This window comes from Centroberyx gerrardi, chromosome 19 (genome assembly GCF_048128805.1).
Source record: "Centroberyx gerrardi isolate f3 chromosome 19, fCenGer3.hap1.cur.20231027, whole genome shotgun sequence".
NCBI lineage: Eukaryota > Metazoa > Chordata > Actinopteri > Beryciformes > Berycidae > Centroberyx > Centroberyx gerrardi.
This window is the reverse complement of record NC_136015.1, coordinates 7,378,529-7,491,752: the sequence shown is the minus strand read 5'-3', so window position 1 is coordinate 7,491,752 and position 113,224 is coordinate 7,378,529. Positions and strand designations below refer to the sequence as shown.

Sequence of the window (113,224 nt, the reverse complement as noted above, 5' to 3'; positions counted from 1 at the left end):
CCCCGCCCCCGGAGGTGGGCGGGAGGGCGCCACCCTCTTGACTTCCTCATCGATCATCAGGGATGGACGGGAACCTCTCCGGGTCTCATCTGGTTCTAAACGGATCCGGGAGTTTTTCTCAACCTGTGCAGTCCAGTCTGGATAAGCTGACCACCTGTTCTCCCCAAGCGGACTTGACAGACTTGACGTGGCCTCGGTGATCTCCGCTGCGTCCTGTCCCACGACCCCCACAGTGCAACAACCCCCCCCCCCCCCCCCCCCCCCCCCTCAAATCCCCCTCCTCCTCCACTCAAGCTCAGAGACATTTCGTAGAGAAAAGAGAAGAAAAAAAAAAAGCTAAAGGCAAAAGTAAGCAGAACAATCGCGAGGGGTTTTGCTGAAAGGGCAGAGGAATGTTTATCAGGAGGGCCGTAACAGGCCTCTCCTGTAGAGTTGATTACTTGATGTCATTTTAATGCTGTTTTTATTACTGTCGATTCAATGCAGAACTAGTTTTGCACTCCCGGGGGCGGACGGACGACAGCTGTCCCCTCTAGCTGAATGATGCTTTCCCGCTCGTCGTCGTCCTCCTCCTCCTCCTTCCTCTCCCTCCTCCATTCCTCCCTCATCTCCTCCGGAAAAGCGCGGCGTGCAAATTTTTCCAGCCCTCGTTTGGATGGCGGCGGCAGCGTGGGAGCAAGGGAGTCACGGGACGATCGCGCAGTGCCTTTTTCGGGAAAGGTTTCGGGGAACATCTCGGACCTCCGTGCAGGCCTGTAATGGCACGACCAGTGAATATGAATGTGCTTCGGAAGCCGGCCGCAGCGTCCCAAGAGTAAGAGGAAGGGGAGGAAGACTGTTATATAGACTCCTGAAAAGTGTAACCCCCCCCCCCCCCTCACGCTTCCACCATTTCAGTCACTTTTGGAATCTTGAGTCTAAAGGGTTAAATCGATTGGTTTCGCAGTCAGTTTGTCGATGAATGTCATTTTCTATTCCTAAAGTCTGTTCTGAGCTCACTGCTTGCACATTGTCATTGACCCTGACTGATGATCTGAGATTCATGGGTTGGAGGAGCGTGTGCAGTCGTCATGTTAGGATTCATTCCCACGGTGGAGACACTGACCACTGTCCCCTCTCTCCAGAAAAGACAAATCAACAAAAGCACTCCCAGTACTTGTTGTTTCTTTAATTTATGTTGAATCGAACAAATGACTTGAAATGTGGACTTAGTTGTCTGTGCGTCCGCACACAGTCAAATGAGCTTCACTCGCCTTAAGTGAAAATTGTGAGCCTTGTGTATGAAATTGAAGCTATATTGCAATGCACATACAGTAAGACATTTCAGATTTTACGAGGGTGGAGTAAATATCAAGAGTCCCTTATATTTTGTTTTGATGCCTCCGAAAGGAAAAATCCATTCCAAAACATTTGGACACTGTTAAAAAAAAACAGGCATTGGTGATGTACCTTGCATTTCTGGGCCCATTTTGTTGTTTTGTGGTGTATTTTTCTTTTTTGCATGGACAATTTCCAGCTGTTTAAAACATTAACAGTAATCGTCAGGTTTTGGTGTCAGTCCCTCAGAATCGAAGAGCAAGAGCTTCTTTCTAGACTCACCATTTTGCACCGATGTTCAACAATCATACAGGGAGAAATCCATCGTACAAGAGGCAGAGATACAAATTGTTGCACCAACAGTAGCTTCAATAGACCAGAATGCAGTGCAGCTACAAGACATGTTGTGTTTTGAGTAAGTGGTGCAGCCGCTATCGTAGACACGCCCCAGTGTTCACTAGTTGACGAGCTAGCTATAGTTTTATGCCTGTACGCCCACCTTTGATTGAAATCAACAAGTTCACACCCCTTGTATGGGGTTGTCGCAAGGTATTCTGGGAGATGTAGGAGATCACTAACTGAAGTAGAAGTGGACGAGGCAGGTTGAGGGAAAGTGGGTTCACCAAAAAATCAACACTTCATCACAAAATAACTCCTGGAACACACTGAACATCACAGATTGATGATATCTAACAGTGAAAGAGTATCCGAGGGTGGATTTTTCCTCTGAATCTGGCAGGTTAATATCATATCATATCATATCAGCGGCCATACTTTTGTCCCTTGCGGCCCCGTCTTCATCCAAAACAAAAGTAGCGACCATATCTATAAAAGACATCGCAACAGGAAAGGGGGCTAGGGACGGCCCTCTTGTCTTCTCCTGTCTTGTCTTACCCCGTCCTATTGTCGTGTGACCAGCAAATTGGGAGCTGCAGGGCCACGCAGGCATGTGACATAATACCTGCTAAGGCCTGCAATCGATTTAGCCGCCTCCCACTCCAACCCCCTCCCACCATCCGTCCCGTGCCAGATTTACAGTAAATAGGGTTAGTGCGAGGCCATCGGGCTCCCTGCCAGGCTCTCTCTCTCTCTCTCTCTCTCTCTCTCTCTCTCTCTCTCTCTCTCTCTCTCTCTCTCTCTCTCTCTCTCTCTCTCTCTCTCTCTCTCTCTCTCTCTCTCTCTCTCTCTCTCTCTCTCTCTCTCTCTCTCTAAGTACTGTCATTGTCACACATGCCACTGCCACCACCGGTCAACCAATCACTGACTTCACTGACTCACCAGCTCTGCGCTCCACCAATCAGGCCTTAGTCAGCCAGGGCAGACTCTCCAGGGATTGGATAATGCTTGAACCCCCCGCCCCCCTTTCCCACCTGTGTCCAGCCTGTAAGCTATGACCCTGGGGTGAATGTGTGTGTGTGTGTGTGTGTGTGTGTATGTGTGTGTGTGGATTGCCAGACTGTTATATTCACTATTCAGGATCGCTAACTCTGCTGGTTATCATACTTGCCTTTTTACATACAAGTGACAGGAAAGTTGCGTTTTTTGGTTGGGTGCGCTCTCTAAAGTCAAGCGATGCCGTCGATTGGTCAGAGCAGAGAGGCGGGCAGGGTATCCCAGCATGCCCGGTGCTCCCCTCGCTCCACACACAGTAGAGGTTCTTCCTGTCTTGTCAGAGAGGGAACAGAACAAACGAACAAACGAGAAAACCACGTCCACATGGGTCAGCGGGGACGGTAACGCAGCGTCCTCTCATTTTCTCCCTCTCCTCCTCCCTCCATCTTAATCACTGTGCTATAATGCAATCCTATACACAAGTCCAAGTATATGAATATACCAGTATACAGTATCATTTGTTTTCCAAGTATGTGAAGCTATGGAGAAGACGTAGATCTAACACTGTACCTAGGTCACAGATCACTATGTATGGGGCGTTATGCTTTTGCTCATAACTCCATGTAAAATGAAGAATGATTTATTTTGTCCTTTTTTTTTTTTTTCCATTATTTGATTGTGTGTATATTGACATTATTGTATATTGTCTTTGGTTTGCCACAAAATGACCTTTTATATATATATAAAAAAAAAAGAATATACCACAGTATATACAGTATTAAATTAAGCTGTTTTTTTTTTTTTAAAGATCAAACTGGATATTTGGCACGCGTCAAATTTCTGAACATCAGTTGTGTGTATAAGCTGACAGGCTGACGGAGTCTTTCGATTCTGCCAGCATCCAATTCTGTCTATTTACATGATGCCATTCATTTTAATGCCACATCTATTGAATATCCCCTTCTCTCTGTCTGCCACTCTGTTTTGGATTCAAGTTAGTCAAGTCTCAAGAAACACACTCGAGTGATCTGCAGCGCCCAGTGTGTTGGGGTTGGATATTAACCCTACACACACACACACACACATCCATGGTTTTCATACATCATCACTTTACCCTTGGGGATATTCTAGCAGCTTCAACACTTTGTACACCTTTCATCACAAGTAGTGCAATTATATGCTGTAGGCTCAAGAGGGTTGTGCATTTCACTATCAATCTCCATTTATTCTGATTTCAAGGTGCGTAACAAAGCGTTTTTTTTAACTCTTTCTTTTTTGTCTTTCTTAAGCAAGCCTATTCTTGCAGCAGGTGCCTCTTGTTTCTGAACAGTAGCAAAGCCCGTCGTCGCCATCCGTCCACTACACTAATTTACAGTTAGCTGGGACCGTGAACCATAATCCTACTGGAACTAATTCCTAATTTCAGGTATAAATTGCATAGATGTCCCATCGCCATTGGTGACTCGCAGTGTAGACGCAAGTGAAACGTTGACTCAATTTTAGTCTGGTTTTTTTTTGGGGGATTCAAGTCTTTATAAGCTGTATTTGGAAGTAAAATGAACATTTCAGGGAAAGAAAAAGAGCAAATGAACCGTAATCATTTTTAAGATAACCCCACTGTGCTTTGCTTCATTCTGTAAACGTCTGTACGGCTCCTGGATCCACATTGTATCCTGTTCAGGTATTTTTGTACAAATAAGGGACTGATATATTCTCTGTTTATTGGAAATTAGAATAAAAAGACAACATTGCTATAAACCAAACGGCTGTGATCCATGTTGTGCTCCCTCCAGTTCCTGAATGGTTTTGCAGCAGTGAGCTACTCATCTGTCAACTATGTGGGGTTGAGTCACCCGGCTGCAGCAATTTTCACCCCAACACACACACACACACACACACACACACACACACACACACACACACACACACACACACACACACACACACACACACACAAACACATTATCCCATATCCATTCCTCAGGGCCAGAAATGTGCTCAGAAAGTGTAAATCACCTTCCACTGGCACATCCATGTCTGAATTTCAAATTGGTAGCTGCAGTATTATTACTGTGATTATTTATTATAAATTTCCCATTGAAGTTGGAATTTGAGAAGTTGCATTTGGAGTCTCCCACCATCTAGTGGTGATATTAAGAATGGCAGCTCAAATGGAAGAAATGGCTGCAAAAAAGTCTAAACGCATTATGCATGAATATACTAACATTAACTCATATAAAAATGGCATGCAAGCAATTTCTTGAGTATTGGTTTCATAACCTATTGATATACAACACATATTTACACGAAGAAGCATCTTCCAGTCTTTGAGTTGAGATATGATGACATAAGACAGAAAAATGTATACTTACACGATAACTACCAGTAGCCTATGTTACCATGGCAGTTAATAGTTAGTATTCTACTTATTGTGCCTACATATTACAATTGTTGGAGCCATTTCATTTAATGAGCAGATTGTTCATAGCCTGATATTCAGACTGAATGGCCATTTCGTTTCCACTCCATTATTCAAGTGTGATTTATACTCGGTTCTGAAAGGGTTTCAGACGTGTTGTGGAGGTCGGAGGGGGCTTCTGTTTGGGGGGGGCGATGCAGGTCGGAAAAGTCACTCTCACAAACAGAAATGTTTCTGAGAGTGAGAGAGTGAGAGAAATCTTTTCAGTCCATAGCAGCCTGTTAGGTCTCAACAGAGTTAAACATTTATAGATGCGTTCGTTAACATCCTTTTTCTGCAAGACTGATTTCTATACTAGTGGAGTAAATAAGTTTCCATATTGTCACCATATCGTACAGTAATGTGGGAATAGGAATAACACGCATCAGATCATAAATCAGACCTACTGTGTGATCAATCAGGCCATTATGACTCACAATATATAGCGGTGCCATGTGTAATGGCTGTGCGTAAAAATACCGTACGTGGCTGCTTTGGCTTTTTTGTTTTTGGCAATTATTACTATTACTGAATTATTCTAGAAACAGTATGGCTGCAATTATTATAGCAATGACTGAATTATTCTAGAAACGATATAGGTATTATAGAAATGATTGAATGAGGCAGCGGTGTGTCTGTGTGCTTCTCTCTCTGTCCGCCACCACACGTTGCTGTCCAATTTGATCATGACTGTTCTCTAGACTAGAAACACTTCATCTACAGTCCCCAATGCACAGCAGCACAGCCTACCAAGTGAGACCATGTCAGCCAAAAATACAATTATTTTGAACAGACTATACCTTTAGTTGCTCATCCAGACGCCCCAGGAAGGATTATTGACCGGATGCAGAGTGACCAGAGGACCAGGATCCAAAATGTTTTAGCACTCACAACATCTGCAAACACTAGTGTTGTCGCTTACGTCGTCGTAAAAGATGACCCTTTCTAGTTCTAGTTAATTTCAAGTCCGTTTATTAATAACACGACAAAATGATTTCATACATTGTGCAACAGGTGCCGGGACAAACAGCCAAACGGACATCAGTATGGCCAATGGCAATGAGGCAGAGAGAAACGTGATGCGGAGGAGAGATGGGAACGTCTGCAGGCACTAGAGCAGCACACACATCCGCCGCCAGGTAGGAACACACCGTGGGTCTGAAAGAGAGGAGAGACAAGCAGTCAGACACACACACTCAGAGAGACATACTGAGCCACAAACACACACACACAGACGAGGTCATTCGGCCTCAAATGAAGATGTTTGTTCAGTCGTTAAGTAGAGATGTTTGAAATAAGTAGAGATGGTTGAACAGACAATATACTCAGAGTAATAAAGGAAGTACTAAGACAGTGAACCAAGAATGAAAAAATAAAATAACACCAAAATATAGTGTACCTTATTATAGGAGCAGCTTTCTCGGCAGATCGGTCTTCTCTGCAACTCGATGAATCGTGTCTGTTTCCTTTCACAGTCCATCAGCATCAAAGCCTCCAGGTGGTCCTGTGACAGCTTTGCTCCTGAGTGTGTTTCTGATCAACTTCAGCGTTGAAAATGGACGCTCACAGGCCACTTGGGTGATGGACGGCGCGAGTGAAAAAATGTGTCTGCCAGGCCAAGAACGTGGTATGTATCTGTGAGCAGGTTGAGCCTCCTGAGAACCTGGTAGCAGCACCGTGGACGATCTCTGCAGGGTGCAGTTGCTGAGCCCACTTTCTACTGGTGCCATGCTTGCACCAGAAAGTTTTCTTCACCACTGGGGTTAGCTGCCTTTTGTTGAGGGTGGTCCTTGAAAAACAACTTGAAGTTGTCTGGCGTGGGACGAGTGAAGCAATTAATATCAACAGGGGGGGGGCTCTCCTCCTGTTGCTGACACACCCTGGCTCTGTCCTTGGCTGACCCTGGACAAGAGATTAAGAATTGCGAGGGTCAAACACAACAAACAAACTTAGTCTCTAAAGTCCCTCTCTATGTGTGAATGTGGCATCGTTGTAAAATGAAGCATGGAACAGTTTAGATCTTTGCGAGTCTCCTGGTAATTACAGTGTCTCCAGCTAGAATGCTGAATCAAATCGATGCTGAATCGATGCTGAATGATTAGCCAGCTGCACTACGTGTGGGGCACACTCACCTAGGCGCTCTCTCTCTCTGTCTCTCTCTCTCTCTCTCTGTCGCTCTCACAGGCCCACAGATACAGCAGTCCATGGGGAATTCTCCTGGTAGTCCTGATGGCCAGTCCATCCACCAGTCCATCCACTCCTCCATGGATGTCTTCTTCCAGTATATACATAATCTGGAAGCTAAATTCTTGTTACACACACACACACACACACACACACACACACACACACAGCGTACTCCCCTCATCCCCCTCCCTTCTCCCCAGAAGGCAACACCCAACAACTCAACAATAACGTACCAGTGGCCAAACCTGTGAGTGTGTGTTAGGAACTGACCACCGGTGACAAGCTGGCAAGCATCAAAAATGCTTGCCAGCCATTACTGTTTGTTGGGTTATACTCACCTGAAACCTGGGATGGGGGAGGAGTGAAAAGAGGAGCAGGAACAGATCATCTACATTGCAAAAGAACAAAAATAATTAACTGTACATGTACATGGTTAATTATTTAGCATATTCAAATATTCTACAAATATTCATCATTATCGATCATTAGAATTACGGAGGCAATATCAACTGAATGTGCACATACCTCCAATGATGTCTGTTTGGGTGGACAGGGGGAGAGTCTTTATATTTCTGCGTTGTCCTTCTTTGGGACGACGCAGCGGGCGAAGCAGCGCCTGATGGCCTTCAGAGCTCTGCTGAAGGCACCTTTGATGCCCTTCTTCTTCTTCTTCTTCTTCTTTTCCTCATTTCCTGATGAAAGAAAAAAAAAATACACATATGAATATGTTCTACATGTGATTTTGTAAATGTGCACTTTCACAGTAAGAATCCTGTCACTTGACGTCGGTCTTAAACTGTTGATATAAATCTATCAAACATCGAGAGTCCTCACCACTGTCGGCCGGAGGATCCGCAGGTTTCTCCACCGGCAGGTCAGTGGCATCCAGAGCTCCGTGCCTGGCCGGTGACATCACCGCTGTATTGTCCTTGGCCGGAGGTGATGATGTCACGGCCACTCCCTCTCTGTCGCTGGCCGCCGCCGCCGCAGCGCCGCCTCTGCCTCTCTGTTCCTGGCACAGAAAGCCGTGCAGCTGCTTGGTCACGGCTGCGGCCATGTCCTTCCTCATGCTCAGGATTCCCTGGACGTTGCTGCTTTGAGGCTCCAGGGTCAGGACTGTTGACAGCGACAGCATGTTGGCCACAGATATGCACTTCTCCACCTCAGTGCCCGGTGCGGTAAAACCCCCGCATTGTGCTATCTTGGCCAATTCCAAGAAGGTGTTGTCCACCATTTGTACTGCCAAAGCGGAGGGCGAGCTGGTCTGCAAATTGGCCTGGTTGGTCACACGCACCTTCAATAAAAACAACAACAAAACAAGCAAGACACAGCAAGATGAGTGATGAGATTTTGACAGACAGACCTTCTGAATATACAGCAAAAACTGTTGGCTCTAGCCCTACTTCTTCAACCTACCACGCTCTCATCTGCGCCGAAGAAGCCGGACCTCGCTTTGTTGATGAGGCCCAACACAGGCTGGACGCAGGAAGGCACCAAGGCGGAGCGCCGAGACGGCCTCTTCACTTGCGGACGCTGCATCCCGACGCCGTCTTGTGCCGGCTCGGGCGTATCCGGGCCCACCGAGAGCTGCTCCTTGTCGCCGCTCGGCGGGGTCGCTCTCAGGACGCGGTTCTCCAGGCAGGAGAACGACGATGAGGAGGAGACCATCCAGCCAGTGGGGCTCCTCTTCGTCATGTGGTCGAGGATGACGTTGATTATCTGGTAGCCGTAGGGCTCCAGTTCTGGCTGCTGGGAGGAGTCTGGCCCCTCGACCGTTTCAGATACCTGCACGTCTCTCTGCAGGGAGGAGGCTGTGTCGCTGACGGCATCCACCTCTGAATCTTCGTTTTCAGACGGAGAGGTGGGTGAGGGAGAGGAGAGAGATGATTGTTCTTCTCTGGACCTGTCAGGGTCCAGGTCTCTGGACCTGTCAGGGTCCAGAGAAGCAAGAAATCTCTGCAGAGACATCTTGCGGGCCACGGCATCCTTTAGGACCATCTCCTGGATCTCTGGGATGAATCTACACAGGAGACAGCAGAACAGAAAGTGGCTCATTTGTTCCAGTTTCAGAAAGGAGATGGTCTTCTCCTCTCTCCTCCCCCTCCGCCCCCACAGAGCCCCATGTCGCAGCCTACTCACATTTCAGGGAACCCGTCTCTGGTGAAATACTCATGGGTCATCATCTCAGAGCAGCTCAACCTGTTCGCTGGATCCATCTGGAGACATGACTGAAAAAACAACACCACTCTTTTAACTCTTCACATTATTTAAAATGAGAAAGATACAACTCACCGAGACAGATGCATTACGCAGCACCAGAAAGAGTTAGTCTGCAACCCTACCACAAGAGTCTGTAATGAAATAACTTTAAAAATAACCAAGTGCTGTATTCACCAAGGAGAACCCATGGTAAAAGACAGACATTAATAATCCTGAGGTTAGTCAATGTGCAGCGGTGTTTCTTTCTCTGCATGGTAGAAAAGCCAATGAAAACAGTAGACCATGTTCTACTGAAACTCAAATTAAATCTAATGATAAATGTAATAGTTATAGGACCACACTGTGTGATCAGTGGCTGTCCAGGTCCAGTTGCGCAGGAGAGAGCACACTTACTTCCACCAGGTCAGCCAACAGGGGGTCGTGCAGGCCGTACTTCCTCCTGAGGTCTTTGGGCAGCTCCACCTCAGGCAGGGTGAACGAGGAATAACGGGCGTTATCCGAATAGTGCCGCATTTGGTGTGGGGTCAGCGGACCTGGCCATGACAAGAAAGAAAAACCCAACGATGATCATATAAACTGAACTCTTCTCTGACACACAATGTCACATCGAAAGTGAACCACGACCCTTCGCTCCAGGATAGTGGACTGAACAGAAAGTCAGAGAAAACACCTTTCCTCATCATTATATGTTGTTTTATTTTTTCACAGTAACAAAATCCTAGCAGGCATGTTGGCCTATTGATAGCAGCGTGACGAAGCTAGTGAACAGACCGCTGTACTCGGGGATAATAAAGCTGCTGTTATTTTACCAAGGTCGGTGATCTTTATTATCCAAGTCCATTTCCCACCACTGATGAACACACTCACCTGCCCATGCATCTGAGGCGGAGGGCTACTTACCCACTTTGCTGACGACCTGATGCAGCTGAGCGATGTCCGAGTCTCCGTGCAGGAACACGCTACGTTTGGCCATGAAGAGGATGGTGCAGCCGATGGCCCACACATCCACAGGTCTGAAGGAGAGGGGAGAGAGCAGACAGAGAAACACCATAAAAACCCACATAGGAATACACTGAAGTGCATACACTACATCCTGGTTGGCTATGAAACCAGCCAACAGGCTCTGAGAATATTATAATACACATTTATTACATTTATAGGGAGATTTGGAGTTACTACCATCATTTTTCAACACAAAGACTAAATCTAGCATCTAAGTTTACCATGTTGGAAAAGTGACAACAAAAGGAAATAATGGAACGTTATCACCCTGTTTCCCTCTAACAATAAAAAAAGGCAAATTTCTTTCTTGAAATGACATTATAAAAGAGGGGTCAATTTCCGGGAGGCAATAAGGTCGCGATCTTTGGCTTGCCAATGGTGGCTTGTCCCTAACCGCTCTCCAAACACCGTGACAGGCCTCTGTACTGTACGTCTCCTATGAGTTCTGATCTGAAGATACCCACTTGCTGTACATCCTGTCCCGCACCAGCAGCTCCGGGGCTTTGTACCACAGTGTGGCCACGTGGCCGCTGAGAGGAACTCTGGGGTCCGGCAGCGTGCGGGCGAAGCCGAAGTCGCACAGCTTGACCACGCCTGAGCCGGTGACCAGTATGTTTCCCGGCTTGATGTCTCTGTGAACGATCTGCAGGTGGAGAAAAGGGTTTGAGAGAGGACCGACAAGACAACACCTTTAAGCAGTAACGAAAGCAACGCAACGTCCAGTTCTATTCCAGGAATATTTACGTTGTTGGAGTGCAGGTAGTCGACGACTCGGAGGAGCTGGAAGATGTGCCTCCTGAGCCGCGTCGCCTCCAGGCCGCAACGCTCCCTTCTCACCTCCGCCTGAAGGGAGCGGTCGACGAATTCGAACACGGCGTGCAGCTCATCGCCGTGCCTGAAGAAGTCCTGCAGACACACCAGGTTCTCGTGGCGGAAGTGCTGTTCAACAGTAAGACGCTCGAGCTGAACCACCAACATACTGTTTCAACTTTTAGCAACAATTCACTGCGCTTCAAAACTCCTAGCTACAGCAAAGGGGCTTGATGATGAACTATTTGGATACATTTAGCTGTGTGGCTCGAAAGTGGACAACAAGGTGAAGTCACCCTGCACTCTTTCCTAATCCTCCTCAAAACTGTCAGTGATGATACAACAGCAGTTCAGGTTTTCTCAGCTCAGGGTAGAAATGAAACATTTGTCCTCACTGTGACACATGAAACCATATTTCTACACTAATATAGGCCTCTATATATGCTCTACACTTACAAACAACATGATAAAACATGAAAGCAGATGAATCAAAAACAGGGTGACATGAGAATAAAGCAGAATAATAAATCAAATACACAAACCTATCTGTAAAAATGTGTTTTTATCAGTATTAGAAACCGGCCTGTGACCTTTTTTGGGCCCTGAGCCATAGCTTAAGAAATCCTTACCACCAGCAGCTTGAGTTCCCTGTTGATAGTCCGGCTCACCATGTAGTCCGACTTGTCTAAGTACTTTTTGATGGCCACAATGTGTCCAGACTGCCTGTGCTGACATTTGTAGACCTGGCCATAGCTGCCTTGTCCGAGCACTGCTAGCTTTACATAGTCATCCATTTTCTGGGTCTGGAAAACACACACACACACACACACACACACACACACACACACGCACACACACACACACACACACAAAAGCATAAACAGCTTGCAAGACATAGCAAGTACTAGAGATGACTATATTTGAGAAAATGCAGTCAAATCATTAGCTAGGGACGTTTTATTGACTCATAGCAGGCTATTTACTGCTGAGACTCCAATACAAGACTACATTGAAGACTAATGTCTTCTACAGGTGAATATTATATTACTATTCATCAAATAACCCACGGTATTTCAGTTTGAGTTGGGTCGAGGAGGGGATTAGCCTAACGTTACTAACCACACTGCATCCTTCTGTGCAGATATCCTGCAGGTTACAGTAATGTTAACAGTTTAACACGTTGGTATCACAATATAATGTACAGTAAGTAAAACGGGTAGTAACAGTTTTGACCTGCTGACAGGTTTATTCTTTAAAGTAAATCCTATCAACCTTACCTGTGAAGATCATGTAGAAAGTGAACTAAACGCATGAAAGTTCACCTAAATTCCAAACTCGGCGTTTGCGTCACAAATGCGCTTTGCGTCACAAGTCAGCGGCGGCTCCATGGGCAGGTGCCGTCTCTGTCACCATGGCAACGGAGCCGCCATTAATCCAATGTGTTGAAATCACATTATTATCACAGATTTATAAGAATAGATTATACCACTTCAACTTGAAACCAACTTCCCTACCTGAAATGTGACACATTTAATAACTTTTCTCACAGTAGTAGGCCTATATGCATTTAACCAACCAAAGATCAATGTATCGATCAATCCAACAATATTGATTAGGATTATACCTATATGGGGCTGCTGCAGAGTTAATGAATAACTCAAATGATGACAAACAAACTGGTGGCACTGTAGTTATTAATTGGAAGGTACTAACACATTAATCAGCATATGACTTGACCAAAGCTGAAGCCATCTTAATTAGTAATGTGTTAACACAGCAGAAATGGTGTATCTGAGGTCTGGACTCAAGTAGTAGGCCTATGTAAGTACAGTATACATAAACCAATCCCTTCCCTCACTAGTAGTGAAGAACCACTTGAGGGCAGTACAGACCATAATACTGAATGGGCTACTAGACTACTCATATACTGTAAATGCATTTGTATACACTCTTTTATTCATTTTCTCACTTAAAAAAAAACATGCTAGTTTTGATAATAAGTTTGTATTATTATAAAATCAGTCAAAAGTGACTGGAACAAAAAGACTTCATTCTTATACTATAATTAAAAGACATCTGAGCATTTACTCTCTTTTTGTTCCTAAAATTTGTAGAATTTTTTGAAAACATGCATTCATGAATGGAAAAGGAAGGAACATGACTAGTAGGACCGCTAGTTGTCACTTTGCCTTCCCTGTACAAACCTCCTCAGCAGTATAGTCTCTGTCTCTGCTGCTGCCTCGCCGCTGTGCTGGGCTCTTAGGGAGGAGGCAGGGATGAAGAACCATGAAGAACCAGGTCAGCTGCTCCGCCACTGCAAACCTCCACTTCCCAGGAGAAGACCTGCTGCCAGGAGGGAAGCAGTGGACCACGACCACATACTGCAGGTTAGAGGCAGACTGGGCCTTCACCCTCACGGGACACCCCATACAAGCAGGAGGAGGCTGCTCCTGCCAAATATCTGCCAATGCAGTGAGATAATTCCACTTATTTCCAAGGCAAACCAGTTTTTACTAAAGAAAGTGGCATTTTCTTGACACTAGTGAGGCGATTTGCTCTATTTTTCAAGATATTGACACTTGTTTCTACAGGGTTGTAGTCAAACCCACGTTAGACGAGTCCAAGTCAATTCCAAGACCAGGTGCAAAGAGGGTCGAGACCAAGTCAAGACCGAGGCCAGAGCAAATTGAGTCCTATTCAGGACCAAAACAGGCAATAAACACTGTACATATCTTTCTAAATGTGAAATAACGCTTAAGAATTTAGAAATTAGGATTTTGATTAATCAATGCATGAGGACAATGTCATACAGAGGTTTCTACAGGTGAAATCTCTTCAAATGTTTGTAGTGCTGGGGAGAAAATAAACCAAACATCAATAAAATTACCCAATATTTTTAGATAGGCAGGTAAAAGTCGACATCCAATAATAGCTGAATCCAAGACAAGTCCAAGATCTCAAGTTCTACAGCCCTGTTTGTAAAAAGGAATCCTGTAGCAAGTGAAACTGTGTTGCAAACAAGTGAAATGACCTCATCCCACTGGCAGAATTTTTCACTTGTTTAAAGAAAAATACGATTTTAAGACTGAAAATGAGATTAAACAACTTGTTAAAATGGATATTTTTCTAGTGCAAAGTTAGTTATGGAGATGGAAAATGAAGAAAGTGCAACCAAACTGCAATAAGGTTACGAAATACATCAAAATGTCCTCATCATTCATAAGATCAGTTGAAGGGAGAAAAGGCTGTCGCTGTACTTCCAACAGCATATCGAATAAACCTATGACACAAATTTAAAGTTAAATATTTTGAACAAGTTAATGCTTCCTATTTTAGCTCTCATGAAAGCCAGTGTGTCCAAATTCTCTCCTGTTCAAATGATAAAACATAAAATGAGTGATGAGTGACATGGATACGAATAAGTCAAGCGGGGTACATGTGTTCAGTATGTTTAATTCTCAAATAATGGCAAAATGAAAATATTTACAGGAGGAAAAAAAAAAGTATGGTCTGTACAAAGGAATATACATGCAAAGATAAAAAATAAAATAAAAATAAAACAAATAGTAAGCATGTAATTTATGAAACAAATTAAACTGGAAACACAAGACAAAAAAAGGAAAAAAAAGGAAGAAATCAAAACTGAGGTATCCAGTCCAGGTTTCCTTGTTTTTAATGGCCTTGCACACCTTAAAAATAAATAAAAAGGTCATAGAAGCAGGACTGGGATCTCTCTCTCTTCCTGGTGTCATTAGTTGAGCCATGATGCATCCTAACCAGATAATGACACATTTAATCAAGTTTGGCAGCAGTTTGGCCCTGCGTGTGTTTGAGTTTTCATTTCCAGCAAGCATATTCACCAAGCTAAGACACCAGAATCACTAGTTATGGTGAGTCTTCTGATTGAGTTTGTGGCATCAAGAGGACAAAACAAGAACATTATGTTTCCTCTTAAGTGTCTCCTATACGGAACAGGGTTTTATAAAACAAATGTTGGCAAAAAGTATCTGTACACAAATAAAGTTTGAATGGCATTTATCTAATGATGTACAAAAAAATCTGCCATTTAACTCTTCAAATTAGACTGCATTGCTCAATTCTAGGTGAATGAAAACAGCAACGCCCCTCAGTAATCCCCTGCACTGCAACGAAGGGCATGAAGGACAAAATAAACTTATCATGTTCTTCCAACATAGTGTTTGTAGCTAGTGTAAACAATTATTTCAGACGGTTATAGCATACCTAACTTAAGTGAAACATAATCACAATAAAACATTTTTATTAAGTACTGTAAAGCTAGAGCAACTTTGGTGTACCAATAACTATATAGGCATACAGTACAGTACAAAAAGTGTTAAATTATTTTTGATCATTTTATAACGCAGGATGTAGATTGCGACCCCTAAAATTGGCAAAAATTGGAAGTCATAATACTCAAAGATCAAATAAACACAACTACCAGCAGTGCTTGCAGTACCAAGTACATGCTTTTCTCTAGATTTATTACAGATACAACAGATGTCTTCATAAATAGTTGCATAAAATGTTAAAGCCGCAACATTGCACATGATAAGAATCAGAAACATAACATACAATGAGTGCATTTACAGTAATTTGTCTTCCTCCCCCTCCGCATTCACTCCCATCTGATTGGCAATCCCTGCTGCCACTTGGGCTCCGACACCCAATGACAATCTACGGTCTGCAGGAGTCATTTGTCCCGCCTCCCGAAAGCAGGCATCTGTTGTGAATGTGAGGGAAAGAAGGCAGTTGAAGTCTATATACAAAGTAAGGCTTAAACATCTTATATCTGCGCAACACAATTTTGTTCTAGGAAAAGCAAACAATGAATCGTTTTGTCTATTGTTTCTTCTCAGAGATTGGACAGTGCAGCATTGTTACTTGCGACATGGTCATCATGGTATCTTAGATTAGGTACATACTGTAAGCGCAGCAATCAAAAAAGCTCTGATCGGATGTATAAATGTCTCAGTAAAGTCGAGAAGCTCCGTCACTGGAAAAGTCTCTCCAGGATTGGGTGTCTACAGAGTCCAAAGTAGCACAGCAACTTTCAACTGATGAGCATTTTCTACTATATTTGTTTTTTTTCAAACACGTTCTTGAAAATTCATAGACAGTACTTTCCTTTCTATACATTGTTTCTTTAAGAAAGGGGAGCTTCTCAAAAGTCTCTGACTTGCAGTTAGTGTAAAAGAGCAGAAACACAACGTCTCTGTCCCTCTCTAGCAACAAGAGGGAAGGGCAGCGCTGCTCCCAGCTGTCACGAGCTCGTTGGCATCACTTTCTCCTGAAAGCTCTGCGACTCTGTGCAGTGGCGTCAAGGCTCGATCTCCTGGCTCTTTTGATCGGCTTTAACTTTCGCAAAGGAAAATAAATTACTTCATGTTTTTTTTTTTTTTTTTTTTCATTTTTGTTTACTTAACTACAAAATCGGTTTGAGTTGAAACCAGCAAGCAGCAGTAGACAAGGACATCCATCTTTTTGTTTGATTGGCGAGAACTCTGTTCTCTAGGGTTCTGATTGGCTTGAGACCTCCATAGGCCTCAATTTAATTGGTGAAAGGACTACAGGACTTTTATAAATCAACATTCTGTGAAAGAGGATGAGATCAGCATTCATTATTTTCCCTCCTTTTTTCATCTAGACTATCCAGATGCCCAATTCCAGGGGAACCTGCTGCCCCTACAGCCTTAGCACGTACGGATAACAAGCAATACAGTATTTCCAACTTGCAAGCCTATCGTTTTCCCGACATCGCTTCTGACTATCCAGTCTGGTCAGATCCACGAAAAAGCACGAGGCAGTAGGGGCCGAGGGTCGGCTTGGAGTTGCGAATCTCCCCTTGGGGCTCAAACCCGGGGCTGGAGGCGACTTTGGATGAAGCTCCTGACTCCTCCGATGGGCCGGGCGTCAGTCTGGTGTTTCCTCCTGTCTATGAAGGAGATCAGGCGGGAGGTATCTAGGCAGCCCTCCGCTCTGGCCCGGCCGTCGGCCAGGCCGGCCCGCAGCCAGGGCTCCTGGAGGCAGAGGCCGGCCGGGGGCCTCCTGCCGGGGTCGGTCCTCAGCAGCAGGCGCACGAAGTCCCTGGCCGCCTGGCCGACGCCCTGGAAGTAATCCCTGGGGAAGCTGAAGTCCAGCCGGCAGATGTTCAGGCAGGTCTCCTCGGCGCTCTCGTCCAGGAAGGGGGAGGCGCCGCTCAGCAGCACGTAGGTCACCACGCCCAGGCTCCACAGGTCAGAGGTCGGCGACACCGGCTCTCCCAGGACCAGCTCGGGGGAGGCGAACTCGGGGCTGCCCAGGAGAGGGTGAACGTAGTGGGCGCTGTTCAGCTGGACGGCATCGCCGAAGTCTGTTAGTTTGACCGAGGGCTGGCCGCTGGAGCTGTGGGCCACCAGCAGGTTCTCAGGCTGGGGGAAGAGGGACGGAGCAGAAGACACACTATCACTATTCATTCTTGATTATTTATTGAATTCATTCCATCATTAAGGTTTCCAGTGTTGTACCATTTCATAAATATTACACAAAGCCTATTTGACCGTGGCCATTCAGGGAAGGGAGAAAATATAACTAGATTCAGGCCAGTTTAGGTTAGGGACACGCTACATGACTTTTAGGTCAATTATAGGCACAATTTGGCATGATTACTGATTATAAAGATCAGGCCAAGTCTGCAGTAGTTTGGGACTTCAATGGACAGTCCTTACAGATGATCTTGTAGTGTGTGAGGGTAATGAACTTTAGCTTCAGATGAGTCACTACCATCGCAATTACTTCGAACATGATTATTTGATTTTTACATCTCAAATCTGGACAAGTCTTGATGTCTTCCTGTAATGCGAGCTGCTCACTGACTCAAATTAGCGAGAGATGAGTGTGAGAGAAGGAAAAACATACAGAAAGTGTGGATTGGGAGCGTGAACTGAGAACTCTGGTAGTGTGATCCCACTGTTTAACTTGTCAAGTGTGTGCACCTCTACAAAATTCAGCGAATGCCATTGGTTAAGTGTGTGATATCCAATGTTTTCATAGTCTACTCGCTCGTGTAGCGTGTCCCCAGCCTTATACGCAATATCATGCACCGAGTCATTTAGTATTGGGTGAAAGTACATACTTTTACGTCCAAATGTACTATCCTGCAGTTGTGTAGGTAGTGTAAAGCTTCTAGGATATCCCGTAGGTAGCAGGCCACTTTCTCCTCCGTCAGATTCCCCCAGCTCACGATGTAGTCCAGCAGACGGCCTTGATCGACCCTGAAACACACGCAGTAAAACATCAGATGGAAAAATGGAGCCGAAGGTTTATCGAGCTAATGAGCTGTGTGCAGAGTTTCACAGTTAATAGCTTTTTTTATATACTGAAGTAGGGCTGGGAGATTTAACAAACACACATCGTTAACAGTTCAAATTTTAACACAGTTTACTTTCACAAGGATCGTGGACTTTGTGATATATACTCATATATTTGTGAAGTTCTTTTATTTATGTTTAATAAACTCAAATTTTAAAACATTTTCTTGTTAGCATATACTAAAGGCTGGAGTACTGTCCCAGCTGGGTTGTATTTTTCAGTAACTTGAATCCTAACCTTAGAAGAACAAAATGAAAAATACTGTGATGCATTGTGAAAATAACATATTTTGTCAATATCGGCCATCCCTATAATAAAAAATGAGGGTAACATTTCCCCCCCCCAAAACTGATAAGTACTGTTGTAGAATGAAACCCTTCATATGAATGTGTGTGTGTTTTTCGGTGTGTACTCACATCTCCAGGACCAGGGCGTAGCTGCTGGGGGTTTCATAGGTGTCTATCAGACCGACTAGGTGGGGGTGCTGGAGTCTCTGGAGCAGATTCAGTTCCTCAGTCACCTGGTCTCTCTTCATCAGCTTCTTGTTGACCAGTTTGACCGCCACCGTGCGCTTGGTGCCCCGGTGGTCGCAACGCTTGACCACAGAGAAACGACCCCTGGAGAGAAGGGGGAGGGAACGGCCATTTGATTTTTTCATGGGTACCGTTGTCATCATACCCTTAGTTGTCATTAATATCATTGTAATAATCGTTACAATCATCTCTATCTCATCTATACCGATTCTATCTCTACTGCTATACTATCATAATCACCATCATCATTCTTTTAGACACGAGTGTAGGGTTCAACTGATATGGGTTTTTGAAAGCCAATACCTACTTTTTTTTTTTTTTTGATTGAAGCCGACAGCTGACATTTTGTGCAACATTCAATATCTTTAACTATGACCATTTTCATGCCAAAACATTCCAAAAAATGACAAGTATTCAGTGTTGCCCCCCAAATTTTGGGAATTTGTGGAATCTTGGCAGAGTGGAAAAGCGTCTGAAACAACATTTAGACCATGAGACACTAAAACTCGCCATTGAAATCCAATAATAATGGAATAGTGGAATGTGATCGAAATGTCACATTACAATCAATTCAGGTTAAGGGCTTCCCATAGACAACCAGTATAGTATTGATCAATTATACAATAAATATGTAATCAAACCAACTGCATCATATCGGAGAACAACACCGCTGACTGTCCGATATCCGATTTTTAACGAAAGGTCAATATCTGTCCAATATATTGCAAACCTATATATTAATCTAACCCTCCTTGAGTGTACAGTATGGAGATATTTTCAGTGTATTGTAAGAGTGTTTTACCTGCCCAGTTCCACCACCTCAGCGTAGTGAGACTCAAAGTTGTCCTTCCAGCTCACTCTGACCCCGTCACTGGACACAGCTGAGATGAGACAAACATCAACAACACAGGAGATGAATTTAACGCCACGTTTAGCGCTGTGTAAGTTAAAATGTGCATTGTCAAAAAACCTCTATGGCATCTTGTACATTGTGTTCTGGGTGTATCTGAATGTGAAGGCTGGATGTGTGTGTGTGTGCGTCCTCACCCAACACTCTGAGGCTAGCCGATGATGTCACGCTGCCCAGGTCGTTGGTGGCAACGCAAGTGTAAACGCCGTCGTCCTCAGAGTCTACGCCGATTATCCGCAGGGTCGCTTCGCCCGTATCACTGCAGCAAATACATACATGTACATTCACATCTGCTTTTAACATTCAAAAGGCTTTCTAGGACCAGCCTCCTTCCTAAGACACGATGGCCAGCTTCATCAAAGTCTACGAGTTTTATATCCTATACAGGACAGAGGATATAGAATGCAGGATTGTAGGATGCAAAATGTAGAATGTTGGATGAAGGATTGAAGACATAGGATATAGGACCTAGGACGTAGGACGCAGGACACAATATATGAGACAAGAATGTAGGACATAGGAGGCAGGAGGTAGGACAGGATATAGCATGATGCAGGACGTTGGACACATTACAGGATAAGCGATGTAGGATATAGGAGGCAGGACAGAATATAAGATATAGGATGTAGGACACAGGACAAGATATAGGCTATGGGATGTAGAATGTAGAAGGATGTGTTTCCTTACCTGTAGGCGATGCTGAAGTGCCCGTTGTTAGTGAGGCTGCTCTGGTCGGGTCCCTTCCAGGTGACGGTGGCCCGGGGTCGACCGCAGACCTTGCACCTAAGGGTGACGCTCTCTCCGTTGTCACACGTCACATCGCTCAGGGGCACAAGGAACTCTGGGGGGACTGGAAGGTGAGGAAGGTCAAAGGTCAAATGCTATGGAACACTACGCCAACTGTGTTAAGGGCAGTTGAATAGTGCTTTAATCAACACATATATGACACTGCTTTTGTCATAGTACTGTCCTGCAAACCAATACAGATATGCAAAATAATCTCTAGTATTTATTGAAGTTCAATACATATTTATGAATACCGATCCTAGAAATGTGCAAATAATTTTCAAGGGAATAGAACATGACATAAAAAAATAGCATGTACAATAGCTTATCAACTAAAACCTGAGTTGACTAAAATGCAAAATAGTCTCACAGCGAACTAAGCAGGGGCTGTAAAACTGATTCTAGGTCATTTAATAGGCACAATATTAAAAAATCAACACTTACCATCATAGATGTAGTTTGGATTTAGAAGCTGGAAAGAAAGAGTAAAAATGTCAGAGGGAAAATTGAACTGAAGTACAGAATCATGCCTGCTTCCTGAGGTGTAGGGATGAACTGACCTTTACAGAAACCTTGTTGGCCAGGCCATCTCTGGACTTCCTGTAACCGTTTTCCAGCTTGGTCTCCTTCTTTGCCTCCTTCTCCTTCTTCTCAGACTTCTTCCGGATGCGCAGGGATGTATGCCAGGATGAAGACTTCCTACTGGGACAAAGAGGGTCCAAGTCAAATGAAAATGTTTAACGGCACAAGTAGGTGCAGGTGTTTCTTATGGGGATCATTTCATCCGGAGCTTTAAATGCCATAGCAACTTCTATGACATGTCCAGTCACTTTATTCCCTCATCTCAAGGACAGTGCACATTATTTATTGCGAGTGTCCCACAAAATCCAGTGTTTCTCATGTATCGATTATATTGTGGCAGCCCACACAAGATTTGAAGGTGATGGGCAGAGGAATAGAGAACATTTTACAAATTAGGAATAAACAGCATGTGTTTTATAGGCCTCTCGATGTAAACTGCAAACCTGTGGAAATCGGATATGGTCCAGTCAACATCAGTTCGTTTGATGATATATTTATTGTAGAATTGAGTATGCAGTAATATGTATTATTATTATCCTGAGTTTTAGTGTCCCATGATGGTCTAAATGCTGTTTCAGAGGCTTTTCTACACTGACGAGAATACAAATCTGGGGGAAACACTGAAAACTTCTCTACTTTTCCTTCATAACTCTGTATTTTCCGTAAACTATTCCCACAAACGAAACCATATGCTGTGGCAAAAACGATTTTGCCTCCTCACTATCCCCAACCCCCTGCACCTGGATGCCAATGCAATCAATGCAAGACGATATCAGATGTCTTACAGGTAACTATGGGGCAGGATAGGTTTTCCCCCAAAACACAACACACAATTCATAAAAAACTAATGATAACTTCTATTCCCTTACTTGATGGTTCCCTCGGGGCAGTCGGAGACGATGGCCGAGGTGTGTCCCAGCACGTATCCGGGGATCCAGCCCTCGGCGGCGGGGCCCTGCTCTGTGGCCGCCCTGAACACCAGGAACATGTTTTGCTGGTTGCTGGCCAGGATCTGGACCACCTCGCCCTGAATGACGCTGATCTCATCCTCCTTCACGGCCACGTAGTCCTGGGTCACCAACATGGTGGACACGCTACTGCTGCTGCTACTTTCACTCTGCGCCGCGGGGAAGAGGGAGGGCCGTGGAGAAGACTTTTATTAAACACACAAAGTGACCGTAACCTTTTTATTCTGGCCAGAAATTTGCTTTTAATAGAAGTTGACTAATTTCATTCAAACGGATTTTAAAGCTCTCGGTATGATCATAGATAATGATAATGTTAGACAATTTCAAATCTAAAAATGCCTTATAACTTATATTAATATCGAGTCAGTGTTGCGCAAAATACAACTATATGATGGCATCCCAAGAAAAATATACAACCTACTACTATTGAGGGGAAGTGAGGAAAGTGAGAAAAGGTCAAAGCAGTAGAGAATGACAGAGGACAAACATTGGAAATAGATGTGATTTGTTTCTGTCCGCTGGGTACAATCTTCAGAAAGGGTTAGAGTGAAGCGCAAGAGAGACAAAACAGCGATTCATTATGTTCTTCTTAGAAAAAACACAAACAAGGAAATCGGATGGAGAGAAGCAGGAGGAAGATGAAGATTTCCAATGTGCTCGTCTTTGTTCGGGTCGCTCCGGGAAAAGACGGGCGGAGGAGAGTTAGAAAAGGTTGAATGAGAGGAAATCTCAGTCCAGGCCGTTTGTAGGCAAGCCACAAACGTTGGGAGGTTAGTTTGCAGGACAGTGACATTTCAGCAACACGCCCATGAAGACAGCAGGAGGTGAAGGACGGCCAAGAGGAAGCCAGGTGTTAGTAACAAGCTTTGTTAGAGCTGAAAAATCTAGAGACAGCCTCGATAGGTATCATTGAAGAGTCGAACAAGCTCCGCTAGAGAAGTGTAGAACCGTGTTAGAAACAGTGGAAATTGTTGCTAGAGACTAAAGTGTCTTCAGAGATTGTCTAAAGCTAGAGAGGGTGATGTTGAAGAGCAGTGAAAGTTGTGTAGTAGAAGACGGATTAGTAGCGCTGGCTGCAGCAGGACAGGAGACAGCAGGCAGACAGGACAGACCTCCCAGGTTAGTTTGGGCAGCATTAGGCCGCAGCCTGGGCCGGGGCAGCGGGTCGGAGTCTTACCCCGTTACTCTGGGTGGACTGAATGGACTGCTCGCTGGCCGACGAGCACGTACTCATGCGGTCGGCCTCCTTGCTGTGCGTGGAGTGTCTGTGGGTTTGGCTTTGACTCCCGGATCCAGAGCCGGTCTGGGTCTGGTTTTGGTTCTGACGGACCGGAGTCTCGCCCGCCTCCCCCGGGAAGGTAAATGAGCCAGGCCGGCTGGCCGGAGAGCCCGGCATGGAGCTCCAGAATCCGGACCCGGACTTCTGGCCGGGGCTGGGAGGGGGAGGGGGCAGGACGTCCTTGCCGAAGGCGGGAGTGGCCAGGGGCGGGGCCATGGGGGAGACGGCGCCTGGCCGAGGTTTGGATGAGGGGGTGGTGGGAAGCGGCCCCACTGTGGCGCGGGGAATGGGGGCTACGGCGCTGGCAGGGGTGGGGGTCTGTGCTTGGTCGTCTGGGGCCTGAACGGGCCGCTTTCCCTGGGGGCTACCCCCTGGAGGAAGCAGGGGAGGAGGGACGGGACGGGGGGACGAACCTGGATCACAAGCGAGCAAAACTCACACCTCAGTCACATCTTTCTTTATGCCCTACAAAACGCACATTTCACACATTATGAACCGTACAGAGGATCCATACCTGACATCTTGTTGGGGCCGTCGGAGTCGGCCCCGGGGTGGTGGCGTAGGGGCTGGGGCAGACGGGACGGCTGGGGGATCCTGGAGGGCCGACGAGAGCCGCCCTGGGGCCCCGCGGGGATGGAGCTACTCTGGGAAACTCCACCTCCAGGGGGCGCGCTGGGCCCACTGCTGACCCCAGCTGGAGCTCCCACGCTGGGCACGCACGGCCCGCCGCTCGCCCCCACGTGGTTCCTCTGGTACTCGATCGGGGAGGTCAGAGCTGGGATGGGGAGGGAGAGGGGAGATAGTGGTTACGTAATGAACTGTTCCTTCCTAAAAAGTTGTCCTCTGTGTGTGTTTGTGTGTGTCAGCCTACCGTTGAGGAAGTTGCGCTGGCTCTCCAGGATCTGGCTGATCTGCAGGGTCCAGACCTGCCGCACCCCTGGGTGGTTGGAGTGGAGCACGAAGGACTCTATGACGCCGTTGGTCGACCGAGACATGAGCATGAATTTACAGGGGTCGCCTTCCACGTTCTCCTCCAGACCTAAACAGCTTACCTACAGAGGTAGGCAAACCAGTATTGTTAGATTTTCAAAATCATGCAAGGGAATAGCAGTTAGAATTATATTTACTTTCTGACCTTCAACTGGCCTCTTTACCCCCAAAATCCACTGGCCTTTCTAGTGTTAATGTGTCTTCAATTAGCATGTAGGAGAGTGAGCAGTCCATCCTTCCCTTAGTATTTCATTAGCTATGTGGATAGTTATAGCGAAGACAGACAAGAACAAGGGCAGAAGGAGCTAGGACTCATGTATCCGTTACCTTGATGCTGTTCTTATAGAGGAAGCCAGGCATGGAGAAGCCTCTCTTCTTGTCCAGGGGCTCGCTGAAGATGACCAGCTGCTCAAAGAGGAAGACTCTCCTCTCCTTCATGCGGCCCAGGAGGCTCCCCTCCGGGTCGGCCACCAGGAACGTGTCCTGGAGCAAGAGGCGGCCCTGGGCCACGATCTTCCCCTGGGGAGGGAGGGGAGGATGGAGGAGGGAAAGGAAGGAGACAGCATGGAATTGAGAAGACATGTTAATACGTCATCGTGCTTTGCAGAATGCTTGGGACAATTTATAGCATCAGTCCTGTCATTCACAATGTAATGTGATTTCTTACATCAAATCCCTGAAGCCGGCCGACATTCATCATATCGTTGCACCTTTTTGGCACGATGCACATCACCTCCACCGCTTTCTGTAACAGTCACAAACCAACAAAAAGTTGATGGGATTGCTGAACATGTTTGACTTGACTGTAAGTGTTTAAGAAGAGCCGCATCCCGTAGCTTACCTCCAACTCCACAGACTCCAGCCCGGCCTTTTTAGACAATTTCAGGAAATCCTAAAACAGAGAATTGTGTAAGATAGTATAAACATCATGGTTCCTGATGTAACACATTATAATGGCATCACTTTACGGAAAAAATTTCAATTCTAATCAGCGTCTGTGGGTTGAACAAGACACTTGACACTATTGGGAAACACTAGAATGTCTTTGGTTGGAAAGAAGCAGTTCCAAGTTTGAAACTAGCAGAAGATAGAAAAAGATGTAGGTCTGTATTTGACTTTTTAAGTGAAACAAGTCTAATAGAGATTGTAGATTGTAAGTGGAGAAGAAAAACATGATTTTAGAGACAGTAGATGGCAGTAACACAACATAATATGGATGCCAGATGTCGTTGACTCAAAAGAGGAAGGGGAAAAACACAGCAGCTTATGCTCTGCTGCCCCCTGCTGTACTGCAGCGGACCAACCTTGAGCAGCAGCTGGTACTTCATGATCCTCTGGACCGGCTTGATGAGCAGGTCGGTGATCTGCAGCCTGTGGGCCAGACGCTGCTTCAGGTCCTGCACGGGGTCAGAGGTCAGAGGTCAGTGAGGAGGTTACAAGCTAGAGGGAGACTCTCAGGAGCTGCTGTGTGTCTGATAAGGTTGGGTTTCTAAATAAGGGGCCCGTACCTCGAAGTAGGTGTCGATGTACTCCGAGACGATGTGCTCCGACTTGGGCTTGTTCTGACAGTACACTACGTACATGTTCAGCCTCCGTTCCTGGGTACAAAACACACACACACACACACACACACACACACACAGTGTTACACCTGGTGTTAATATGTATCCAGACTGTGTCAACATCTATATCAGACAACCCATTTTTGAAAAGTATGTTACTATCCGAGCTGCCTGCTGCCTGTTCGGTTTGTGTGCATTTCCTTGTTGGATCAGTGCACACAAGTTTATTTCTATTCCTGTAGTTGCTACATGTGGATTGGAGATGCTCTGTATTTATACTTTGTGGTTTATCTGTCCAAATGCATCCCTGGCCACCTCTGGAGGTGGTTTCTGAGTGATCTTCAATACATGTTGGGTGCACCTGGATTTAGAGTGTTTTTTCCCATGGCGCAGCCGAGGGCATCATGAGCCAAATTCAGGTCAGGCAGTCAGTCATTCAGTCATTCAGTCAGTCAGTCAGTCAGTCAGTCAGTCAGTCAGTCAGTCAGTCAGTCAGTCAGTCAGTCAGTCAGTCAGGTAACGCCTAGTGAGATGTCACTTTGTGAGATGGCCTCTAGAGGGCGTCCTTGACTAAGAGATGGCCTCTCGCCTATGGGCTAAATGCCACTACACTGCAACTAAATACAGTTGTCACTCCACACTGGAGCTTAATCCTGTTAAGTTCACACAGTTCAGTTATTAAGGAGAGAACCGCATTCTACAAGCGAACTCACTACCTGAAAATTCAGGTATTGATACTGAATTTGAGAGTGGATTCGGTTCGAGTAGTGTGTAGCAGAACCGGACTGGACAACTGGTTGTTATGTGATGTAAGGCGCAACACTCGTTATGTTATGTAACATTATCATCGTTATTTTGAAAGAGACGGGGGCAAGTGTTTTTAGACATTCTCAAATTTTCTATCCAGTCTGTTTCCTCAACATAGCAGTTGTTCCTACCAGTTCTGCGGTCTCGGCTCGGCCCAAATGTTGCGGTTGAAAGTATCAAGTCCATGTGGTGGAAAAAGAGAATATGACGCCGCTGTCGGTTTATTAAGATCTTATGGATACATTGACGCCTCTGGTTACTGGTGTCAAGTAAACCGAAAACACACTAGTGAAATATAGGCAATGGTAGCCGCCATATTGGTCTGAAGTTAATGTTACTATGGTTACAGACATTATTTACAGCCATCGCGAGATCGGAGGAGTGGAGTGACTCCTGTTACCTGTACATACAGGTAATTTTACTCCGCTCTGCTCCCGTGTGTACCATACATAAGCGAATTCACTCTCATTCATAAATTTACATACATCCACGTCTTCCGTTGCCCTATAAACTTTAACGTTATTACCTGTGGTATGGCTCAGTGCATTGAACTGAATTGAACACACGCGCCGTGGGTCTGTACAGGATCTGTGCTTGTTTCTCTATCGGATTAAAATCCAATCACCCAGAAGGACACATGTTAATACCAGGTGGAAAGAGGGTCAAACAAAAGGTCAGATGTATGCACACAGTGTACAAACAAACACACGATCCACTGAGGACTAACCTGTTTGACAAAGAGCGCTGCCAGTCTGTCGGGGTCCTCCAAACACTTCTCCAACTCACCCAGGAAGAAACTGAGCGGGACGGAGACATGAGAAGAAAGGAAAAGTGAGTTGCCAGTGAATCAGTACTGAGAAAACACTGTTCTCCTCTGTACGTGTGTGTGTGGCCGCCTACTCTTTGTGCCAGTCGTAGATTTGGTGGATGTTGCCGAAGACGATCTTGTCCTTCCCCTTCATGTCATCAGGGACGCCCTCCTCCTTCATCCGGCTCATGTAGCCCTGAAGAGGGAGACACACAAGAACAGTGGGTCACACAATCTGCATACAAATTCCATAGTGTAAATGACTGGGTGTCTGCAATCAGGTTAAATCTAATACTTTTTGAGACCTTTTCTAATGGAAGTTAGAATTAAATATAGGACCAATTTCGCCCCCGAAATGAATGTGAAAATGAAAAAGCTGTAGTGCTATTAGAAGACTGGTCTGCTTGACTGGGATTTTTTTTTACTAGGAAAACTGCAACACTAAGAAACTGAGATCTCCAAGACTGAATTTAAGATTTAAAAGCTGTATTTAACAATGTTGAAGGACTTTCTAATTGAAGATGAGTTTTTCAGGATTTTTGTGATTGATTTGCGACTGATGTTCAACAGACAGACAGCCTGACTGGTGCGCACGCATACACACACACACACACACACACACACACACACACAATTTAGGGGTGCACGGTTTATCCTGATAATACCCCATTATCCCCATTATCCTGATAATACCAATAATCCTGATCATAATTTGCTATATATTGTGATCTCGATTATTAATCCTGATTATTACTCTCAATGATTTATGGGCACTCTAAATGAAATGCTTCAGTATTGTAGATATGCCAATATTCTACGAAAATTAACAGTGGAAACCAAAATTGCAGTATACGATTATACATGATTAATTGTGCAGCCCCGACGCTAATAACTTATCATCTCACCTCCACCACCAGGCCGAGGTCTCGGACGTAATCTCTCTCCGTCTCCACCAACTCCAGCAGGATGTAACTGCGGCAAGAGAAGGAAACAGCAAGCGGTCGGGTCAAAACCCCCCAAAAAACATCAGAGTGTATGTGTGTGAGCGAAGAAGAGGAGGAGGAGGAGAGGAGGAGGAGGAGGAGGAGAGGAGAGGAGAGGGGCCTACTGTCTTTTCTTGAGGATGCTGGTCTTGCGCTCGTCCATCTCGTCGATGGGGGAGGAGGAGGAGAGGAGGGAGTTGTCGGAGGGGTTGAAGGAGGGAGAGCTGCTGTCTCCCTGTTCCACCGACAGAGAGCTGGGTCTGTCCTCCAGAGCCTGCGCCGGGAGGAGGAAGACAATATGTAAGTGCATGCGTGTGAGAGGAGAAAGAAAAGAAGGAAAAGCAAGCAAGCAAGCAAGAAAGAAAGAAAGTCAGAAAGAAAGAAAGAAAGAAAGAAAGAAAGAAAATCACCAGTTTTTCTTTGTTTCAGGAGAGGAGAGACGTGATCCAAACTGAATGATTTTCTTTCCCGTGGGCCATTGTGCGTCTTCAAATTTACCTTCTACATTTACATTTAAGGCATTAAATTGATGCTATTATCAACATAGTGGCGGCAAATTTAATCAAATTGAATGCAACATTCTAAGATTTTTGTTAATACCAGAGTGAAATCTAAGACCAATTTCGGCACTGAAACGTATGTGAAAATGAAGATAACTATCCTCATCAGAATATACAGTAAGAACCACATTTTTTCGTTTTCCGGACCTGAAGACACCCTGTCTCTGGAATGACGTGCTATGAGTTGACTGTCTGTCTCAGGTGGGACATCAAGATTAATCTTGAGATTAGCGTGTTGTTTCCCTGTGTATGTCCCTACCATCTTGCTTTTGACCAGCTCCTCGATGGCGCTCACCAACTCGGCGGCACTGGGCGTCTCGGAGCTGGACGGACGCACCGACAGACGAGACGAGGTCTGGGCAGAGACGGAGAGACGGAAGCAGGGAGAGAGGGATGAGCATGGGAAGAGTGCACTCCGCACAGTCCAACGGCTACTGCCACTAACTCTGTTCTTTAGCTGGTATGAATACAACTCCGTGTTTTCCAACGGAGATGTCAAGTTACTCAGGAGGTGCGATTACTCCTCATTATTACTGTAAAAGTCTGAGACATAAGACTATAGCTCTTAATTCATACAGCTCTATTTCATCAATCAGTCACTTAAAGCAGTTCATTAGCTATACTGTCATTACAGTTGGACTTGGTACTTAAAACAGCCTCTTCCTCATCCCTAACATCTACAATAAATAGTCAAATTATCTCTTTTATTTGAAAACTTCAAGGCTCAATAAACCCATGAATTATGTGAATTTACGAGTTCTTCTGTAAGTCGTGTTAAGCTATTTCTTTTGCCATACATTTATGGACTAATGGATATTATTTAAATTTGAATATGTCATTCCATGGCAGGTTTCTGTTGAGCTTCATTTCAAGTTTACTTTTCTATTTAGATGTTGCCATTTAAACATCAGTTTTTGTTATAGGTGAATGTTTTTATTTTAGTTATTTGAGTGAGCAAATGACTTTTGGTGTGAAAAATGTGTCAAAAGTGAAACGTTTTAAAAGCACAATGGTATTAATAAGGAAGATGTCAAGTCTTAAGATTGGGCACATTTCAAAACAATGATGTTTTAACCCGAAGAGAGATGTTTTAGCCAAATGAAACCCCGATGCCGGGGGGGATAAGTCTTCAAAGAGAGTGAGGAGGAATAGAAGTTTATGAAATTTAGAAAAAACCGTCGATGGAAAGGTAAAAACATGAGGCTGAAAGTGGGGTGAACGAAATGAAAGATATGAAAAAAAAGTCAAATGTCGAGTGAAAGAGGCGATGAGGTGTGTGTGTGTGTGTGGGGGGGGTAGGGCCAAAAAATAAGTTGTGACATTTTTAACCTTTTTTGTTTTTTAGGTGACGATGAGTAGCCTTGGAAAGAAAGAAAAAAGGGATGCCAACAGAGAGAATGAAAGAGGTATAGATATATAGGACTCTCACCCTTGCTGTGCTGTGCTTCAAGACTTTTCCCCAATTTGGTTTTCTGGGCGAGGCTTGTGTGCCCGTCTGGCCTCGCCAGCGTTTAAAGATGCCAATTACTCGCATGGGTAATGAGGTTAACGCACAGAGGGTAAAAGGGGAGTGAAGACGAGCGGGGGGGAGGGGGGGTGGTGGTGGTGGTGAGGGGGGACGGAGGGATGAAGAGGAGGGTGGGGAGGGGGGGGGGGGTCAGGGTTCGCTTGCAGTGCGGATCGTCGTCCCGGTGCGGGGGGTGGGGGGGGGCACATGTTCTCCTAGTGTTTATACGGACGCCCGCTGTTTCTGAGCGACCGTATTGAATGACACTGACGTCCCGTCGAGCCGCCGAGCTCCTCCCAAACCTTTAAAGGACGAGCGGGTAGAAAAAAAAAAAAAAAAAACCTGTGGTCTTGTGCTTTTCTACCCAGCTCAAGACTCCAACAAATTCAAAATTCACTTCAAAAAGTCTCATAAATTGGTGTGAACGAGGCAAAACAGACTCCAGATTAGTATCTAGGGACTAAGGACCCTCGAATATGAGTTAACAGTTAAGCACATCCTCTCTTTCCTTAAATTTTCCCCATGATCCGCCGTGCGACTAGCCGTTACAGCTGCGTGTCGAAGGAACTGGGCGGAAAACACCAAAGTCAAAAGTAGTGAAAACTACGAAAAGATAGAAGGAGGAAATTCTACACGGAGTAAGAAAGTTTCAAAATTGAGCGAAATATGAAAATTAGGTAGAGATCATTCTAGAACATAGAGAAAGGTAAACTTCAGAAAGAGAACTAGGGTTGAGTCTAAAAAAAAAAAAAAAAAAAAAGCAGAGGGAAAATTCTACCTCCATTTCCCTTCAATCAACAGTCGTGGAAACCAAAGGAAAAAAAAAAAAAAAAAGGCTTTTGAAATCAGCAACTAAAGCTGAAGAGTGCCAAGAGGGGGGAAAAAAGAGAGAATTGAAGAATTGACTGAGGGGAAAAGACAGAGGGGAAGAGCGGGGAATTTCAGATGGAGAGGTATGGAAACTGAGACAAAGCAAAGACAGGACATAAATCAAGGTAATGCTACAGTGTGGCGAACAGCAAACGATACAACCAGGAAACAAAACAAAAGAGAAACAGAAATTAGTGTCAGAGGAGTCTCCGCTTTAGACGAGAAGGTGACTTGGATTACCTGAAGCTTTGCATTGCCTACTGCTTTAGAAGAGAGGGAAGAATACGATGCAAAAGACCAAGGGAAGATAAAAATGTTATGCAGGACGGAAACGCAGGAGTCACTCAAAAACAGTGTCAGGCAATGTCCTTTTTTTGAGGGGGAAAAGTGAGAGAGTAAGACTGAGATGAGCGAAAATGTAATCTGTAGGAAGATAGGAACCAAAAATCATAACAGCAATGACAAGGAGGAGAGAAACTGCATAAGGAGTGACTCGGTTTATCCTAAAGAGGATCATAGGTAGTGTTTAAAACCTGAGAGTTATGATTGGAAGGACTTACTTAGAAATGCCTACACTGGTTACTCTCAAATGTCTCACAAATATTACATATGCATGGTATAATGTGTATTGAGCGTTTCACTTATTTCATTCTTCACAGAAATATTAAATATTGTGCATCGTCAGGTCTCATTGCTGTTACACACTATGATCGTGTGATTTGGATTTTACCATCACTGATTTGACCAGAACATCTATTCATCATACACAAAGGATAAAAAGCAGTCACCCCCGTTTAGTTTTTGCTCATTTTCTTGTACAAATTGTGCACTATTCAGTCATTTTTTCTGCCCTAAGGACTGTAATCTAATGGCATCCATGCAAGCAGAAAACCCTGTACACCCTAAAATCCAATTAAGATGTATTTAAAAGGGAGCTGGGATAATACTTCCTCACAAGGAAGGTAAAAATGGAGCTATTATGTAAAGAAAATGTATTCAAAATGTCTTACTTTTGTGGAGAAGAATGAAAAATACATGTTATGAAATGTTTTTGCCAGTGAAACAATATAGCCCAAATGTGTAAAGGGGTACTTTTGCAAAGTTGATTTTGCTATTATTCTTCTTGAATTCCCACTCCCCTTTGAGATAAAAAAAAATTGTACTTTACATACATTTTAGACCTAAAATCCCAAATACATGTAATTCAAACTAATTTTGTAGCACCAGAAAATGAGATAAAAGTCAAGGAGGGTGAATACTTTTTATTACCACTCTATTTGTACTGCATCATACTGTAGTTGTCTAACGTTTCTTACCCGGTCTCAAATCACGATTTCTCTTGTTTCCACTGTCACCTCTGACTCTGGTCTTCCCCCGTTCATCATCCCCACTTCTCTCTACCTCCCCCCTCCTGCCATCCACCTGCTCTCCCCCACTCTTCCGCCCTCCCTCCCCCTCACCTTGTCATCCTGGGAGTCAGGCTGGAGCAGGCTGTGCTGCTGGATGGCCATGGGCGGAGGCAGGGGGACGGAGTCGGCGCCCTCCTCGCCCTCCTCCTCCCCGCAGCTCTGCATGCCGGACGAGCTGGACTTGGACAGGGTGCCGCTGGACAGGCCCTCGTTACGAACCCTCTGCAACACACACAGGCAGCGACGCAGAGGTTAGGTGTTGGTTAAAAGCGGCGAGACACGTAAAGAATACAATTCAGTGTGTGTGAGAGAGTGAACGAGAGACACGGCCCCTACACAATTTCCATTTTTAAATTCCTTCTCTTTTCTAGACCTTAATTTCTTGAGTGCATTTGAAGATTATAGTCAGTATCCAATATGATTTCTGCTGAAATCGGCTGGGCAATGGGACTGTCAACTGGGCAACATCACTCTACAGCTGGACATTATTCTACACTGCAACTAATATCACAGTATGACTGTCAACTGGGCAACATCACTCTACACTACAGCTAAAATCCAAGGGTGGAAGTAACAAATTAGAATTACTCTCGGTACTGTGATTGAGTAGCTCTTCTGTGCTCTTGTACTTTTGGGTTTTTTTTAAGTCAACAATTTTACTTTTACTTAAGTACAGTATGCTTTGACTGAAGTATCGTACTTCACCACATTTTAAATCGCAACCATTAGAGGGCACAAATTTTCTAAGATTTTTTTAATTAACTTTTTGCATTGCATGGGAAAGATCACATGCAACAATGCTTTCTTTTGTAAAAAAGTTACCTTTTACTTACACTCAAGTGGATTTTCACTAGTCATTTTATGTATACTTAACATACTTGACATTTATACTAAAATGTCAGGAAACTAACAGCACCTCTACTTGAGTAGGATATTTTGGTGCTCTTTCCACCATTGCTAGAACCACAATATGACTCTAATAGGTCATATAAATCTATAGTTGAAGATTCACTACAACAAATATTACAATATGTGAAATGACAGTGGGTCTACAACTACAAACAAAATGTGTAGTCAGTCGAGCATTGGGGCAGAACAGCCACACTTTTCCAAACTTTTCTAAACTTTTGTGTAACGTCCAAAATGTTCAAACCCGGGAAACGATCAGATGAATTCTCCATAGATTTCTACACTTTACAGAGCTGCATAGGAACTCCTGAATAGGAAGCGGACGGCACTGAGTGTGTGTGAGGTGTGTCTCCGCCCACCTCCTCCACGGTCTCGTCCTGAGGCGTGGCGGCGCTGTCGTCCGAGTCTTTCTGGGACCCCATTGTCACCTCCCCGCTCTTCCTCACCTCGCGGCTCTTCTTGTGCTTGTGGGCCAGCTTCTTCACGTGGCCGTCCGCCTTGCCGCTGCTGAGCCGGCGCACCGGGCTGGTGAGCCACTTCCGCAGGGTGTTACCTGGGAAACACAAACCAAACGCACCTCAGTTGAGAACCGAAAATCACACAGTAGAGCACAGTCATGAGGAGGGAGGTAGTGGAGGATAAACCCGCCTAAACCTACCTTTTATTTGCACAATAGAGTCTACATACCTTATTAAGCTGACATGCATCTTTATGATATGAATTTCAGGCCTTATTTTGAAGGCTGATACCGATATTTTCAGATTGAAGCTGCTGATGGCTGATATTTTGTGGCAATATTCAGTATCTGTAAATTTGACTATTCTCATGCCAAAAAAACAGTATTCAGTGGTTCCTCCACAATTTTATTCTTGACAGAGTGGAAAAGCCTCTGAAACAGCATTTAGACCATCATGGGACACTAAAACGCTCTATTGACACCACCCAGGATAGTAATAATGATATGTTAATATGTTACCTTGGAATTAATTCAGATTATACAATAAATATGTAGTCAAGCTGAATTATATCCATCATATCAAAGGTAGATGCTTTTCTGAAACTTGAATTGATTTTTGTTATATATGGTGGTTTGTTAATGATGATCAGTGACTGGAGGTTGTAGTTTACCCACTTTTTTATTTACCACTACATCATTTAAAGCTGCTCATCATTTAAAGCTATTTTTGAGGTGATTCAACTGTGGTTGTGAGCAATAGCCCACAGCATTTCAGAGCTTAGTCAACTGAGAGGATCCGGTATAGGTCAGCACACCTGGTCGTTTTGGCCCTGGCGAGGTGTGGGAGCCCATGCCGTGACCTGGCTGCAGAGTGGCAGACGAGCCGGGCATGATGGAGTCGTTACTGCACACTGACAGGGTGTCTGAGAAGAGACAGAGCGATGCTATGGTTCAAAAGCTTGCTTGACAACGCAGACGTTCACAAAGAGAGATGTGTGCACAATAGTATAATACAAAGCGGTAACATTGGTGCTCATGGTGTAGGAAAACTTACAATATTCTTATTATGACATGTTATAAACTTGAAAAAACCTTAAACACAGAACACATACACCCTCGTCCCTCACATACACATCCCACTGACGGTCACTGCACCTCCTCCACCTACCTTTGTGGTTGAAGATGCCCTCCATCTCCATGGAGGACCTGGAGTGGGCGATGCAGAGCATGGAGCAGGGCACCAGGCCCTCGTGTGCGGGGGAGCGGTCCGTGGTCCTGACCAGGCACCAGTCCGGCTTGTCGTGGCAGCGCTCCAGAACCTCCACCGTCTGGCCGCGCCGCACCGTCAGCTCGTTGCTGTTGCCCGCCATGAAGTCGTGGATCACCACGGTCAGCTCGCAGCCACCGGAGAGCTGGGGGAGGGAAGGGAAGGAGGCAATCAGTCAGGATGTGAGGATCACTAAGACCCGGGTTCTCCACCGGACATTAACATGAATGCTGGGTGACGACTAACGACTACAGACATGAAAATAAACTTCCCAACTAGGAAGTGTATGTAAACCAAACAGGAAGCTTGGACAGTAACATAGAAACATGTCAGGTGTCAAAATCATATCTAGACACAATCCAGATACAAGCCAGGTTGATGCCAGATGTAAAAGGGGCCTAAGCTTTTAGTCCACAGACAGAGCCACGCTTACATATGACTCAGCCAATTCCACTCCAGTATGCAAATATAGAGTGTGCATAAGCTGTGACTCCAGTTCTGATGAAGTGTGTGTGTGTGTGTGTTGTGTGTGTTCTCACCTTGTCGCTGTCCAGTGTGTTCTGTGAGGTGCGTGAGGCCAGAGAGATGGTGTCTGGCTGGCTGCTGCCTTCACCCTGGCTGTCCAGGTCCTCTCCGTCCCTACAGGACACACAAACATGGTCAGTGAGTGTGAGTGTGTGTGTGTGCATGCCATTTTGTCAAATCCATACATGAGCATCGTTTTCCATCACTGAGTGTGAGAACGTTAAATTATATGAAACTGATCCATGTAGGGAAATTGTGTGGTTGCAGCAACAAGTAATAAGATACAGTAAAGAAAAAACAGAATAGAAATAGAAATAGAGCAACTGCGGGAATTAAACATAACTCAACCAACAATTCAACACTAACACACATTAAAGAGTAACTAAAGCCCAAATCTTTGGTGCCAGGTGATGTCACCGCCTGTTGTACTCTAAAGAAGCTGACATCCCCTGGCACCAAAGATCAGCCAATAGCAGATGGCAATTTCAGTAGCATGCTTTAACCATTAGATGTCAGGCTTTACACAGATGTGGGTTTGCGGTTCAGTTACTCTTTAAGTAAAGGAAAATCTGAATTAAAGAAATATGAGAGAAAGTATATGAATTTACAGCATACAATATGTGCAGGGTGTGCAAAAGGACAGTAGAACATACTGAGGCAAAGAAATGAATGGAAAATCTGACAAAATTTGCAAAGAATATATGAAAAAAATATGAAACATGAGAATATACGCAGGATGAAAAATGAAAATCTAGACATATGCAGTATATAACAATGAGAAAATATGAGAGTACAAAAAGATTTGTGAGTTTACAGCACAGGCAGAGGATGTGCAGAAAAAGTGTCAAGATGTGCAGATGTGCGTTTAAAAAAAATCTCCTTCTCAAATATATTTACAGCTACAGATAATATATGTGCAGAATGTGTTTACCTTCGTCCCTTGTGGTGCTTGGCTGTGGTGGCCTTGGGGATGTGGATGGGCTCCTTCAGCGCCCCCCGCAGGTGGATGGTGCGCTCCTGGATCACCTCCCTGATGTGCTTGATCCAGTCCTGCTTGTTCTCGATGCTCGACGCCTGCCATTGGTCAGTGACGAGCAGGGGGAGTGGGGGGAGGTCAAGAGGTCAAAGGTTAGGGTCGGCCGCAATTTAACTTCCTTTTGAACTCTTATTTTATTCTCTGAGTGTTTCTCGCAAGTCTGAAGCAACCTCTTCTCTTTGTCCCTTATCTCGACTGCGCTGTGGATGTCAAACAACCGGTGAAAGTAGATCAAACGTACCGCTTTCACCTATCCAGAGGCTTTTAAATCTATTGTTCACGAAGGATAAGAGGCGCTGAGAGAAGGAGATTGGTTCAGACTGGCGAGAAGTGGCTGAGGGCCGTGTGGAGGGTTAGTTGGTACTCACCATAGCTCCATGTTTGCATCCCTGACTTAGCTTTGGTTAAAATATAGAATAGAGAATTTCACTGGTTTGGTTTTAGAAGATGTACAGGACATTTGTTTACGGTGACAAAATGGTTCGACATGGTAGAGACGTCACGTACAAAACACTGATAGTTTGCCTTAATAGTGTCGGCCAATCAAATGTGCAGTGCATTGTAATGGATGGCCTCTGTGTGTGTGTGTGTGTATAAGTGAACAAATGCAGTTAGTAATGAGACACAATCCATTTGCAATGCACACACCACATGACTGCTTCTCAGCGGTTAGTTTGGTAGTCAACATGGATTATAGAGTTGTAACGGTCGGAATTCAGTGTGTTAGGAGTTTGGCAACATGCTTTTCCAACGGCTGACACAAACTTTAATGCATCTGCTGCAGTATTCAGCTGGGAAACACAGGAAAAGTTTGGAGATGGGAGAGGTTGACACATAATGTCGTTAAAAATTTCGTTTCCTATAGCTTTCAGATCATTAAGAAGCAGATTTTTCTGGAAGGGGAAGATGGCTACCCAGTCCCTTTGAAGAAGCGGTATGCAGCAGGGAAGAGGGAGTGTGGGCGTTCAGGAGTTGAATCAGCAGCGTTGGTGGAAGCATGTTAGCCCACAGAGAGAATCAGAGATACAAACATCCACAGAGAAAAAAGACAGCCCCAGATATATAGCTTGTGTTTGTTAACACACGGGGACAAAGCTAGGCAGAAACTAACCAGAGGACAGAGGCTGGCAGAGAAAGACAAGACAGAGGACGGAGAGAGAAGAAAGAAGGGAAAGAGAGAGAGACAGGAAGAGCTTGTGGCTACAGAAAGCTTCTGGACCGACTGGAAGCCGCTCATGCAATCAAACAGGGAGTGGAGAAGGCAGAGAGAAGAGGAGAGTCTGAGAAGAAGGGCTGCCGATATTGGCTTTTTATTAAAAATCAATATTGGCCAGTTAGTGTCATCTACTTCCAATGTGATCAAAATAAGTTTGTTTGATTACATTTTCATTGTATAATTGATCAATACTGGTTGTCTATGTGAAGCCCTTAACCTGAACTTTAATGTAACATGATTGATTGGATTCCACATATGTATGAATATGTTATTATTATTATTATTGTTATCCTGGGGTTCAATGGAGATTCAGTGGTCTAATGGTCTAAATGTAATTTCAGAGGCTTTTCCACCCTGACAACAATAAGATTGCGGGGGAAAAACTGAATACTTGTATTTTTTTGTTAGGAAAATGGTCAAATTTGAAGATATTAAATTGTACAAAACATCAGCTAATCAAAAAAATTCTGTATCGGCCTTCAAAAAACCCATATCGGTCGAACCCTAAAAGAGAGCAGGGAAGAAGAAGAAGAAGAGAGGAAGAGAGAGTTTTACCTTGAGCACGATCTTGTTGTCGGAGGTTGGGGTGCGTCCCACCCAAAGAGCAAACTTACAGGGGTCTCCCTCAACATGCTCCGTCACCCCCAGCTCTGATGTCTGGGCAGGGAGAGGGGGGAAGACGAGAAGGTCATGCGTGATGTCATCAAAAAGGGACAGTGTAGGAGGTAAGCCATGTACTCAGCATAAGTGTTGTCATGTATTTTGTAAAATGTAGTAATTGTAACCACTGGAGTAAAACAGTAAATATTTGGAGTTATGTGTTGAGAAAGATCAAAAAAGCTCATTTTCTCATCTACTAGTCAAACTTTTCAAGAAATTATATGAATACATCGAAAATTCAGAATCAAATAAATCCCAGATTGGCTCAGATTAGCTGTTGGGGTTCTGTTCAGTCAAGGAAACACTCGCTGGTGGGCAGAGGAGCATCTTATCATCTACTTACAAAGAGTTTGCTCTTGTAGATGTATTTGCTCCTGCCGTTGGAGTCCTTCACCTCCTTGCTGAAGACCAGCGACATCTCGAAGAGGAACAGGTGGCGCTCTCGGCCCTTACGGATCAGAGTCTTTGGGTCCCAGACCTGGAAGGACTCCTGGAGGATCAGCTCCCCCTGCGACTCGATGTTTTCATCAAAACCTGGAGAAAGGAGGGGAAATTAGCTATTATTCACCGGAGTCAAGCTTAAATTTGTGCTGTTTTGTTGTCGAATTCGACTTTAGTACAAGATCACGACTACCTGAGGAGCTTTAATTTGACAAATAAAACACAAGCTTGCCATGACATGAAAGGATTAGTGTGTGTGTGTGTGTGTGTGTGTGTGTGTCTCACCTTCAAGCATAGAGAGGTGCATGGCGTCGTTGGCTCTCTTGGGAACACTGAGCATCACCTCCAGGCCGTCCTTGATCTCTCCTTTACCCTCTTCGCAGCACGTCAACAGCTCCTGAACACACACACACACACACACACAGAAACCATGACAACAGGAACCATGGAGACGGCAACCATAGCAACCGGATGGTACTGCGGTATCCTGGCGTGGCAGGTTACCTTTAGCAGGAGCTGATACTTGGTGATTCTCTGCACGGGCTTGATCAGGTACGAGGAGATGGAGTTGGCCAGTCGGTGCCTCTGTTGGATCTCCTGTAACACACACACGCAGAGAAACACAGTGCTGTGATTGGAGGAGAGTGATTTGGACCCATTTTGTTTCCGACCAATGGGAGAAGGCGATACTCACGTCAAAGTAGGGTCCGGCGTGCTCCAGGATGAGCTGGGTGGAGTCGGGTTTGTTCTTACAGTAGTTCACATACATCTGGAACTTATCGGCCTACAGGAGAGAGAAACGGGTTACAATCTCACTATCACTGCTGCTGTTGAGGGAAAATGCTTAAGATCATTTTCTGTTATTACTTGAATATGAACTGTATATAAACCTATATACCTGTTATAACCTGTATATAATCCTTAAGCAATTTTTATGAGCCTTTTGTCCACAAATCACATTCAAACCCCAAAGTGTAATTTAAAAAAGTCGTGAGCTTCAATCTATTTCCTAAAAAATTAAGATCGGGATTTTTGTATCTAATGTCCATGTTATTTCAGCTACAGTAAAACACTTATTTTCTTAATTCCTGAAAAGTTTACCATTTTGGAGATGGGCTTTTATTGGATGGCAGCTTTATGCAAACACAACAAACAGACAGTACATACCCATGTGACGAAGCAATGGCCCACATCCTCTGGCAGCTGCTCATATTTCTCCAGCTCTTTGAGGAAGATGCTGTTGAAGAAACAAACAGAGAGAGAGAGAGAGAGAGAGCGAGAGAGAGAGAGGGGGGGTATGAGAAACAGCGAGAAGATAAGCAGATAGATATCTTGTTTTTGAAAAACAAAACATTATCATCATTCAATATCTCTAAAATACAGAGGAAATGCAGAGTATGTGAAACTGCTGAACCTGCTATTCTTTAAAAGGTGCCGCAATTTGTTTTAACGTTGTACTATCAATCATCTTGTCAGAGTAGCTGTCACTTTTTTCATACGGCGGATATCTCATTTTGGTGCACGACTCCTCTAACGCATTCCCCCCAATGCCAAACACAGTGGTGTCAGTACAACGGCGTTCTCTTGGCTTACTTATGGTGGAACTCATAGAGGTCCTGCATGTTTCCAAAGATGATGTGCTCCTTGTTGATGATCCCTGGAGGAATCTCCTCCACTCCACTGGTCATCTCCCAAAGGTACGTCTGCATGGAGGAACATAAGAGAGATCACCCACCAACAATCTCCAACAGGGTTCAGATTATTCTTCACAAAAACTGAAAAATGTGTAGTAATACTGTAAGGCTGAACAAGAGTTTTTTTTCTGCCTATTTTTTTTGTACAATTCCGATTCTTTTTAAGATTTAGAAATGATCAAATTCCTTTTCCATATTTTTCCAGACTTGTATAGTAAACCCTGTTTAGATTCCTACTTTTTTTTTTTATACATAGGACATTTTTGTGTGAAAAACCTGTATGACATAAAATAAAAATAATAAAAAAAACAATTTGATGATATTCATGGCTGCTTGTATACTGGCAGCCAAGATTCTGCACACAACAAAAAAAATAAATAAATGAGAAAATAAAATGATACTAGGTTTGTACTCTTGTCCATTCCTGGTATATTCTGATGATTTTTGGATATGAGCTTTGTTATGGTATGAACCACACTAACAGCTTTTAGTTCTGTTGTGCAGCTGAACTTACATCCATGCACTCCCGCAGGTCTCGCACGTAGGCTTTTTCTGTCTGAATCAGCTCTGCCATGATGAACCTAGGCACACACACACACACACACGCACACAATTAGCTATTGTCATACCGTCCTCATTCATCAATCCCCTTGTTCTCCCGTTGCATGGTGTGATAAATCTCCGTGCCAATAGCTCCCTTTCAGCCTGTCTGCTCCATCCATTTACGCTAATGAATAATGAAAGAGTTATGGGCCATAAAACTTGGTCGTAAACCGGCCATGAATTACTGAGATCATGCTCGTGATTTGTGTTGCACATATAAAATGATGCAGTCTCGTGTTCCTGTGTACCACATGCAGATTCATTTGTGAATGTTGTGTGTCTGCAGTCTTGGTGCCAGCGCAGCACTAGCGGAGGCTGATGTGTGGAGGTGGGCAAATGGAGGGGGACGCTTAAATTATGCACATCCATTTTGTATCTACATTTTAGTCATTTAGCTGACCCTCTCGTCCAGAACGACTTACAGTGAGCAAGTGTTTTGGTCAAGGACAGTTTGACAAGAGACACGGCTGCTGATAGACACACACTGGCTGGTGCGGTGATTGAACCTGTGACCTTGCGGTTATGGGACAGTCTCTCTAAGCACTAATCGGCCAGATCCAGCTCCCAAGTACTCATATCAGCAAATGAAGCTGTCCTAATATCAGTACTTTAATGACATGTGCTTTGGTGCAAAGCTGTCATGTTCAGAAGCGTCTGATACAGAGTGACGTTCTCTTCTCCAGATCCGATAGGAAGACGCAAGAAACGGTGACGTACTCCTTCCTGCGCGCCGACTTGCGCTTCTCCTCGTTGAGCTCGTGGGCGGCGTCCCTCAGCTTGACCTCTGACCCCGGAGCCGTGGCCGGGATGATGTCCAGCTGCAGATCTTTACTCTGGGGAGAGAGAGAGAGAAATAGAGAGAGGGAGAGAGAGAGAGAGAGAGAGAGAGAGAGAGAGAGAGAGAGAGAGAGAAAGTCAAAGTGAGAATGCGAATGAGCCAAATTTCTATAGCTGTGACCTCCGATTTGGCCCAAAGACGTTGTTGTGCATTCACAAACACACTCCCCCACCCACACACACACACACACTCACACACACACACACACACACACACACACACACTCACAGCCTTGTTGGAGTCGGAGGAGATGCCCAGGGCTTTCTCCAGGCTGCAGCGGTACTTGTCCATGCGCAGGGAGAAGTCTCGGTAGCGTTTGTCCACGGCCGTCACCCACTTCTTGATCTCCACGGCGTGACTGTGGCCTTTATCGCAGAAGCCATCGGCCAGCTGGATCAGCAGCTTCACACGCTCCTTGGTTTGCTGAGGGAGGGAGAGAGAGAGAGAGAGAGAGCGAGAGAGACAGAAAGAGAGAAGGAAACAGAGGAAGATTTTGGTTTTACATTTCATGGCGATCTGAATTCAAACTGCCTGGTCAGGCTGTGTATGGACAGTGTGTGACAAATTCTGTATATCTCGCACATACAAACACACATACAGTACATTGTGTTTGTGTTATGCATGTGAATGTGTGTGTGTGTGTGTGTGTGTGGCCAACCTTGGCTGTGATGTGGAAGTCCTCGTGCTCCTTCAGCAGCTCCTGGGTGTGGTGGATGCTGGAGCCGGTGGAGGTGTGTGTGGACAGGTAGAACTCCCCTGTGTCGTGGATCCACTCCAGAGCCTAAACACACACAAACACAATGCAGGAATACACACATTGTTGCATTATATGAGAATAGAGAGTGTGTGTGTGTGTGTGAAAAAGAGAGAAAGGGTGATGCTATATTGTTTTGGCAACACAGGTTTCTTTCCTGCCATGTCAATAAAATATTGAATTTGAATTGAATTGAGTGAGTAAGAGTGTGTGTGTGTGTGTACCTGTTTGGCGCTGCGTTCAAACACCACGTACTGCTGACACTGGTCCAGGCGTCGCTTCCTCATGGTCCAGAAGTGCAGAACACGGTTCTCTCTCTGCAGCAGCTCATTGAGGATGTCTGAACACAACAGCGACACAGCAAAACATTCAACACTCCTCTTGTCCTTTTTGCATCGCATGGGAAAGACGATGTGCAACGGCCACTTCACACCCAGTAATTTCACTTCTACTTAAGTAACATTTCAGCTATGGAACAGTACTTCTGCTCGAGTCGGGTATTAGATAGAGGTTTCTGTATCTTTGTTCTCTCTGATACTCACTCTTGACCTGCTGCTCCGGTGCTTTGACGTGGCTCAGCATCCCGGGCATGTTGACGCTGTTCCTGTGCATGTACTTGAGGAAGACGTCTGCGTTACGTCTGGCCAGGGTACACGCCTGACGGAAACACACACACACACACACACACGCGGTTAGAACTGAGAACAGAGATGCAGCTTGAGAGTGTGTTTGGGGCGGCTGTTTTTTTATATGTGTGTTACCTTGAGGAAGGCCTCTTTCTGCTCCAGGTGCTTGCTGATCATGGGGGTGACGTGGTCCGACTCACAGTTGGGTCCCAGTTTGTCGGCTCCTCCGCACCAGTCCTCCTCCCTCTTATACTCCTGCTCCAGGCTCTCCAACACACTGCAGACCTGGGAGGGAAGACACACTCACTCTGTTATCTGGAGAAAACACTGAATGCTCGTTTTTTGTGGCATTTTTGGTGCATGGAAACTGAAAAATATTGAATACTATAACAAAATATTATATATACACTACCAGTCAAAACTTTTTACTATTTTCCACATTTTAGAATAATAGTAAAGACATCAAAACTGTGAAATAACACAAATGGAATTATGCAGTGACCAAAAAAGTGTTTAACAAATCAAAACTATCTTATATTTTAGATGAAGTAGTATGAAGAAGTAGCCGCTCTTTGCCTTGATGGAAAGGCAAAGGCTTTGGAAAGAAATTCATACACAGGCACCAACTTCACTATTTATATTTGTCTAAGAAACTAATTTCAAGCATTTAAGCATAAGCCTTTAGATCAAAATGGCTTTAAGACAATGACAAAAATAGTACATTCAATCAGGTGGGTCCAAACTTTTGACTGGTAGTGTATATCTCCAGCTTCAACCCCAAAATATCAGCATCTGCATCAGCCTTCAAAATATATAGGCCAAACTCAATTTTTAATCACTTCATAAGTACTATACACCCTACTTAAATACATTTATACTATACAGTACAAACCAAGATAAACTGATTGTATTAACAAAGGGATTCTCAGCAGCGCCCCCCACCTGCTCGGAGGTCTTGTAGAAGGCCACCGAGGCGTTGACCAGCTTGAGGCGGTCCTCCATCTTCAGCATGAGCTGCTGCCAGTGGGAGGCGACGCTCTCGGCGCAGTCCCTGATCAGGTCCATGTCGTAGTGGTTGGCCTGGAGCAGAGCCTCCGCCTTCTGCTGGACCTGCAGGGCGCTCTGGTGGGTTTTCTACAGAGGGGGGGGGGGGGGGGGGGGGGGGGGAGGGTTAGGATGTGAACTGTCTACGAACTGGATGTGCTTACGAACTGTTATGTGGATTGTCTATGAACTGGAAAGCTGTTTTTTTTAACATTGTGTATTTATGGGTTATGTGTTTTTCCCAGAATTAATAAGTAGTTTACAAAAAGTTCAGCAATCATTTTGTTAAGAGCTGTAAAATTACAATAATATGATCAAAACACAAAAATACATGTGGGTAATGCTGCATTTGTGGTATTCAAGTGGATAAAGGCACTTGAACTTGAATTTCAAGTTGATGTGTTTTATGGAACTGGAAGCTCCATTGTGTTTTCCCTGCGCCTTGTGGTGTTTGATTACATATTTATTGCATCTTGTCTTCTACCGCAGGGAAGCCAAAGGCAAATTCCCACGTGTGCGCAATAAAGTTTCTATTCTCTTTTAATTTGCTGCTGCTGAGTGAAAACCTCAGAAATGCAGCTTTTTCCCCCCCCGTTTTCCTCCTCAAAGCCAAAGTTTACAGGGTCCTTCATGCACTGAGTGAGTTTTATGACCCCTGAAACCCATTGCAAACAGATTTCCAAATGTCCAGAATACACAATTGGAAAGTAAGAGTTCCTTTCTCAACCCTCCAAAAGTTGAGGTTTTAGGGATACAAAGTTTGGTCTGACAGCACCTCTTTGGTATGAGAGACCATGATGGAGACAGATACAGCCGAGGGACTGAACAGACGCGGGTCTCACCTCGATGGCGTGTTGGAACTGCTCATGCTCTCTCTGGAGCTGCTCGGCCTCCTGCAGGGAGCTGGCTGTGATCAGACCGGCGTTCAGCATCGACTCCCCGTTACGGATCCAGCCCAGGACCTGGACAGACAGAGGAACGCCATGAACCCAGGCTCAGCTTACATCAGAGCAAGTTGGATCAAAACACACTGTTTTGATTAAATAAGTAATGAATCATACAAAATAATTTATTGATACCTATTATGTAATATATCATCATATCATTACATGGTGAAAAAAATAAGATACTAATACTTTTTAAGGCCTTCAATTCAGTAACTCATTTGAAAAAATGTTCAGCCTTCATAAGACTCACAGATGCCTTGGCATGGCTGCTTAACTTTGGCCTAAAGATGGAGCCAACCAACACTGCTTGAGGTGTGGATGTGTGTGATTGGATGTGTGTGTGTGTGTGTGTCCTACCTGTTTGACTTCGGCCTGCAGGTGCCTCAGCTGGACGCACTGCTCCAGGTGCCTGCGGTGCTGCTCGGCCGCCAGGTCCAGCTCCTGCTGCTTCTCGTGGAGGAACTCCAGCAGGTCCTGGACCCGCGTGGCCATGTCGACGTCCCGGTCACACAGCAGCTCCACGCCTGCGGGGAGGCAGGAAGGGGGGCGGGGGTAAGAGAGTCACGTTAGCTCTGGATGTGTGGGTCTGTGCCAGGATTACAATCAGGCGCAGCTCTACCTCACTTCCATGGAAGTCGTATCAGTCAATGTGGTATCAGTGACAGCGATCATGTGTACAGACTCCACTTTCTCTGGAACGACCTGCCTGACAAGATCAGGCTAGCCAACGCACTTCAAACACTTTTAAAACCGCTGCATTTAAGACATTTTAGTACTTTTAAACACCTAATATTTTCAAGGATCCATAATAGAATTTCCATGTAATGTGAGGCGGTGACTCTGAATCAATACCAGAAATTATTACTACACTGGACAAATAGGACACACCTCTTTATATTAGATTTTAGTGCTTTAGAGTCACTGCATCACATTACATGGAAGCTACTGAAATAAAACATGAATTTTCCATAAAAATATTAATATAAAATACAAGAAGCACTAAAATCCAATATAAAGAGGTGTGTCCTATTTGTCCAGTGTAGTAATAATTTCTGGTATTGATTTGGAGTCGATGGGTCACATTACAAAAAAATGCCATTATTTTTTATTAAAATATTTATGTAAAATAAATAAATTACACATTAGCAATCAAAATAAGTGTGCTACATCAATTTAGTATAATTTTTTAATGATAATTTTCACTAATATTGTCAAGTCAGCATGAAGGTATTGAATGATTGTTTATAATGATTGTTTTTGTGTCAATTAAACAGTAATTTATTGACGGTCCCTAAGTCAGCCTCCAGCGGTTAAGCGCGAGGTTCTGGGAGGTGAGCTAACCGTCCTCCTACTGCCAACGCTGGGTGAAACTGAGTAAGAAGACGCCGCTGTCCGGAGTGAATGTCTGTCGAATATCCAACTTAAAACAAACTTCACCGCAGTGCACGGACCGCTGAGAACGCCGCGCGGCACGAACATGAAGTGAAGAAACGTACGTGATAGTAAACAAAACCTTGTCACGCATCGACACATATTAGAGCTACGTTACATCAACAGCTACAGAAAATACATTTGCCGTTATGTTACATTAGGTGGAAGGTTATCCATGGAAGATTACTGTAACAATTTCATTACACACAACAAAATTCCATGACTTTTCCAAAACTTTCAAGGATTTTACTAATTCCATGACTTTTCCAGGCCTGGAAAATGAGATTTTGAAATTCCATGACTTTTCCAGGTTTTCCATGACCGTGGGAACCCTGGTTTTAAGGACCTGCAGGATAGATGCATGTTGGGGGGAAATCCACGACTGCTACCAGTGTATCCCTGCATCTGTGTGTGTGTGCGTGTGTGCGCGCACTCACCGGAGGCCTGCACTTCGTTGACGTACTGCAGCAGCTCCTGCCCCTGGTGGATAACGTCGAAGGTGAGGTTGTTCATGGTGAGCGCCTTGTCCGCGTGGTGCTGCAGCCGCTGCTCGGCCAGCGTCAGGTCCTCCGTGTCGAACTCGTTCATCTGCCCTGTCAGCTCCTCGTTCCACGACTCCAGGTCCGAGATGATCTGAGGGCCGACAGCAACGCTTTAGCATTCATTTAGACAAAGTTGAGAGGGTATTTTATGTGATGTAATGCCAAGTATCGCTGATAGAAAGAAGAAGAAGTTATTAAGATGCTTCTCGGGGAGGGGAATTTACAGTGTGATCGTCACGCACTCTGCGGATGCGACACTTAAGCACAATGTCGTACGAGGTTAATGCAGTTGGTGACATCTCCGGGTGATGGAATTTCATATCATGGCATCAGAGCTGTCAGTAGCTCTCATCCAAGTATTTTTATATAAATTGCAATGCATCAAATCAGAAAGGCTGAATGGAAATGGCAAATTTGGTTTCCTCAATATTCCTAAAAAAAGTTTTAACACTCGCTTGAGATGGATACGTGATAAATAGCGATGGAAATACATCTGTGGAATAAATAACAATGTAGTTATCTGTCTACCACAACCTCCCAGAAATGTGGCACACATGGCCTTTCACATTTATAAGGTGCCATCATGGTTGCATGGCCATTAGTTGGTGTATTAGAATATCACCAAGTGCATTTCTTTGTTTTTGTCTTCAGTCAGCATGAAATATGGCCAACGTTAGCTGACGATAAAGAATAACAACTTGCCCAATACTAATCAGTTCTTCAAATACATTTAATTCCATTTTCTTGTGGATGTGATTTTTCAGACATTCAGAAAGTCGTTTTATTTGCTTCCACCCAGCTGATGGAAAAGCAACTAATTCCTATTTTATTTCTTGCAACATTTCAAAAGTTTGCTTAAAATCCGCTTCTTGGGTGGCTGCTCAAATGCACACACACACACACACACACACACACACACACACACACACACTCGTCCCTCCCCCCAGGTGAACTCACGTCGATGGCGTCCCTCTCGAAGATGCGGAGCTGCAGGAAGAGCTCCAGTTTGATCTTCCTCTCCTGGAAGAGCTCCTCCATCTGGGCCTGGGCCTCGTCCAGCTGCTGCAGGACGCTCTCGATGTGGTTGATGGAGCTGTTGTGGGGCGTCTTGTTGCTGGAGATGGCCGAGTCCCTGGCAGAGAAACACGCAATTAAGCAATAAGCCACGAGAGGCTGCGCTCTGCAGCGATGTTAGAGCAGCTAAGAGGCGCTGTCTGGCACCAAGCCAGGCAGAGATGTTCGAAAAATCAAAGCACGGCCTCCAATGGCTTATTAAACTGCAGTAACAAACCATTGTATTAAAAAAGAGTGCACTAATGTTCTTTTACTTTACATTGTGGAACGACCTGCCCCGGGATTTCAGGCTGGCTAAATCAGTATCACCTTGTAAATCTCTCCTTAAGACTCAATTTTATAGACCGGCTTTTATGCAGTGATTGATCTTAATTTGTCTTTTATTCTTTTTTATTTGCTTTCAATTTTGGTCCCTTGCATTATCAATTATCCATTTTTATTCCATATGTTGTGCTATTTATTCTGTTTTCATGTAAAGCACTTTGTAAACACTGTTTAGATAAGTGCTAGATACATAGAGTTTATCATTATATTATAACATTATTATTATTATAATTAAATATTTATCTTCCATCAGGTAATGCAGTTCAACTTGACTATAGCTAAATGGTGTGGCCGCTAAATGACGCATAAGTGGTGGTATGAGTGGTGATTTTCTGTTGCAGTGCGTTATTATGAACGGTCAAAGGTGTGTGTTTTTTTCAAAGTGACTCAGCCAATCAGAAATGAGGACTGCAACTATCCTTATGCACTTCGGTTCAACCAGTGTGGGATTTTGAAGGTCGATGCTTGGATTGAAACTGCCTGTGCTGATATTTAATGTCTTTACATTTGCCCAAATCATGCCAAAAAACAAACAAAAAAATAAACAAAAATCAAGTGTTTCTCCCTGGGTAGAAAAGCCTCTGAATAATAAAATATATTAATGCATACTTGTCATCATATGTGGGTAAGTTAAAAAAGTCATACAGATTCTGACTGGGTTTGCTGGATTAATCGGTGTGACAGACGCACACATGCAGACACACAGACACACCGCAGAGTTTACACAGGAGGGGTGAAATGTGAGTAAGCAAAGACGCCGGAGGCTATACGGATTCTGATTGGCTTTGGGTCGATTAATCGGCGTGACACATGCAATCAAACGCACACAAATACACATTCATGAACGCACGTGTGCACACACAGAGCAAAAAGGTGTGTAGAGTTACAGTTGCCTCCCGGGAGGACTGCCGCACAATTAGACGCGCTCTTATGAGAGTAGCCTTACGTAAGAATACACTGTGGAGCCAATACACCAGGGAGAGAGAGAGAGAGAGAGAGGGAGAGAGAGAGAGAGAGAGAGAGAGATGGATGGATGGATGGATGGAGAGGGAGAATATGAGGGCTGGAACATCCTTGGTATAAAAATAGAGCTGGTGAATGAGGGTCAGAGCGGTCAACTGCATCCACCTCTCCAACACCTCCTCCCTCCATCTCTTTTTTTCTCTCTCTCTCTCTCTCTCTCTCTCTCTCACACTTCTTCCACTTAGTTTTCTCTCTTCCTCTGCAGGTCCTCCTACTCGGCCCGGCTGCCCACTCTCTCCCTGCAACCCTCTCTGGATGTGAGCCTTTTCTCTCTCTCCATTCCTAATTACTGTCCCCTTCTGCGAAATTTTTGGGAGATCTCCTGTGGATCGGTCTCCATCCCTCTGTTCGCCATATCTCAAACACTGCGGATTGAATTGTGGCTAAACTGTGGGGGAATGATGCATCTCACCACAGCGTTCCAGCATTTTCAAACTGAACACCGACTGGCCCAAGGAGGAGGTCAAATTTTAAAATTTGAATAACTGAATTTGGTGCACACATCCAGCTAGCCTTGCTGTATAAATTTCCCTCCACTACCATTTGAGTTTCTTGAAAAACAGCTTTCCCCCCTTAGGCTTTTTTATGTACTGACTTGCCAAAGGGAGATTACTAATTTTTTACAACCAAACAACATAAGGATTCATTGATGTAAAATTCCATCACCTAAAAATGTTATTCCTTCTTCGTTTGTTAATGTTGTTTATCAGCTCAGAAAAATTTTAAAGGAGTAAACAGTCTGGTTTCCACTACAGTTGAGCTTACTGTAGAAAAAAAGAAAAGCATCTGCTAATGCAATGAATGTGTGAAACAAGCTGTAAAATACATTCTGGTATCTTCCTGTAAAGTGACCCATTTGTAAACTTCCATAATATTCCCTGACTTCTACAGAGATTTCATCCAATTCCCTGACTTTCCCTGTCTGGAATACACCTGTCTTCCATGATATTCCAGAAATTCCATGACCAGCGGAAACCCTGCATACGGGACGCCACAAGTGCCAAAAAGAAAAGACAAGCAGACAATGCAAGCGGACCTACAAAATGTATTTGCATTTTTACATAACATACTGGAAATTCTGACCTTTTTCACATTTGTATAACTTGTTACTGATTGGCCCAAAGGATGACTGCATCATTTGTTCACTGTTGCCTTGTTTTCTTTCATTTCACTGCTGCCACTTTCTTTCTATCGTCTACTAGTTGAAAGGTTTCGAAGGACTGGTTGGGCTTAGTTTATAGGGAAGGTTTTGCTCAATAGGTACTGTGATAGCAATGTGATAATGTGATCGCAAAATCAGGACTGAAAAATCAGTCAAGGGGAATAGATTCAAAACTGAAGAACAATATTATTTAAGCTATGTGGCACGTGGCATGTGTGTCACGGTTCTAATAGTTCTGCTGTTTGCATTAGATTTCATTTTAACATTGGAGTTTAATTTTAGGTCAGTTTCAGTTCATTTTCAGACTGGGTTTGCTAGTTTTAGATGGGTTTGCTAGTTTTAGTTGGGTTTCTATTTTTCCAGAAATGTTGCGTTTTAGTTTTTATTTCATTAAGTTCCAGTTTGTTTTAGTATACTGATATTGTCATGGAGAAGGAGGATGTGGCGCGAGTTGCTATTCATGAGCCCAGTGTTACAGCAGGAAAGCACAAGTACAAGGTAGTTGGAGAATTACCATAGGGTTTCACAGTATGTATCACTGTAATGTTAGTAGATGTGGCTTTCGCTTATTTCTAGATAGTTATCTCCTGTACTCCACTCTTGATTTGGCTTTGACCAAAAAACTAAAAATAGATTAGGTTTAGACAGTCATTCTAGTTTTAGTTGAAGTTTAGTTTCAATTTGTTTCATACACCCAAGTTTTTTTAAATATTTTATTTCAGTTTACTAAAATGATTTTTATCACACTTAGTTCTGCTCTCAGTTTTAGTCAACTACACTAACCTGTGTAGTGTGTGTGTGTGTGTGTGTGTGATACCTGAGCTGCTGGATGAGGTCCTCTCCCTCCTTGATGACGTTGACGGTGACCTGCAGCGTGGTCTGCTGCTGCTGGCCGAAGCGTTTGATCAGGTCCTGCACGGCCTCCACCGACTCGGCGTACACGTCGTCCAGCAGCTCCTTCTGCAGCTCCTCCAGCCATGTCCACAGCTGGGGGGGGGAGGAGGAGGAGGAGGAGAGGAGGTGGGGTCAGGTAAAGACGCACACACACATTGATACGGTAATTTCTTAGCGAGGATATTAGTTACATGCATAGTGTGTGTTCAGCTATAAAGTTTTCTGGTAATTGCCATATACCCGCCAACACAGCTAAACATGGTAACACACACACACATTCCACTTGTTGAAAGTTTTTGATGCACACACACACATACATACACATTTGTATATAGTACTGAAACGATTAGTCGATTCATCGATCAGTTGATCACCAGAAAAATACAATTTTATTTGATTATAATTGTGATAATCGAATTAATTGTTTTAGGCATTTATCAAGTAAAAATATCAAACATTTGCTGGTTACTGCTAAGGCTTGTTTGCTTATCTCTGTTTCATATCATTATAAAATGATTTTTTTTGGCTGGTGGTAACTTGTGATTTGCATCTGTCATTATTTTTGACATTTTATAGACTAAATGATTAATAGATTAATTGATAATGAAAGTAATCGTTAGTTGCAGCTCTATTGTGAGGACCTTCCATTGACTACATTCATTCCCTAACCAAATTACCCTAATTACCCTAATCTAAACCTGATCCTAATTCTAACTTTAACCCTAAACCCAAGATCTAACCCTAAACTAGCCACTTGTAGAAGTGAGGACCAGCAAAATGTCCTCACTTCTACAAATTTTGTAGGATTTTCCACATTTGTTCTGGCATTTGGACATTTTGTCCTCAAACATTCCGCTTCATCTGTTACTTGTTTTGCTTTTGTTCAGAGAGCTTTGTGAAGGTTTCCGCACATGCACACACACACACACACACACACACACACACACACACACACACACACCTCACCATGACATCCCCCATTCCCAGCCTACCTCTTTGACGTGCGTGTGGAAGGCGACAGACATGTCCAGCAGGACTTTGCGCTGCTCCACGCGGCGAACAAAGTCTTGGATCCGGTCTTCTAGCTGGTGGGCGGCCTGGTAGATCTCCTCCGGGTCGCACTCCCCGGTCTGGGCCAGCTGCTCGGCTGCCTCCAGCAGCTTGTCCGCATTGGTGTACGTGTTCTACATCGAGGCCGGGGATGGAGAGGGAGATGGGTTAACCCCGGGAAAAACACAACAACAACGTAACGCGAGCGAAATACATTTCGAACGCGAGCGGAGAGAGAGAGAGAGAAGAGAGAGAAGAGGCAGGGAGAGAATGAAAACAGGATGCGCAGAGGACTGATACACTGATAGAGCCGGTGATACAGCTGCAGTGAGATAACAAGGGAGAGGAAGTAGAGACAGACAGAGAGTGCCTGAAGGTGAGATAAAGAGGAAGAGAAAGATGCTATAGAGAGTAGGGTTAGACCAAGGTGGCTTTTTAAAGGATGTATTGATAGTTTTGGACTGAAGCTACTAATAGCTTATTTTTGTGGTGATATCCTGTACAAATTTGACCATTTTCATGCAAAAAATACTAGGATTCAGTCTGAAACAGCATTTAGACCATCATGGGGCACTAAAACTCATTGAAACCCAAGTTAATGAAATCTTTTACGTGGGTTGGCAGCTCCTTAAGGTAGGGCGACTGATCTCTCTTATATGGTAGGGGAAACTTTGAGATATATTAGGCCTTTAAATGAAAAAAACACACTGAACAACTCGATGAATAAATAAAATGTACAGTGAAAACAAAATTTCATCGCAGGTTTTTAATGTAGCTGCGGTCAGGGAGGATTCTCCATCATATCGGCTTTGGACAGCACTGACTGGCTGATATGAGATATTCCATAAAAGGCCAATATCAGCAAATGGATATATCAGCCTAACCCTAACAGAGAGTGAGAATTAGAGAAACGGCGACAAGGTACCTGGGCCACTTCCTCAAAGTCTTCGTGGCGTTTCTGCAGAGCTCGGGCCCGGTGGAGGGACTTCCCCACGCCGGTGTGCTTGCTGAGGAACGCCTCGCCGTGGTTTTCGATCCAGTCCAGCACCTGCGAGTGCAGAACGAACCCATGAATTGAGACAGGCGCTAGGCATTAGGCCACCACAAGGGGGCGCTCTAAGGCGGTAGATGAGCCACTACTGTTGGTGATGATCAGAGGAGAGGAGGGAGAGAAGAGATGATCAGTATTATACTGAGCATCGCAGCGAGCCTTTGTTTTCACACTCCTCTTCCTGCTGTCCGTCTTTCATAGCGTTGATGGACGAACAGCATCTGCACGGACACGCGACCCAATTCGGTTGCCACGGCGATGGTTGCCATGACGACACGCACGGGAAACCCCATGCTTCTTGGCCGGCACGTAACCTTATTATCATGTTGGACCGTTTTGACTTTGGCATACTCATTATACTTGTTTTTCAAGCAAAATCATCTATTCTGAGAATTCCATTTACATAACATTCTCATCCAGAGCGACTTCTGAGAAGTGAGCAGGCAGGGAGGTGTATACATATGTGTGTGTGTGTGTGTGTGTGTGTGTGTGTGTGTGTACCTGTTGGACGTCCTGCTGGAAGACGCAGAGCTGCAGGCGCTGGTGCAGCCGGACCTTGCGGTGCTGCCAGATGTTTTCCAGCTGCCTCTGGTGGTGCAGCACCTCGTGGATGATGTCCAGGACATGGTGCACCGCCTTGGAGTAGTTCGCCGACGCCGTCAACGAGTCGGCGCTGCCCGGGGTCAGGGGTCGCTGCAGCTTGTCCAGCAGGGCTTTGCCGTCCTGGCTCACCTGAGGAGCAGTTGGGAAACGGGTTATCATTATGATATTCTGTACTCACAAACATAACATAGGCGCACAGGGGCGGGCGGTTCTAACCGTATGAAAGGTACAGCGGTATAAATTTGCTCGACATTTCACTTGACCTGCGAATGTAAGCGCTGTCTAACTAGTCCTAGTCGCAAGATTTGGCGTCATCAGCCTGTGTCAGCCAATCATGTGGCCAGCTGCCTGGGATAACCCACGCTTTAGTTGTTTTATTTAGAAATATAGAAGAAGAAATGAACGAAAGCACCACAAACAGTAAAGAGGAATTAGTGAAAAACACGAGAAGTTATCTATTGCACTATGCAGTAGAAATTATGCTAATTCCCTCAATACTGTACGTGGAAAGCAGTCACTTATTATGAATTGAATGCTCTGCAGTATAGTGTTGCACTGTGTAGAAGAAAAAAGTTTTTATTTTGACTATTATGCAGCAAAATATTATTATATATGAGAAAGTATGAGAGGTGCATTTTTCAGATTGAGAACTTTAAACTTTATTTTTCAAGTTAGAGAGAAAATTGAATTTGCATGATTCTATTTATTGCATTTTTGCACAGTAAATGTTATTAAAATACCTTGGTACTATGTGAAATATGTTCTAATAGTACAGTAAACCTAACAGCGGCCCTTGCAGTTGCCACAACCACAGTTTTTAGACCTATTTTAAGAAAAGCAAATATATGAATACCACCCATCCCCTTGCATACACATACAGTACACATGATGCATTTATTGTTTTGCACACTATGTATGCAGATTAACTGTCCTGTTACCTCAGAGTAGGCAGCGGTGATGTGTTCGTACAGGCCTTGGTGGTGGTGGATGGCGTCTTCCAAGTCTTGAAGCTCGGAGGGCAAATCCACCTCGCCGCATGCCTTACACCACGAGTCCACGTTACTCATGTACTGCAGGGGGGAAAACACACACACACACACACAAAAAACTGTCACTCAAACGTAATGCATTTCACAAGAGACACGGGACGACACAAGGCTGGTATACATGTCCTTATGCTCATCCCATGAGTCACACATGAGTCAGACGCACCATAAATCGCCCGGGGAGCAGTTTCTGAGTCTTTACCATTACTGGTTTCAAACATGCAGAATTTCCTCCCCGTACGGTTATGAGCCGTCTCGCATCCCAGACATTTCAGGCAGAATTATCCCTGCCGGGCCGTTCATTACCATGCCTGTGGTGACTTCCTAGAACTCTCTCTCTACCCCCCTATGGGATGGGGGAGGAAAACAAAGAATAATCAGTGAGGCTGGCTCAAAGAACTATCAGACATTTGCAAGACAGCACATCTCCGCCCCCCTTATTGCCTTTTGAACTTTCCCTCCCATGACAACTGCAATAAGATATAGATGAATAGGACGACGAGTGGAAATGAGCTTCGGTACGCGTGCGGAGGAGGAGAGGTTGGGGTGAAATCCCTGGAAAAAAAAAAAAAAAAAAAAGGCTGTTTCTATTTCAACTCTCAAACATGAAAGGCCGGTCTGATGATGGCAATATTCCGGGTCGGAAAAGTCATACCGCCCATGTTCCCTAGTTGGGATTCTGCTTGTGTGCCTTTTACAACCGTAAATCATTCCATAGTGGCCCAACTAATGAGCACAGACAGGAATAACTGCAGATAACAAATGCTTTACTAACATTCTGCATATGCTTATGTAAATATATGGTAATGGCCATGCATAGGATGGGCTTTATAGATTTAATGGTGCCAAATGGGTATTTTCAACCCAGGAAGTGTGTGTATACATGCATCCATGGGGAGGGCTGCAGTCAAGACCACCTCAGTTGAGTCTTGCTTAAGTCCAACCAAACTTGGCTTGATGTCAAAATCAATATTAGAGCAAATCAAGTCTTCTTCAAAAGCACTTACGAAAATTGTACACAGTTTTTCAATACATAGAGGAAGAAGAATGGAGAACATGCCTGGTGATTTTTTGCGATAATTTCTGTTGTTTTCAAGGTAAACGAGACTGATACAAGGCGAATTGTCAATGTTCTGGATAAGACCAAGACTACACACAGTTCCCAAACAAGGCTCCATTACTACAGTGGGCATGGTTCCTATGCATTTTCAATTATAAAACTTTTTCAAAGACCTGATTCTTGACTGGATTTGATCTTTCGGTTGGTTTTTAATGCAAGAAATGCTGAACAATATTACATCAAAGTAGGCCATATCACTCTACAGCTGATAACTATTCTACACTACAACTATCACAGCATGTGAAGGGACAGTGGGTCTGCAACTACATGTGACATCAGGTGTATCTTTATACTTTCTCCAGATTTGTGTGGGTAGGAACCTTGACACACGTGTAAATCCGGAGGCTGAACCTCTGTGCACGTGCGTCCGTGGGACAGCCTACCTGGTCGCACTTCTGATGGAAGCTGGCCGACATCTCCAGCAGCGTGCTGCGCTCGTCCAGCGCCGCCGCGAAGGCCTTCCACTCCTGCTCCAGCTGGCCCGAGATCTGCTTGATCTGCTGGGAGGCGTAGTGGCCCGACTCCAGCAGCCGGTTCCCCACCGACATGATCCGGTTGATGTTCACGTACACGTTCTGCGCCGCAGAGGAGAGAGGGAGGGATTGTTAGACAGAGGAAGGGAACAGGGGGTTAGGCTGGATTAAGTGCGAGGCAGTGGGTGAGGGTGAATTCGTAGAGAGAGGAGAGAGTTTGATAAAGAAAGATGAGGCAGACAAGGCGATGAGGTTGGGGAAAGAGGAAATAGAGCGATACAAGTAAAAAGAGGAGGGGAGAGTGGAGGGACTGCGGTGCAGAGCGGACTGTCAGCATCGCTTCTCATCCGGGGAGAGCAGCTCTCGCAGCAAGATTGATTCCTCGTCCCAACAGTTTCATAATGGTTACGTAAGGCTGGCTACGGATAAAGAATACGATTATCTAATACCTGGCTGTGCTGCTCCAAACACACACATTGTAAGTGCAATCACACACACACACATCACACACACACAAACGTGTGCAACCTCAAACAAACACACACACACAGAACTAGAGGTTGATGCTAAGTGCACCGACTACATGATTATACAGCGCGGGGCGAGGATTTGATGGCTCAAGTGGGCGGAAACACATTACCTCCTGCTGCGCATCTGTGTGTGTGTGTGTGTGTGTGTGTGTGTGTGTGTGTGTGTGTGTGTCTTACCATGCAGTTCATAGCGAAGTGGTTGTGCTGGGTTTGCAGCTCTATGGCGTGGGGGTGGTTGTTGCCGATCTCTGTGTAGCCTGCCAGGAACAAACCCTTGTTGTGCATGATCCAGTCAAACATCTGAGGTAAGGGGAGAGAGAGAACGCGCACGCACACACACACACACACACACACACACAAACACACACAGATAAATGTTAAGCCGGCCGAACAAAAACATATACACACAGGCACGGGCGAAACACCAGCTAGTCGCAGGTCAGCGCAAAAACACATACAAACAAACGACCAGCACTTAGCCGTGTGGGCAAACCTGAGTGTGTTTGTGTACTGCTGCAGTGTGTGTGTGTGTGCGTGTGTGTGTAGATAGTTATCATCTTTCCAGGCCAGAATAGAGATAGATGGACTGCCTCTATTAAGAGAATCCTCACAGGCTCTCCAAGAGAACAACTCGTGGCCTGTGGTGTCCTAGCAACAAGCTCCTACTACTGCAGTCTATCCAAGACTGCAGCTCTCGCTCTGTTACTGCAACCTGCTATTTTATTCTACTCGCTCCAATGTGGATGTCTGAATCTTTCCTGTTTGTCTCTCTGTCTCTTTCTATTTAGTGTTCCGGGTGACATCGCCTAGGCTATGCAGCAGCCAGTCTCTGTGGCCATGCAGCTATACAAGCCATCTTCCGAGCTGCCTAGACTCAGGTTTATTTGTGACATAGAGTTCACCCATCTTTTCAGGGCTGACAGGAATCTCTAATAGATGAATTCAAAGCATGCACAACAATTCACGCACACCACCGCCAACCCCGCCCACCTTCTCGGCGTCCTGCTCGAAGAGGCGGAGCTGGAAGCACTGGTCCAGCTGCAGCTTGCGGACGTGCCAGGCCTGGTGGAGGTGCTGGCGGGTGGAGTGCAGCTTGTCCAGCAGCTGGGTGACCCGCGGCACCAGGCCCTGGGTGTCGGCGTTGCACACCCCGCCGCCGCCGCCTCCGCCGCCCCCGCCGCCAATGCCGCCGCTGCCGCCGTTGCGGTTAGAGAAGGACTCGCTGCTCTGGATGCGCTGCAGCAACCTAGAGGCGGTGACGGCAAGGTAAGGTTCCTTGTGTATGAAATATACTTTATGAATAAAGCTTGACTTGACTAGCACAGATAGATATAACATTGAGAGGTTTGGAATAATCAGAAAACATGATAGTCATGATAGAAAAACAGTAGAATAAGATCTAAAGAGAGGGACAGAGAGGATTTTTTATTTAGAGTGAGTAGAGAGAAAATCAGTCCATTCATAACATCATCCATCTAATAAATGCCCCTGCTCAGCCTGTGTGTTTGTGTACCTCTGTCCCTCGGTGTCCAGCTCCTCTATAGGGGCTTTGATGACTTTCTTCTTCATGGTGGCGTGCTCCTCTATCATCCTCCTGGCTCCCTCCAGGTCCTGGGGGAAGTCTTTCCTCGCCACCGTTTCCTGCATCTCCTCCAGTCGAGACAGCATCTGGCTGGCGTGGCCCGAGAACTCCTCGAACGCCACGCGCACCTGGACACGCATAACACACATTCTGATTATGGCACTTCTGCTGTAGAGCGCAGGAAACCCATCGGGGATTGATTTACAGATCAGGCGGACAGGCTTGAGTGACGGATGGGATGGGGCTGATCTCACCTCTATCCACTCTTCGTGGTTGTAGTCCAGACTGCCCTCGAAGTCTGCCGTCAGCTGGGAGGGGTCCACCACCTTGGACAGGCCCTCTAATGACACCATGGTGGTCTACGGGAGAAAAGATGATGAGAGAGAGAGAGAGAGGGGGGGGGGGGGGGGGGTAAGGAGGTTTTCAATCAATCTCAGTCAGTTGAGTGAGAAATGCTTCTAATGCTTCTCTCCTTCCACCTTTTTCTCTTCGCTGCCTTCAAGTGCTGTCGGAAATATTGCAATTTCGAGCGCACACGAACAACACCAAATAAGTGTTAAATACGGCTAGGAAAGTCTGAATTTTCTCGAGTTGCTGAGATGTGATGTTTAGTGGGCGAGTCTTGGGGAGAAAATGCCAGAGAGCATGGAGGCCGTGCGGTTAATTAATTAAAACATCCATTACATGCCTCATGCGCACTTTCTCCTCTTCTGCTGCTGCAGCACAAAGCCGCACCTTGTCGCTTGATTTCTACAATAAAACAACAACCACTTCAAACTATTCTTGGTCTATTTTAGGATGCGTTTTGCCATCATTTCCAACGAAAAAGCACTTGGATCCGCGACGAGTCAACTTTCCGACTTCCAAACTCGAAAGTAGGAGCTTAAGAGGGGACCTTGAAGGCAGCGCTTCTCCTTGACCGCCTCTGTTCGTGCCACACTTGGGAGTTACGTGGAATTCAAATCCTCTCCCGCACGACAATTACACTGTACAATATCAATTTTAGAGATACAAGAGGGAAACGTCTCCCTGTTTGGTTTCAGTGCCTCGGTGCCTCTGCCAAGCCACCTCCACACAACACCCCCACACACATGGCCAGAGACGGAGGGAGATGGAGAACGATAGCTAGATAGCAAGGGCTTTGTGTAGGCTAAACAATGCAGAAGGAGAATGCTGTCCTTGGGTAAGAAAGACTGCAGCCTCTGCCAGGGAAGAACAGCGATACCGCTACTCTCGCCATTGTTGTCCCAGTTAATTGATTTGTACTAAGTTGAATGGAGGGAAGGGAGAAACGGTCAGGGCTGTTGGCTAGGAGGGCTCGAAAAGAGATAATATAAATGGAAAAAAAGAGATGTTTTCACTCCCCAAACACTCACTAACCTCACTCACTTTCTCTCTCTCACACACACACACACACACACACACACACACTTCTTTAACAAACGAAGTCAAGGCTGGAGTCGGCTTCCTGCTCTTCAGTTCGCTGCATCTTTTCTTTCCGTCTCGTCTCGGAACGTTCTGGTTAAACAGGAGGGGAGGATGGGGAGAAGCGCCGTCGGTTTAAACAAAACAAGTCCCGCCGCGGCTTTTTCGTTTCGCCGAGTGAGGAGAAAACCCCGGACGCGCGCGCAGACACGCACACACACACACACACACACACACACACTGAAAAACCTGAGTTGATCGGTGGGTGTGAACGCTGGAACTAGTGGGGCGTTTTATTTAGGCATGGAAAATTTTGTCAGCGTCGGTTACACACACACACACACACACACACACACACACAGACACACACACAGACAGATGTAATCCCTGCAACAGCAGTCCTGGCCACAGTCCCATATCCGATTCAGTTAAAAAAGACTAGATGACAAGTCTGCCATTGGTACACTACACACACACATACAGTATAGAGACAGGCAGTCATGCAGGCAGACACACACACACACACACACACACACACACACACACATACACACAAACACACACACAGCGGCATGGCAGGGCAGGTGGTGGTTAATTGTAGCCTGCCCTGTGGCAGCTGGCCTCTCTTCCTATCAACCAATCAATATGGTGCCATCAGACTACAGTGGGCCTGTGAGTGTGTGTGAGTGTGTGTGTGTGTGTGTGTGTGTGTGTGTGTGTGTGTGTGTGTGTGTGTGTGTGTGCATGCGACCGATCAAAGCCGAATCATTTCCACACCAGTGCATTCTTTTGTGTGTGTGTGTGTGTGTGTGTGTGTGTGTCTGTCCGAGCTACAGTAAGAGACTAAAAATAAAAACGTTTTCCACTCGCAGTATCACAGTAACACACTGTACATTGCACATGGATTTCCAACACATACAGTAAAAAGACTCCACCCATATCCATGTGAAATGGGCTTTTACCAACCCATGTTTCAACACAATGTATGAAAAGTTTAATATTGTTAGTTAAGAAAAGTTCTCTAATGATAGAGACAAAAAAAGAGGGCAAGAAATGATTATGTAGCTCTCATTATAAGGCATTAATAGAACAGGCTTGAAATCAAATTAGCAAATTTTTACCTATGCAAACTTCAAAAGCATTCAAATTTTAAATGATTGAACCCAGTAATCCAGTGCAATTCTCTCAATGTTATACCAGCGTTTGTAACAGCACAGTGATGCAAATTCAGGCGTCAGTTTAAAAGTTTGGAATGGTCCAAGGGACAACAGCATATAAATATATTCTCATGAATATATGATGAAATTCGCTGTGAAAAAGTGCCCCCGTGCTTGACTGACACCGTCCCGAACGCTAGCCGCGGCGACGTGCTTCGTGCTTTCATGTAAATTTGTCCAATGTAATAATTCTCCCGTCTTGAAAGATCTCATCTGGTAGACAGTGGGCTGGTAATGCATGCATCCGAAGCAGCGGGGGAGGGAAATAACGAAATCTGCTGACGGCGAGCAGCTCGGGGCCCGCGGCGGTCATTATCACGACTCGGCTGACAGCGGAGTGAGAGAAAACACGGGCTCCTTACGTCTCGCTTTGTCGACTCGTTACTTCGGAGACCCAAATACTAAAGCTGAGGCAAATTCGTGCCAGTCAGAGTCGAGGTGCTTCACTTCTCTGTACCTGGACGCTTTGAAAATGCATCAGTGTGGTGAAAATCATTTTCCGCAATCAAATCTGTTCCTTACTGAGCGGCATGTTAAGGCAAAATTAAAATGTAACTTTGCATCTTAGCTGCGACACATCTCCCATAACTCATAGCTTTGCTGACGTACTTCTAGGCTTAGTTTACATGGAGTGCTGCCATGTATGGTGATATATACAGCTAAATATTTTGATGAACACATACTCCAACATTATAAATCCCATTCTTGTATAAGCAGTGCTTCTATGTATCTATGTGATAGGTTGTAAACAATGTTTGCTAACATTTACATGTATTTTCCATAGAAGAGATGAAGGCAGCCAGAAAGCTGAAATCACATTCAAATAATCTGATAAGAAAATTTGGTTTGTACGCCAGCGCCCAAACGCTCGCCTTTTGTCGTCCGTTTGGAAAGAGAGAGAGAGGAGACTCACCTCGAACTCGAACTTGGAGCTGCCGAAGTTGGTCCTCTGCTTCTGCCAGAAGTTGTCGGGCTTGATGATGAGGGCGACGTGGATGCAGGAGGGGAACGACTCCTGCAGGATCTTCAGCAGCGGCTTGATGCTGTCCCACTTGGAGCCGCGCATGTCCACGATGACCGTGAAGCCATGTTTACACACCTCCTCGCTGGGATAGAGGGAGGGAGGGATGGAGGGAGGGAGGGAGGGAGGGAGTGGGAGGAATAATAGAGAGCGAGAGCGGGAGGGGCGGTGAGAGATTGGAGAGAGTATAATCCAGAGAGAGAGAGAAAACGGAGAGAGGACAGAGGTGGGAAAAAAGATGAGAGAGGGATGGAGAGGAGAGGAGAGAATCAAAACAAACCATGAGATGACGCATTTTCTATACTGTTAGGAACCTACGCAGCAAAAGCACATCCCACACACCGCCCACACACACCCACACACACACACACCAGGGCTGCACAACTAGGGTTAAAATGACAATCCTGATTATCCTGCTAGTCTCTGCAATCACGACTCTTGATGCTATGATGAGGCGTAGATTTATTTGCCCGCAGGTTTGCCATCTTCTATCAACTTTCATCACCTTGTATGTCGTATCACAAATCACATAACCCACCTTCACCTCCCTCTATCCCTCCATCCTTCCTTCCCTTCCTTCTGCAGACCGCCAAAACTAGTTCTATTTTAATATCTGTTCATTACTCCACACACTTCCACCGCTTCTTTCTCTCTAAACTACTCCATCCTTTCCCCCGAATGTCTCCCTCCATCGCTCCCTTCCTTCCGCGCACCGCCAAAAATCATTTCAACATCACTCTATTCCTTTTTCTCTATCCTTTCCACTTTCCACCAAACCTCTCCCTCCATCCCTCCATCTCTGTCTCCATAGCAGTCTGTCAGTAGATAGTCAGTGTGCAGATGTTGCGCTTCCCAAAATAGAACAACACCTCTGGTCACCAACAACAACACAGCGAGAGAGAGAGAGAGAGAGAGAGATTGCGAAGATATGCAAAATACTACAGGAGAGAGAGAGAGATGAAAAAATATCTTAAGATGTTAAAAAAAGAAGAAATGAAAGCAATTTCCACGCATTTGAAGCCCTCCGGAGACGAGGCAGCGATGCGAGGGAATGACGGAGGCGACAAGTGGAAAAAGATGATAAATCGACTCTTACGGAGATGAGAGGTAGAAGCAGGGAGAGCGGGGATGGACGGAGATGGAGGAGAGGAGCGGCGGGTTAGAGAGAGGGATGAATAAAACGCCCAGAGAGAGAGAGAGAAAGAGAGAGGGATATTTTACCTGGGAGGTGAGGAGCTACTCGTCCACAACAACTACTGCTGCTGCTGCTGCTGCTGCTGCACTGCCTCAGCGACTGCGACACTTTGTTTTGCTTTCTCACACACACACACACACACACACACACACACACACACACTCGCTCCCTCACTCGCTCGCTCGCACACACCTCCTCACACATGCGCTCTCTCTCTCTGTCAGTTCTAATCCCCCCCCCTCCTCTTTCTCTCTCTCTATCTCTGGTTCTCTCGCTTTCTCTCTGTTGATCCCTCCCTCCCTCATTTGTTTTCTGTTATAGATCCCCCTCTCTCCGCTTATGCTCTCTCTCTCTCTCTCTCTCTCGCTTTCTCTCTCAGTGTCTCTCTCTCTCTGTATCTCTACGTCTCTCCATCTCTCTCTCTCTGTTGTGATGGAGTGTAAAGGAAGAGTTTTTTTGGCAGCAGAGAAGCTGCGGCAGGCTTACTGGCCCTGAATTATTTCTCTCTCCCTTCCTCTCCTCCACTCAATTCCTCCCTCGCTCTACCATCACATGCTCCTCTCTTTTCATCTTTCCTCTCTCTACCCTTATCCTCTCTCTCTCTCTCTCTCTCTCCTTTTCCCTGCTTCTCGTCCTCTCTCTCTCTCTCACATACCTCTCTCTCTCTACTCAGCCGTTTCTCTCACTCAGACACTCTCTCTCTCTCCCTTTCCCTGCTTCTCTTCCTCTCTCTCTCTCTCTCTCTCACATGCCCCACTCTCTCTCTCTACTCAGCCATTTCTCTCTCTCTCTCTCTCTCTCTCTCTCTCTCTCTCTCTCTCTCGTGTTTGCTTACAGATCCTCATCCACTTGCTTGGGGTGTTTGCTGTTACTTCACATCGAGTCATTGCCAATCCTCCTTAGCAAAATAGCTACACACACACACACACGCACACACACACACACACACACACACACACGCACGTAATAGGACCAATATAGTGAATGTGTAACCTGGGGATGCCGGCGAGGTAGGCGATGAGTCTCCTCAGGTCGTCCTGTCGTATTCTGTCGTGGTTGCTGCGTGATGGAAACGTTAACACCGGACCGCCGCGCTTGTCTCTGCCGCCTGACGACACACACACACACACACACAGGAAGTTAGATCGGAGAAAGAACATGACAAACAATAGGGGTGCAAAAGGCATCAATGGCCCCCTTTACCCCTTTGACACTTAAACAATTGCACAGATCTGGACAGTGGTGTTTCCCATATAATGTTAATATTTCAGCGGCCCACCAAGTATGAAGTAAATTGTTGGTTTGGATTCATTTTGGGTGCTGTGATGCACAAAGCTGCCACTGAAAGCTGTATTTTCTCATCGATGTACTGTACGATTTGACAATGCATGCAATCTTTGCCTAACAAACTGCAATTGTATTAAAGCTGGACTGAGTATAGTAGCTCCCTTAGAAATCCAATTTTGATGCACTGTTCCAATTAGTCAATTCAATTACATTCAACATGCTTTATTGACATAAATGTCCAGTACATACAAGCTAAACTTAGGACTAGATGTTATATTGTATCCTCCTCAACTATATCTTATCTGATTTCACATGATTGTATCTGCACAATTTTTATATATTTTAACTTGTATGTGTTTGATCCTCTTTAAATAAGTATTTCTGCCTGTAAGAGCCTTATAGCCTGGATCCAACCTCATGTATATCCTTTTGTCGTTTTCACTTTGCTTGTAAACAATGTGAGTATTTGCAGTTTACCAATTCATGGGAATGACAGGAGTCTTAGCTGCATCTTTTCCTGTGCTCTAAATTCCTAGGACTACCATAATTATAATATTTAGCTCCTGGTTCCTGACCAGTCGCTGCAGCGATTGCTTCAGTCACGTGGGACCATGTAAACACAGGCTGACTGCGCCCCGGCCCGCAAATGAGCGAGGTCAGCCGGGTTGCGGCGCGCCTGTAGGCTCGACCCGGCTGCTCCGAGGAGAAAATCAAACGCTCACGTGGCGAACGGGCCAACGCGGCCGATTTATTACGGGGCCGGATCCAGGCTAATAGGCTTAGCTCATTTACCCTCCTTTTCCCTCATCACCCCCTCCTCTACCTCCCTCCCTGCCTCCGTCATTTCAAAGCCAATTACTTCGGCAAGCGACTACTATGGGATGTGGTTGCTGACAGTAAGTCATCTCCATGGCAACGCTGCCCTCTCTCTCTCGCTCTCTCTCTCTCTCAATTTCTCTCTGTGTGTTTGTCTGAGTCATCGTCCTCATCATTGTATTTCTGCCTGTGACCTTGGCTGTGAGCACAAGGAGAGCAAAGAGAAGTGAGAACAGGATGTGCACACACACACACATGCACACACACACACACATACACTCAAAACAGACACACACACACATCCACAAACACACATTTCACTGTTATTCCTTTTGCTATTGCTGAGATCTGTGTGAAGGTTTTTTAATGGCACATGCATGCAAGCAGATGTAAATACACACACACGCGCACACACACACACACACACACACACACACACACACACACACACACACTTCTATGCAGGAGCTGAATAATGTTATTGTGCGTTGTACAAATAATCCTGCTGGATGTTCTTGGCAGTCCCTATCTCCGACTCGGCCTCCTGTGAGTTTTCCCTGGCATAGCTCTAGTTTGTGTGTGTGTGTGTGTGTGTGTGTGTGAGTGTGTGTGAGAGTGTGTGTGTGAGAAATGGTTCAGCTTCCCTACGAGGGGGCAAAGACACATGGAGCTGTAGCTGTCTTTGTGTTCTATAGTGCTGTTGACACTGGCAGAACAATGGATATCTGTGTGTGTGAATGTGTGTGTGTAGTGTGTGTGTAGAGTGTGTGTGTGTGTGTGTGTGTGTGTGTGTGTGTGACACACGGGGTCAAAAGTTAAGTGTCTGGGCCTCAGTCTGACCCCTTGAGTTTTTACAAGCAGAGAGCATGGCTTATTACGTTCACTGTGTGTGTGTGTGTATGTGTGTGTGTGTGTATGTGTGTGTGCGTATGTATATGTATGAGTGTGTGTGTGTAAGAGAGAGACAGAGAGAGAGCGAGAGAGCTAGTGAAAGACGCAAGCTGTGAGAGAATGTGTTTGCAGCTTAATACCTGGGAGCTGTGAGTGTGTGTGAGTGTGTGTGTGTGTGTGTGTGTGTGTGTGAAGTGCTAAGCAGCGTATACCTCATGTTTCATTAGCCTTATTTGCCAAGATCAGACAGCCGTGAGTCTGGCATCTGCTTGTGAGACTTGACACACACACACACACCGACGCACCCACACACTCACACACACACACACACACACACACACACACAGAAACTCACCTGACAAGAAGGCAACTTTTTCTTTGAGGATGGGAAGCACCTCCATTGCTCGCATCTCCTCATTTCTCCTGAAACCTGGATAGTGGGAGGAGGGAGGGGGGAAAGAAAGAGAAGAAAAGAACAGAGTGAGGGCTTGACGGAGGAATAAAACCTTTCATCTCACTAGATACACTCCGTCTCCTTCTTTTCCCCTTCGCTTTCTTTGAGGGCGGATTATTTGGGACGGAACAGATTTTGTCCGCATGTAATCTGGAGATCTGCCTGCTTTTGGAGACGGAGGATTTAGTCCCATTTCAGACGGCTTGCATCATGAGGGGAAACAGACGCAAAGATACACACAAACACACACTTAGAGGAAGCAGGGAGTCTGTGGTCAGAGAAACAGTAGTGCTCAGACAAAGCGAGGCCAAACTCAGGGGAAGTTCGGGGGGAGACAAAGAGCTGTTGTAAGTCTTTACGGAGGTTAAACAGGGTAAAGCAACAGAAAACTCCATAGGCCATAATCAGCTTCCTTTAGCCGGCTCCTGCACTGAGGGTTAAAGCATAATACTGTGTAATACTACAGTTATTAACAGGGTTCCCGCATAGTGAAAGTGGCCGGGGGATTTTAAGATGTAGCTAGTTTCCTGACCCGGTAGTGAAGCAGACAAATATAATGAAATGAGAAAAAGACTGAAATATCTCAGCTTTCAATATGTACCTCCGCTTTCTGTATAAGCTGGTTTTAAATCACACTAGCAAGCTGTCAGTGGAAGAAGGTAAACATAATTATAGCTACTTTACCCCCTGCAACTGGCAGCTTGCTGGCCTTCTCAGAGCGATAATCGGTGACATTTTCATAATAAATGTCTGCCTGTTTTGATACTTTCTATTGTCCATTCATGTATCTCAGCAGTGATTCAACCAGTTGATGAAAGCTTTTGCATTTGCTGCTCTAAACACCCGAAACTCAAACTTCATCGACAGAAAATCCAAGGAAAAAGATGTCACAGTGTTCGATTGCAAAGCATTCTGCAGTGCAAAAACCCCGCAGCGATGATCTGACCGATAAACTGTCACCCTATAAACATCAAGCTGGATCCCATGGGTGTGATGGTGCCAAAGACCCCCCCCCCCCGCCCCCCCGCTGTGCTGCTAATATTCTGTCAGAGGAGCAATGAATGGCAGTCTGGAGATCTTAGATGAGTGAAACCTCCTTCAAATAACCCCCATATCTACGCACAGCTCCCTGATGTGATCACTCTTACACACACACACTCGACCTCAACACACACACACACACACACACACACACACACACACAGACAGACGGACCCAGATTTTGTCCTTTAGACAGAACAGAGGTCTAGTTTGTGTGAATGATGGTTCAGAGCAGTCATACCATCGCACTCTCTCTCTCTCTCCGTCCAATCCAACTGTCTCTCTGCCTCTTTCCAGCACTGTTACTTTTTCAATGTATCTCAAGCCCTCTCTCTCTCTCTCTCTCTCTCTCTCTCTAGGCCTATGTCATCTCCTCCCGAATGTCTATTTGTCTCTGCTCTCTCAGTCACATCCTCCATCTGTCTTTCAGCCTCTCTCCCTTCATCTTTCACTTCAGTCTCTCTATCTCTATCTTTCAGGGAAGGAAATGGCCACGAGCTACCAAACAATTACTGGTCAATTTTGTCGGTCTATTCTACCAGCCATCGTTTAGAGCTCCTTTTCCATTCTAAAAATGATGAAGACCAATTTTGCCACTGAAATGAAACATGAAAAGGAAACTTTGGATTCCATCAGCCACTGTGGCCAGTGGACATATAAAAAGCAGGATTCCTTTCTTTTTTATCTTTTCCAGATTTTCTGCAACCAAAGACGTTTTAAGACTCTTTTAATGCCAGTTAGAATGAAATATAGGGCCAATCTTGCCGCTGAAATGAACGTGAAAATGAACAAAATATATATTTATACATAAAAAATATATACTGTACATTTGTAAGTTGATTCCAGAAAAAAAGACCTTGCATTTATACAATCAAGACATTTGAAGCCTTCCTCCAGGACCTACAAGGCATCCTGTCTTGCTGTCTGATGCTCTCTCTCTCTCTCTCTCTCTGTTTGGACTCCTACTTCTCTCTGGAGGACCATCAGTATCTTCTCTCTCTCTCACTCACACACACACAATAATCAATCTGTGTGCGTTGACCTATTCAGGACAACATCCCTATTAGAGAGACAGAGAGAGAGAAAGAGAGAGAGGAAAAGAGATGATGTAATCCGATTCTTTGCCTCTCTCTCTTTCCACAGGGCAAGTCTACAGCGCCTTATAGTGGGGTGTATTGGTGAAACACATGATGACACACATGCACGCACACACACACACACACACACACACACACACACACACACACACGCAAACCATTACCATGTATTACATAATGAGTAAAAGGTAACAGGGAGGTGTAACAAAGCTAATTCCTCTGTAGGCCTTTTTCCTTTGTTATGATGTAAATCCAGAACTGGGACTCACACACACACACACACACACACACACACACAGACACCCCTCTCGGGCACTGGTAGCGTATTGTACTCCAGTCTCTGCTCTCAGCATGCCGTCGTATTTATGGCTGTATGCTAACGAGATGCTAATTCCTTCCACCACCGGAGGAGATGGATGAGAATCAGGACTCTCTCTATTTTTACTCCTCTTTCCTTCTCTCCTTCCTCCTCTCATTTGTCTCCTGCCTTCCCTCAGGGTGCCACCAAAACAAATTAGCATGATCAACTACATTTCCCACCGTGCCCAACCTCGACAGAGCGAGCTTGTAGTTCTTTACAGCTGATGTCTGAGAGGAGGAGAGGAGACACAGCGAGCGCTCACTCTGCCTCTATTTCTGGGAACCACAAACGGAACAGAGTCTGCTTTCAATGTATAGAGGTCTCCACTTAAAAACAGCACAGAAATGAACAAGCCCTTGTTGCCCAAGAGCAATGGACCTCCAATATGGCCGACAGAGGGTGGGTTACATCACCTGAAAGCCCTTTATAGACATTAATGGAAAAGGTTGCGAGATATGAGTTTCTGTTGGAGAAATATTCAGTTTCATAACAGCTACGATTCATTTGTACCAAATTACACACAACATGAAAGTATTGTTCACATCCAAAGCTAAACTTGACATGTTTGTGACGAAGGAAACAATTTGGTTTCAGGTCTGTGCCAGATCAGTCACTATGGTAACAGAGTTATGAGAGGTGCAGGGGTGGAGGGAGATTATGGTGATACCTTTTTAATCATAATTCATTTATAGTATCATATCTAGTGATGTTTCTTTAACTATTATTAATTTACAGTATCAAGTGTAGTGATGCTTATTTAATAAGTATGACATCTACTGATGATTATGTTGTCTCTGTGTGAGGCTGAATTGCTGGAGACCAGCGCATGGTGAGGGTCAGAACAGCAGGAGGGTCAGCTTTTTTCTTTTTTTTTTTTACTATTGAGTGATTAATCGTGTAAAGCATAGACGATCTTTGATGTCGTACACACACTTGCTGTCTGGTTGGCTGGCTGCCATTAAGCTGTAGGATAATCAAAGGTCAATGAAAAACGTAATGTTGACAAGCTGACAGGCAGCAAGTGCGTGTGTGTGTGTGTGTGTGTGTGTGTGTGTGTGTTGAGAGCACACAGTGAGAGCCTTGTAGTGCTGTGTGAATTCACTACTGTACAGTAATTTAACGGTCACTGGATTAGGATCGGCCCAGACACACATCGTCCTCTGTGCAACCCCCCATCACCATCACCACACACACACACACACACACACTCACTCAAATTTTGTGAGAGAGAGAGAGAGAGAGAGAGAGAGAGAGAGAGAGAGAGAGAGAGAGAGAGAGAGAGAGAGAGAGAGAGAGAGAGAGAGAGAAACAGAGACACAGCCAGATGGGATTGACGCTTAATAAAGTGTGAAATGGTTTTAGGTCTGTATTCTACAGTAATTAACTGCTTTCTTTCCTGCTCATCTCCAAATGGACCCTGGGATTAACACTGATGACACCCACTGACCACACCTCTCTCTCTCTCTCTCTCTCTCTCTGTGTCAGTGTTGCTTTCACTCTCAGCTCAGTTCAATTCAATTCAAACAGCCATCAGCGGTGAGCTGGTTGTGGCTATTGAGGCGAGGCTAGCGGCCACAGGCAGAGGAGTCGTAGCAACGACAGTTCCAACAGTAAGAGAACAGCAAAGCTAAACATGTGGCAGACAAGAGCTGCCTTTTTAAAAACTTGCAGATTGCCTGCGTTCGCCTTGTGTTTCTCCAACGCCACCTCAGCCTCAGGACAGCTCATCAAGATGAGTGACAAGTGTTGGGGAGCAAACTCGGCCAAATGAGCGGGAGGAGGGCGGGACTAAAAATACACGTCCTGCCTCAAGGCAAAAAGTTGCATATTGCTGCTTTACGATACAGGTTTTCCCCCCAAAATGCACCAAATCATTGGCCTATCAAATTCACTGTATTTTTTTAGATTTGGCAATCTCTCTCTCTCTCTCTTACACTCTCTCTCTCTCTCTCTGTCTGTGTTTATGTGTAGGTAGTTGAAAAATGCTCTCCTATGAAACTCTAGAAATATCTCGATGTGACGTCACGTCGCCTATGTTTGGCCACTTATCCAAGGGAATAAGAAAAAATACACCAAATAACAAAATGGATCCAGGAATACAAGGTCCATCACCAGTAGCTGTTTTTTAATAGTGTTAAAAGTGTTTTAGGGTGGATTTCTCTCTAACCAAACACAGGTAAGTGTTCAAAAACACACACACACACACCTCTCCCCTGTGCTCTGCAGGGCTCTGGGACTGTAGAAAGTGGCACAGCGGCTAAATATAGAGTGGCCAGGTCTCTCTCTCTCTCTCACACACACACACACACACACACACATTTCTGGAGGGATTTCTGGATGGAGCAACAGCAAGGATGGACAATCAAGAGTGAATGGGGAAAAGAGAGAGAGAAACTGTCGATGAGATGATGTCATCTTGCCATAACCAGAGAGAGAGAGAGAGAGAGAGAGAGAGAGAGAGAGAGAGAGAGAGAGAGAGAGAGAGAGAGAGAGAGAGAGAGAGAGAGAGAGAGAGAGAGAGAGAGAGAAAGGTAGACAGATAGAGGCAAGGAAGGAATGAGAGAGAGATGATGATGAGATAGACAGACCGTTCTTCTGCCCATCCCTCTCTGTCAAACACACACTCTCCCTCTCATCCCTTCTCACTCTTGTTCTCCCTTTCATTCCCTCCTTCACTCCTTATATTTTCTTGGTCTTTCCCTCCCTCTCTCTCTCTCTCTATGTCTCTCTTTTCCTTGTTGATGAAGGCAAATTCAATCCACTTCCCATCAGGGTGGAAGAGGAGGAAGAGGAGGAAGAGGGTGACTTCACCGTAGATCTGGCATCGCAGCCTGCCAATCACCGCGCCGTACCTGTCAGCTGGATGAGGGCGGAGCCTGTCTGGGCGTACCGCCACTCGTGATTGGTCGCCAGGGCTGTCATCCGAGAAAACCATACAAAAACCATAAATTTGGGGGAATTTGTCGTCCGCTGTCACCGTCAGCTAAAAAGAGACCGATGGGACGATGTGGCGAAGGGATCCCAATCCTCGATGGGTAGAGCCGCAGCAGCCGAGGGTAATCCCGGGATTCCCAAAGGAGGTATTCCAACCACCCGCCGGGTGACCGAAAATTCCCATTTTGATATTTTCCACGCCTCCGCACGGAAAAGCTGGAACGAACATTTCCAGGACAGACGGGGCCGTCGGTATGAAGAGACTGCTGTTGTATTGGTGTGTATTATCTGTGCGCTGCTAATCTGCCTGTCTTTTAGGGGGGGGGGGGGGGGGTGAGGACTGTCACTGAGAAGGCTGAGCTGCTGTGGGGTAATCCTGAATGTGTGGGAGGGGTAATAATTAGAATAATGCCTGCACTGCACTTATGCAGCCTGAGAAAGTGCTTAGAGGGAGAAGGGAGAAGTGAGATAGAGGAGGAAAAACCCTCACAGTTGAGGACAGGATTGAGAGGCATGTATGTGACCCGGAGGTTGCCGGTTCGAAAACCCCCGGACCAGCTGGGGGAAATCTGGGTGGGGAGAGAAAAATGAGGAACACTCTTCCCGTCCCTCAACAAATGCTGTCACACCAATAGAGCAGCTCAGTGACCTGCAGTAGAAGACTGTGCTTGTCCCTGGTCTGTATTGCTCCTTTTCCACTGCACAGGAACCTTCAGGAACCTTCCATTGCGAGACGTCCAGGACATAGGTGGCTCCAGGGATGGTTTCCCTGCTTCTGTTTCCATTGGACTTTAAGAATCCGAAGAATCCGCGAAGGTCCGGAAGTGACGCAAAACAAATGCACTAACGTTCAAAATGGAGGTTGATGCCGACTAGCACAGGTGGTTGATCTGCTTGTCCTGTGGCGACGTGTTTGGCCAGTCAGCGCTGTAAAGCATTGCTAGATCCACCCAAAAGTTCCTGGTACTCGCGAAGGAACCTCCTCCTGAGGTGGAACGAAATTTTGTCCCAAGAACTATATCCTGAACATTTCTGCTGGCAATAGAAACACTTATGGCACGGCACGGCATGATAAAGTGTCTAACTGCATCAACATGAAGTACTATATTTATCCTAGGATACATAAATGTATCCATGCCTTGTGCACATATACACAAGCGATAACTCCATTTGTGCTAAGGACTTAATATGATCTGCAAGTGTATGTATGTCCTCTATTACTGTCAAATCCCACCTGCAGTTGTGTCCTGCCCTGGCAATTTAAGAGCGGTGATCACCAAATGACTTCTGTGATGAAATTTTGTCATTTTGTTCATTTTATTTATAATTAATGTCATTCTCTATACTTCACTACAGGTATTTCTTGATTCCTTATTCCTTATTATCTGAATTCAAGAAGTCAGAGAAATTGGGGTCCATCGCCAAACCATGAGTTCCCAAGTAGTATTTATTGCCTTAATGCTAAGGTGAACTGTACTTTCTATTAGGAAGCTCGTATCTACCGTCCATCCCATATGACAAGAATGCAGCATTAACCAGGCTGACTCTTTTACACTGACAGTCAACCCGGAGATTTCCAGGGTCGCTAGTCCAGTGTGACTAGGTATTAGTAAGATACAGTAACCACTGATATGACTAAACCCCTCACAGAGAGAGGGAGCGAGGGATGAGACAGAGCCGCCAGAAATGTCCCGACATATTTGGCTGTACGGAAATGACCGTACCACAGTGACGATGCCAGGTCAGGAGTCTGTTAATGGGGTGGGTGTGTGTGTGTGTGTATGCGAGAGTGTGTGGGAATGCGTCAACGCTCGGCACACACCTCAGAGGCTTGAGACTTGTAGGGGCTTCCGAGAGGTCAAGTGGGCATTAGACTGGCTAATACTACAAAGCAATTTACTCAACAAACACCCTTGCGGGACCGCCACAAAGAGAGGGAGCGTGACAAATACCCCAGGGAGGGGTGTGTGTGAGTGTGAGAGAGAGAGAGAGAGAGAGAGAGAGAGAATGCAACAGTTGCCTGGACCAAGACAGATGGGAAGAGTGGTATGGACAGCAGAGGGAGGGGAAAAGTTGTCTACATACCACAAAACACACACACACACACACACGCACTCTTCCCTATCTGATTTAAGGCCAGTTACATACGGCTGTAATCTCATAATGGTCCTTACCAGCAGCTGACTTGGACACACTGGTTCCAAACCAGCTGTTATGGGTCAAGAGAAACCAAAACCGTGTGTGTGTGTGTGTGTGTGTGTGTGTGCGAGCATGTTAACGCTCGTGTGCGCTTCTGCATAGTTGCGGACTTCCCACATTCGCCGCGTGTCTGGAATTCCTCACTGAGGGATGTGTGGGAATGGCAGGAATTCCCTGAGGCTGAGGGAGTGGACAGGAATAGAGCGTCCATGACTCGGACCTCTGACCTGGATCCTGATCCCTGACGCTGCTCAAAGCTACAGGGTGTCTGAAAAAACTGGAACGGGATTAGACCGACATATCAGTTTGCTGCCACCTCCGATATGATGGATTGTTGTTTGTTTGATCACATATTTATTGCAGAATTGATCAAAACTCCACTGATTGTTTATGGGACGCCCTTAACCTGAACTGATTCTAATGTGACATTTTGATATTTTTTTTTATCATTATCCTGGGTTTCAATGGAGAGTTTTAGTGTCCCATGGTCTAAATACTGTTTCAGAGACTTTTCCATAACATTCTGAAACATTATATACTGAATGGTCAAATATAAAGATAGTATCGTCAGCTCCCAGATCCCCCGACTCCAAATCCTCTCCATTTTGCTTTCAACCTGAAGGGAAAAAGTTTATCCTGTGAAACTCCAAAACCGGCCCCATCTGCGGCAGCGAATTACCGTCGTTCTGGATCCGCTTTGTCAGATACAAAGAAACATGGTCCTCTGTTTGCAAACGTGTCTGGGAGCTGGCGGTGGTCGTGTTGAACACATTCTGGGAAAGGAGTGAGTGATTTTTCCAATGATTCCAGACTTTTCCGACACCCTGCGCAATGCCAAAAACACGAACTGCTGCCTTTTGTGGTTCCGCAAACACAATGTGAGATGTAGGCTACGATCACACTGAAACAAAAATGACTGAAAATGACCAGACTATGTGTGTGTGTGTGTGTGTGTGTGTGTGTGTGTGTGTGTGTGTGTGATAGATGCAGGTGTCACTTTTCCTGTGTCAGACAGAGAGGCTGTCGCAGTGAGGATGCTGGGAGAACAACACTACATCGTTCATCACTTTTATTCTCTCCATTTGTCTCCATCTTTCTCTCTTCCCGATGGCTCGTCTGCCTCACACTTTTGCTCCTCTCCTTTCCCATCCGTCTCTTCTCTCTTCTACTAAATCTCTATTTCTAATATCTCCCCCCCGACCCTCCTCTATCTTTTCCTCTTCCTCTCTCTCTATTCTAATTGTCTTTCTCTCTTCTTTTTTTTCTGTAGTCACAGCCTGCAGCGCTGTTTTATCCTCCTCCTCCCGTCTGTGTTGCCATTAGCCTACTTTACTTTTGATTGGCAGCTCTCGTCCCGCCTCTCGGTCGCACTAGAGCAGCTGCGATTGGCCGCTGCACCTGGACGGAGTCGCCCGATTGGACGCCGAGAGAAACAAGAGGGACCGATCTTATTGGCTCTTGTGATCAGACACAGCTGTGGCACTCTAACAATGCACTCACTGTGGGTACAGCTGGCACCGGCTACGCCCCTGCACACACACACACACACACGCACACACACACACAACAAGTGGGCAACTAGCTAACAATAAAATACAAGTAATTACAGCCTACTGTTTCATGTAGGGTTCGACGAATATGGGTTTTTGAAGGCCAATAGTGATACTTGTATTTTTAAAATAAAAAATTACAAGTACTCTGAAACAGCATGTAGACCATCATGGGACACTAAAACTCTCCACTGATACCCATACTAATAGATTGGAGGTGGACGACATTGACTCTAAGATATCCGATTCTTAATAAAAGCCCGATATTGGCCTGATATATCGGTCTACCCCTGGTTTCACGGTGCATTGAAAATCAGGCACAATCGATGAAAACGGGGTATCATATTCTAAAAACGCCGAGCCGACAGCATAAGCGATCGAACAGCGCAGCCTGGGTGTTTGTTTCCAGCACCAGTCAGACTCTCCATCTCCTTCACCATTTTCCTCTTTTTGTCCCCCAGTCTGAATTTTGGCCTGAGAGGGAGAGAGGGAGAGAAGGAGAGAGAGAGAGAGAGAAAGAGAGAGGGAGAGAGAGAGCACCATCTTTCCTTCACCTCCGCCTCTTTCTGTTCTCTCCATCCGTCCAGACCTCTAATAGCAGGGTAGGCTAACCGAGCGAGAAACAGGCCAGGGTTACCCCAGCGACCCAAACACAGCAGGGGAGGGGAGAGACGGGGGGGAGGAAGGGGGAAAAGACTAGAAACAGAGAGAGAGACAGAGAGAGAGAGAGAGAGAGAGAGAAGAGGGAGAAAAGATGGCTTGTCGCCGGCGCCAAGAGTTCATTTGCCCTGGTCTGTCAGTGCCACCTGATCTCATTCTAACGAACCGTGGAGAGACAGAGAGAGTACTGTCACCAGTACGAAGTTTCATATCTAAAAATTGAATAGCGCTACGATACCACAGCAAACAAGGAAAACCATCAAGCGATGTCGCAGAACGACCGCTGCGCTTTATTGAATCCATCTTTGTCGGCTCTGAAAGAGAAACAGCTCCATGTTTTGCTCCCGCCGCCAGTTTAGGTGGACCGGGATCCAGTTCAAGACGCGCTGCACTGTCTGACACTGTTGCCATGTTGTCAGCCGCTCGACTCCGACTGCTGCAGTCCACTGTCAACGGCCAACTGCGGCTCTGCCTATCGCGAGCCTTTTTCTTCTTCTTTTCACAACTGTAATCCGCACGTCTACGCCCTCTGAAGGTGGCGTTGAAGTGGAATTTCAGCTCGCAGGACACATTTGATTGGCCGTTTATTAAAAATGTAATATTGAATTCAATCTGTGTATCGTGACAGAGAGAAACAGATAGAGACAGAGGCAGGGCAGAAAAAGGAGAAAGAGACATACTGATGGAAGTGGATAACCCCCCCCCCCCCCCCTTTCCCCCTCCTCTCTTTACTAAAAGCACTTCTCAGCACATCTGTCGCGGTCCAAAGGCATTAACATTATTACATAACACCACTACCCCCCCTCCCTCCCTCCCTTTCCCCCCCCTCCACTCCTCTCTCCAAACCGCCCAGTCAGACCAGTGGCAGACGAGGCCAGGCCAACAGATGGACTAGACTAATCCCCCCGCCCCCGCCCCACCCAGAAACCCTCTAAACCAGGAAGTAATAGCTGGCAACCACCGGGAAGCTTAAGAAAAACACTTCCCTGACGACGCTATGCAGACTAGTGAAAGCGTAACCATGACGCCGCGTATCGCCCAGATATAAACTGCATTCATGTTGTTGTCTGTCTCAGCTCCTACGGTCGTTGGAGCTTTCTCCATCATCGGGGCCCCTGGGCTCTGGAGCAACCTGCCAACTCACTGTCCTCCTTTAGAACTAGGGTCCGGCCCGATATGGGTTTCCCAAGGCTGATACCAACGCTGTTAGTTTTGGATTGAAGCTGCCCAACAGATGATATTTTGTGCCGATATTCATTATCTTTAAATTTGATCATTTTCATGCCAAAAAAAAGTATTCAGTATTCAGTGTTTGCCCCAGAATTATATTCTTGTCAGGGTAGAAAAGCCTCTGAAACAGCATTTAGACCATGGGACACTAAAACTCTCCACTGAAACGCAGGATAATAATAATGCATTCGAACAAAATGTCACATTAGAATGAATTCAGGTTAAGGGCTTCTCATAAACAACCAGTATAGTATTGATCAATTATACAATAAACTTGTAATCAAACTGAATATCCATCATATCAGAGGTGGACAACATCGATATCATCCTAACTGTATCAGCAAACTGACATTTCACACTAACTCTAGTTATAGCACTGGGGTTAGTGTTAGGTAACACTAGGGTTTATTCTGATAATAATATAATACTTTCTGTGCTGTATGATCAGAGCTATGGCTGGTAGGGAAGGAAGATGGGAGTAGAAGATGAATTCAAAAGCAAGAAAGATCATTTCGGCATGAAGGAAAGACAAATTGGGGAGGATAAATCATAAGAGGGAAGACAGCAGAAGCGAGAGCGGCAGGGGAACACCGAAAGTACAATGAAAGGGTAAAGGAGACGGAGAGGGAAGAGGAACGAGGGCTGCTGGCATCGCTCATCTCGACCCTCGATCACGGCGAGCCTGCCGTCGCTACGGAGACGGACGCCTAGACGCGGGTAGCCAATCGCAGCGTGGGAGACGCGGGATGTGAGGGAGAGGATGGAGGAGAGGGGGAGGAGGAAAAGAGGAGGAAAGGGGAGGCGGGGAGATGTGACAGCTTGTGACAGATTATGGCTGATGATGACCTGTCGATGTCACTGGGAACACTGAAATATGAATCCTGCGTGTGTATGTGTGTGTGTATGTGTGTGGGTGTGTGTGTACCATTCCAGCATATTGTGCATAATAAACATTTCACATCACAGCAGATAAAAGACACACCCCTCTACCACCACACACACACACACACACACACACACACACACACACAGACATAAGGAGGATGGGAAGACGGCTGTGGAATTGTGAATCGCTGTGTGTATGCGTGTGTGTGCATGTGTGTGTGCGTGCGTGTGTTTGTGTTACCTGCTATCTGACTCGATACATCTCCTTTTGGCTCTTTAGGGAGGGAACCGTCTGTACAGAGAGAAAAGAGAGGTGAAGAAAAAAATATTACCAACACAGAAATAGAACAAATTCTATCAGTCTGATTCAAATTCACCATCGACAGCAAAGGGAACAATGGAGAGGACGATGAATGGGAAGACTGCAATGCACAGATTGTTAAAGGTGCTACATACAGCATTTTAACATCAACAAATCATTACCACATTGATTTTGAGACAATTAGTATAATGAGTTTGAACAAATGAGACCATCGCCGAGAAGATTGGCAGCCTCTACCAGCCTCTACGCAGCGTTTTACACTGTGTGCCACCAGGTCGGATTTGGAGGGAAATCTGCTGGATTGCTTTACAGCACAAAACAGGAAGAGGCTGCTGTTCTTCCAGCGCAAACAGAGCTAGAGCTTTCAGAGTTTGATTTTTCCCATCAGTGAAAGGCTGAAGCACAAATCACATCCAACCAGGGCTTGGAAACTGAATTATTTTCAATTGGTCAGCGCGCACTGATTGGATGAAGCACCAGCGTGCGATGTAGAGCCACAGATTTTATTTTTTTGTACTTAAATGTAGGGGGGCTTTTTGTCGAGTTTGCTGTTTATATTAGGCGGAATGAAAAAAAAAGCGGTATTAAGCAATAATAGAGATTTCAAATTAGTGTTTTTCTGTTCCGTTTTTGTTCATGGTAAATTATCGTTTGTTTCCCATTTTCGTTTCTCGAACCAGTTCCAAGCCCTGCTTCCAACATCCTCTTGAGTAAAGCCAAAGAGAAAACTTAAATTTTGAAAAACACTAGCACTAACAATACTAACAATACTCGTGGCATGAGATAGAGGCTACCAATCATCTTGACCATGGTCTCATTCATTTATGGTAATTAAGCCCATGTATCACAATATTCATTTGATGATATAGTGACGTTCACAAATGCTACACCTAAGCTTAACCTTAACAAATCCATTCTCTTGAATCTTTTTAGCCTACACGGTCATAAACAGCATGTTCTGGACCAGTGCATGCACCAGTCATCCTATCATCACCCCAGAACCCATGACTGAGGCGCACTGCTTTCTCAGCCGATACTACAATAACCCCATTGATCCAGCCTATAGCTTGTCTGTGTGAGAGGCTGCTGCTGTGACGGAGGGGGAAGAGTCGGTCAGCGTCATGTGTTGCCAGCATGTAAATAGGCTGGACGGCTGACTGGCTGCCTGACTCACTGGCACATGCTCCCTCTGTTCTGATTAAGACTTCCTCTTCCTGTTATGACCTCACTGACTGCTGCATGATGGGAGAGAGGAACCGGTAGTGATTCCACTGAATATAGGGTTGGGATACAACTCAGTTTGATCTTGATACTTCACACAGGATGGATACTTTATACATTTTATGGGACTGGAAATTGCAGTAAATTAATACAAACTATACAGTGAATCTTTTTAGTATTGTGCTATGGGACTATACGCATTACTGATATGGTTTGGGGAACAAACTGAATGTCCTTTCCTTTATTTCAGGCTAACTGAATGTAAACAATGTTGTGTGACTTGTGTGCACATCTCTTTGTGCTCTACTGAGCTGAACTTGAGGTCAAATTTTAACATACACACCAGTAAACCAGTTCTGTCAGCTTTAACATCCAACTGGTGTCTTACTTACTTATTTTTGTTTGTAAATTTGAAATGCACCCAAACATCTGTGTTGTGATTTGCTGGTGCTTGCGTAATGGTGTGCACCATTACTGTTGAACAAGTGCAGTTTGGCAGTCGTACTTATGGAAGTCACAGTGAAATGAATGATAGAGTGATACCTAAAGAAGCAGAATCTTTATAAAAGCAAGTAGTTGTAAGATAACAGGGTTATCAGTTATCAGTTGATTCTGAACCAGAAAATAACTCAATCGCAATTGGTGTACACATTATTTTCACCCAGCCCTAAGGGAACACCGCCCTCGCTCACATGCATACACTCGCTAACACACACATGGCGCTGATCTAACTTTGTTGTCAACATGCCACAGGGCCTGGTATATACCAAAAGTAGGGAGTGTCCTTCAACTGGACTACCCGGGTTTAAGACCCCATGCCAGCAGGCATCTGCCCTGCTGAAGTGTCAAGTGAGCAACAAACTGAGCTCCTTCCAGCTCCAGGGCTGCTGTTCTGCAGCTGACCCTGACCTCTGACCTCCCTGTGGAGGAGGGGAGCGAGAGAAAAGAGAGTTTCCTACACGGATCAACAACATATTACATTATATTACCCTGCTGTTTTTACCATTTACCAGCTAACTAGGTCTTTAAAATAGAATAAGACTCCATATGATCATTGGTTACCTGCCAAAATGGCACCTAAGTAACACTTACTAGACACAGACATGGTATAGCATTTGGTTGGTGGTGATTTCCCAAAGTGAACATACTGCAGCACAGTACGCATAAAACTACACATGAGCAAACATGCTGACAACAACAACCACCTTTGACTAATGCCACAGGGCCTCATGTACATATGGGAGAGGTTCTCACACACACACACACAGAAACTGCAGGAAAGCAGGAATGAGCAGTAAAGAGGAGCACAGAGATCCCATCGCCTTAAAAGAATTTTCTCTACCAGGACCAAAGTCCTGTACCTGGGTGAGCTTAACAGAGAATGAGATGAAAGAGAAAGAGGGGGGAAAAAAGGAAGGCAGGAGAAAGACCAAACACCAACATACTTCGCATATTTGCAGTGCCAAATATGTCCACTTCAGCCACAGTGTGCAACACTGTAATATTGTACTGCAGTAGCCGTTGCCCACATCTTATCACAATCTAAACAATAGGACTTGTGGCCAAGCCAGAAGTCAAACACACACAGACAAACATGAGATTAAAAAAACAGCGCATGTGTGCAGGCAGAGACGCAGACACACACAAATACAAACACACACACAGACACACACACAACCACAGTCAACTTTGTTACAGACCATAGTAGGATAAGCCCACCGCTAGTACGTCAGCCAAGCTGTTTGGATAAAGTTAAACAGATCACGCACACATCTAACGGCCGTTGAGGAAATGACAAAGCAAAAATGCAACCGACCCGATCCCATAAAACTTCCGAACTCTCCACTGTGCTCCCCCTCTCCCAAACACACAAGCATACAAACACACACACTTAGATACAGTGAACTCACTGGGACCTCGGCTCTGTTAAACACTGGCTATACTGTATCCTGACTCTGGCTCTTTTTCCGCAGACAGCTCTCTCTTGTCCTGATACACTCTCTTTCTGACTGCCTCTCTGGGCCCACATCAACACGAGACCACCCTTTCCACGGGCCCCTGCCTTCCCCTTCTCGGCAGGCACACTCATCGTTTGACTCATACGCAACAAGGAAAGACCCCCTTTCATTTAAACATGCCTATTGTCTGGCTCACGGACTAAAATGCGAGTCGTGAGGCAGAAAAACAATGAGCGATACCCAGTTGTCAATGCTCTCTTGGAGAGTGTGGAGGCATACAGTGGTTAGCAAACATTTACATGTCAAGGCTTGCACAGATAGATACACATTAGGCCACGGACACCCATTTGATAAGATTTTACCTCAGGAACCCCCACCTGAGAAGATATGTCCATACGTCTATATGTCTATACTGTAGGTGGGGAGATAGCAATGGAGAGAGCGAAACCTCTGATCAAAATAAACATTCCTGACATTTTCTCATGATGCCAACTTCAAACCAAGGAATGCTGAAATTTAAGTGATAATCCACGAGATTTGTTATTATTTTGGCAACATCTTTGGTACTCAGCGCTCATTGCTGTGGTGTTTCTGCACTGCACTTCCCAAAGATCACTTGTCAATCAAACGGTGTGTCCAGTATTGTGACATCTTTTTCCTTGGACTTTCTATTGATGCAGTTTGAGTTTCTGTAGGTGGCGCTCTTTTCTTTGTCTGTTCAGCCATGGTGGCTATCACTGCTCATGCTAACTACCCAGTTCTTCTTCTGTTTATTCCAAACAACCTGCTGTTGCTGCTGGAAATGTGCCTCGCCACTGCTGGGGGTTTGAGGAGAGTCGCGCAAATTTTGGCATGACCTGATGGATACTTTGAAACGTTACTTTCAAAACTGCCTTTTTGGGTGATTAGTTGTTGGATATATCAGCGTTTTGCATGTCCATGGAGGAAGGCATCATGTTTTGCGACCAGGAAAGGAGCAGGCCACGGTGGGACTGGAGATGTAAAGGAAAGTCCGGACTCAACAGTGCCATCTCAAGTTTGTGGTGTTACTGGTGTCCCAGGTGTAAATCAGTCCCTGATTAGATGGCTAGATTGAAATCCAGCAGTGCTCTGGGTTCCGGAGGACGAGGACCGAAGACCGCTGCTTTAAACTACTCCTCATTTTGCCCGGGGAACCCCCGGGACCCCCTCAAGGACTCCGGTGGTCCCTTGCCACTGCTTTGGGGCACAAACAAAGTGGCCACTGACTGTGATGTTTACAGTGGATCGATCTCTCCGGGTTACTGGCCCTTAGCAAGAGAGAGAAAAGGGGGTGAAAAGTAGTCGGAGAAAGAGACGGCGAGAGAAAGCGAGAGCGATGGGGAGGGCAACAGTGAGATAGCAGTTTTGAATGCACTGGAGACCCAAAGGAAAAAAAAGGAGTACAATGGTCTTTCAGGACTTGTCCTAGTTTAGTTCCCTCTCGCGCTCTCAGTCTCTTAGTCTCTCTCCTCTCAAAATAGGAGCAGAGACCATTCTGGCAAATCTTTCATGCCGATCCTAATCAATTGTGAGCCAATTCAGCTCCTCTTTTGACCACTTTCATTACCCAGTAGAAAGTGTTCACACAGCCTGCCAGTCCATCTACACTTCAGTTCTCTTCATCATCTTCCCAAGCTCTCTCTCTCTCTCTCTCTCTGCTCTCTCTCTCTGTCTTTGGTTTTCCTTGCTCTTTCTCACCTTTCTCTCCCACCTGCGCTGAATGGACTTCCTTCTCTTCCTTCTTACGGGACAATAAAATCATTCAGTCCCTCCAAGGCTTATTGTTTATGTTCGGTTAACAAGAATGCGTGAAGAAAATGGTTATCAGCACACGTGAATTCACGCCCCCCTGACAACCTCACCCCCCCCTCCTCCAACCTACCTCCTGTCTTCTCCTTCTTCTCCATCTTCTCTCCATTTTTCTCGTTGCCCCCTCGACTCTTTTCCCCCTCTCGTTCCAGCTTGTTTTAAGAGATGGCGGCGGGGCTGCAAATTTTCCCCGAGCTCACACCAATTAGCTATCACGCCGGAGAAATTACCGAACGAGAGCGCGGCAGACGAGAGGGAAAGTGGGACAACCTCCTTTTTATAAACACACGGAGAGGCGAGAGGTTTGCGTGTGTGTGTGTGTGTGCACGTGTGTGTGTGTGTGTGTGTGTGTTTCAGTAGTTGAGAGGGGATTCAAACAAAACAGAAACTCTCATTTATATCACAAACGTCTTAATAGTTCAATTCCCTGGCTGACAAATATGCTCAAAGCAGCTCAACAGTTTGTCTCAGTTAATACTGGGAATACAGACTAAAACTGGCTCAAATGGGCTAATACCATATATTTTACATTATTAGGTTATACTTTACAATAGCTGTTAAACCAATGGGGCAAAACAGTACTAGCCAGGGCTAATTCATTATTCATGTCACTCAACGGCTCGTTTTCCACTTGGCATTAACATGTGTCTCGAATCCGGGTTGTGTCTAGATATGATTTAGCTGGGTGACATTTGCGCCTGACATTAAAATGTGTCACCAGTATACACAATGAATTCGGATTTCTCTTTCCCTCGCCAAAACGCAGATTGCTGTGCATGTCACCTCCTCTCATAGTATTTACATCCTCTGAAACTGACTGTAAATGCCTTGACCCGCTTGTCCCCAATTCACATGTATCCTGATGATCCACATTTGACAATTATGTTACTATCTGAGCAGCCTCCTGCCTGTTTATTTCTGTGTCTCTGGTGTCTATATGTGGATTAGAGATACACTGCATTTACACTCTGTTGTTAATGTGTCCTAATCGGATCTTCAGTGCATCTTGGGTGCGGATACACCTGGATTACAATCAGATACTTTGTTGCCTGGGCTGTAGTGATAAATGAGGAAATGGGCCTTTTGGTCATGTTTTATAAACACGTTAGTTACTGTGGAGAAGTGGCAAATGATTTCAAAACTCTTTCCACTGGTGTTGGCAACACAGACTGTAATATAAACGCAATCTATCCTTGAACCTGGTGGCCAGTATCAGGATCATAAAAGCTGACTCTCACTCTTAGCTCTTATCAGCTGGCCTCTGGTCGTATCTGGTCTATATCTGGGTGGTAACCTGTGTGTGTGTGTGTTTCTGCATGCGTGGTAAAAACACACTGATAGCACAGGCTTTTTGCAGGCTGGCCTGGTTTACATGGGCCTATTAGTCAGGACATAACATAGCTCGGATGGACAGACATGGTAGCTGTTGTTACCATGGTAACAGACTCCTGGCCCAGCCTTGCTTGGTGGATATACTGTAAAAGCAGGACGAAACATCCACCTTCAGCACAAAAAGCCGTCTTTATTTTATTTAATTCTTATGTGGTGGTAAAATGTGTCCCTTCTCTTTCTGGTTACACTACGGCTCTTAGACATCAAATTAGGCCTAGTCTTGTCCTAGTCTGCTAGAATGTGTGTGTGTGTGTGTGTGTGTGTGTGTGTGTGTGGCCACGCGCAGTGACCTACCACAAACCCACCTACCGAACTTCCTACCTACCTTACCATTTACTCTCCTAATTTATTTGTGTTCCCTCCGTCTCTCATGTACGTATGCAAACACACACAGTAATCCCAGAGAATAAACACCCGATTAGATTAGGTCAGTCTGTGTAATCCAATGAACTCTCACCTCTAGCATGCCTAATGCTGTTAGAGCCAACACCATCACACACACACATACAGGGACAGGGACTTGTTGTACTGCTGCTACATCGTTCTGCTCTCAAACACACTGTAACACTGTGTAAGTAACCAGTAAGTCAACTTCTTGTAAAACAGTTCTTGGCCTGTCTGTTTTCCCACACTCTCTCAGTGGAACAGCAACGTGCTCAATACAACATACTGACTTTCTGGTATCAAAATATTCTGTATATATTATTGTGTATACATGGCTATATATTCTTACACACTCTCTCTCTCTCTTATGCAGCTCTTTTACTATCAACATGTCCGTGTATGGCAATCTTACCAAATCTAGTGGACTTCAATGCAGCATAACTACGCATAGAGGGTCAACTTTCCACCTTTTTCATCAACCTTTTCAAAGCGCTGCCTACAGCCTGTTCCACCTCATTGGTACGCTGCTACCGGCCGCTCTTCACATTGCCATGTACGGCACATCCAGAGACAAACAAAACTTGTTTACAAGCAACTGACTGATTATCGGGGAAGTGAACGCTGTTCCCCCCTGAAATGCAATCTGCTTTTTTTTGTTCTGGTTTAGGGTTGTATTACTGCTGGTACTCTCAAAGTTCACGCTGACATCATGCACGCCTCGGGCGACAAACAACATTGTGCTGCCATTCATTTCGCTTCGCGGCTTTTGATGCCGTCGATCACTCCGTCCTGATTGAAAATTACTCGGCCCAAACATCTGTGGGCCTTGTTTTCCGACTATTTATTCAGTAGAGCCCGATCTGTGAGGTCATGAAATTTTTTCCCCCCTCTTTGTCTTTGCCTGTTACCATGGTAGTGCCCAAATCTTCAATTTGCATCAATAATTTCTCCATTTGCGTCAATAACAGTGCATGTGCTAGTGGAAGCTCCCTTCATTTACATTGTACAAGATAGATTTATAATCAGTTGATTCCTTCCCGTTCATACTGCTGCCGTTAACATAGTTTTTTGTGACGTCCGCTATCAGTTCTCCACATTTAACCTCTATCTGAGCCTCTATCTATCGCTTCCAACAACTAAGGTTAGCGTGGTTCAGTCCGGAAGCCATCTGTCATCCCCCGACTGCTATTATGACAAGTTTACCTCTTTAGTCACCTCATGAAACTAGTTGGACAGCACACTCACCGTCATCCAACACGGAGCAAAGCTAAGCATGCAAATCTAGATCTTTTGTACCGGAACCACCAGTCCTTCACTGCCAAAGTAAACCTAGATGACCATGCTGGTGATATGATGCACAGTTCAACAGCACAGAGCGGCCTTGAGCAACTTGATGTTGCGTACCATCTTGGCATCAGGTTTACCACCAATTTTTTTTTACATGTATTTGTCCAGGGAAAGTTAACTAAGCATGTACGCTCTTTTTTGGCAACACTCTGCTTCACATTCACAGTTACAGAAATTCATACATCAAATAGTAGTGCAAGACAATTTCCAACACATTTCTGGAAACGATTCTCAAACTTATTGGAGTCGAGGAATTGAGTCTTTTGGGGTTGACGGAACCCTAAAAATGGTCCATCTTTGTACACCCGACAAAAAAATCCTCTGGTTCATATTTACTTATGCCGAGCCTGTGACACCCTGTTGAAAGCAGATTCTAGGTGTCCCTGTCAGACTTTCAAACTGCACTGTGCTTTCAAGGACTTCATCCTGCATGTTATTTCAGACACCGGCAGTTGCTTTCATGGCTAATAACATCACTAACAAGCCTAACAAACCACCGTATCTCCCAGTACGGCTGTATGTTTTAGTAGCTCTAAGACATTTCTGTGCTGTGATTGATCTGGCTGCTGTTTGCTGTTCACTGGAACTTTCTAACTAGACTGTTTCCTATAAAAATCTTAAGAGTTTGGGGGGTTTCTTTAAAGTAGCCAGCAACAAGAGGTCAAGAGATGTCATGTAATTACAGGTACTGTTTGTATAGCGTGTATCTTTGAAAAATCCCAGTCCCTCTTAGACGTTTTTCTCGTATTCTGACTCGAACACACATTTTGAATCAAGCACATGATGGGTTAAGTTTGTTAATCCTGGTCTGCGGTGCCATTCGACCCATTGAACAGAGGAGAAGGGCAACTCCCTCTGTTTGAATACAAATTATTTACCAACCATTTGGTCGCACTGCTCAGGCCTTCAACAGAAGATGATTCATACGAGAGAAAATCCCCCAGTCCTCCCTGCAGAACTGACCTTACAGCAGACTGAGAGGGCTCCGGCTTGTTTGGCTAGCCGTAACCTGCCTTTAATATTTAATGCACCTGCACCTGTTATTAGGGATGGGAATGATTACATGTTTGCGCGGCTACTCATGGGGAAATCAGGAGTCAACAATTTAAATAATTTAGTTAGACAAAATTTAACAGTTTACCAACCTACTCTGATATTTTCAGCATTTTACCCCAATTTTCTCATTTCTCTTGCCTTTCTCTGGTTCAGTACAAGGCTAAGTGGCAATTTTATACATACTGCAGATCTGTTAGTGCATGACAGTGACAGGATGCTAATCAGGACATGATGGAAATGCAGTTAGGTTACAACTGAGTCGACAGATAGCTGTCAGTTATGTATTATTTGGAATATTCCTATTTCTAAAACAACTCGTACACAGCTTCATTTATTTGTGATAAAATTAGCTGAAATTCCCATCCTTGCTTATTGTAATGCATGTATATGGCCTGTAAGATTTCGTCTGCTCCGCTATTGGTTTACAATTGTTTGGTTTACAACTGTTTCTGCAGGTCTTGTTACCATGTGTTCTGCGTTGTATTTGCGTTTCATTTGAACGGATGAATGTCCTTGTGACCAAAACATCACATTTTTAAGGCCACAATAAAGGAACAGTTTTAATGGAGGGAGTGTTGTTTATCCCCATGCTTTAGTTTAATTTCCAGCCCCTACTAAAAGGCCTTGTACCAGGCCATCCATTTGCTCTTGATTGAACCTGTCTGGCTAAATAAAAGGCTACAAACTCTCAACCACCATCTTTCCCTTTAGCCGACCTCCATTCTATTATGATTCTCCCTCTCTTTGCACAACAATAAAGTTACTTAGTATTACAGGTGTGTGTAGTACCTGACAATGTGCACCAGTGTGTGTGTGTGTGTGTGTGTGTGTGTGTGTACCTGGCCACTCACTGTAGGGGAGCAACGCTGAATGTAGGTCATTGCAACCTTAATAGTACAAAGACAGGGAGAAGACGAGATGGGAAGAGGGAGAGAGACAGGGTCAGTGAGAATGGCAAATCAGAGGAAGTGCTTGTGTGTGTGTGTGTATGTCAGAGAGTGAGAAGAGAGAGAGAGAGAGAGAGAACAGTGGCTGCCTATCACGAAGCCCCTTGTGCTGCGAACCACATGATGTCTGGGTGTCAGAAACATTTACCCCGATTACTGAGCATCTTACAGTTTCTCTTTCCCCTGCACTGATTTCTGTGCTCTGAAGCCTCTTTTACGGCTGAATTCCGCTCGTTTTTGCTTTAAATCTGGGGGTGAACGTGACACATTTGGAGGGAAAAACCTGCCTTTCCATCTCATATTCAGCCTCAGAATGTACTGAAGATCAGTAAAAGGTTAAGTGGGCAGTTTCCCGTGTTTCCAGAAGTTTCGAACACCCAGTCAAGTGAAGATAACTCTTGCCTTACGTACCGAGCGAGGAGCGAACTGCAGTGACGGCCAACCTCCCCTTCATTCATTCATCTGTATTGATCACTGATCCTCTGCTTGCCTGCATCCCTTAAACATAGATGACTAAAGGAAGTCTGCTTTGGACAGCATTAGGCTTTAGCCTCTGCTCTGCCTCTGACTTGGCAGCTTCAGGCCTGGAGGAAACCTTTACTGAGGGACCTCAATCAGTCTCCATCTCCTGGATCAATATCCATTAGTCTCAGAGTGTGTGTGTGTGTGTGTGTGTGTGTGTGTGTGTGCAGACCTCAGCCTGGGTGAATGGGCCTGAGTCATAAGTGCAAGCTCCGGATCAGATTTCTCTCTCTCTCTTGTCTGTCTCACTCGCTCTCTTGCACAAACACACATTTACTGCATACACACACACACAAACACACCGAAGCTCATTCAAACACATACCGACCAACCTTGCGAACGGCATGTTGCGGCCTCTAAACTTTCATTCATTAAGACCTGTGAGTGCGGACTGCAGTTTTTCTCAGCTTGAGTAATACCGCACTCTACCACCATGTAATAACTGCATGAAACAATACAAAATCGGCCTGTTAGTCATCGGTGTAGCCGAGGATGTGTTTGTAGTGGAATAACTCGATGATTGACAACATGCCACAACAGAACTCCCTGTTCCTGAGCTCCGAGGCCTAGGTATTAATTCCAGTCTGGAAGACAGGGGGAAGAGAGAGAGAGGGGGGGGGGGAGCTCGGTTTTTTTATTAGTTGTCATTTTGCATCATGACAGAGAAGCCCGAGACGAGGCAATGAGAATGAGGGAGGCAAGAAAACAAGAAACAGACATAGGCGGATGAGCGTTCAGGCGGCGGGCAGACAGACGCACAGGCAGTAAGGAAGAAGGCAGAGAGGGAGTGCATGGGAAAGACAAAGAGACCCGACGTCGAGACATGGAAAAAGAGATGGAGATGGAGGGAGGGGAAGGGGGGAGAAAAGCGTAGCCTGTGGCGAGACACTCAAACCTGTGCATGTCAGAACAAGATTCCCAGATCGACGAGGAGGAAGTTCGGGAGCAAAACAAAAGAGGAGGGGAGCGCTAAAGTGACACTCAAGCCTTCCAACCAGCTCTGCGTACAAAGCCAGCGGTGGCCGATCCATACTCAGGCCTAGGAGTGGTTTCACTGCTGGTTTCACCACTGGGCTGACTGGTTCAAAACAAGCCCTCTGCCAAGGATGCTCCAATTAGAAGTGTTTTTGAGCCAATAACCATAACTCATTTTTAAAAGTATAAAATCATTCAGTAATGGTATTCACTCTGGGGGGAAAAAAAAAGAGTCTAAAAACCTTTACAGCAAGGCATTTTCTGTGCATTAGTAAATAGCCTGCTACTTCTCTGCTCTGCATTTCATTTTCTTTCCTGTTGTGTTTTACCCATTTGAAAAGTACATACATTATTAATGATACAGTATGTTTCTCATATTTTTTCTGTCCAAAAATGTTTTTCTTGCTTTTGTTTACCTGCCGTGGGCAAGTTATTTTGCCATTCAAAAAAACAAAACAGAAAAACACTTATTAGCATAAACTGATTTGACTAAATATCATACATTGATAATTGATAGTGAATGTGACTTAAACTGCTTAGAAAACAGACTTTGACGCTACACACTGTTTGTGACGCAAAGATAATGGACAATGCTTGCATTTTGGGGCAGACAAATCACTGTTAGGCAGACCTAATCTCATGTTTACAGTAAATATCTGTCCATCCATACTAATCATTATGCCCACTCATCTCTCTCTCACTCTCACACTCACACACACACACACACACACACACACGTAGGTGGCCTTGTCAATCACAGTCCTGTTGCTCGCAGTGACATCAGCACACCACCGCTGGTTGCCAGGCGCTCTCAGGGGGGCACAACAACATCGATGCGGCATCCCATAATAACCACAGCTCAACAGAACCACCTGAGAAAAACCGGGGCCATACTTTACATTAAGTCCACCTCTGTCTGTTTGTAATAGCAAGCAACACAATTGGTGACACGCATTAACCTCACATAATTGCATAGTGGCTAATAGTCAGTGTTGAGTAGAGCTTTAGAGGTGCATTCAACAAGGCATTTTGTTTGTCAAGAAAACAATTTATGCTCCTCAAGGATTTTCTTGTAACGTAGTAAACAGACTGAGAAAGTAGCACAAGATGGACAATTGATGGTATTTGTAATGTGTCAATATAATGTTTCAATATTTGTAATTTTGTGACAGTATGCTCCTTTGGCTTCAAGTACAGGTTGGTCTGACTTTGCTACCTAAGTGATACTTATTTGTCCTTTTACAAGGCCATCTGCAGATAGTGGCATTAAATGTTGAGTCATAATCCTTCAACTGCTCTTTCTCTTCCAAACAGAGTTCACCTGAAAGTGGCCATTTCTGTGATATTAATTTAGGCTAGTGGCAGTGCAATGACTGCTAGAAAAATGTAAAGACAATGAAACCTCTATTATCTGTCCCAAACAAAGGTAATTACAGTTAAAGTGCTCTATATATCACAATATCAGTAACTAAAGAGCAATTTATAAACCACAGCAGTTGTTATAACTGCAGCAGATACCAGTAATAAGAAAAGGTTTGTTTCCCAAAAAAGAAATTATTCAACAGACGAACAACAGATTTGATCAACAGTTTGAAGCAGAATGGCTGCGGTATCAACAAAACTATACGTGTGGTTGCAGCTAAGCTACAGGATGCCTGGATGCCTCTTGTCTCTCTCAGAGGAGGCCATCAGAGATCAGCTCAGTGCGGATACTGAACTTCCCTCTGTGGCTTATTATCTAGCTAGAGACACAAAACCACAGGAGCCAGAGGCTGGATGTCAATACTCAGCCTTCTTCTCCTTGTTTACACCCCTCTCCTTCAAAATCTCAGTTCTACCACAGTAGTCCTACACACGACATTGCACTAGTGGAACAGCCAGTGATTTGGCTTGTGAACAACACACATAGTGTCTTACTATTCTCGCACTTTTAGTTTTGTCTCACATGCCATATAAATATTTCAATATCACACACACACACATCACCAAGAAAGAAAAACTCAAAACTACTACTCTACCTGGGTGTTTCTACAACTCTGTCAAGATATTCTAATGTAGATTTTTAGGTTAGCGATGTTGAATTTTAATGTAGGGGAAATTAAGGAGGGGGCTAAGTGATCGACCAACCTCATCAACACACAAAAACAGGAAACGGTTCATGGAGAATCTTGTTTTCGGTACACGCAGCCCGTCATTCTAACAAGCTACCAAAGCAAGCCGAGTTAGATGATGAAATTGGCAGACATGAGATCAGGCATTGGATCTAATACTTGCTTACAGTCAGTGAACAGAGCTAGAGGGTAATCTGGCATACCTAAGTGTAGCCCAGGGGCTCCCCAACTTTTTTATGTCAAGCACTCACAAATAGATAAGCATTCCACCATGGACCGCCATTTCACAAGGCTGTCCCAGGGAACCCCATTTAAGATGTTTGTAGTTAGTTAGCATTTTATACATAATTTTGTATCTGTTTATGATATACATAAGGTGGGGACATTGAAACCAATAATCAAATCAGTCATCATTGTACATTCTCACTGTGCCACCTCTGCTGGGTGGAATAATAGTTTATTCCTCATATGCTGAAGACCCCCTGGAACCCCCTGAAGGGCCCCTGGAGGTCCCCGGACCCCAGTTTGGGAGCCGCTGCTGTAGCCTATTAAATCAATGTAAGGCCCATGTTAGGGCTTCAAGTACCAGTCCTTGCTGACATATTGGCCTAGTTAGCTAATGTTAGCAATCTATGCGTGCAACTAAACAGCATCTAACCATGTCTAAAGCAGCAGTTTGGTTGTGTGAGTGAATAAATTAATGCAATCACCACATTCTGGGGTTTTGCTGCACACACCGAGCCGCGATATTAACAAAAAGCTACCTTTTTGGCCTGGATAGTTAATGTTACATCGCTAGCTTATCCTGCACAGAGCACACCGAGGGCTGTATGTGCCACGCCATGTATTGTTTACATAGCTCGTCGGGTTGTGTTCATTTTTGACAGGACACAAAACAACAATCACGGAGCTAGTAGGAGAGTGAATTTAATATAAACACGCATTATTTATGTTTGTATTTTACCCGATAAGATGCTGTTTGGATAACACGCCAGCTTTGCCAACTCATTGGCAGGCTAGCAATAGCTAGCTAGCGTTCGTTAGCTTAAGCAGAGAGGATTCACTGATGACTGAGAATGACGTTAGCTTACAGGCTAAAGCTAGCATGGAACCTGGTGTGAAAACTAGTTAGTTAACAGGCATGGGTCCATTATCGGACACGTCTGACGTGCTTCTTTCCTTATTCCGCACAATCTGGACAACAAACAGACTTTAAATAGCTCCATATTATCCATACGCATTTTTTTGTAACTATACACACGCTTTTCTACTGCAAAGTCAATTACATCCGCCCAGGCTTGTCCTGGACGGATAATCTGTGATTGCGGTTCCTTGTGTTTTCGAGACTATCAAGCCTTGTATCAGTGGGCAATGCTACAGCTCATATCCCCATTTTGACAACATATAGCTACATTAGAAAGGGGAAGTAATACCAGGAAATGGTAAAAACAATAACAGGCATTAAGTATTAGCTGCCACCAGGCTTGGTCCGATAATGGACTCAGGAGTTTGAGTCCTGAGGTTTTATACACTGCATCAGTAATGGTCAATCACAAGAAAAAAATACGTAACGTTAGGTTACATAAACGACTGGTTTGGAACTACTTTGGCGTTGTTTATCGGTGGTTTGTTGGAAGGTAAACTGGTGGTCTTACTGGAAAGTTAGTTATACGAAAAAGCTGAAATCTCGGCAAATCTAGCAAAATAGTGTCCGATAATGGACCTCGGGACGTTAGCGCTCTAGCTAACGTTGCCTGGCTACACGTTCAGGACAAGCTAATTGTTATAAATACATACAAGAAAGCTCTTTTCGGTGATTTCCATTCCTATGAGGGCCATTGTTATTTGTACTCATTCCGTTTGTGACAATAGTCGTAAAAATGCTTCAACTAAAGCCTCCCCCATCCTCCACTGTCTGAGCCCCCCAAAAACAGACAACACAGACGGGAACAATGTCCCTCATGTAGCGCGACCAACGGGAGCGGCTCTCGATGGAGCTCAATCCGACCTCTCCCACTCATTTTCGGGCTTACCAGTCTTGAAGAACGCCGCTATGTCGGCAGCGTCCTTCGCCGTCTCCTCCGCTCCTTCCCCGGAGCTCATGGCTGCCACAACCCGGATCTGGAGCTCGGTTATCTCCAAAGTAGATTCCCCAAAAAATCGACAAAAAGACGACACAAAATCACTTCAGTCCTGACAAAAGCGTCAGTAAAGACACACGGACGGTTACGGTGACTCCGAGACGCTAGCAGTGCCATCTGCAGACCTCCATCTTGGGGTAACGTAATTGGAAACGAACAGCCGGGGGGCACCGGGTTCCTCCTCGGAGTGGAGCCGAGGGGAGAGTCGCTGTAGCTGGGAGGAGGGGGCGGGAGGGGCCGGGTCGCTGCTCGGTGAATCTCCGTAAGCCTTCGGAAACGAGCAGACGGTGGGTCATCAAGGAACGACGGTCACTCTGTGTGTGTGTGTGTGTGTGTGTGTGTGTGTGTGTGTGTGTGTGTGTGTGTGTGTGCAACTTACAGTGTGAAACGCATGGATTTTAAAACCAATGAGTCATGAAGCAGCAAACTACACATGGATAATGGATAATAACAGGCATATGAAGGCTATCACTTGTAATATCCACTTTAGAGGAAGTGAATGACAGCCTTATTTGTATAACCTTGCTCATGATCTGTCTAATATAATAGGCTAGGAGCACTATTGGGAAAATATGACCAAGTTATTGGGAATTCAACAGACTATGATTCATGCTTTGCTTCAGTGAGGTGAGCAGGCATCTGTCCCTTTACTCATCTTATAGGCCTACATAAGGAGTGGAGGAGACTGCGGTTTGGTAAAGTCACCTGAAGAAAATCTAAACAGAAAAGGTCAGCTATTTGATTGACAAAGATGGGTTCACAAACCATCATTGGTATTCTTTTCACTGGCCTCTGACATCTGAGCTGTATAACTGATGCCATCTGCAGGTTTAGGCTGGAACTGATGTCTGGTCTGATCTGCCCGAGTCCTTTCCAGTGAGAATATGACAAAAATAAGCTATTTGAATTGATTAGTAATACTGTTTGTGCATGGTTTAATTCCAGGGTTCCTGATCCCATCCCTTTGAAAGATCAGCTCTTTGGGCGGCATTGGCTTAGTGTTAAGAGAGACCATCCATCACCCAGAAAAAACAGGTTTAAACCCCTTATATCAGCAATCACCCACCCTACTGAAGTGCCCTTGAGCAACACACTGAATCCCTACCAGCTGCTGAGGACACAAAGGGAATTTCCCAACAGTGATCAATAAAGTATTACATTATTCATTATAGTGTTCTGCGTGTCTTATCCTTGTGAGTGTGTGTGTGGTGTGGCTCATGCTATGTCGTGTTCAATTTCGGATGTTTACTTCACGTTGATTGAAACACTGAGCCCAAGTCACATACGTGCTGTGTGATGTGAGGCTCTGAGCTGCGTCCTGTCTTGCCGCAAACAGCATCCGAGATTATCTGGATAATGCCGCTGCTGGTGGATTACATGACGATAATCCGAAGCTTGTGGTTGTGTGTTACTTAGTGACATCCAGGGCCTCTTCAGTTAATGTCAAGTGGTTGTTGTGTGGGAGGGAACACAGGGTCCTTCTAGTAATGAGAGCAGGACTCATCACAACATGACGGTGTGCTCTGAGTGCACTGACTAAACACACACGCGCTAGACAAAATGCTCCCACTGGTTTCCAGTGAGTGAAAATGTTGATATTGATTAAATCTTGGGGAAATGTATCAGCAGATAGTAGACAGATTTATCGATGAGATGACATTATAGTGTCCTTTTATAAATGGGACTCGACATGCTAATTGACCTTTGGCTGTAACACATTCATTAAAGTGGAGGGCAGTTGCAGAGCAGCCTCCTTCCTGCTATTTTTCATGTGATGCAGCTGCCAAATGGTCTGGTTCAGGATTCAGCACATTGCAGACAGGCCAGATCTACGATCCTATCAATCCACTCAAACCTAACCCACTTGGATGTAGCAATATCAGTATAACGATTTTTTTTGTTTGAATATGACGAAAACACTAATTGAATTAACCTTTAAAACAAAGAACCCCAACCCAATAACACTGTTTATCACAACATTAAATTAATATTCGTAGTGGAGGCTCTTCGACTTTGACACAGACATTTCTTGATAAGAGATGCTATCCTGTTTATATGGAGCATGTCATCAAAACAACTATGACTGCAGGCATTGGATTAGATAAGATTACAAGAAACTTCAATGATCCCCATGGGGAAATGTGTGGTTGCAGCAGCAGAGAATAGGATATACTGTAGATAAGATAAGAATAGAACAAATACAAAGCACTGGAGATAATAATCAAGAAATTACAACAGAAGATAACAAAGAATATTACAATACATAGCGAGCTAAAGATAAAGCATCATCGTTGACAGGTTTAGAAGCAGATGTGCAAATGTGCATTACTAGCTGCTCACATTGTCAGGTATACAGATGGAAGGACATATGTACAGAACTGTGTGCAGATGAACAAATGTGCAGTGTAAGCTGTTCACATTATCAAAAATTACAGATGGAGGTAACCAGGGATGTAGTGGATAAACTCAGTTTACACACCTTATTATTTGCATAACAGAGTTTATTCACCTTATTAGGCTAACATAAATCTGTATGATGTTAATTCATAGTATGAATCATTGGAAGTAATATTAAGCTGACAAAAGTTATATGAGAATATGTTAAAAAACATAATGCTTTTTTGAAAGTATAATTTATTTTTGTTCATATTGAGGGCCTTATGATCAGTGACTGAAGGTCATAGTTTACAGAGGTTATTATTTACCACTACATCACTGGAGATAGTATATGTGAATAAATATTTCATATTTACAGAGGGAAGTAGAGAATTGTGTCCAGAAATATGTCCCGGTTCATATGGAGAGACATGCACAGAAATATGTACAGGCCATGTGCATGGATGCAGATCAGATAGTGCAAGCAGGACAGATGTACAGAGTAATAGAGAGCACAGTTACAGAGTAGCAGTCCAGAACAGTCCACATCAACAGTGCAGTGTGACAGAATAGACTCAGCAGTGTGGTGTGCTACAACTGAAATTCATGGCAACTTCCCAAGTTCTCATGCAGGAGCTGTCTGAATCAAAAGAGGGCCTTCTGTTAGTGTGCAACATGCTTTGATAGTGGTGCAGCAAAATGCAGTTTTCATTTTCAAATATTTTATTTCATTGCCTTTATTTAGGCTACACTAAATCTATCTCATAGGCCAACTGATTAGGACACATTACACATGCATTACTGGGAATGTCCAGCAGGTGGAAGGCTGATCCTAGTGATCAACTTGCTTGCCTCCATAGATGGATACTGAGGCTGGGTAGTGGAGACATGTAATGGATCAGAGCTTTTGAATATTGTCAGTCCTAGACGACTTTGCTGGTCCAATCCATCACACCAGCTCTTCTCTTCTCTTCTCTTCTCAAACATGTATTAGTGTATAGGGACATTCTAATCTCATATCTTTGATAGTAAACAAGAAAACCAAATCTATGATCTCAACCAATAATGTATAGCAAACTAACTTGGTGGACATGGTGACAGTACCTAGGACAATTTTCCAGACATATGGACACCCTTTCTGGTTTGTAATGTAATGTAATATTGTTATGAATAAGCATTCAGTCTCAAATTCATTACCACAAGAGCAGGTCCAGGTTTGGTCTCTTGATAACATTACATTCATTGTCTTTTGTTTCTTGTGATTGTTTCCTTCATTGTTCTGTTTTTGGAAGACATTTTTTCATTTTAAAACGTCTTCGCGGAACGGTCCAACTTTGGCAGGTGACCAGTAACAAGATCTATTGCCTGGAAATAACAAGGATGCTTTTCCCTGCAGAAAAAAAAACACTGAATCTGCAGCGTGCCTGGCTTCACACTGATGATGATTGCCTATCCGTGGAATATTTGATGCTGATTTCAAATGGGACTGAAACATATGCGCAGCAGAAGGTAACGTAACATTAAATTACATATTAATAACAGGCGATGTTGAAGCAGTGGAGGAAAGATAGAGATGAGAGCAAGGCTCAATAACACTGGTGCCTCCCCTTAATAACTCTGGGCCTCTGATGGGAGAGAAATGGCTGACCCCTGCCTTCAGGTGGCTTCATGCCCACACTGACTCTGGCCAAATAGCAATATCTCACTCTTAAATGTCAGCGTAGTAATTACTGCTGTGCTCCAGATGACCAAGGCAACCCCTACAATGAAAGTAAGCAGGCAGTGATCATGCTCTCTCTCTCTCTCTCTCTCTCTCTCCTTCTTTTTATCCACACATCCCTAGTGTCCCACACTTCATTGTTGTTGGGAACCTCTTGACCTGCACAGCATTGTCGTCAGTTGCATCAAAATCTGTGCTCTGAGATTCAGAGGTTTCTATACTGGTTCTCTCTGTGTGTGTGTGTGTGTGTGTGTGCGTGTGCGTGCATGTTGTGGTCTCTGGGCCAACTCACAGCTCAGTGTGTGGTGTCTCTTATTGGCCACCCCCTGCTGCTCCACCGTAATTATGTGGAAGGAGAGAACAATAACAGCAGGTGGGTGACTGCCACACACACACACACGCACGCACGCACACACACACACACACACACACACACACACACAGAAAAACAAGGTGTGTCACGATGTCCCACCTGCAGGCCACTAAAACAGAGGTTAACAGGATCGATGTGACGATGTGGACAATGTATGCTTTCTCTCAGGCCTCGATCAGTGCATTAGACACACACTTAATTAGACTGGAGCTGAGCTAGAATAAACCAAAACACCAGCTGTGTGTGTGTGTGTACACAAGTACACAATACAATGCAGCTCTTGGGGCAGGAATAGTGTACTGTTTGCATTTATCATGCTACGCTTGCTTCAGTCTATTGAATACAGGGTATACAATGCTGCTCTTGGGGCAGACACAATGTTCTGTAGGCATTTGACATTCTACCTTGGCAAGCTTTTGACTATTATATTTGCAACAGCAATTGAACTTTGAAGTACTAGGATAACATGTTATATGGCTGAAGTACACTTTTCCTGCCCTAAGAGAAGCATTACTATACAGTATTCCTACTAATCGTAAGGTAGCATTACAGTACACTATGTCTGCCCCAAGAGCAGCATTATTCCATATACAATAAGATAATACTTAAGTAGCTTGACATATGCATACAGTACACTATTCCTGCCCCAAGAGCAGCATAACTGTATACAATTGGCTGTTACTAAAGGTACAATGCCAAATGCCTACAGGTACAGTTTACTGTGCAATAAACTCAAATGATTGACTCCCAAACTAGTCTACCAAGCATGTAAACTAGCTAATGGCAAAAACGAATTCATTCATTCATTCAGTTTGTTTGTGATATAGGACATTCACTATCGAAACCACATATGTCATCAATCACCAAGCGTGCCAATCATATCCCAACCTCATCCCAAACTGGACTCTGCCTTGTGTTTGATACCTCTAGCATTTTGACTAGTCATATAATAAAAGATATCTTAAATTATCATTTTGACTAGTCATAATGTAATAAAAGATATCTTAAATTATCATTTTGACTAGTCATATAATAAAAGATATCTTAAATTATCATTTTGACTAGTCATAATGTAATAAAATATCTTAAATTATCATTTTGACTAGTGATAATGTAATAAAAGATATCTTAAATTAGCATTTCGGTTGTTCATAATGTAATGAGAGATATCTTAAATGCTAATTTATAATATATCTCATTACATTATGACTAGCTAAAATGCTACTTTAAAATATTTCAGATATCTGTACTGTACGGAGCCCCTCTGGGGTCACATGGTAGAAAAAAAAACTCGATGTGTCAATCCATGTGAACAGTTTACAAATCTGTTCGCACCGATTGTGAATCCGAGGGCACGGTTTTGAAATCTGTTCGCACAGTTTACAAATCCGTTCGCACGGATTTACACATCAAGTTTTTTTTTCTACCATGTGACTCCAGAGGGGCTCCATAGTAATGAGAACTACTGGAACTACCACTGCTAGGCCTGTACTGCTGCAGCAGCTGTAGTAGTAGCAGCAGCAGCAGCAGCAGTGTTGTTGCTTGCCACTACTGACTAATACCACTCGGCTTAAAAGTACTGATGCAGCAGCAGGAGCAGCAGCAGCAGCACCCACCACATTCCCTCCCTGGTAAAGCTCTTACTGTGGACTTTGACAAGGGCCTACAACCCGTCTCTCATGGGCTTTTTTTTTTTTAAGTTTTTATATTTTTTTTCTAGTTCATTTTGATAGTTTGGACTAGATGGCGGGTTTGCGTTTCTTTGTACCAAACACCAGCTCTTCAACGAACCGGGTCTCTTGTACCAACCAGCAGTTCTGCAACAACGCCACCGCTAACCGCCAGACCGCACCGTCGGAGCGGCTGGCAGGTTGGCGGGACGCGAACTGCACCTCAGTCGCGACCGCCAGACAACCTTTTGTAGGCTTCTGGCTGGCAGGCTAGCTACAGCGGGAGGCCCGCGTCTGTGCGTATCCAACCTCCACCTTTTCAACGAACCGACTGTCGCTAACCGCCAGACCGCCCCTTTGGAGCGGCTGGCAGCTCGGCTTCAGCGGGACGCGAAGCCTCTTCGTACCAACCACCAGCTCTTCAACGAACCGCTTTCGCTAGCTGCCACGCCACCTGGTCCAAACCATCAAAATGAACTAGAGGAAAAAATAAAAAATAAAGAGAAAGTTTGAAAGCACGCCGATCAAGCGACCAACATGGTCTGAAATCAGGACCGTGTAAAAAGGTTCCCAGAGAAAGCCTCTTGCCGCGGTCCAAGCATCAGCCTCACCAGCACCCAGGGGAGCGTGGTGTGAGCTCCTGCTCTCGAGCTTGGCCTTTTATCCCCTGGGCTGCTGCGACCAAATACGTCAGAATTCTGATTGGATCTCTGATTGGTCCAGCTCCATCCAATGATGTCATAATCGGTTACAATGTTGAAGCGAATGACGAATCACGTTCTGATTGGTTCCGATTGAATGAAAAAATTTGTTTGCATTATTTGAAATGATATTTAGCCTATTATGTAGAACTTTATTTTTATTTGGAGTAGGCTTGTAGACGCATGCATTTAAAGTCAAACTTTTCAAGACGAATGTATGTAAAATAAGTCAAAATGTACGTGCAATTGGATGTCACATGCTTCTTAGGTGAGTGCGTGTGTGTGTGTGTGTGTGTGTGTGTGTGTGTGTGTGTGTGTGTGTGCCTAAATGTTGTCTAACAGCCTTGAAGCATCAACACGCCGCCAAGCCTCCAGCCGGTCCAGCTGCACCGGGATGAAAGCGGCGAACAACTCAGAGAAATTAGAGACCCTGTGTGGCTGAGTTCAGAAAGTAAATAAAAACTAATACATGTATATGAATAGAGTTAAGCTCTAGTAGTCCATTTTGTCCAACAATGTCTGATAGAAAATAATTGTAATATTTGTGCGAAGAATTCCCTGTAAGTCTCCTTTTTCCGTGGTCGTCACACTCTCTCCTCCTTTCTGATTGTCCTTCCCAATTGCACAATCTTTATAAGCAGCTTGGATGTGCGGGACGCCTAAACACACACCCAGGAGATCAGCTGTGAATGGAGGAAGAGGTTGTCGCGTCTGACTGCCTCGATTGAATCTGGAGCTTCAGTTTAAGTGATTGTCTTTTTGCGTTCTTGCCAATGTATGAATGAATTTTTTGAATGAATTAATTTTTATTTATGTGTCGTGCCACTTAGGTGGCCCATCCCACATGGGATTAGCCTACAACACACCGATAAAATAAACAAAATTTCAGTTTGCTGTATTATAGCTGTACATTAAGTACATTCTGGTACTGTAATACTCCTAATATGACAAGAACAAATACCCATGGTAAAAAACCCAACTCACATTTGTAAGAAATGCGTTTCTACCTTGAAATGGAGAGAATCACTGATGTGAGCTTTTCAAATGGAGTGGAATTCCTGCCTCCTCCCCGATTTCATTGGTCATCTCTCTGGCTCAATCACAATTCTTTTTCAGAACACCTTTGAGTAAGTAAAACTCCTATGATTTCTTCTATTTTTGTTGTGCCACAAAATAGCTTTACAATGCTTTTACTTGAAAGATTTTGTTCAATTCCTACTCTTATTACGCCACTAAGAAAGGAGTTTTTTTAATGAATGAATATATGAATGAAATGAATGAAACACAAGATTAAGGATACAAATGATGCACTTGTCATATTTGAATTCGTTTTTGGCAGCTTTCCCCATTGGACTCAATTTGCCAGGATTAACTGGGAGTCCACCATCTGTATCGTTATACTGCTGAGGGACTGGGTGGTTATTTATATTTTATTTGAAGCCCTGGAAATTGGACTTTCTTGTCACCCATAATTGAGCCACATATCCCACACTATGCTTGAGGCATAGTCTGTCCAATGTAATGAATTGTTTCTGCTGCCAGAGTTACACAGCAGATGCAGTGAAAGACCTTGGAGGACCTTGAAGGGACCAGCTTTATTATCTTACAGGAAGACACAGCCGTGCAGGAAAACAATCTTGCTACAGCATAAACAACATATTTAAAACAACAGTCCCTTTGGCAATAGATAAGACAATTACATCTATTACAACATCCATTTTGTTGTTATTTCCCATGGTATGCCAAAGTACTCACCTACAGTAAGTCGGTCCAAATTTGACCCACAATCAGGCAAAAATCCACAGAAATTTATTTGGAAACGTTCTTTTAAAAAAATCACATCATGGAAGCTTTCAGGACCAATGTTCCCTCTAAGATGATAGTTTAGTGACCTAATTTATCACATTTACCACATAATATCTTGTCGGTCACCAGTCATTGCTCCACTTTGTCTCCAGAAAAGCTGTGGATATAAGCGGGAAGTTGGAAGTTTTGGTGGAAAATTATATTAAATAGAAACAGGGATTTTGTTATACTGTGTGATTTACTGGATTGACTACCATGTTATTTGTCCCTGTAGAAAAGCACTTGAGCCAAGTCACATGTAGCACTTTGACACTCTGAAGTACGAGCTTACAAAGTGTCTGTGAAGGCAGCATAAGTGTAATCAGTTGAAGTGGGCCGGTGTCCTAGCAACCATAGACGCCGGAGGTGTGCTTCCTCTAGCCGAGACATTTCTGAAGCTTTGCCGAGTGGTTTTCAGGTGGTAAGATGGATGTGTCACTGGAAGCACAAACAAAACCTCTTTCTGCCTTGTCAGTGTTCAGCTACATCCCGCCACGACGAGAGGAAGCAAAAGAAACGTCTTACTTTAACAACGACTCCAAGGTGAGCTGATGGTAGCTGCTAGTTACTGGCTTGGTTGCCAGCTAGGTTAGCATAGTTAGCTAGCGTTAGTTATCAGAAGTCATGGCAAAAGTCATGGAATTCTACATCCGGGCCATAGTAGGAGTCCTGTATAACTATACAAAACAAAGCATGTCGTCCTGTACTAATGATGTCCCCATCTGGGCCAATCTGTAACAAATATGTCACCTTGTTTTGAACTGTAATTGCAGTTCATTGCCAATCAGTGTAAGTTTGAATGCTGGAATGCAGCGGCGAGATGCATCATTTCCAAAAGTTTCGTCAAAATCCAATCAGTGGTGTCTGAGATATTGCATGTGACACATGGATGAGCGAACAGCAACAAGCCTAATGCAGCGCCCCCCTTGGCCCGATGAGTGTAACTGTGTGTAAACGCAGTGGTGAGATGCATCATTCCCCCAAGTTTTGGCAAAATCCAACCAATCCAATCCAAGTAAACAAACATTGTAGAGCCCCACCCCCTCCCTTAGACCAATCAGTGCACTTTTAAAAATGCCAGAATGGAGTAATGAGATGCATCATTCCCTCAAGTTTTGTGAAAATCTGATCAGCGGCGTCTGACATATTGTGCGTGATATACAGACGATTAAACAAACATTGTAGCGCCCCCCTTAGGCCAATCGGTGTGATTGATGGAGAAATTACATATTGTCACTGCTTAGACAATACAAGTTTAAACTCAAAATTGATGGACGAGTAAGCACTTCAAGGCCTAAGTATTTTTAAGATCAAGTGGATTAGTACCACTAGTGATCAACATTAGTGACTACTCATCAGTCACTATGCTGTTTGGTTTAGCTGTAGCCACTCTTGAGACTACTTTGTTGTGATGTTTGTCTTCAGTCCTTGCACTGCCTCCCACAACTTGCCCAAAGTGGCAAGAAACGACCCCCTGCTGACAGGGGATGGGCCTTGAATGTATAACAACAGATGAGTGTCTCTCCATCCCTAGGCCCCAGAGGTCTGCATGTATGACCGTTTGTTCCACCGGGCTGAGGGTTATGACAACAGACTGCACCGGGATGACAGAAAACACAGTAAAGGCAGAGGATTGGACATTTATAAAGAGGTGACCAGCTATTTCAGTTCATACCATCTCACTTAAAATATTTTTAGCCTGATGATGGTGGGTTACAGATACAAATCGTTCTGCATTTATCTGTGCATTGTGGAAATATTCCTGAAAATATAAACACATTTATTCACAAATGTTATATTTAGAAGTCATTTTACATATTTTCAAATGGTGGGTCACATATAGAAACTGCTCTGCATGTATTTGTGCAGTGTGTTTTTAACATGACATAGTTCGGAGTCGTGTGACATTTGTTTTTGCCTCCTTTTGAAACCGTTCTGTCTCTGTAGGATAATTATTCATGTCAAGAAAACTAGCTCACAGTGAGTTTCTGGGTCACTGCAAGCAGAGACGCACACTGCTGAGCTTGTAATTACAGTGAGTTGAGTGTTGCCTTTCAGGGTTGGTGATGGTTTTTAGCGTGAATTGGGACATTTTCACATTGGAATATAAATAAAGACCAAATTACATCATATTATTTAAAGCTACAATCTGCAACTTTCTGCCTCCCTTGCATACACTTACACTGTTAGATATCAAATTTATGATGTTCAATGCATTCCAGGAGTTATTTTTGTGATGAACTGCTTTTCTTTTCGGTGTATCCACTTTCCCTCAACCTGCCTTGTCTACTTCTACTTCAGTGATTTCCTACATTTCCCAGAATGACTTTCTAGATCGCCAGTAGCTGTTTTGTTTATGTGTTAAAATGCTTCAGGTTGGATTTTTTCTTTAAGGCAGCAAATTGTACCGTTAGTCCTGCTCTCCTCCCCCTCAGTCGGTCGAGTTTACGCCCCAGCACTTGTCACTCATCTTGATGAGCTGTCATCTAGCCCGAGGCGGAGGTAACTGGCATCCCCAAAGCCTCCACAGGCCACGAACAAGCCGACGGCAAACGCAGCCAATATGAAATTTAAGAAAGCGATGCCAATATTCGCCGGTGTTTTTGAGCGAGTCTTGTCTGTCACATGTTTAGCTTCACTGTGCTTCAGTTTCCTACTGCTTTCCTCCTTCCTTCCGCCCGCTAGCCTCACCTTGATAGCCACAACCAGGTCACCGCTGGCCACGCCCACATGACACGCCTCCAAATGTCCCAGACATCATTGAAAAGCCAATTTCAAGCAAACAAGGGATTAAGGCATGAACACACAGTAACAGACAGACTGATAATATATATGTCCTATTTATTTAATTCAATTATGTTAACGTAAAAAAATGCATATTGTAGCTTTAAGTTTCAAATTGTCACTTTCTGTGTGGAGAAGGTTTCCCACCAGTGTCCATACCTGACACCAGAATTTCTTTTGGGCAAACTGGCAAATCTACAGCGTGTCAATTACGAGGGATGGGACGCTCTTCTCTGTTGCAGCCCCACTTACTGCAGCTTTAATATTCATTTGCTCCATCTCTCTTCTTCTTTGTCCTGCTCGCTCCCAGGAGAAGTCCAGAGATGTCCCGGTCCGATCCTCTTCAGAGTACGGCCGACGCCCTCCTCCTGCCGCTTACCAGCCCGGCCGGCAGTATGTCCGCGTGGCTCGTATGAAAGCCGAATTTTTCAAGAAAAATGGAATCATCTGGAACGTGGCAGAGGGATACGGAGCAGTGGTCCCCGTTTGAAACCCTGAAGTATCAAAGCATTTGTCATCACGGTGAATACATTGAAGAATATGTCAGTGTTGTAGTGTATTGATTCATTAAGACAGTTAAATATTATATAATAAAAGTAATTAGCAATAAAAAAAAATACATTTTGAGTGAAAAGTCTGCCGAAAGCCTCAAAAGAATGAATAAAAAAATATGGAGAAAGTGACATTTGGAAGATCTTCTGGGTGTCAAGGTACACTTTCTGGTTTGTAACTGATATTACTTCCAACAATATAAACTTTAATTTAAAGGTGTCATTTAAAGGTTTGGGTAGTTTGGACAGTCTATATATTCAAAAACTGTCCTGATCACTACCAATTGCTTTATTGCTTTATTTCAGAATGATCAGAATTGTTTATTTTATTAAAAATTACCAATCATTATGGGAAGAGGGAAAGAAGGCCCAGACCCACAGGAGTAAAGAGGCTCTGCTAGCAAGGGAATGTACATGTAATAGTGATCTTATGCAAGTTACTGTTTCAATACATGATATTTCATACTTATCTGCAGTGAACAACCAACCTGAAACCAAGTGATTAACCTAAACACTGATGCTGTATTACAATACCTCAGGGAAACTGTCCTACAAGTACCACTAACAGTGTCAAATGTACCTTTTATGCACAGATTATGAAAGTTAAAATCACAGAACCGAACAATAGAATTTAAAAGCAAATGTTTAGCTGCAAATATACCTTGAGTGTGGTGGCAACTCCCTACATTGGGTTGCTGCTCGGCACACTAATTAATCATCTACAGGCTTCACACAGTAATTAGCCAGACTTTTCCCCTGGATCTATGCACATCACTGCATTTTGAAAAAGGATCCCTACCTGTTTGAGTAGAGTACATTAAATATAATCAGCGTTCAACAAACAATGCAGCCTTCAAGTGGCTAGCCAGAAACACACGCTTTATACTTTTCTCATTAGCTCACAGGTGACGGTGATTACCTAGTGGGCAGGTCCTACCTGTCATAATAGCACATAGGCTATTGCAAAAAGACAAACAACAACAACAACAAAAACACTTGCACAAGTTTCCTCTGCACATTAAACAGGAAGATTAATTTGACTCACATTGCAGTATTCACAATTTTATGTTTGTGTGTTTTTGGATGAAATCTAATGCATACTAATAAAACATTAGTTCACTGCTTGTGTGAACTAATATCTATGTAACAACTTATATTAAAGCCTTACTTTTAGCAAAAATCTGACACTCCACAGTTGGTTTTAAAGGATAACTTTGACGATTTTAGACCTAGCCTATATAGAATTTGTCTCTTACATACCTGTAATAGGCTACTTGGACCTGCAGACAATATTGGCTCCCAAGTCAGCTGTTGGTACTAGCTATACATTAAATAATACATCAACTAACATCACTTTTGTGAATTTTTATCCTTCAATTAGGCTACTGTTTGTATCGATTGTTGCTAGCAAAATGCTAATCGTTTGGGAAAGAGGGCTACAACAGTCAGCTAGCTATCTGGCGGTTTGACGTGATAAGTTAAATATATATGAACAATAACAACTATAATAACTCTTGAAAGCAATATGAAAATCTTAATATTGAATGTATATATGTTGAATGTACTTTTGAATGTATAACAGTCAAATCGAGCTGTGGCAACAACAAACGTGTAAGCTAGTCGAGAGGTAGAGGAAGTCGCACATCATTAGTCCGCTTTCTCCAATGATTAGCATTTCACTAGCAAAAATTGAAGCGTAGTGACAGGTGTAGTACAGAGGGTGGAAAGAAGGCTCTTCTTTCTGTATCTGCCTTGTATGAACTATTGGCATTAGTTATTATCATAATTGGTGTTGGCAAGCCAGTGGGCATATGACTAACACAGGAAAATGGCTACAGTGGAGAAATAGATGGCTGAAATCCAGTTTTCAATACATCGTATTAGCAATGTTAAATATAGTGTATATATATTTAAAGATATATGATAGCGTTATTGTGAAAATATACAGGCAAGAGAGTATTATTGGTAGTGCATTCTTACCTGTTGGATAATAAAAACAATTGGCCAGTGAAAATCTGTATTATATTTAATCAAGCTAATGCTGTTATGGCCTTCATGATGGAATAAGTCTTTCCTACAACTTGTATTTAGAGCAGCAAAAGAAAGGCACAAATAGAGAGGACATTAACTTATATACAAATGTTTAATGAATAACAAAATGATGGCAGTGAAAATGTACACACATTGCTGTTGGTTTGGTTCCAGATGGATTTAAAAAATAAAAAATAAAACAACCTCCAGTTTGCTCTTGAATCTTCTGCCCGAGTCCGCCTACTCTTCAGTGGGACAGAAACACAGCTCTGAAGCTATAATTACAATTCACAGATTTTGGCAAACCACCCATCACACTGGCGTTTCGTTTGGCGTCAGATGCTCTATATGACAATAAGCTATTGTAACGTCTGTTTGGAATAAAGTAGAACAGAGCGGCTCGCGGTGCCAACCAGGCACCCGTAAAAAAACACGCAGCTCAGCAGGCAGCTCAGTTTGCTGAAGTGTAAAAGGCTCTGAAGCACTGCAACACTGGCATGGTGAATTAGCTCCACACCACTACTATTGTACAGGCGGGTGACTGCGGTCCTTGAGAGCTGCACTGTCCTCTGGTTTCAACAAACCTCTCTTTAGTCAGGCACTCCTTTAGACAGCGAAGAGACTCCATTGAGCGAAGTCCTTGACACACTCGAGGCGTGGAAACCGTCCGTAGTGCAGCGTTGAAGGACTGTAGCGGTCCGCCTCGGCCCTGCTCTACGTTGTGTCACTAAAGAAGGATGTGGTTCTCAGCAGTTGCCTATCCACTGTACCGCTGGCTGCTGGTAATGGTGTTGTAGTCGCAGAGCATGGCAAATCGTTTCTACAGCCACTTTTGAGTGTGCGATTGTATTTTCAAGTCTGTTTAGTGTGTTTGCGTGACACGCTCAAGGCATCACAGTCCCTTGCGAGAGAGATCGGGTCATCTCTGTGTGAACAAAGTAGGTCTTCAGCTCGCCTTTGCCCTTCACGTTGATGATGCCTCGACATGAACACATGTACCCCAGCGTTGACAGGATGTGATTCGTCTCCTCCGTTACCTGCATGGAGAATTGCAAGTTAGATAATGGAGTCTTGTCGGAAATAAAAATCAAACCAGGGAGATTAAACCACGATTAGACCAAGCTGCTCAATAGGACACTGCAAGATATGCAGCCCCACCTGTATTTTGCCCAGTACCCCGGTGGTCTCCATCCTGCTGGCTACGTTCACGCTGTTCCCCCAGATGTCATACTGAGGTTTCTGGGCCCCGATAACTCCCGCAATCACTGGCCCGTGGTTTATCCCTAGACAGGGAAATCACAAATCACATGGTAGATTCCCTAGGAAAATGGCAAACGTCACAAACTCTTGCTCTGAAATGCAGTCTTTGAGGAAAATAACCGAGTTCATGCACATATGCGTCACAATATGCATCATATGAACTGACGTTCTCACCAACTCTGAGTCTGAAGTCGTTGAAGGAGTGTTTGTTGATGACGTCTAGCTTCCCGACCAGAGCGAAGGCAAACTCCACCATGGTGCCTATGTGCATGTACTGTCTGTCATGTTCCTGAGAGAAATGCAGAGGGTGAGAAAATTAGTTGGTAAGTTAAAGGTGTTATATGTAGCATTTTTAAATGTCAGTATATCATTGTCAAATTAACTGTAATACCTTGGTGTAATTACTGTAAACAAATGAGACCATGGTTGAGATGATTGGTATAGCCTCTATCTCATGCCAGTGATATTATTAGTGCTTGTGTTTCTCAAAATGAAGACCACATTTCCCATAAATCCTATTGATCCTCTGCCTGTTTTGTGCTGTAAAGCAATCCCGCAGATTTCCCTCCAAAATCCAATCCAGTGTCACACAATGTAGAATACAGAGTAGAGGCTGGTAGAGGCTGCCAATCTTCTTTGCCATTGTTTCCTTTGTTTACCGTAATTATACTAATGTCTCAAAATGAATCTGGTAATGAGTTATTGATGTTAAAATGCTACATGTACAGGAGCTTCCCACACAAATATTACAAAGAACTCCAAATGTATTAGGGACAGCAATACATTCTTTGATGCCTTTTCATCTTGTTTTTGACTATAAATGAGAAATGACAACTTTATTGAATGTGATTTCAGTCTGCCAAAAATACTTTTGGCACCCTGAAATGGGAGCACATGAGCAAAAAGGGCTGTTGTTCTTTGTCTGGTCATCTATTATGGCTGAACATAAGCTCAAATTAAAGCTGACAGTTGGAACTTTAACCTCATACTCATTGTGTCACTTTGTGTCCAATGTGGAGAAAACATCAAACAATGTGTGGTTGTATTTCTGGAGTTCACTGCATAACATGGACAAGGTCAAGAGATGTGTGTGTGTGTGTGTGTGTGTGTGTGTGTAATAGCATGCCTGTGCGCACTCTGGCCCGGGCGTTGCATTGAGTCCAGTTGCAGCCATGTAGGTGCTACCAATGGTCTTTATCTTCTCCACTCCACTGAACTTAGGCTTGGACAGCAGCTGGAGATACATAGGGAATACAGTACATAACATAACTACA

The 113,224-nt window shown here is 44.5% G+C and overlaps 3 protein-coding genes across 6 annotated transcripts in view; 1 reads left to right on the top strand and 2 right to left on the bottom strand.

Annotated features, from left to right (window-relative positions):
• Positions 1-14,759: 14,759 nt before the first annotated feature.
• On the bottom strand, positions 14,760-96,852 carry LOC139923997 (triple functional domain protein). 2 transcript variants are annotated; one of them, XM_078290597.1, is made up of 62 exons: positions 96,532-96,852; positions 80,675-80,725; positions 68,378-68,452; positions 66,022-66,136; positions 63,726-63,918; positions 60,425-60,529; positions 60,102-60,298; positions 59,579-59,834; positions 58,766-58,888; positions 57,969-58,160; positions 56,358-56,489; positions 55,318-55,548; positions 54,691-54,813; positions 53,708-53,899; positions 52,639-52,808; positions 49,196-49,370; positions 48,134-48,329; positions 46,623-46,789; positions 46,161-46,280; positions 45,217-45,408; positions 44,410-44,559; positions 44,191-44,305; positions 43,873-43,988; positions 43,553-43,675; positions 43,123-43,317; positions 42,774-42,889; positions 41,968-42,034; positions 41,353-41,462; positions 40,927-40,996; positions 40,454-40,543; positions 40,264-40,356; positions 40,045-40,156; positions 39,662-39,852; positions 39,214-39,315; positions 37,338-37,480; positions 36,421-36,520; positions 35,783-36,026; positions 35,430-35,537; positions 34,517-34,710; positions 33,300-33,470; positions 29,722-29,817; positions 29,028-29,176; positions 28,825-28,891; positions 28,012-28,115; positions 27,839-27,908; positions 26,251-26,340; positions 26,047-26,139; positions 25,584-25,634; positions 25,410-25,487; positions 25,070-25,261; positions 24,624-24,804; positions 24,267-24,527; positions 23,651-24,165; positions 22,375-22,622; positions 21,484-21,625; positions 21,368-21,395; positions 20,825-20,987; positions 20,275-20,396; positions 20,030-20,108; positions 19,111-19,311; positions 18,459-18,597; positions 14,760-17,754 (listed from the first exon to the last, which is right to left on the bottom strand). In XM_078290597.1, exons 1-62 carry the CDS (start codon positions 96,599-96,601, stop codon positions 17,197-17,199), a joined length of 9,312 nt encoding a protein of 3,103 aa, XP_078146723.1. In that variant the 5' UTR covers positions 96,602-96,852; the 3' UTR covers positions 14,760-17,196. The 2 variants fall into 2 exon arrangements, with proteins under 2 accessions (XP_078146723.1, XP_071771015.1); XM_071914914.2 differs by having other exon boundaries at positions 21,484-21,622.
• Positions 96,853-105,750: 8,898 nt separating this feature from the next.
• cfap90 (cilia and flagella associated protein 90) lies at positions 105,751-108,598 on the top strand. The gene is made up of 3 exons (XM_071914901.2): positions 105,751-105,867; positions 106,859-106,975; positions 108,419-108,598. Exons 1-3 carry the CDS (start codon positions 105,751-105,753, stop codon positions 108,596-108,598), a joined length of 414 nt encoding a protein of 137 aa, XP_071771002.1.
• A 2,190-nt stretch (positions 108,599-110,788) lies between these two features.
• Positions 110,789-113,224, bottom strand: part of adcy2b (adenylate cyclase 2b (brain)) — a 41,266-nt gene continuing 38,830 nt past the window's right edge. For 2 of the 3 annotated variants that reach the window (XM_071914907.2, XM_078290410.1), the window contains exons 22-25: positions 113,077-113,184; positions 112,125-112,239; positions 111,849-111,973; positions 110,789-111,727 (exon numbers count right to left, since the gene is read on the bottom strand). In XM_071914907.2, coding sequence (XP_071771008.1) covers positions 111,575-111,727; positions 111,849-111,973; positions 112,125-112,239; positions 113,077-113,184 — 501 coding nt within the window. In that variant the 3' untranslated portion in view covers positions 110,789-111,574. Of the gene's footprint in view, positions 111,728-111,848; positions 111,974-112,124; positions 112,240-113,076; positions 113,185-113,224 lie in introns of those variants that run through there. The other variant, XR_011785219.2, reaches the window with a different exon arrangement.

Excerpts from the sequence above, each read along its gene's own strand:
- LOC139923997 (XM_078290597.1), bottom strand. The coding sequence starts at position 96,601 with ATGAGCTCCGGGGAAGGAGCGGAGGAGACGGCGAAGGACGCTGCCGAC. Across the intron at positions 22,623-23,650 it reads AGTCCACCCAGAGTAACGGG|AGTGAAAGTAGCAGCAGCAG; the intron begins GTAAGACTCCGA and ends CCCGCGGCGCAG. Across the intron at positions 20,397-20,824 it reads CACTTCAGCATCGCCTACAG|TGATACGGGCGAAGCGACCC; the intron begins GTAAGGAAACAC and ends TATTTGCTGCAG.
- cfap90 (XM_071914901.2), top strand. The coding sequence starts at position 105,751 with ATGGATGTGTCACTGGAAGCACAAACAAAACCTCTTTCTGCCTTGTCA. Across the intron at positions 105,868-106,858 it reads ACTTTAACAACGACTCCAAG|GCCCCAGAGGTCTGCATGTA; the intron begins GTGAGCTGATGG and ends CTCCATCCCTAG. Across the intron at positions 106,976-108,418 it reads GATTGGACATTTATAAAGAG|GAGAAGTCCAGAGATGTCCC; the intron begins GTGACCAGCTAT and ends GCTCGCTCCCAG.